The sequence below is a fragment of the Phoca vitulina genome, unplaced genomic scaffold (assembly GCF_004348235.1).
Source record: "Phoca vitulina isolate PV1807 unplaced genomic scaffold, GSC_HSeal_1.0 scaffold28, whole genome shotgun sequence".
NCBI classification, from domain to species: domain Eukaryota; kingdom Metazoa; phylum Chordata; class Mammalia; order Carnivora; family Phocidae; genus Phoca; species Phoca vitulina.
The window spans coordinates 10,972,710-11,116,888 of NW_022589731.1; the positions used below are offsets into that span (position 1 = coordinate 10,972,710).

The 144,179-nt window shown below is 39.0% G+C and overlaps 2 protein-coding genes across 6 annotated transcripts; one reads left to right on the top strand and one right to left on the bottom strand.

Moving 5' to 3' along the window:
• Positions 1-19,072: 19,072 nt before the first annotated feature.
• On the bottom strand, positions 19,073-48,259 carry DCLRE1A (DNA cross-link repair 1A). Of its 5 annotated transcripts, none has more exons than XM_032423317.1 (11): positions 48,199-48,259; positions 46,515-47,646; positions 42,873-44,570; positions 40,865-40,998; positions 39,644-39,762; positions 36,402-36,542; positions 34,544-34,689; positions 33,594-33,748; positions 29,890-30,031; positions 28,667-28,852; positions 19,073-20,411 (listed from the first exon to the last, which is right to left on the bottom strand). In XM_032423317.1, the coding sequence occupies exons 2-10, from the start codon at positions 46,978-46,980 to the stop codon at positions 28,692-28,694; spliced, it is 3,162 nt and encodes a 1,053-aa protein (XP_032279208.1). In that variant the 5' UTR covers positions 46,981-47,646; positions 48,199-48,259; the 3' UTR covers positions 19,073-20,411; positions 28,667-28,691. The 5 variants fall into 5 exon arrangements, with proteins under 5 accessions (XP_032279208.1, XP_032279207.1, XP_032279204.1 ...); XM_032423316.1 differs by having other exon boundaries at positions 28,653-28,852; XM_032423313.1 differs by lacking the exon at positions 19,073-20,411 and having other exon boundaries at positions 27,506-28,852.
• A 79-nt stretch (positions 48,260-48,338) lies between these two features.
• Positions 48,339-101,130, top strand: NHLRC2 (NHL repeat containing 2). The gene is made up of 11 exons (XM_032423318.1): positions 48,339-48,897; positions 51,745-51,897; positions 69,026-69,481; positions 71,471-71,592; positions 79,412-79,541; positions 91,175-91,274; positions 93,755-93,986; positions 94,565-94,687; positions 95,811-96,017; positions 97,225-97,444; positions 100,375-101,130. Exons 1-11 carry the CDS (start codon positions 48,720-48,722, stop codon positions 100,629-100,631), a joined length of 2,178 nt encoding a protein of 725 aa, XP_032279209.1. The 5' UTR covers positions 48,339-48,719; the 3' UTR covers positions 100,632-101,130.
• The last annotated feature ends 43,049 nt before the right edge of the window (positions 101,131-144,179 follow it).

Sequence of the window (144,179 nt, forward strand, 5' to 3'; positions counted from 1 at the left end):
TTGATGAAACAACAAATCCAACTCATCTGACTTGACCTTTTCTGGGTATTCCCTATACCATTTCAGTTTTGCCAATGTCAGTAGATTTCATGTTTTGTTTTTAGGTCCTGATGTCAACATAAAATCAAGGTGGTTTCCAGTAACTCCTTTCCCTTTGGAAAATTATCCTTTCTTCCCCTTTTTAAAGTTAATATCTAAAAACGTTTTTTACTGATTAAATTGTCTATTATTCCATATCGAAAGACAACAATGAGAGGTTGGCTGGTCAATGAATTAGCAGCTTTATTCCCTTAATCCCATCTGATAGATGGCAGTCACATGAATCACTTTTACAGAGAATACATCTCTCAGGGATTCTTTAGAGGAAATAGCTCTTTATTTAAATTTCTTTGAATTTCATTATGTTTTATTATTATTATTATTATCTAGATGTATTTCTTATGTGCCTATTGGCATTTTTTCCCTCTTTTTCTCCCAGGCTTTTCACTCTCTGCTATTCTCCTTGAGCTGTTTAACTAAGACAACTCTTTCTATATGTTACTATATCAGAAAATTTCTAGGCTGGAGGCTATGTTTGGTTCTAGCGTGTATTTGGTCCGTGTGCTCCAAGCAATTCAAGAATTTAAAGCTAGACCTCTCATATAGAAATGATGTGACAGAAGTCACGTTCTTGCTTCCTTGCACAAAACAGAACAATCAAAGGCTGTGACTTTGGGCTTCAGGGGTCAAGAAGTGATCTGGCTTCACATGAAGCCACCTTCGATCATGGGCCTTTTTGGTTCAGAAGAAAAGCCACTCTTTATTTATTTTTTCTTTATTTATGTTTTTACTATGTTCAGTTAGCCACTGTATGGTACATCATTAGTTTTTGATGTAGTGTTCACTCCTTCGATGACCATTACAGTTTGAAGCATCCCTACCTGCTTTTATTCATCCACAGGGGCAAAGATTCAGTCGACCTGTCACTCAACTTCACGGCATAAATGTTGTGCCTTCAAGTTGGAGCTCCCAGCTGCTGGCGGGAGTTTGTGGCCAGAATGTGTGGCAGGAGCAAATCACTTGAAGACTCAGTGCTCGTCAGGTGAAGTTGCTACTATCACACACTGAGCTTGCATTGACTCTCTCGAGACATCAATTCTTAAAAACCAAACTGAATACCCAGCAAAACCATAAGTTTTTTCAGATGGGAAAATTGGGGATCCCATGGCCCTAGATGTGAAGATTCCTACCTGGAAAGAAAGTAAAGGGTGTTGAAAGTCAGCATGTAATGATGATCACTGCACCTACTCTGAGGACTACGTATGGACAGGGGAAAATGTGTCAGGGAGGTGGGGAAGTGCGCTTCCCGTACCCTCTCCTCGGGTGCCCGACTCCCCCTGGCGCCAACCTGCGAAAATTCAGCCACAGCGTCTCACCAGACTCCTTCCTGGTTGGGTGGGGGCGGCATAGAGCAAGTTCAGCCCATTGATGTCAACCATCTGGCCCTTGAGGGGGCCTCGTATTGAAACACTTAACCAGAGCATCTTAATAGAACATAAATCTATTACCAAACCGCATGGAACATTCTGCAGATAGCACTTATTTTGAAAATGACTGGCAAGTGCAAAGGAGTTGTGCAGCATTTCTCCATATGTTAACTGCTTTTCGTTTCAGGTCTAGAAATAAAACCAAACTTAATAATTGTGGCAGGCCCGAATAACAATATGTCTGTGTGTTCAGTCCTTATGTCGATCGTTTCCAGGTTAACATTTGCCAAGAGAAATAGAAAGCAACGCTTCAGACATGAGTTGCAACTCTACAAATATGTATTGAATACCTACGGTGTGCAAGACACCCTGAAGAGGGACAGGTGGAGGAAATATAACCCTTCTTTCTATTGTCATCTGGGGCATTGCAAGTCGTCAAGGTGAACACCTCCCTGTAAACATATGGGCTGAAGATTTGGAAAATAGAAATCAAAGTCAAAGCTGAAATGCCTTCCTTATTCCCAAATGGATGATCAACCTCAACCTGAAAGTGAGACTAAGATCCAAGTATGAAATGCTCTTAAACCTTGGTAAATTCTCCCAAGTTTCCAGTCCTGGCTACTTGTTGGCCAATTTATACCTGGTTAAGAAAAGCCATTGGTTCAACAAACATTTCCAGCACCTATTACGTTCCAGGTACTATTCACGGCACCAAAGCTACAGCAATGAACAAAAGAAGCACCAGTTGCTGCTCTCTTGGAGCTTACATTTTGGTAAAATCATCACCTCCAGCATAGAAATTATAATGATAGATGTGTTTTCTATACAAGGTTGACAGAGACTATATATTTTCTACAAATTTTTCTCTTGGGACTGTCATCTGAATTGAAAATAAACTCTTCTAAAGAATATTCATACTGGTTATTACTTAATTATACCCATATTTTAAAAATTAATAATGTACTTACCCTAAAATTAAGTATAGCTATGCTATTGATTAAATACATATATTTTTAAGTGTTTAAAGATATTAAATATACTTAACATGCTGACAATATCAAAACACTTTCATAAATGTTCTGTTATTCCTAATATCTTGGGTCTTGCTGGATTTTGGTTTCTGCTGTCAGCCTAATCTTGGTTTTCCCTGCCTGACAAATGTAATCTCTTGAATAACTTGTTTTTGTCCTGAGAAGTAGTAATCCCACATGTGTATCCTTGTAAAGACTTCAAGTATTTTTCGCCTCATAATTTTGCTGCATTTCTGCAAGGTAGCTGGAATGGACCAGACATTTCCTAGCAACCTCTTTTGGATTATACAGAGCTCTGAATTTAACATTCAAATGATACAGTGCATCATTCAGAAGAAAGAAAAGAAAGAAGAAAGAAAGAAAGAAGAAGAAAGAAAGAAAGAAAGAAAGAAAGAAAGAAAGAAAGAAAAGAAAAAGAAAGAAAGAAAGAAAGGAGGGAGGGAGGGAGGGAAGGAAGGAAGGAAGGAAGGAAGGAAGGAAGGAAGGAAGGAAGGAATTGGTTAAAAACTTGCAGAGGTTGGCATTTCTCAAAAGAACCAAAAAGAGGGTAGTGTTGCCAATGAACTCAACAGTAGGGTTCCCAAGGTAGCGGGGGGTTGGTGAACAGCGGAACATCTGGATTTAGTCTGAGCTCCAACACTGTAACAACCCTAGATAGGTAACAAGCTCTCTGGTTCCCTACCTGCTCCATTTTAAACCTACATCTGGACTCCACATAATGAACCTCCCCTCCCAAACAAATTGATGTTTAAGTCAAGTAGATTGAATCTCGGTGAGTAATCCCATTTGGTTTTAAATAGAACCAGGTGGAACAATTCATTTGAGTGACAGCATTTTGGTTGATATATTGACACGAATCTCAGGAACTTAGGGCTGGCTGTCTACTTTTTGGTACCAAAGGGCACTGAAATTATTTCCTCCCATGTGCAGAATGATTTTAACAGAAGCTCAAAAAGTCACATTACTTCTCCGAGGTCTGTTCCGAGTGATCAGAATTAGATCTTGCCCAATCCAAAATTATAACATTAGGAAATTCACAGAACTACAACCTAATCCTATAGATAACGCAAGGATGAGATGGCTTGTTTTCATATTATTCAAGATCCTATTTCCCTAGTTTTGCAACTCATTTCTTCAGCCATGGAAATAAATAATTGCACAATATTTTCAGAACTTAAATCAGGTTGAAATCAGGCAATAAGACTAAAACCAACTGAATTTACTCCGCCTCTCTTCCCCATTTCCTTATTTTTCATAAGAGCTGTATTTATTAGAAATCTTTTAAGTTCAGTGGAAATTTCAGATTCATTTTACTGAGGAATGAGTTATATTATATAACTTTTTTTTTTCCAGTACAAATTGCCTTTGAAGTTAACAGTGACAATTCTCCCCCATTAGACTGAGAAAACCCTCCCTAACAAGATTGTGAATCTTTTGTGTGTTCTTAAAATTTTTTAAGCTAAGAAGAGGCCTAGAAGCTGAAAGATAGTGGGTGGGATTTTTGGGTTTTGGTTCAGTTTTAGGCTTTGTTGTTTTTTTTTTTTTTCCAGAAACTTCATACAGTGAAGGAGAAAATGCCCCAGGTGCAGTTTCCCTGATACCAGGGAGTCACACCTGGTAAGTGTGTGACTTAGTCAAAGGGTCAAGGCCTTGCAGGTACGTACAGTTGATGATTAAAGATTCTGACATTAATAGAATAAGTACGCCATGTTTTCCTTTGGGTTTGGGATTGGGGTTGGCTATGGCGTGGAGACACTTCCTAACCTGTTCCTACAGAACATCTCCTGGGAACACAGGATAAATATTTACTTATTCTAGCATATGTTCTGTGAATCATTTGTTAAATTCACTTCCAAGAAGATCAAACCCTTATTCCCACTCATTTGCAATTTGTGAAAATACATAAGATCTATACATGATGTGTGTATGGTGTGTGTGTGAGTGTGTGTGTGTTTAAATCATATATTATTTTCTCCTTCTGCAAATTTCAGTTTCCTTCATGACGAACAGAAATTCAATCTCAGATAAATTGCCTTTTCAATCTGCCTGTGTAAAATAGTAAGAAAGCCTCTGATTTCTTAGTCTAACATGGACTTATGTGGTAAAGGAATGCTAACTTTATAGGAACATGAATTTGAAATTCAAGCCTACCTCTCTGAATCATACATTTTTCATAATTCATTTTATTTTTAGCATTTGTTTATATCATAGGTTATAAATATGAAATGTGAGAAATAATAAAGTGGACTCATTTTAGGCTGGACTCCTGTTTAGTCATGAGGAAAATCCTAAAAGTTTGCAGAGAAAATAATTGATTTCAATTTTTCTTAATTCATAAAAGTCACATAGAGTTGAAACGAACCATATTAAGGGTATGAAATAAATTAGAAAACTGGTCTAGATATGACAAAATCAAATGCATATTTTTCATGGTTACATTAACCTTCCTAATTGTCTCTGTACTAAAGTGACATTTATAGATAAGGTCAGTGGTTCTCAATCCTGGCTACATATTAGAATTCTCTGGAGAGCTTTTCAAAAAATACCAAAGCATGAGCCCCCTCCCAGACCAAATTGAATCAGAATCCCTAGGTGGGGGAAGGGGGGGCTTGGGCGTCAGTATTTTTGGAAACATCCCATATGATTCTAATATGCAACCAGAGTTGAGAATCACAGATTTAGGTCTTAATGGAGAAACTGACCCTAGAAACATGAATGATTACTTGGTGTATGTTCTGGAAGATGCCATTGCAGACCTACCACCAGCAGGTAGCAGTAGAGGGAAGTAAAAAAACCAGGCCAGATGCCAGCCCTGGTTAAGAAGCTCAGCCAACGCACAGTGGGCGTCCAAAGGAATCTTTAAAGACTGAAGGACTTCTTAAAAATTATTCTCAGGGTGCCTGGGTGGCTCAGTCGGTTAAGCGTTGGACTCCTGATTTCAGCTCAAGCTGTGATCTCAGGGTCCTGGGATGGAGCCTGATGTCCATCTCCCAGCTCAGCAGGGAGTCTGCTTGAGGAGTCATTCCCTCTCCCTCTGCCCTCCCCCCCCACACACACACTTGTTCTCTCTCTCTCTCTCTCAAATAAATCTTTAAAAAAAAATTATTCTAAAGGTTGTGTTTTTTGGCTTTTTCTGAAACTTTTACCTGGGTACGGTATTTCAAAAATTCAACATATGAACCAAGGCAAGGTATAGAGGAAAGCCTGGAAGATGGGGGATGCAAAGGGAAAGAAAGCAAGAACAAAAACCTGTTCTTTCTCAAGGACTTCCTTACCTCCCAAACATGCAAAGTTATTGGGAGAAATATCTCTATCCATATTTATGTCTGTACTCATCTATGGTTTCAACCATCAGGACTTTGGAAAGAACTATGGGATTTAAAATTAAAGGTAGAGGAATCTCGATGCCCTGACAGTGTGATCTTGGGCAAGTTAATCTCTGCGAGCCTCAGTTTCTTTATTTGTAAAATGGGGTTTAGGTAGAAAAATAAGGGAAATCCAAACCATTTATACAATTTTCAAGTGTACAAGTGCTAATTATTTTCTTTCATTAAAATTGGCTTTTGGGTATATTGGAATTTCAAGGTCATTCCGTCAGCAGTCATTTTTCGAGAGCCTCTCTCTCATGTGTACAGCTTTACCTAAGGGCTGTGGTCTATTGAAGACCCTGACCCATTGTCAAGTATGGCTGAGAATACACATCCCAAAATGTAGCCATTTTTTTAAAATACCTGTACATGCCTTGACTTTTTCTCAGTGTCTCAAGAACTAGCTAATAAGGAGTTAATGGTTCAATTAAAGTTACTTAAATGTGACTAAAATAGGACATTCTCTTCTCAGCAACTGGAAAGAACATTGCTGCATTTTAGACTACAGGCTTCTGGAGAGCAGCCGAGTTTTAAAATGTTTATATACCCATGTCCTCCTGCCCCAAAAGGCTTAATAAAGATTCTGGTTGGAATTAAATTTATAATATGGTGACTGGACATTTCATTTTTACTGAAATGTAGTCTAATCCCCTTAGAGTATTGTATTTCATCTATGTAAATAGCTACAATTTGCAGATGTCTGTCCCTATGCCAACAAATTGCAAAAGACTGTTGATGATATTTGGCCTCCCCAGAGCTCACAGATTTGTTTACAAACTATAATCAGTATTATTTTCAAGCTTTGCAATCAAAATTGTGAGCCTCAGAAGTCAGCTGCTCGGGCATTTCATAACACATAGCCTGAGACTGATAAACTTGACTCTTGTTTGTATGCCTGCTCTCCCTGACTACACCATAGCTATTGATGGGCGGGCTCCAGGCCTTCTGTTATATGTCTCCTTCAGAGCAGACACTCAAAGATACTTCCTCCTTGGAGTCCTGAAGCTACAGGGAGTGGGGCATGCCATCAAATCTAACATTCTCGTCTCCAGACTGAGGTTGAAAGTTGGGAGGGGGGAAAGTCGAACGACCTGTCCAGGGTAACTCAGTTAGTAGCAAAATGAGAACTTGAACCTAGGACTCCTAACTCCCAGATTCGTTGGATGAATTAACAAGAAGCATTGAAAAGCTCACAGAAGACTCAATGGTTTGGAAAGGCTGACACCGAGAAGGAGTGAGAGGTGAAGAGTCACCCTATTCCCCCAGCACCCTGCTGGTCCCCTATGATGGGAGGACACTAGGTTATAAATCTGAGTAGAATACATGAAAGCAGCATTGGTGGCATTCAGGGGGATATAAGGATACAGAAAAAAAGTAGGTGAGTTCTTTTTTTTTTTTTTAAAGATTTTATTTATTTGACAGAGAGAGACACAGCGAGAGAGGGAACAGAAGCAGGGGGAGTAGGAGAGGGAGAAGCAGGCTTCCCGTGGAGCAGGGAGCCCGATGCGGGGCTCGATCCCAGGACCCTGGGATCATGACCTGAGCCAAAGGCAGACGATTAACAACTGAGCGACCCAGGGGCCCCAAAAGTAGGTGAGTTCTTCTACCCCAGCCAGCTCCAGGAACTTTCCCAGCTCGTCCAGACCTGGTTCTTGAAAGAGAACAAACTGATTTACCAAAGCCCTGAGTCAAGGCTCTCAGGATATCTGCCCATGACCTTAAGGTCATGATCTCATGATCTCAGGGTCGTGAGATTGAGCCCTGTGGTGAGTTTCTCTCCTTCTCCCTCTGCCTGCCCCCCCATGCTCTCTCTCTCTCTCTCTCAAAAAGATAAGCAAATAAAATCTTTAAAATGCAGAGTGACCACACTTGTTCCTGTCATCAGGGGAAAGGCCCAAACTGCTCGCAGGGAAGGTCCCTCACCATTTCCTCACTCTAATGTATGTAGGAAGCACGTATCTTTCATTGGATTGAAATCCACACCTGGCTAATATTTCAAGCCTGACAAAACACAATAACAGAAGGATAGCTTTGCGAGTGATTCCCGTGTAATTTGGTGATTTCAGGCATTCCAGCACTTGAAGTTTATAAAGTTAAATATCAATTTCAGCTATGTTACTTAATTCATGACAAGAAATCTCTGGGGTATAAAGACATTAAGACAATTAGGATTGCAACTTGTGTCCCTAGGTGAAGATTGAGCGTGCAAGTTGGCACAATGCCCAGCAGAGGAGAGTTAGCAGAAGAGCTGATATGGTTGTCAGAGAAGACTTGGTGTCTCCAATCTGAGGTCTGCCCTTATTCTCAAGAATGGTTCTCAGGAGCTAAAAGCTAATTGTGTAAAGAGTCAAATCTCAAATACAGATGGAATAGCCATCTGAAGTTAACATGCAAATTAGCTTGGGCCCATGGCTTTAGTCCCAAAATAAAATAAATCCAGACCAGAAGAACTGGGAACTCAATCAAAGATTAGGGATAGATGGATGATTCTTCTCTAAATAGAAACTGCCAATATTAGTGACTTCTTAGGAATGTGTGCTAGAATTAGTCCTAAATTTTTACAAATGACCCAGAATTGGAATCTCCGAGTTTATACATCATGCTAAGTTTTTCCAGAAGCTGAATGCCAAGAGGATAAGGATAAATGGTAGAAGGGCTTTGCTGAGTTCTAAGAGTGGCCAGACTGAAAATAGAAAGTTTCAAGGTAGGCAACCATGCTTCAATAATCATGGGATCCAGCTATCACTTTGACTCCTGCAAAGTCGTAATGGAGTATTCGGAAAGCATGGGCTCCCATGCTTGGAGAGGGGTCAGAGCTGCATGGGAAGGGCCTAGGGGGCTGCCGTGTCTGGAGTCCTAGAGATGCAAGCTTGCCATGGTGATGACCCTCTGTAAAGTCAGAGCCAGCTGGAGCCGATCAGGACGAACGTTCTAGACCGCTGACGTGCCAACTCTGTGCTGAGCGCCTCGCACACACCCAGCTTCTCATTTGTTATACACAGGCACCCCATGAAGTGAGGACTAATTATTAGCCTACTTTGCAGAAGAAGGGATGGGGCTTAGAGACGTTAAACAACATGCTAGTAAGGGGTAAGTGTTGCACCCCAGGCTGCCTGATTCCCCAGCTGATGACTACCGTAACCTCCTGTCCTTAGGCTTTCCATCAAGCTTTAATTTCCTTTCTCCTAAGGAGGCCAGGCTACAGCTAGTGAGCCGTGGCTCCTTTTTGATTGTGTCTGGATGGTGTCCCCCTCCCCTGGGTGTTCTCCTCATCAACCCCTCTTCTGGGAGTGTTGTTGTCCCTCTCCTTGCAACGTCGCCCCAGGAGGAGGGGGACACAAACTTGGGTGGAGACTGAGCGTAGAGCACGAGTGACATTTTGAAAGTATAATTTAAGGAAGTGAATTTAAGATAAACACATTTCCAAACACCTATAAAATCAAGGAATTCCTCACCCCACAAAGAGGCACAGGTTAAAAGCATAAATGAGCTCAACAAGGGTTTAAATAAGTTCCTGAATGATATACCCAACGGATTATTAAACGACACCGGGAATGTATGAGGGACATATCTACTCCTTTGGAAATGGTACAGCATTGAACTCACATCCCCTCTCAAAGGTGATTTTTTCCCTCTCATTTTTACTCTCAAAGGTCATTTTTACACTGGATGAATTAGGGTCACATCGACCTGGAAAATTTTTACCTAAGTTTCTTTAAGTTTCTGAGTGTCAACAGTTTTATTTGGGAGAGTATGGGGGAGGGGAGTTTTGAAGCTGGGCTTCTGAAAAATTGATGAATGGGCTGATTACCAAAGCAACAATAAATACAGAAATGGCAAGAAGTGGCGATGAAAGTGATGATATTTGGAAATACGATGGATTTTTCTTTCAAAATACGTTAAGTGATGAATGATCAATAATCTTTGTTTTATTTATTTATTTTTTAAGATTTTATTTATTTATTTGAGATAGAGAGCGAGAGTGAGAAAGAAAGCATGAGCGCAGGGGAGGGGGCAGAGGGAGAGGGAAAAGCAGGCTCCCCACTGAGTTGGGAGCCCAACTCAGGGCTCAATCCCATGATCCCAGGATCATGACCTGAGCCGAAGGCAGACGCTTAACTGACTGAGCCACCTAGGAGCCCTGGTCAGTAATCTTAATGGAGCCTGATAACACAGGAAAATTTAAAAAGTAAACAGATAAAAAGCTTATGTAGTGAGGAATATTACAAATCATAAGCAGTGACTTCATGTATGTAGTTAACTCAGAAGCTCAACACCTATCTCATGACAAAGTTTTCTGTTGTTTCCATTCATTGCGTTCATAGCCTCCTTCATTCTATCGCCTTTGATAATGTTTTACAGACATCATTGATTTATATTCCTTATCTGTGTCTTTTCCTCCCCAGACAGAAGTAGAGTGAGCAACATTAGCAAGAAGAAATCATCGAGCATCTATCATGACTTGGGGTCCTGTGCTGGTTGCTGGCTATGGATGTTTAGTTATCCCCAAAGTGTGATAATTGTTTTAAGTACAGGTTGCCCCCGCTATCAGAAAGTAGAATGCTCCTATGAAACTCTTCGTGAGCCAGTGTTGTAAAGTGAGAAGGTAATTACCGTTCATTTATATGGAAAATTTTTGAGCATTTCCAGACTCAAAAGATAACCTCTCTTAAGCTTTTCCTTTTTTTTAAGAGAGGGAAAGTGGGGGAGGGGCAGAAGGGGAGGGAGAGAGCAAATCTTAAGTAGGCTCCATGCCCAGTGTGGAGCCCAATGTGGGGCTTGATCTCACGACCTTCAGATCATGACCTGAGCCAAAATCAAGAGTTGGACGCTTAACTGACTGAGCCACCCAGGTGTCCTTTAGGCTTTTCTGATACCTTAGGACAGACACATCTTGCTAACAGATGCACAAGATAAATGGAGACAAGGCCCAGGTGCTCACAGACACAGTTCAGAGCTCAGGAGGCTTCATGCTGAGATGCTGAGTGTCGTTCGTTGGCGGGGAAGGAGGTTGGCGGCCCCACCCTCACTGCTCGGGTGTGCAGCTCCTGTTAAGGGCTTGCAACAAACAAACACCAAACAAACGCTGACCGCTGTTTTCTCTTTCCATCTTTTTTTCCCAAAACCAAAATCCTCTCTGGATTTCTTACAGTTAGTGAAAGCAGGTACTCACGTAGGTCCTTCGGAAAAGCAAAGTGGTAGAATGTGAATTTTCGAAAAGTGGGGGGTACCTGTATTTACTGCTTTTAAAATAATACAAAGTCTAGGGGCACCTGGGTGGCTCAGTCAGTTAAGCATCTGCCTTCGGCTCAGGTCGTCGTGATCCCAGGGTCCTGGGATCGAGCCCGGCGTTGGGCTCCCTGCTCCGAGGGGAGCCTACTTCTCCCTCTCCCTCTGCTGCTTCCCCCTCCTTGTGCTCTCTCACTCTCTCTGTCAAATAATGTAAATAAAATCTTTTAAAATTTTTTTAAAAAATAAAATAATACAAAGTCTAATCAATTAATTGTCAGCAACACGTAGTTGACCAGCCAAAAAAAAAAAAAAAAAAATTAGGATAACAACAAAATACGGACTATTATATTTTCCTCTTAGTCTGCCTTTATTTATTGCAAATTTTGAGAAACAAATTCACATCTTTTGAACATGTGGATCAGGTCACTCCCAGCGCCCTCTGACAGCATTCCATCACCCACATGGAATCCAGTTTCCCTGTCACCATCACCCAGGCCCCATGTGATGGCACTCCCACCATCACGGTCCGTCACTGTCCCTGAGCTCCCTGCACTCCAACCGCTGGTTTCCATTTAGCACCTGAAAAGCTCGAAGTTCTTCCCAGCTGCAAGATGTTTGCACATTGTTGTTCCAGCTTTCTAACCAGCTTTTTCTTCCTCTGCCCTTGCTGGCTGCATCTTTCTAGTCACTGATCTCTTTAGAACCGCCCCCCCCCTCCCAAAAAAGGATATAGGGTCAGTAGGTAAGCAGTATTTATCAAAACCTATTAGGATTAAGTGAAACCAGAGAATCAACATAAACCTTTATAAATAAAAAACAGAATTGTTTTCTTTCTTTTTTTAAAAAAGATTTTATTTTTAAGTAATCTCTACCCCCAATGTGGGGCTCAAACTCACAACCCCAAGATTAAGAGCTGCACGCTCCACCAACTGAGTCAGCCAGCTACCCCCAGAATTGTTTTCTATTCATCACTTCACAAAATGTTCACTTAATCCACTCAAAGTGAATTATTGACCACCAAAAATCTTTAATACTAGAGACCAAAAGTAAACTACCATTGACTGTTTTCTTCTCAGAATGTTTGATTCTTCAATCTCATTGTTTATTTAATGATCCTATTTTTGATAGATTTAGTTTGGTTTAAGTTTAAATGCATACAGGAATTTCTTCGTTCAACTCCGACTCATGAAAAATGAAGTCTTCATAGGAGCTTCTATGTTGTTGTTTTGTTTGTTGCCTTGAGTATTCTAGGACACCAGGTTTTCAGATGCACTCAATGTTTTTTCACCACACCATTGGCAATCTGGGCCCCTCTTCGTGATCCTTACTTCCCCCTACTTTGTGGGTCATTCACGAGTATCTTCTGGAAGCTCATGCACCTGGAGCCCACCAGAGAAAACGTGGCAGCATGGGTTTGTAGGATGGGGGTAAGCCAGCCAACTGGCTAGGCACTAGATCGTGATGTGTTTCTGCCTTAGATTATAGTAGCTGGCCCTACAGCCCACAGACTGTGGGTGCTGAGCCGTGTGCCCTCCAAGAGGCGGTGAAGAGTGCTTCCATGTGCTAGAAATTCACTGCAGTGCAGCCTGTGAAGGGATCCTTAGCACAGCCACTTCCTTATTGGAGCCTCGTTTTCAGATGCATACGTGACCTAATACGTGGTATCTTCTCTGCTCTCTGACTCTGTGTCATAGCGATGCAACCACTGTTTTCTCTTTCAGTATTTGTACACACATATTTCTTTAATGCTTCAGGATGCTCCAAGCTAAGCAACGCCCACATGTCTTGGCTGATGATTCAAATGCTAAAAAACTGTTAAATGCTATCTTTTATGGAGAGAAAAACAGAGCTCTGAGTCCTATGGATTAAAGCAGTGGTTCGTGAATTTTTATCCGCATTAAGAAGCATCTGGGGCCCTTCCTCCTTAAATACAAAAACAAAAACGCCTGAAGATTGCAAATTCCCAGAATCAACTCCTGAAGTATGATTTAGGTCCAGGAATGTGTCCTTTTTTTTTTTTTTTTTTTTAAACTAGAGCCCTAGGTGACTCTGGGAAAGGCCCACAGACCATGCTCTGAGAAAGCCTAGAACGAGGGAGAGCTGGTTTAGCTCTTCCCACCCACTTACTAAGCTGCCATCTGGAGTAATTTCTGCCTAAGCTCAGAAAGAAACCCATGAGGAGTTAAAAAACCCTTTCATGAGTGAACTAAGCATTACGCAGTAGGAAGTTTCTGAAAGCCTTGGGAAGAGATAATGGCGAATGTTTTTTTTCAAAAACTGGCCTCATTTCATCATCTGGTAACCTTCCCCTCCTCCCTCCCCTTCTTCCCCTTCCTGTTCTCCCCACTCCCCCCCTTCTCCTTCTCCTTTTCCTCCTCTCGCTTCCTTCCTCCTCTTCTTCTTCCCTTTCTTCTTCTCTTCCCCTCCTCTTCTTACACCTCCTTTTTTGGCTCATTTAGGCACTATATTCTTTTCTCCTCTCACCCAACTTCTTTTTCCAGAAACTGTTGCAAAGTCTGTCACGTGACCATTTTTAGAAGACACAGTAAGTCAGTATCAACTCCTAGCAGAACTTGGAGGTGAGATTCAGCACTTCTGAAAAGCCAAGAGACCACCCTCTCCAGCAGCTTGGAATTGGCTGGGAATAAATCCCCTTTCTTATGTTTAAGATAACCATGATACGTGTGATGCAAAGTGGCAGCAAAATTCAGTAGCACACCTTGCTTGGATCCTAGCAAGGGAGCATCTCCCCCTCAACTCCACTCAAACTCAACACCCCACCCTACCCCATCACCACCATTACCAGACACAGGCACACCTGCCCAGGCCACAGTCACCTGTCCCACCACCTTCAAAGCCATCACACACAGGTGCTAAGACACTGCCTCCATGGAAACCTCCAAGAGCTGATTATCAAGATTAGTCACCAGGGTAACATAGCCTAGGAATGGAGCAGAGCTTTTGAAGTAGCTGTTGGGGAATGTGAGGGTAGCAAGATGATTTAAGAGGTTGCTAACACAGACAAAGCTATTTACAAGCAAGGGCTTTCATTCTTTTATCGGTGAAGCAAACCAGCTGCCCTTCAGTCTTGACACTGTAATCTCACCAGTAAAAATGGCAGCTGGTTAACAACATCCTCTCTCACCAAGCCAGGAAATGATGAAAAAATGTCTCCATGGACTCTTTAGGGATAAACAGAAGGAAATGCTTATTATCTCTTGAACATTTAGCTATGTGGTTGGGAAGAAAGGAGTTGCAAGAATGGGTGAACATTCACAGTGGGGTTTGAACCCTGGCACTGTTTGTAGCCATACTTTTTGTGGTTGAAGAGCTGCCTCCAGAGAATAATCAGGAGAAGGAAAAGAGAGGGAGACAGAGAGAGACACACAGAGAGAGAAATGGAACTTTAAAAAACTACTCTTTTTTTTTAAAGCAGAAGAGCTCTGTCTCCTTGTGCTCTCACTAGGGGCCATTGCCCAGTCTTGCCTTTCCTGATTGGGAATAGACCCATTTTCCCTCTGGAAACCTGGCTCTCTTAAGCCTATAGAGGGAATCCTGCATGCATGGAAGGGAATGAGATGCAAAAGTTCTCTCCTACGAGTAAAAATGAGCAGTTCTTACTCAGGGCCATTCAACTTCTATATTCAATTTCCGATTCTCCCCATAGCCACCTCAAGCCTTTAAACACATCCTTTTCTTTGATGCCTCTTGGACCATCACTTAGTCTATGTGCAGGGGAGGAGCAGATACTGCAATGTGTTATCCCCCCAGGGAATCATCAAAGAGGTTCCATAATTCTGCCAAAACCTGTTAATGCAATGCATCACTAAGTGATTCTGGAAATTGCAGTTCTGAACCATAAGTCATCATTTGGCAATTGATATAATACATAGGTCTTACCAATTATCTGTAGCAACACCTTATTTATCAAAATGAATAATCTGCATCTGTGGGTTTGTTCTGTTCCTGTGTGTTCACTATACCCTGAGAATACTAAAGAATGAATGTGCTCTGCTCTCTCTTTCCACCACTTCCTGGCAGGCTGTTCTGTTGCTGTGGGCACCTGGCCCTATTTTAGAGTTAATACAACCATATTACAGTTAATACCATTATAAGGGACTGATTTCTCATTGCTCCACCTCTGTGGTCCCATATCTAAGCTGGGGAAGTTCTGCTGTTTATATACAAGAAAGGTAAATATTAAGTGAGAAATACACAAAACATTTTCTAATCTGACATATTTTAAAACTGTAGAACAGATTCATTGTAATAATTAGCTTGATAAATACCATTATGTCTAAGCCCCGGAAAAGCATGAAACACTCTGAAAAAAAAAAAAAAAAAGAAACTGGGCTAAAAGACTCACAGAATTGTAGAGGCATGATCTAGAGAACAATCAGCTCTCTCAACTGTACTAGAGGAAACTGAGACCGTGTTTCATTAATTCAGAGAAGTGAATTAATTTGCTAAAAGTCACAAAATTAATGGCAGAACCAGGCCTAAATTATAGTATCTGGACACGAAGCCAAAAGTTTTCATTACTACATCTGATGCATAAGCAATAGTTCTTCTCAAAGAGCCCTACATTAATTACAGGTTGTATGATGATGATTTTTGCAGAGCTAACCCCTGGCCCCTCAGATCATCAAGAAATGGTGTTAGCATTCCCAGCTCATCTGGCTAATTTTGCCAGGCTTAATTGGAACTGAAAAAATCCCCCTCTTCTTTTGGTTGGTGGTCATTCCAATCAAGAGATGTTCATCGTCAGAGAGCCATGGTGGAGTGTTGGGTGCTTCATCCACTTATGTTCATCACTAAAAGATACTCAAGACCTGCCATTCATCACTTCAGCTGCTCTTATCTGGGCTGCTGTAACAGAGACCACCACTCCCCCTGTGGAATGCCACCATGGCTTTATCTCCAGGATTTTCCAAGTGTGAAGACTAATCTCATCTCATCCTGTCCCCCAAACCTCCTGTCAGTGGCTGCTTGAGGTTTCTCATTCATTCACGAATTTATTGCATAGTTTTTGGGGCTTGTATTTGCTATTGGTATTTACAGCACATATGTGGGACCCACCACCCAGAAGGTGCTCAGGAAAGTGTTTTTTAAATGAATATTTTGATGATAAAATAGGTAGTATATAATTAGAAGCATTTAGTTTGAACACAGTCCCCTCTACCACAAAACCCTTTATATTCCTATGTCATTTTCTAAATCACTTACTGCTTCCAAGAGTTATTACTTACTGCTTCCAAGAGTTATTACAAAGAAAATCATGAAAGGAAAGATGAGAAAGATGACAGAGAAAGATTTCATGTTGTTCAAGGAGAAGCAAGAGACAGGACAGGTTGATTATAAAGGAAAAGTAATAATATTATGAAGCTAGGATAGAAAAAGAAATAATGGCTTGAGGGGTGAAAGAAGAAGGGGAAAAGGCTATATTCAGAAAATAGCCATGGGCTGAGAATACCCTGGGCCAAGAAAGTTAGGAAAATACACAATGCAAATGTCAATCAATAATCTAGAATATGGTGGCAGTGTAATTTTTAATGTCACAAAGTCGATTATCCTTTTTTGGATTTGTGCATGTGTGTGTGTGTCTTTATTCCAGGAAAGATAGGAAAGCTACACAGGAACTATGGTATAATCATGCAGCAGGGAGAGCCAAGTACTTGGAGGACTGGTTTTGTGGCACCACATTCGGAACCACCACAAACAAATCCCTGTCAGCCTCCTGATAGTGCACAGATTACCAGTGTGACCAAGTGGAAAAACCTCCCTGCTGCCAAACTCGTCATTGGAACGTTGATAAGAGGGTGACAGTGCAGCGGTGGGTACAAGTTCAGAGACTCATTCAAAATAAAGGGGGAAACTAAAAAGGAGGAAAGGTGGTAGATCATTCCATCAGTCTCCTTAACACAGTAAAATGGTTCCCAATCTCCAATTGCCCTGTGCATCCTAAAAGCCCCACTCGATGTCACCAACAACCCCTTTGTTCTAAACACAACAGGTGTTTTCCACCGTGGATCTTGATGCTCCATTGACAACGTTCCTCACTGTCGGCTCTCCCCTTCTTTTGTGACACCAGATTTCCCCTCCTACCTCTCAGGTCGCTCCTTTTGATTCCCCTCCTTGGCCAGCTGTCCTTTAATTTGGGAGCTGCTCAGAGGGTCTGTCCTATCTTCTCTCACCCGATGATATACTCTTCTAATGAAGTATTATTCCCTTCTCTGACTCAAGGTACCATCTTCATGCTGGTGACTCTCAAACCTATCTGGAGCCAAGATCTTACAGCCCTGGAGGCCAAGCTGTTCACTGGCTGCCTTCACATGAATGAGCACCAAGAATTATAACGCTACAAGTCCAAGCTCCTCCCTGGTGTCCTTCTACCCACACTGGCCCTCATGTTCCTGCTCAGCAAACACCCCTTCCCTCACCCAGGTAACCTCGTCAGACTTGTGAGCCTCATCTTTGATTCTTTCCTCTTCTTTAGATCACAAATATTTACTGATGTCAGTATGTACCAGAGACTGTGCTAGGTGGGCCCAGGATGGAGTAGTAGATGAGGTCAGAATGGTCCTTGCCCTCGGGGAGTTTACAGCCTCAGTCATTTCTCATTCTCACCGCCTATCCTGCTAACACCATCCTATTGTTCTTGAGACAGCCCCCTTCTCTCTACCGGACTGCTACTCTCCTATGATAAGGTTAGGTATCCCTCGATTTTTGCCCTGATTGCCTCAACTGCTTCCTAACTCATTTCTGTGAGTCAACGCTTGCCTTTCCAAACCATTTCCACAATACAGAGGAGAGAAATCTGCCCAAAACCAATTTTTTCACACTAGCTCTGCTTATACACTTCAGTGGCTCCTCACTGCTCTTAGAATAAGGTAAAACTCCTCATTAGATGGCTAAAAGCAAGGGCTTGGCCAAGGCCTGCAGGAACGTGGTATCCCTTCAAACCTGAAGTCTTTCAATATTCATTCAACATTGTTAATCAGGAAAATCTGATTCTATTAATAAAAAATTGAATATCCACTTCCATCTAAAGTTCGGAATTTGCCATATGCATTGACTATAACATGGTATTTTTTATGCATATGTGCTTAACACATATACAAAACTGGATCCTGCTCTACATACTGGTATGTTATGTAACCTACTCGTTTTATTTTCATGTCGTGGATGTCTTTCCATGTCATTAGACATTCTTCTACCACATCATTTGATGTCTCCACAGTGTTTTATCGATTTATTTTTAAATTTGACCTTTTCCAAACTGATATATGCACAATTAAAAAAAAATCAAATTGTATTAAAGCATTTATAATAAAAAGCAACAGCACCCTGTGCCCCCTGTCCCCATTTCAGTCCTGGTTTCCAGAAGCAGCCATTAAGATTATTTTAGCTGCTGTTTCTCCAAATTTACCTCTGTATTTCCAAATAATATGGGTATGACACCCTTTTTTAATTTTTTTTTTAAAGATTTTATTTATTTGACAGAGAGAGAGAGACAGTGAGAGAGGGAACACAAGCAGGGGGAGTGGGAGAGGGAGAAGCAGGCTTCCCGCGGAGCAGGGAGCCCGACGTGGGGCTCGATCCCAGGACCCCGGGATCATGACCTGAGCCAAAGGCAGATGCTTAACGACTGAGCCACCCAGGCGCCCTGACACTCTTTAAAGAAAAAAAAAAAAAAAAAAAAAGATTTATTTATTTATTTTAGAGAAAGAGACCATGAGTGGGGGGAGAGGCAGAGGGAGAGGAAGAAAGAATCTGGAGCAGAACCTGCACTGAGCGTAGGGCCTGACACAGGGCTCAGTCGCACGACCCCAAGATCACAACCTGAGCCGAAACCAAGAGTCGGACGGTTAACCTACTCTGTCACCCAGGCGCCCTGACACTTTTTTTTTTTATTGATTCATCTGTTTCACCTATCAGCTTGCAGTGTGATATAGTCAGTCATTCAATAAATATATTTTCTTCACAGTGCCAGGCACCGTTCCAGGCAATGAGCAACGCAAACAAGATCGTTGCATTCATGAAACTTATATTCTAGGAGAAAGGCAATTACAAAGCAAATAACTAAATAAAACAATTTAGTATACTGTTATGTGTTATAAAGAAAATAAAACATGGTAATGGAGATTAAAAAGACTGACTTCAGTTAGGGTGGTCAAGAAACCTTCCTCTGAGACGGCATCTGAGTTGAGTTGCATTGTGAAGATCTACAGCAAGAGCTGTATTAATTAGGATATGGGTTGGGTCCATGTCACAGACCCTGTAACAATGATTTAAATGAGTGAAATCTGTTTTTTTGCCTTAAATAACAGCCTGAGGGTAGGCCTTCCAGGGGTCCAGGCTCCTTCTAGTTTCTTGCTATACATCTATATGGTCCAAGATGGCTGCACCACATTTATGCTCCAAATAGTAAGATGGGGGAAGGAGAAGGGCACATACCCTCTCTACAAGGGCACAATTCAGCAATTTCCCACCCCTTCTGCCTATATACTTTTGGCTAGAATGTAGTCACATAGACATACCTAGCTGCGAGAGAAACTTGAAATGTGGTTTCTATTCTGGGCAGCCGTGAGCTGAGCCAAAGTTCTGTTACTATGGAAGAAGAGGAGAATGGGTATCAGGGACTGACTTATTCTCTGCCAAAAGAACACTTCACACAGAGAAAAGATCAAGGACAAAGGCCTTGAGGAGAAAAAGACCCTGACTTGTTTAAAGAAGAGAAAGAAGCCAGTGCCACGCCTTGGTGGTTGCAAAAGGGAGAGTTGGAGGCTATGAGATCAGGGAGGCAGGCAGGGGCCGGATGATGTGGGGATTGCAAAACCACAGCAAGGAATTTCACTTTTATTCTACCGGAAGCAATGGGAGAGTTTTCAGCAGGGAACTGAGGTAGACATTCTCTCTCACACCTTCCCCTTTCCCCATTCCTTAATAGCATCCTAACATTGATTTTGATTGAATCACTCATCACTATTTACATCATCATGAGTATGTAAATATTGTTCATTGCAGAACCACGCAGTATACTAAGGTTCCATTTCCTTTCTTGTACAGCTTTTAGTTTTCCTCAAGTTAACAACATCATTGGTTTTTCACTTATATCATTATACATACACAATGCACACAAATACACAGCTTCAATTCATTCCAGATCCTCTATCAGACTATCTATCGTCTATTCGGTCCAGTTTACTTTTTTCTGTCTTCCGGACATTTCTTGTTGGAATCTCTCATCCACCCAGGAGATTATTCTTGTGAATCGGTTCCTTTTTAATATCTTCACTACCCTGTGAAGGAATCTTGGGATAGAGAGAGAAAAAAAAAATAAGCATGATCTAGCCACCAATTTAATTGAAATTCCATTAACATTTTAGCTTAAGAGCTCTCTCCTTTGCAATAACTTTTAACTTGGTAAAATACATTGAAACTGAGACTCCTCTTCTGACATTTTTGTGACACCGCAGGAAAGATTCAAAAGGCTTCCGATTTGTCTTTGTCAAGTTGTTCCTTTGAATGTGACTGAATGCCAGAAGGGGACGATGAGCTGGCTTGGCTTTCATCGGCTACACTCCTTTGTCCTTTGACCCCCAGCTTGGACACTGCCTCTGTCCACACCATCCCATTTCCACTATAATGTATTATAATTTATCGTTTGCTCTGTGTATTTCTCTAACCCTGGAAAGGCAGGCATCTCTGTCTTGTTGTTTTTGAACTGCTCGGCTTATTGCCTGAACGACTTTGGTGGACACTTACCTATTTCTTGGATGTGTGGATGCTCTCCACCTCTTACTCGAGAGGAAGGATCATAACTATGTTTGATTTTTTTTTTTTGAGATGTAAATGCTGCTCTTAGCTTTATCTTCCCTCTGAGAATCCCAATTTTACTCATGTTTAAAAGCCCACTTTGAGGGACGCCTGGGTGGCTCAGTCGGTTAAGCGGCTGCCTTCGGCCCGGGTCATGATCCCAGGGTCCTGGGATCGAGTCCCATATCGGGCTCCTTGCTCAGCAGGGAGCCTGCTTCTCCCTGTCTCCCTCTGCTTGTGTTCTCTCTGTCAAATAAATAAAATCTTTAAAAAAAAAATAAATAAAAAAATAAAAGCCCACTTTGAAAAGCTACCTGGCCCCTGAGGACTTCCCTAAGGAATCCAAACCCCTTCCTCTACTCAGTGTGGTCAGCGTCTCACCCTTAATTAGCATCCATTTTATGATGACTTCATAAATAAATGAAGTCATCCAATGAGGATTCAAATACACTTTTTAATATTGTGTATTTTTAAAATTTCCAGCTTCTATCGTTAAATATTTAGCAGCTGACAAGCTAGCATGGTTAACATCAAGCACCATTCCTAGCCTAGATGCAGACATGCAAACAAAAGGATAGTTAACGTTTTCGTAGACTGTTTACTTGGCCCTGCAAAGCTAATGTAACCAAACCCATCTGTTTCCTCTTGTCCGGGGATTTTGAATGGTGACAAAAAGAACTTTATGCTGAACTTCTAATGACTCCCAAATTATGTCACCTGTTCTTTGTCAGAAACTTGTTAAAAATTTTAATACAGATGAATAAATTTCTAGAGCACAACCTGGAAGAAGTATAGAGTTCTTACATAAAAGTCAACAGCTTTGAAACAAAAAAGATAAGTTTCTTGGCTGACTATTCTCATGACATATGAATAGCTGAGTTGTTTAAAACAGTATGCTTTTATTATGTACTTAAAGGAAAACTTGATGTTAGCCAGGAATTATGTAATTATGGGATTTGGGGCTAAACGGGACCCAGATAAGTTATTTATTTCATTATCTAGCTTTCAGAGAAGATCTTAAATAGCATGCTGTAATTTTAAAATTTAAAATCTGGGTAAAGATGTACGGTTATATATCACATGAACATTGTGGGCCATTTTTATAAATGGCTTTGCTTATTCAAGGTCAGCTGGTGTTATCCATCCTGATATTTAAAACCCTCCTATCTTAAATCCTCCTTTCTAACTTATAATTATGATCGTTTTTGCTTCCTTTCTGTAAGCTGAGGCAGTAAGTCTGTCTTACCTGCACTGCATATAACCACTTCATGATTCCTGGAATGCTGCTACACATTTTAAATTTGTCCTTAAAATTCTCATTGAACCAAAATCATAGGCATGTAATTTTTAAACACCATCATTTTCTAGCAAATCAAAGCCAAAGTCTATAAAACTGATTATTTTGCTTAGGCTTAATAATACATTTTTGAAAAAAAAAATAATACATTTTAGAACTTTCATTGAACTGAGCTTTCCGTATCGTGTCTTCTTTCAAAATAGTGAAAAGATGCTCAATATAAGTCGTCAGTAGGGAAATGCAAATAAAAACCACAATGAGATACCACGTCGCACTCACCAAAATGGCCGTAATAAAAAAGACAGACAATAACACTTGTTGGAGAGGATGTGGAGAGGCTCGAAGCCTCCTGCATTGCTAATGGGAATGTAAAGTGATGCAGCACTCTGGAAAACAATTTGGCAGTTCCTCAAAAAGTTTAAACACAGTGACCGTATGACTGACCCAGCAATTCCATCTCTAGGTATATACCCAAGAGAAGTGGAAGTATATGTCCACACACGAACCTGTACAAAATGTTAATAGCAGCATAATTCATAATAGCCGAAAAGTGGAAATAACCCACGTGATGTCCACCAACAGATGAATGGATGAACACAATGTGGTATTTTCTAACAATGGACTATTTTGGCCATAAAAAGGAATAAAGTATTGATACATGCTACAACATGGATGAAACTTGAAAACATTATGTTAAGTCAAAACAGCTAATCACAAAAGAATACATATCCTATTCCTTTTATGTGAAATGTCCAGAATAGGTAAATCTATAGAGCCGAAAATATTAGTTGCTGCCTAGGATGGAGGAGGGGGGGTGGAGTGATGGGCAGGGAGGGGAGGACTGGGGAGTGACTGCTAACAGATATGGGGTTTCTTTTTTGGGTGATAAAAATAATCTAAAATTGGTTGTGGTGATGGTTGCACAACTCTGTAAATACACTAAAAACCACTAAATTGCACACTTTAAATGAGTGGATTATTTGGTATGTGACTATCTCTCAATAAACCTATTAAAAAACCCCAAAACATAACAGAGTTGAGCACTCTTTCCATGGATAAAAGACCCTCATAAAAAGAAATGGGCTGATTTAGCAAAACCAGAGTATTTGGCTTTTATTCTCCTTTCAGGTACTGTTGCTTTTAGTTCATTTACAATTTTATCTACTTATCCCATGTGATATGTAATCAGAGCTCAGAGCCTCGACAGGAAGTCCCTAACCGTTCTTTCAAACAAACTTAAAAAACAAACAAAAAAACACACACCAAAAAAACCCACTTAAAGAAAAAGTTTAATAACATCTGATAGTGTACTAAAGCAAAGCTTTGATGCCATTTTATGATCTGAAGCTCTTGCTTTCCATTTTGAAATAACAGAGGCGCTTATACGGATAATGTAATTTGACTTTACGAAACTCTTTCTCGTTGAAGAAAACGTCTCTCATACTTAGGACGAACCAAACAGTGTTCCTGGGTGTTTTTAAATCCGTGTGTAATCTACAATAGCTCTCTAGGGAGTTAAGCCATAGAATGCAGTCCCAAACATAAGAGCAGCACTCATATAATCAAGTTTCATTTAAATTAAATGAGCTTTTTAAAGAGCAGTTCAATTGATCACTCATGAATTATTTACATACTGTGTTTTGTGTTGCTAAATTAGTTTCTCGTGTATCCTCTTTCACCAAGTAGCTCATACAACTCCAACCGACCCCAATCTCTCCTTTCTCAAAATACAAAACTGCACAAATCTCTCTCTTAAGTATTTTACAGATATTAGTTTTACTCAGTCCCCTAAGGAAATTCTAAGCTTCTCCAAGGCAAGGACCTTGTCTTAAACACCAACACCTTACAGAGACCCCATAATTACAATGTGTTTGTCAAGGTTCAAGGCTTGGCCTAGTTCTCCTGTTAAGCTCTAATTCATATACTTACATACTATTCGATACATGGTGTATCGATATTTAACTCACTTTTTCATTTCCAACACATAAATTTGTGTTGACTGCCCCCGAATCTTCATGAACTCTTGATTTTCTTCAGAATAACTTCCAAACAACTTAGTATGGCTCTCAAAGCTCTTTGCCATCTTCCCTCACCTACCTTTCCAGCCTGAGCTTCACACACCACCACCAACACACCAATGCTCGAAGTCCTCCCCCCGACACACGCTCTACTTTTCACCCCTCCAGGACTTCGTGGTCTCTTGGACGGCTCTCCGGTCTACGAGAAGTCTGTCAATCTTTTAAGGACCATGTAAAAAGTCATCTTCTCTATGGTCTCTTCCTTATGAGAATTTATTTTTCCTTTTTAAGTGCTCCCATGCACGTTGGTGTTACACCACTTTTCACAGCTTGCCTTTTACAGTGCTTAGGGGCATGTCTTTCTTCCTAATGTTCTTTGATGTTTGAGACTATTTTATTCATGCATTAAGTCCCCTAGCGGAGCAGGTTTATAACCCCGTCACCCTACACAGAATAATCACTCAATATATGCTTGCTAGGTTGAATTGTTTTTTTTTTAAGATTTTATTTATTTATTTGAGAGAGAGTGAGAGAGAGCATGAGTGGGGGGAGGGGCCAGGGGAGAGGGAGAAGCAGAGTCCCTGCCGAGGGAGCACAACTCGGGGCTCAATCCCAGGACCCCAGGATCATGACGTGAGCTGAAGGCAGACGCTTAACGTACTGAGCCACCGGGGTGCCCCTAGATTAAATAGTTCTTATCTTAATTTCCATACAACACCAAAAATAGTGTGGAGCACATAACAGTTAATCAACAAATAATATTGATTGATAAAAGTTCTTGGAAGGAGGATTTAAATGCTCAGTGACTGATTTTAGTGACAAACTCAAGTGATACATCTTGACAAAGAAAAGTTTATTCTCTAAATTGTTCCTGCACTGAATTGGACCTAAGTAACAGATAAGTTTTAATGTACCAAAAACAATCAAATGAGTAGTTTCAATATTTTTATTTTCAGTGGTTCTTCTGGAGTGAAACTATTTTTACCTGAGGAAAACACGTGAAAGAATTTTGGAAGTCAAATTCTTAGAATGTGGATGGATTTTTCACTGTGTATTCAAGATTCATTTAAGCACTTACCGTTTATTAGAAATGTCTCTGGACCCAACACTGAAAAAGGTACTAGGTCATAAAATGAATATGATAAGCCCTGCCCTGAAGCTGTTTACATATCCTGGAGAACAAGTTTCAGAGAAATCTGGGTTTTGGTGCCCTAGAAAAACGAGGACTAATTAGCTCTATGCTGATTAATCTGGAAGTTCTTTAAAATGGACACTGTTCAATTTAGATTATAATATTTATGTTTCAATGTATATTAAAAACAAAGCTATAACAGTATTTTATTTAGAAACCCACTTCGGATTCATCAAAACAGCAAAACACATAATGAGATGCTATGAAGCAGGGCTTGGGAATAGGGTAAGGCAAGAGAGTTTCCTAGTGTAAAATGTAGGGAGGCTCTCCCTCTCCAGGTCATGCAAGTGCTGGGTCAGCCCTGAGAACCAGTGCCCCCTTTAAATCACACACCCTAACCTCTCCTGCCTCACCCTAGTTCTGGCCCGGCTACGAATATTTAAGAAAATAATCATTTTGTGTTATACTCAGTTTTGTAGACTTGGTACACTCTATAACAAATGTTTTACAAATTATTTCTGGCTTACCAAAAATGGAACTGTGAAATCATGGGGGGAATGAGACCTATGCAAAGAGTAGGTCTACTTTTTGGAGGAAGGGGTAGATACTAAGGCAAAGAGGCAATATAATTAGCATAGTAAAATGCCTGCCAAGTTAAAAGTTTCCAACTATTCAGATTAGAAGTAATTCTTATACCTAAACTGTTCTGTTATCTATAACCATTAACTTATGGTTTTGCTGGCTTCAAATAACTTTTTTTTTTTTTAAAGATTTACCCATTTGAGAGAATGGGAGCGCAGGGCCGGTGGTGGGGGGGAGATGGAGGGGGAGAGGGAGAGGGAGAAAGAATCTCAAGCAGACTACCCACCAAGTGTGCAGCTTGATCTTAGGACCCTGAGATCATGACCTGAGCCGAAACCAAGAGCCGGACGTTCAACCAACTGCGCCACCCAGGTGTCCCTCAAATAACTTCTTTATTGGAATTTTTCTAAGATCAGTATCAAGTGAACTGAATGAACGGTAATAAAACCACCAGGAAGGTTACAAGCCAATATTAATATTCTTTCAAGAGAGATTATTTCGAGGATTACTACTTGAAGATGATTCCCTTCTTAGTTCCTTAGTCTAGTTATTGATGGTTATTTAGGACCAAATAAGGAAATTCTGAATTCATTTGGTTTCTAGGACTATAACTCAGTAACTGAACACACTGTGAACTTAAATTTGTTGTTCTGAAAACCCGTTTCATATTTAGGTACATTAATTAATACAGAATCAGGGATAAGTGGTTTAGAATTAAAAGGGCATTGACATCAAGTAGAAAAGATTTTCCCGTGACATTGAAGTCATGACAACTTGGAATCAGCCCGTCAAGTGTCACTGCTTCTGGAAATTCAATGTACAGTGTCAGGTAAGGTTGGGAAGCAGCTTTCTGAAAAGTCCCAAATACAGATAGAGTAAAACATTTTCCTCTGGGCTGGCTTAATTCTATTTCTTCCCTATACATGTTTAAGATGTTCAAGAGCTGTCATCCATTTATTTTGGGTTGATGGTAGATTTCTTCTTCTTTCATTTCACTTTAAAATTGAAATTTTTTATCTACCGATGCGTGAGGTGTTGGAACTAAGAATTTCATATATAGTTCTTGCCTGAGCCTCGGAAAGTTTGGCTGTGATTGTGATTTATATTTAAAACTCCTTGGGGTCGTCCCTAAATGAGGTTCTGCGTATTCTGCGGCAATGGCAGCAAACGACACCATTCCGAGCTGCTGTAAATAGTGCTGTTTGTGTACAAAGAGGTTTTCTGCATTGGATAATACAAAGGCTAAGGCTGCCCTTAAATAACATGCTTGGATTTTCAAAGTCAAACCTCCAAAATCATGAAAAATCTTTTTACCAATGAAAAAGGATAACTCGGGCACCTGGGTGGCTCAGTCGTTAAGCGTCTGCCTTCGGCTCAGGTCACGATCCCAGGGTCCTGGGATCGAGTCCCACATTGGGCTCCCTGCTCAGCGGGGAGCCTGCTTCTCCCTTTAAAAAAAAAAAAAAAAAAAGAGAAAGAAAAGAAAAAGGATAACTCTAAGAAAAGACCATTACTCAAATAATAAACTAAAATGACCATAAATGACTTGACCATCTCCCCAAAATGCCTGTTTTTGTGGACTACACAAACTTTTTCTAATTGTAACTTGTAACAACTTACAAGTTATGAAAAGTTCAAAACATCAAAAGCCCAAACAAGCTAAAAAATTTTAAATGTGTAATTGAAGTCAACTGAGAGTACAGTTAAACTGGATTTATTACCACTGTGCCCCTAAAAGCTCTTCCTCCCTTAAATGTGATCCCTATAACTCCTACCTCCACAGCAATGTAAAATTCAAGCTTGTGAAAATAAAGTTCATGGAGAATACTATCCTTACTAAAATCATTCCTGGAAATAATTTTCCATGAAAACATTTATTAAGAAATTCCCCACATAATTTCTTTGCTAGAGGTAATGCAAGAATATACATATACACACATGCATACGTGCATTATACTTGTTTTCTTATTTAAATCCCATAAAAACATTTTAATATGCATTGGCCTCCCCAAATTTTCATTTTGGATCAGTTACTTTGTGTTGGAGACATCAAGATTCATAAATAAATTATATAATCTCACTTAAAAAAAAAACAGTGTTGCAATCTGAATTTCCACTTATCTGATGTCTTGAGTAAACAGTTCAGATAAACATCTATTCATGCAAACTTTTCGCCATCCTTTATTGGGTGATTACCTAGGCTCTTTGAATCCTCTTCCTTAGTGTCAAGTGTTGAATTATTTTAATTGAAATTTTTTAAAACTGCATGAACATCACAGTTATAAATCCTAAAAACCAAAAGACACTATGGCAAATTTAAGATTAATTTTTTATTTAAGTATCATATAAAAGTTATTTCATAAAAATATGCTCCATATTAAATAATTTTAAAGATACATAATTACTTATATATAATGCTTTCAATGTCATTTATCTATCATCATGAATCCTTTGGTCCCTAAGGCTGCCTTTTCTGCCTCTCCTGTGGCCAGATGCAGAGTATACCTGCTCCCGAGGGAGGAGCAAGAATCAAGGGCGCTTGGGGGACCAGTCTCCATCATTACTGATGATGCCGAGAGATGCCTGGCACCACGAACATGCTATTCAAACATAAATGAGAAAACAAGCTATCCGAGCAGCCTTCACGAGGTTTTCCCCATACAGCATATTTCATATCACTAAAGATTTAACTAGTAATGAGCTATACCTAAGTTACTTAACTAGTTCTGAGTCCTTTCAGGTAACATCAATATCCAGCTTCCAATTTCCACTCTTTAAAATATTTCTCCATTGTCCTCTTAGATTTCAAGGCACCAACATTCACGGTAGGTATGATTTTCTGGGGCTTCAGCCACTGAACAAACCGTTTCATTTCTAGGTAGCTGCTGTGTTCACTATAAGGGATTCCTGCAACACAAAAGAAATTGCAGACAAAAAAAATCAAATCATTTTTAAAAAATGCACAAGCCCAAAATAAAATAAAAAAGGAAAGCAATCCAGAGTACTGCTATCAAAAACTCCTCGGTACTTTATTTCTGATAAAAAAAAATTTGTTAATAACTTTTATGGAGAATAAAGATTAAAACATTAAAACCATACCGAAACTTTGAACATTAAATAATTCTACTGCTTTTCTATGTAGACACTTCATATGTATTTCTATAGATTCTTATTTTTAATTAGGCTTTCTTTTTAAAATAGGTTTTTCTCTTCAGGCACTTCACTCAGCTATGGATTTCAGGAATATCCTGGAAAAAATATGAGTAAAATGTGAAGTGTGACAAGCAAGACTCTTGGTTTCCAGAGCAAGTAAGCAGATTCCAGTCCCTGAGCTTTGCACACATAAAAAAATAAGCATAAAAATAATAAAAATAAAATCTTAAAAATCCCTTTATCTTTCCTAAAGATCAAGTGCCACAGAGAAAGGGAGAAGGGGTCCTGTTTTAACGGGGATCTTTAGGGGCTGAAATTAAGTCACTAGTCTAGGGACATATAAAAAACGTTTCCATCAGCCACGATGACAGTAAGCAATTTCTGAGGACAAAGGTAAACCTCCTCCGAGAAATGAGAGAAAGGAGTCAAGTCTGTACCTCTCGCTGTCAGGGCATCTAATCCGGTCTCCCTTCCCACTGGCAGTCTGACCATGGCACTTGAGCTTCCAGACCCAAGTGCACTGCCCGCCCCTCCTCTATGGGTTCCTTCACACAGCACCGAGCACGCAAACGAAACCATCTGTACTAGCCAATGTCTTTTTCCTCCTGTCACGCTCCTTTCTATCAGTTTATGATGTACTAAAGATACAGCTTTAGAGTATGTAGAGCAATTAGAAACTCGATCTTTAAAGATTCTTTGGTGCCTGTTTTTCTTGGATCTTATTTTTACAAAAGCTCTTTCTAAAAAATGTCATAACAAACATTAAAAGTGAAAAAATTTCATAATTATACCATATATTGAAATGTTTCCTTTGGTCTGGGGAATAATGTCTGCTATAGTCGTCAACTTGTTAGAATGCGTCCATCCTGTAGGTCGAAAAGCCAAAATCTGATCATATCTTCCACCACACTTCTTCAAATGACTCTGTAAAGCCTGTTCAGTAAAAATAGGATATTTATTTAACAGTCAGTGAAGGTGGGTTATGTGGAATAAAACAGAATGATCACATTGATATAGTGTCAGGGAATATGCAGTTGGTAAACATTAAGCTGCAATAACCTAGAGTCGTACTTCCAGAAAAAATAAAATCACGGAAAAAAACAATTTTTCCTCTTATCTAAAGTTAAACGAGCTTAAGTCCAGTCTGAAAAAAAGTAAGGTGAGGCAACTTTAAACATAAAAATTATGAACTGAAAGATTACAATTCAGATAGCTATCAGAAAAGGAAAAGGAAATAAAGAAGGGAGGGAGGGAGGGAGGGAGGGAGGGAGGGAGGGAGGGAGGGAGGAAGGAAGGAAGGAAGGAAGGAAGGAAGGACGGACGGACGAACTCTCCAAATCCTACTACTATTAGGATATTGAATATACTGTTAGGATGTTAGAGATACCAATATTAACACTGGTAAACAGCAGCCCAAACATATCCACATGCATACATACAACAGAGGACTGACAGGTGGATAGAAAGATGTGAATAATTCTATGAACGGTATTATACTCAACATGCACGTACATTTCAAAGATGCACACTAGCACTCTTCTCAGGGTCTTACTCCTTTTCACTCTTTAAACATGAACTAGAATACCGGCAAAATTTTTCATGCTGCTACAATTGGGAGTACTATGCTTCCCTAATAAATCTTGAGTAGAACTTTCCAAACTAAAGTCATCAAAAGTAATGACATTTGATAAATCTGAAAATCAACGACCAAAGTTCAATCTTTGAAGATAAGAAAAGTCCAAATAAAGACAGTAATGGCACAAGAGATACCAAAAGTCTAATACTTTTTTTGGTCTTCAGGCAAAACCCACAGTGTCAAGGGCTCAGTGTAAATTTATAATAAAGTTCTAGTTTTATTTAAAATAATAAAAAAAAATCTAAACTGCACATGGTATCATCTTAGATTTCCAAAGGTCTCTTTTTCTTCCTTCATCATCCATACCCTGAACTATTAAAGTGTTGTAGAAGATGCTGGTAGAAAGTTCTCAAGAAACCAAAGACAAATCCATGCATCCGCCTACTCAGTCCTCATCTAATACATATCTGTTCCAGGATTAGGCCATGTCGGTGGAGTCAGAGTAGTGGATATGAGACACAGCCCTTCAACCTTCTGGAAGCTTAGAGCCTAGCAGGGAGATGGTCAATAAAACCCACTTTCTAGTTCTTTTCTTTTTTTTTTTTTTTATGGAAACCATATGCCCTTTCTTAACTTTTTCTAATTCTCATCTATTATACCATTAGCAACTAGAAGCCTTGCAGATTGACCTTTTCACAAAGGACTCATTTTCAGCAGAAATTTCTAGAAATGGGATTGAGTTAAAGGATTTACCCCTAACTTCTACTTCTATCCAAGTGGATGAGAGAGCTAATTTCTCTAAATCATAGCATAGAAATATTACCTTTTAAAAAAGTATGCCAATTTGGTAGGAGACAAACATATCCTTGTTAGTTTTATGTTTGATTACCAGTTAGAGGCTAAACATTTGATTGTGTTTATCAGATATTTATATTTCACTGGTGAATTAATAACAATCTTCTGATTTCTCCTTTGTGTCAATGATCTCTTATTAATTTAAATACCTGCCATTTATTTATTTTTAAAGATTTTATTTATTTATTTGACACAAAGAGAGAGCACAAGCAGGGGGAGTGGCAGGGAGAGGGAGAAGCAGGCTCCCCGCTGAGCAGGGAGACCGATGTGGGGCTCGATCCCAGGACCCTGAGATCAAGACCTGAGCTGAAGGCAGACGCTTAACCGACTGAGCCACCCAGGCGTCCCTCTTTCTATTTTTTTTTTTTTTTTAAGATTTTATTTGTTTATTTGAGAAAGTGCACAAAAGGGGAGGAAGGGCAGAGGGAGAGGGAGAAGCAGACTCCCTGCTGAGCAGGGAGCCCGATGCAGGCAGGACTCGATCCCAGAACCCTGGGATCATGACCTGAGCCGAAGGCAGATGCTTAACCGACTAAGCCACCCAGGTGCTCCAACAATGCTGATTCTCTTTTTTCATGTTTTTAGGCCATTTAGACCTTCTCATTCACTCCTTAGCCTTCTGCCATCTGGCTCCTTCCGATATCACTTCACTGAAACATTTCTTGCGCAGGTCACCAAAGATATTCTAATTGCCAAATTGCCATTCTTTCCTTATATGACCTCTCTGCAGCATTGGGCACCTTTAAAAACTCTTTCATGAAAAGTTCTAGTCCTTCATTTCTATAAAACTCTGACTCTTCCATCCCCATTATCCTCCTAAATACATCATTTGTTCAAATGGAACAAACTAAGTTAGTAGGAAATAAAACTGTAAGATAAAAACCATTAAAAATATGCTATACCCTCAAGATATCAATGTTCATTTTATAATTAACACCTCATTAGCCTCCACACAAATTAGATACCTCCCAAATTTAAAATATGTTTCCAAAGGTGGGTTTAAAAGGACAAAATTCTGCCTTGATTATCCCTGAAATTTTTATGAACTGCATACTCAGGAAACTAGGCCATAAAAACTTCACCTTAATCTCATGAAGAAAGGAGTTCTACCAGTTACAATTTCCTTACAACTCCAGGGATAGAGCTAAAATACTCATTTTATTAATACAGATTAAGTATTATTATTTATAAGACACATACAGTAATCGACATCCTATGCTATTTCAAAAAGTTCCATAAAAGTTAGTTCATGAAATTATAGCAAAAGTGAAAATACATTCTTTGGTGTGCATTATGTTCTGATTTGTTTTTAATACACAGGTCTGATGTATTCCATTGCTAGGTATCCAAATTTAGTAAATGGAATGAAACTTAGTTAGTATACGAATAAATCTGACAGAGAAGTCCCCCAAATCACAGTGAGGTCCTAACATATATCTTTTTCTTGTTTATTTGTTTTTAAGTAGGCTCCATGCCCAACGTGGGGCTTGAACTCACAACCCTGAGATCAAGAGTCTCATGCTCTACCGACTGAGCCAGCCAAGTGCCCCAACCTCTCTGTATCTTAATCTATACCTCAGAACTGATACGAGAACTTGCTCTTAGGATACACTTCCACTATTTCACTTAATCCTCACAACAAGTAAATTTCCAACATACATCAATGTTATTGGGGATTAATATTAATACAGAAAAGAGCTGAAGAAAAGTAAGAACTCCTTGAGTTCTCTGCTCATTTCCCCACTCAATGGAAAGAAATGGAAGACAATCTTAAATACAGAAGATTTGAATGACCAGATAGTTGCACACTTTTCTATTTTTGTTTCTTTTAGGACAATTCTCTAGCTCTGATGGGCCTATGAATTCCTCTATACAGATGCACACACACAACAAATAAAAACATTTTAAATTCCACTTAAAAGATCTTCTAGGGCAAGGTTTACTATGACCCCACTATGACTGAATTCCTCCGTGTTAAATGCAGGGAAGATAGGATTCCAGTTTATAATCGTTGTATTACCTTTTCTAGTCCATCCTAAAAATACGTATCTCACGAATGCTTACCTTAAAGTTAATTTGCATCATTGGGAGAAGGTGAACCAGTGAACTGCACATGTCCGTGGTGATGAAGGAATTAAGTTCTGGTATGTTGAGGCACTGTAAGGTTTTATATTTTTCTTGGGACATGCCCACTTTTGAACCTAAAACATCAGCAATGGCTACAGGCAAAGGAGAAGGTTAAAAATAGTAAAACTGCAGCTTATGAAAAAAATAAGAAAGTTACAACTCAATCAAAACTTAAAATAAGAATGTACCAACAAAAACAAAAAAAGAAATTCAAAACATTCACACTTTTGCTATATTTCAAAAAGGCTAAATACTTTTGTTGGTTAACTGTATGAAGTAAATTATGAGAAATTCAAAGAATTTCTTTTTAAAGACCTAGTGTTTAAAAACTGCAAAAGATATATAGAAAGGGGTAGAGGAAAAGCAGCAACCAAATTCGAAGGAGTTAAAACCCTGGCTTTATCACTTCATATCTTCATGGTTGACATGATGTGACCGCAATTAGGAAGAAATGGAAAGTATTTTGTGAAAGAGTATAATGCCATCTAGACAAACTACAATTACATATCCAAAATCATTTATGTACAAAAACCAAAACTGTTCTCTAAAATAATTAATTGATGGTTATCCTCAAAGAAGGCAGCAATACGACTGTGCATTCGTCATTTTTCAAAGTTCACTGAAATACTAGCGTAGCGCAGACGTGCTCTGTAAACATTCTGCAGGTGTAAAGGCTACCATAAACGCACTTACCAAGTGTTTCCATTAAGTTAAGCCTTTCCAAGTTTAAATGAATCCAACTCTATCAAATTTTTCTTCAAAGGTAATACTGCACCATTTCAGGAAATAAGTATCAAGTGCAAGCATGCAGACTGAAAGTGCTTTATGCAAAAGAGAATCTGATCTTTATAATATATTAATGTAAATTAGATACAGCTACCACCCACCTAGGAAGACTTTCTCTTTTCCAATAGAATAAGTGCCACAGACAACAAGAACACGTGGGTTTAGAGTTACTGCCTCAAAGGCAGTGTTGATGGCAAACTGGATAACCTCTTGCTGAGACGGAAAGGAGTATTCTGGGCTGCAGTATCTGTAATACGGAAATATGGTACTTATTAAATGAGCAACAAGAAAGCCATAGCATTAAGGTAGATGCTATTTTAGAAGCCAAGCTTTAGCAAACTTACAGACAGTGGTAGTGTAATATATTAACCCCACTGGGGTTATTCCACTGCTATGGTTAAAATATTTGTTACAAGCTATGGATAATTTATGATGGAATTCTATGTTTCCAATATGTCTTGTACAGTGTATTTCCTTTATTGCCCTCATATAAAGAAATTGCCTCTTTTTCTTTTTTTTTTTAAGATTTTATTTATTTATTTGAGGGAGAGAATGAGATAGAGCATGAGAAGAGGAGGGTCAGAGGGAGAAGCAGACTCCCTGCTGAGCAGGGAGCCTGATGCAGACTTGATCCCAGGACTCCAGGATCATGACCTGAGCTGAAGGCAGTCGCTTAACCAACTGAGCCACCCAGGTGCCGGAAATTGCCTCTTTTTCTTCAAGAACAGTTCTAGCTAGCTATTTTAGCTGTGAATTGTAGACCTCGGCATCTTTTCGTTTTAACTCTAACACCATCAAAGAAAATACTAGTGACAGGGATGATCTTTGAACTAAAGAATTCTGATTTAGTTTAAAAAATTCTTAAAATAATGAAACCAAACATGAATTTAATGAAGCAGTTTTAAATCAAACCGTTAATAGTCACATGGTTATCTGCTCTTCTGAGGAGATACAGAAATATATATAGTATCACAACAATACAACAGATCCCCAGTTGGGTCTATCTCAATACAATAACACCCAATGAAAAATTAACCCTAAGACTACTAGCTACCTAGCTCTATTTGGGATGAAAATTAAGCATTTTTTCACTAAAAAAGAAGTCATAAAGTACAAACATCAAAGAAACATATTTTTCCACATTTTCAAGATTGTTTTTGCTGGTCAGCCATAAGAATAGAGAAAACACTTGTCTTTTCTCTGATGAAAAACCCACAAAGAAATTCAGAATTCTATGTAGAGAAAACTAGGCAAAAAAAGGGGGGGGGGCTTACTTGTTATTTTCTTAATTTATTTAGTATTTAAAGTACATATAAAAGAATGGAAAAAGTAGCTATAGTGTTGCAAAACAATGTGGAAAGCCCATCTTTTACTAAAATATGCCATCCAAATTCACTTCTTAAAACAGGTTGAAATAGTTGACATAATTCATTTCTAACAAATTGATGAGGTATTTTAATATATAATAAAAAATGGCTGGTACCATTATGTTTATAACATTTAGAAATTCAAAGCTGTCACTTATAAATTACCTTTTGAAGAAAGGAACAAAGTAATTTTAAATATTTAGAAACAGAATCACATTTTGGCCTCTGTTTCTTCTTCACAATTATACTTAAGAGTTACAAAGGTACTTAGAAAAGATAACCTAAAAGGGTGTTTTCCTAAAGTTTGCCCCCCAATTTTTCTTCCTTGTTTCAGGAACAGGATTCTCACATAAACCAAAGGAAATCACAGAAAAGAAAAAATTGAGTTGTAGTTAAGACATGTCATCCCAAATTTGTTCTTAAGCAAGTATGCGTTTTTCCAAACAGCAGTTCTCTGATGAATGATCTTAAAATGGTAATTGACAATAAGCCATCATTTTGATTTACCTAAGCAACTGTGCAAACTGTTCATAATAAGCAGGGCAAATACTGTCAGTGGGAAAAGGAAGCATACAAACAAAGCCTCTCTTACGTTGTATCTAAGTAAAGCGTGTGGACTTTCTGGCCTGCAAGACGAGAACGTTCCATGGTGGGATCTGCTCGGAAGTCGCCGGTGTGTAATAGGACGTTACCGTTAGGAAGATAAAACAGGATCATGACAGCACCTGGACAGCTGAACACAAACATTTCTAAGGAACAGTCTTAACACATGGGAGGCAGCTGAAGGAAGAGGACTTCTTCACTGTCAGCAAGGTAATACACTCTGGTAGTGACCACATGACACAGCACTGCACTACAGAGGAAATGTAGCATTGTAGGAAGTTTACATCGTAATAAAAAAAAAAAAAGTGGTGTGCAGGAAAGGATTAATTCAGCAGGCCAGGTTTGTTCGAACTCCATACTTCCCCACCTAAGGCCTGTCTTTAGGACTAGTCTTTGGCTGGTCCTCGAGAGAGGAGTTGAACTCTTGGAATATTCTGCCCAATAAGAGCGCTTTGTATGCCTGACGTGTGGGTCTGTGTGTTACTAGGTTGACCAGATAGTCACCATAGATAACATCGTTAGCATAAACTATCTGTTTTGCTCTAGGGGACTGGAGTCTGAGGAGCTGAGGCAAGTCACATGGGTGTTGCATGTGTGCATGCCTGACCCTCAATAAAAGCCCGGCTGGACTCAAGGCTCCGATGCACTTCCCTGCCTGGCCATTCTTGGCATGTGTGGTGAACACCACTGCTGGGAGAACCAGTGCTTCTGTGCTATTCAGGAGAAGAGCATCCCTGGGAATTTGTGCCTGCTTTCTTCTGCACTGTGCCCCCATTTGCCTTTTCCTTTTGCTGATTTTAATCTGTATCTTGTCACTGTAACCATGAGTACAATAGCCCTTCTGAGCCCCATGGGTCCTTCAAGTGAACCACTGAGCCTCAGGGTGGTCTTGGGGATGCCTGACACACTGGAGCTTGGAAATTACTGCCAAAACACATGGAGCTTTCATTTTGAATTCTGGGAAAACACTGGAAATAATTACTTTTTAATTAAAAACTTACCCTTACCGCCCCACCCCAAAACTTCAGACTGCAATGACTTTACTGGGGAATTCTATCAAACACCTAGGGAAGAAACAGTCCCAATACTATAGAACATCCTTCAGAATGGAGTAGGAGGGAATAGTTCGTGAGGCCAGTATTACCCTAATATCGAAACCAGACAAAAGCATTATATAAAAAAAAAAAAACTACAGACCAATATCCCTTATGAAAACAGACAAAGAAGTCCTTAGCAAAATATTTAGCATATCAAATCCAGCTATATATATATATATATTTTTTTTTTTTTTTTAAAGGATAATCCACGAAGGCTAAGTGGAGTTTATCCCAGCAAAGCAAGGTTGGTTTAACATTTGAAACGTCCATCATTATTATTTACCCTGTTAACATTATAGAGGAGAAAAATCATATGATCACCTCAGTAGATGTTGAAGAAGCATTTGACAAAAGTCAACACCCATTCATGATTACAAACTCTCAGTAGACTAGGAATGGAGGGGATTTTCCTCAACCTGATAAAAGGCATCTATGAAAAACCTACTGCTAACATCAAGCTAAAGGGAGCAAGACTGAAAGCGTTCCTCTTAGGGTCAGGAACAAGGCAGTATCTGCTCTCACCACTCCCATTCAACACTGTACTGGAGGTCTGAGCGAGGACCATGAACAAGAGGGGAAAAAAGCACTCTGAATGGAAAGTAAGAAGTAAAACAAAATTGTCTATATTTGCAGATGACATGAAAGTACATGTGGAAAATTTTCAGAAATCTATAAAAAACCTACTACAACTAATGTGCAAGTTTAGCAAGGTCTCAGGATACAAGGTCAATAAACAAAAATCAGTTGTCCATCAAGAGGTGAATAGATGAAGACATCGTAGTGTGCCCATACACTAGATACTACTCAGCAATAAAAAGACACGAACTATTGATATATACATCAGCATGGATGAATCTCAAAAACACGATGAGTGACAGAAGCTGGACACAAAAGAGTAGATACTATGGGATTTCATTTCACTGAATCCCTAGGAAAGACAAATCTAATACATGGTGATAGGATACAGATCAATGGTCCCCCGGACTAGAATCGGGCTTGGGGACTGACTGGGAAGGAGCCCAAGGAAACCTTTTGGGGTGGGGAAAATTTCCTGTATTTTTCTGTAGTGGGTATTACATGAGTGTGTATTTTTGTCAAAATTCAGCAAACACTTAAAATGGTCTATTTTATTTATGTAAACTGTACCTAATAAAGTTGACTAAAAAAATCAGAACTTGAGCTGTTGTAAGCATTGACTAAAAAAGGAAGCAGCAGCAGGGGTGCCTGGGCGGCTCACTCGGTTGAGTATCTGACTCTTGGTTTAGGCTCAGGTCATGATCTCCAGGTGGTGAGATCGAGCCCCGAGTCAAGCCTACATCAGGCTCTGCGCTCAATGGGGAGTCTGCTTGGGATTCTCTCTCTCCCCCTCTCCTGCTGCCCCCAACTCCCTCTTAGAAAAAAAAGGAAAAAAGAAAAAAAAATCAGCAGCAAAGTTAGCAGACAAAAAGTTAAAAGCAACCTGAAGACAGAGCACGGGTCTGGATTTTCGGAGACCTAGTCTGAATTTTAATTCTCGAAGCATCCATGATGGCTAAAATCCTACGAAAAGTAGGAAGAAGTGTAGTTGACAGTTGCATTTTGGTAACAGGATACTGACAGTGCTTTACATTACAGAGAAAAAATGAGGGAAAAAGGGAAGCCACTTCGAAGAAAAAAAAAATCTTCCAAGTTTTTAGTATCAAAAGCCTGAAGGATTTCTTAAAAGGGGGGAAAAATCCTCTGCTATCTGAATGGAGTGCAAGCTGTTAACTTACATAAGCGATATTAAAGAAAATGGCAAAAAAAAAACAAAAAAAAGAAAATGGCAAAAGGTTAGCTCTTCTAAAAAGCAGCAACATGTTAAAGTATTTTTTTAAAAAATAAGATGGAGTCTCATATGTCAAGGATGGTAATTTAAACTGCATTAAAAATGAATTAGATAATATTTAAAGGATCTCTCAGTACATTTAATCTCTGATTCTGTAATTGGGTACATTATTTTTTTCAAAAGGAGAAACATGTCTTACTCAAAGTTTTAAAAATATCAACCATATTAGTTCCAACACAAGAAAGTTCTTAAATAGACATACTAATATGTTTTTATTTTAAATAGTTTTTAAAACGAGGCTAGTCTGAAGGTAACTTTAATACTTACTGATTGGCATCAAGCAAAATAACTTTTACACCATTTACTATACATTCTGTGTCCATTGGCAATGGATGGATGTATTGTTTTTGTACGTGAAGTTTGCTCTTCAACAAATTGCCAGTTATCTGCAAAACAGAATGTGCTTATTGCTGATACAGTAAAATACTAAATAAATCTTTTACTTCTAGTTTAGAACCAAGTATCTTAGTCTCTCCGTTCTCCCACTTACTTACATTCATGGAAACCCTCCAGAATGCCAGGAAGAACTTCCTAGCATGACTATGTCACAACTCTGCTTAAACATGGTTCACTGGATCTCCCTCACCTGTGAAAAGTCCCTCGTCCCCAGATGACCTACAAAACCCTTCATGATGGGGCCCCTGCTCATTTCTGCGGGTTTATCTTCTGTTATTCCCTATCTCATGGTTAGCCGTTCGGAATTATCTGAAGAGCCTGCAATGGGTAGATTTCTCTGTTGTCTATGCCTGCATGCAAACTCTGCTCTCTCCCTGGGTGCCCTCTCCTCCTTCCTCCGCCTGGTTCTGGAATCGGACAGACCTGTGTTCCGATTCTGACTCTGGCATTACTGGCTCCATGACTTAGGGCACTTCACCTAATCTCTCCCAGCCTCGGCTGCTTCATTAATAAAAAGAGATTCACTTTATTTCAATAAAAATAATTCAAGAATGCTTGAGGATTAAACTGAATTCTAGCGGAAGCCCTTGGTAGTAGGCATTAGAAGAGTCACGGTTTAATAATTAATTCAAGGTATCTCTTGCACCATGAAACTTTCTCTAACCTTGGCCTGGGCCAGAATAAAGCACTTTCTTTTCCTACTTGCTGGTGTTCCGTTCAGTTTTCGGTCACAATACCAATTCCATCGCAGTGTATTTGTGAATGTGTCCCCTGAAGGCTGGGAGCTCCTTGAAGCTAGGTATTTCACCTTGAATGTCTTTTTGGGCATCCATAAGTGTTTACTGAATGGAACTTAGGTGTTTCAGTTACGCTGTGAAGTAGTTTACTGTTTCCATATACTAAAGCATTAAAAAAAAATGTTTTGTAACTATTGACAATAATTCATTTAATTTTAGACTCTTAATGTGGAATCTGTTTTCTCACATCTTTTCTAGTAGAATGATAGATCTTACAACGTTATTCTTTTTTAACCAAATTGCTTAGAAATTCACTGCATGCCACACATTTAGAATTTAGAAGGCTAAAACTTACCTCACTACAATAAATTGGAAATGTGAAGTTTTTAGACAATCCGGCATAGTGATCAGAATGAAAATGTGTGAGAAAATAGGCTGTGCACCCTTCAACCAGTCCGTACTGGAAAGCGTCAACTGTAAAGCCGGTCCCTGCAACAAGAAGAGCACACGGCTGCTTGAGCAAGAGCCAAGAGAGTGAGGGCGCCTGGGTGGCTCAGTTGGTTAAGCGACTGCCTTCGGCTCAGGTCATGATCCTGGAGTCCCGGGATCGAGTCCTGCATCGGGCTCCCTGCTCAGCAGGGAGTCTGCTTCTCCCTCTGACCCTCCCCCCTCTCATGCTCTCTCTCTCTCATTCTCTCTCTCAAATAAATAAATAAAACCTTTAAAAAAAAAAAAAAAAGAGCCAAGAGAGTGAAAGAGTGAAAGATGTCCGATTTGAATGTAAATAGGAAACCCCCTATTCATGTCTTTACGTCTCAATTCCAACTGAGCTTCATAATTTAAAAACTTATGCCACATAAATTCAGCAAAAGGGCATACTAGAGATGAAAATTAGTCTCTTAAGTTTCTACTAAACGTCCCAGTATTGGCTTTAAAAAAACTTTTTTTTAATGTTTTGTTTGTTTGTTTTGTTAAGTAGGCTCCATGGCCAGCGGGGAGCCCAACTCAGGGCTTGAACTCATGACCCTGAGATTAAGACCTGAGCTGAGACCAAGAGTCCAAAGCTCAACCAACTGAGGCACCCAGGCGCCCATGGCTTTTTTTTTTTTTTAATGAATAACTGTACCAAAAAAATTAAAATACTAAGCTACAAACCAATTATTTCTTTGTTTTACTGACCTAAAATCCTGTACTTCTGCAAAACAGCAAAAGGAAAATGCTAACTTTCTTATTTTATTCTATTGTGGCAATTGATAGTGGGGACACAAATGATTGAAGGCCCAAATAACCATACATATTACAGTGGTTGTGGCCCTCCACCAGGTGACAGTACAATAACAGAGGACAGCATATCTGTAGTATTTGAATTTCATTGTGGGGGATGGGAGGTGGGGGAGGAAGAAGGGAAACAAGAAAATAAATGCCCAAAAAAGGCTACCTAGAGGAGCAATAAAGAAAAAAAAATGGCTGAGCTGTTCTGAAAAGTGTTCATGAAAGAAATAACCAAGTGTGTGAATTGTGATGTGCAAGTCAATAAGCACACCTTCACAATCTCACTGAGGCTTATCCCCACATATGGCATACTGGTCTCAGGCTCACTTAAAAAACAGAAAATTCATCACCATAAGTATTAAAAAATATAACTGATGCTATGATGTACACAAATGATAATCCCTACATAAACATTTTGAGCAAATTACGGATTGCGACTATCAAAGCACTTTAAACAATCTTTCTGAAACCAGGTATATTTTGGCAGATTTTATACTCTTTTCAGAAGAAGAATTATTGGTTTCTTTAATAATAAAATTCATTTTACGACACATTTTTCTAACTCATCTATGAAGGCATGTGAAATTACAAAATACAAAAAAGGCTGAGAAACTAAGTTATGATGGGGTTAAAAATGTTTGGCATTTATTATGACCTATACAATCTGTTAATTTTCCTTCTTTAAAGCTATTTAGCACTTTGTATTTCTCTTAAAGGCTTAGAGACTCTTATTTTAATTAAATTTTATAATTTGTATATAAGTTTTTATTATAATTACTTACAGAGAGCCTCTCCTCCTTCCCTATTAAGCTGACCTTTACTCATCTGGGTCAAATCTGTAAAATCTACCTACTAGTATAGTATCTTGTACACAAAATATATTTAATAAAAGTTTGCTGAATTGAATGGGGCAAAAACATTTAAATAGGCAAAAAAAAAAATCTATGTTACACGTCAATGAAGTATAAAAAACAATGGAAATACATACAAAAAAATTGCTCTGTACAAACACACACAACATGGGCAATAAACATGAAATTTTTAAAAGTCAATTCTTTGTAGATATATTAAGCGTTGGTTTTTCAACTTACCAGGTATTTTCTTATAGAATGGACATGTCCTTGTTCTTAATTGTCCTGCATTAGGTGACTCCGGGATTTTCGTGTTCCCTCTCTGCAGCCTGCCACAAGGTGATTTTATGAAGACTTTGTCTTTCCTTAAATTGACTCTTCCAGATTCTGTCCTGTTAAGGTGATGTGACCTCTTCTCATGTGCTCCCTCCTGTAGTGAAACTGACTTTTTAAGTCTCTTTCTTTGATGCCGTGACCTCTCACTAGAAAGTTCCACAGAGGGCTGACTCTCACTTAAATTCTTTGCATCGAGTTCTAAGTCACTTAAAGATTTTTCTGCTTTCCTCTTGCGCTGCCGCGACCTCTTTTCATTAGGACTTACAACTGGATTTAAGTTCATCCCTTCCACTGCACTTCCCTCTAGCAATTTCTCTTCTTTTCTTTTGGGTGGTAGTCCAAAATAAACACCTATATCCATTTGCTTCATTACTTTGGAAGAAGGCTGTGTTGCAGGACACTTGGGACCAGATGGCGACATTGTCAGAGACTCGGCAGCATTAAGTGCACTGGAAGAGTTCTCTGTATTGGGAACTGTAGCTTTACTGTCTAGTCGACCACCTAATGCCTTTCTGCAGACACATGCTGAATTAGCATTGTTCTTTGCATTGAAGTTCTTATTTGATGATTTTCTCATTTTACTTTGGGTTGGATGGAAAGAAAGATCCCCTTCTCCCTGCCTTTTGAAAGCCCTTGGCATCTCACTAGTAAGTGACGGAAGAGAAATCTGATTGCAGACAGCTGATTCTTCAATTGCCTGTTTCTGTTTATTTGATTGAGATGGGTGACATTCTGGCTTACCAGGTTTTGCTTTAGCGGCCTGATAACTAGAAGTAAGCCCTTGTGCTGATGCAGATGGAAACAGCACAAAATCATTACCAGTATGTGCTGGATCATCACACAGAATAACACCCTTATTTTGGAAAAAAAGTTGAGATGAACCAGTGAGAGTGTTGTATTTATACAATACTTCTTGGTATTTATCCTGAGTTAAGAAGCCATCCACGTGGGGGCCATTCTCCTGCTGGTCCTTCAGGAACCGACCATGGGGTTTTTGAAACAAAGTGCACCTGTTGTCATCTTCTTCCAGGCTGCCATCTTTAGAGCTCTCCGTAAAGAGTAGCTCCTGCTGCAAATCACCCAGCTTTTCATCCATACTGTAAGTTTCCTCATCAGTTTGAAGTGGAGAATAAGAGATTTCACAGCTACTAAAGTCATTTTCTGGCAATGGGGAGTGTCTGTGCTCTGAGTTGCTTTGGCTGTCTAGTTCTTCAGCAAGAGGCAAACCGACTCCCACCAGTTTGTCATTATTAACACATTCTGGAAATTGTAGGTTTTGTTGGGACGGTTGGATATTTGTTGAAGAAGAAGAAATCTTTTTATCGGTTTCAGTTGGAGATTGCGATTTCTTTAGACACGGTGTCACTAACGAGGGGTGAGTTGAAACACTTCTTAAGTTTTCCATTGGCTTCTGATGCACAGACCATCTTTCCTCAAGGCCACAGAGAAAGTCTGAATTAGTCTCACTGAAGCAATCCCTTGGCCCATGTGGTGGGCTGCTGAAAGGACTACTGCCTGCCCTGCTCTGAGCAAGCAGGAGGTGAGTGTATCTCTTGAAGTGAGAAGGAATTGTTGAGGTGCACAGAAGACCATCAGGACACTCTGAAAATTTTTAAAAAGTAATGCAGGATCAAAGCACAGACAGCGTTAAAACCTAAGTGGAAAGTCATCAGTGCTACTTTGAGGCCTTAGGACCGTAGCTATCTTTACACAAGCAAAAGATCCAGCATAAAATAATAATAATCCAGTATGGTTTTGCAATGTGCTAGTTATTATTTTTAAATCAAATACTTTAAATTTCTTTTCAGATAATCTTTTTTTTTTCAAATATTTTGTAAGACTAACACCTTTCCCCCCTTAGTAACTCTCACAAATATGAGCCTCTTCAAACTACAGTTCATGTTTACACAAGGTATTTATAGGTGTTCACTAGTTCACTATTGCTCTGGCAATAAAGAGTGAAAAAGACTAGTGTGTCTCTCAGAGAACTAAAGTTCTACCCCAATTTTTATCTTATCAAGTAATATGGATTTGTGACAATTAGAGTACCCAATTAGGGTCCATTATTTAATATTTACACTGTGTACAATAAGAGTAATAACAATCTTAATTGGTTATAGCTGTTCATGCACTAATAGTTTAAATTCTAAGATTTGAAATTCAATTTGATAAACTGGTTAATATTAAGGCTTTAATAATAATCTGGAAACTATTCCCCATCATACATTATAATTGAGAAACAGTCTGTAAACTATCTTGGCATATACCCTTGTATGTTATTTTCCAGGTTGTTTTTTTTTTTTTAAGTTTTATTTATTTAAGCAATCTCTACATCCAATGTGGGGCTTGAACTCATGACCCCAAGATCAAGAGTCACATGCTCTTTGGGCTGAGCCAGCCAGGTGCCCCAATTTCCTCCTAAAAACGATGTTACAATAAATTAGAAGGCCTTGTTGCTTAACTTAATTTAAAACCACCTCATAAAATTATTTGTTGTGGCACAGAATTCAACTCAAGAAGAGTCTATATGAAATTCTATTCAAAGGAGTTTAGTGAAAAGCCAAAAGAAAAATCTCTTTGAGGTGGCTTCATCATAAGACATTTCACCCTGAGGGGCTCACCATAAGACTCCAACTTCCATTTCTGATTTTCAAGCCACTTAAAAGCAAATTAGCAGCCTTTGATGAGACTTTCACTTTATAAAAAAAAGCTAGTGCCAAAATTTTTTTAAAGTTCTTTTGCATCTTTATGCAGTACTTTAAAATAACTAGAGGTTAATAATAAAATGTCTTCTGAATCATACACAACATGAAAGCCATACTGAGTAGTATTTTTATTTTGAATTTTAATTCTTTGAGATTTAAAAATCCACATATGGTATTTATAACTTTGAAATATAGAAATCATAACAACCCATTTTTCATATACTCCAAGTAGGACTACCTACATGTTAAACATGGCATTATATATCTTAAAAGATAATAAAGCATAATATTACTTCAGTTATCATTTGGCACATTTTTAATTCGAATCTTAAAAATCTAAGACTCCTTCCCAGACCTTCTTCCTGTACAATAGCATGATAAATCCAACATTTAGAAGACTCGACTATATGGATAATTCCTTAAATTTGTTTCACAAAAGATAACAAATGGGCAGTTGAACTTTTAAGAATGCTCATCTATAAAACGTCAATACCACTTATCTTTTGCTGTCAGAGAGTCAAGTAAGTAAACAGAGTGAAAGTATCTAGCATAGTATGTGCTCAATTAACATTTATGAAAAATCATTGAGATGTTTAGGAACTTCCATGAAATAATAAAATGCATTTCAACTGTTTTCAAGTTTGCAACACTCTTTACAATTATACCATTGACTATGATCTCTTTACCCTTCTCAAGAATGGTTTCCTTGTTTCCTTCTAGGGTAAGACATTTATACTTTAGTGTCTCATCTCCCTTTCATTTTACTGATCGGGCTGATTCGTCTGGCCTAACGCAGGCTTTTTAGACTACTCAAAGACTACTCCCTTTTTTGTCATCTTACCTGTTTCAGAGACTGATGGAGAATCCAAACACTCAAAAACATGCCATCGAGGTGTTTGACCTAGCAATGAGGAAAAAGGCATCTGGCAGTTTGGGCAGTATCCATCATAAACTGGACGTATCTTTGGAGATACTTGTTTGTTTTTGCGAGTCCTGCAATGCTTTCCTGAAGCCGTCTCCTTGTCTTGGGACTGGGGAATACCATCTCCGCAACTAGAATTCTGACTAGAACCTACAGAAGTCTGACTATCTGTTTCTCCAAGGCACATTTCAGGGTCCTTTGTCTTCTCCTTAGCTTCTGCAGTTCTTTTTTTATTTCTGTTTCGTTTTGACTGGTGTTTTCCATCTGTTGCTTTTTCAACAGATTTTGGCATAGTCTCAGAGCAATTATTTGTATGTACTGGTTTTGGTTTTCTTTTAGATTTGTATTCCCAGATGTCTTCTTCCAAAAAAGCATCTTCTAACATGGCAAAATGATTTTTAAGTAAATGGATTTCTTGTTACAAAACAATTTCTTGTTACAAAAATTTTAAATGGAAATATTTTGCTGAGAAAAAAAAAGTAACAAAACCCCCACTAACTTGATGGGAATCTAAAGCTTTGGTAGTGAATGTATTGGCAAACTACAAGCCTTATACCTGAGAACCTGCTATTCCATTCATACCACAATAAAATTAAGAGAACCTACCACAGGGGTAGCATCTGAGAATTTTCCCATTGTGACCACTATTTCATTCAAGTGTGTCGGCCTTTCCAAGGACTTGATTCATAAAAATAAGAATCAGTAATACTTGGAAAATTAAGCACTAATAGGAAGTATAGGTTCAATAGCTTAATCTTAGAATGAGCTTTGTAAAATTGTTATAAAGCTCCTGTCAGTTCCCTTTCAACTGGACAATTGTCCAAATAATTCACAAATAAAACCACAGTCCCTGGGCAGTTGGCTTAGCAGGGTTTCCAAACATTAAATGGCTATCTCAGCTTGCTAGTACCACCATAATCACACCATAATCAAAGAGGTGTGTGATTGGGGGGGGGGGTAGTAATTGCCCTTATCCTTGACTCTTGGATATTCAACCACTTCAGTTTCCTGGGGCAGTCCAGTATCTTCTTCCAGCAGCAACGAACAAACACTGCACAATGGACAAACAGAATTCAACTAAGTGAAGTTGTGCCTGCACTGAGGCCGCCCACACTCCTAAAACCAGACTGCAGACGTGGTCTGCCCTAGACGTGGCCAGCCCTCTCTCCACAGCCTCAAAACCAAGATTCACCTGCCTGATGCCTCCCACCTGCTCTGCCTTCTCTTTGAACTCAGGAGGCTGCAAGGCCACTGAGTGGGGCCTTACCCCTTCCAGGGCAGGGAGAGAGTGAGCTGCGAGCACAGCCCGTTGCATAAAAGCTATCAGAGCCCTCCGCTTCCGAAGTCGGAGGCCCAGCCCACCCGGATCCTCGCCGCAGCCCACCTGCCACCCGCACACCCTCCGGAGTAGCTCCAGCTGCGTCCGCTCCCCTCGGCTCCCCCCTCCCCTGCTCCGCTGACAATCTGTTCGCGCTCGCACTTTCAGCACTGCGGGGCGACAAAATACTGTATTTGTGTACAAGCCAAAGCCATTGCCAGTCACTCCCAACTTAAAAAAAAAAAAACAAAACCTATCCCATGAGGATATCCCTACCCGCTTTACCTCTGGTGTCTTAGGCGGGAACAGGTTCCCCTAGCCAGTGCTGTGTCGAATCAGCTGACCCTGGTCTGTGGGCGGGACTTTGAAAAAGTTTGTGTCCTTTTGGGTCCTACTGATTTATTTTATCTTATCTTATTTTTGTTCTAAAACCCGCTAATTTCCAAAGTGAAGTGTTGGGGGGGGGGAATGGTTCTCAGAGCTTCTGGAACGCGAACCCAGAGACTTTCCCCATGCTGAATCTGGCGCTGTGAATGTCCAGGCTCAGTTGTGCCGGGACGCCCTGGAAGGGGCGGGGTGCTTTGGGCCGGTGGCTAAATTACGGGCCCGGGAATTCAACAGTTTGTATCTTAGCATTGGAATGCTTGATTACAAAGGAAAAAGGTGTCGTTTACATGGAGTGGGGGCTGGTGGAGAGTGAGGTGAATGTGCCGTTTTGAAACCAAAGGACAGTAAGCGCTTCCTCTCTCCCCATTCGAGACCCTCCCGCGGGCCCGGCGGCCGCCTCTGGACTGGCCGGAGAGAACATGGCGGCCCCCGGAGGCCGGGGCTGCAGCCTCGCGGGCCTGCTCCCGGCGCAGACCTCGCTGGAGTACGCCCTGCTCGACGCCGTCACCCAGGAGGAGAAGGACAGCCTGGTCTACCAGTATCTGCAGAAGGTGGACGGCTGGGAGCAGGACTTGTCAGTGCCCGAGTTTCCGGAAGGTGAGGGGCAGGCTTCGGGGTGGGGACCCCTCCCGGAACCTCCCCTTCCTCGGGGACGACGCCCTCCCCTGAAGCGGGGGGCGAGGCGGGCTTGTGCGACCGCGCCCGGGCGGTTCGCCAGCTCTGCGGCTTCCCCGGGTCCCCAAGCGGCGGAAAAGGGTGGTTTTCTGGAGCGCGGGGACGGGCACATTCGCCTCTGTATCCCGACTCCCTGCCGGGGCCTGGTGTTAACTAAGTAGACATTCCGTGAAGGTTTAGTGGCCCCGATTGGCAAAGATTGAAGTGTCCATGCCACCCTGTCCTTTCAGTCTGGTTGCCCAGCATCGTCATTGTCATCCACTGCGCACGATGCTAACATTCATTGATCACTTCTGTGCCACACACAGTTGTAAACACGTCCGGGGACTATTTTAGTTATTCCTCTCCACAACTCGTTGAGACAGCTTAAAGACCTATTTTATAGTTGAGGAAACTGAGGCACAAGAAGGCTAAGTAGTTTCCTCAACGCTTCGCAGTAACTGCCAGAGCCGGCTTGGGCAGACTCCAGATTGGCAAGTATCTTAACTGTGCCACACTTACTTGTTCAAAGTCTTGAAATTGGTAATTTTTAAAATCTGAATCAATTACGGCCCATCTCCAGGGTTTGAATCCCAGCTCTGTGAGTGTTGGGAACACCGGGGAACAGATATTCCCAGTAGTGCTATTTGGGAAGCACATCTTGCTGTGATAAGTGAAACCGTACTTTCCCTTCTTTGGTTGGGACTGGCATTGTTTTGTTGGTGTTGGCATGTCTCCTGGCGTGACACTGAAACCACATGTATAGTTAATTGGTTGGATATGGCAGGGTTCAGTATCTCATGGGAGATACATCAGAACCTTGCCTTTGACAAGAGTCTTATGTGTCTTTCCAAGCCTTTTGCTCCCACCTTCAAAAATGCTTATTTTTTTCCATTACTAATCCTATGCTGAATTTGAAATATTGTGGAGTTATTAGGGAAGAGTTGGGTTCATGACTGCTTCTCCCATCAAAAGAACTTTAAGATTAGATACATACGTGTATATTTTTTAAAAACTTTGTAAGAAGTTAGTTACATAGTATAGTGTTATAAACAAGCAGGCCACCAGCTACGTTTTGGGCCCGTGTTTTTATTTTCTAGTTGTGTTTATATTTACAGTGGGTGTTTTTTATTACCATGATATTTGACCTTAGTGACTCATAAATAACAACAAAATATTCAGGCTTCATATGTGACCTAGTCAAATTTTCTGCGGGATCTGATTATTGAGCTCAGAATACTAGATAACAGGTTTTCTTGGTTTCTTTATCAGTAAGCTATAATCAAGAAGTTATAAACATAACTTATCTCAGAAACAGCATGCTTTGTTCATTTCTTAAAAGAGATGTGTTTATGGGAAACTGTGGTGTAACGGATGGATTCAGACAGATTTGGGATTAAATCCGAGTTATTTCATTTGTTAGTTGCATGATTTTGAGCAAGTTACTTGATTTCTCCAAGCCTTACTTTACTCCCTCATAAAATAAAACCAGTATTTAGCTTTCAGGTTAATTATGTGGATTAGAGGTAATATATCTAAAGTTCTTCGTTCATAGGACAGCTCAATAAATGTTGACAATTTTTTAAAATTATATTCATTATTGTTATTGTAAAATTTATTATTATTAAGCCTGGTAAGCACAATAACTGATATGTAATAGTACTTTCTTTATCCTCCAATCTACGTCACTCTTGACTATTTACAGAAAATAAATTTAAAAGACCGATTCATAAATATTTTGCAATTAAGATGTGAAACATACATAAGTTTGAAGTTTTATATGTTTATTTGATCTGGTATACAATTAACACTTTATTAAAATACATCATTAAGAGCTTCCTCTACCCTAAAACCTCACTAGGTTGGACTAACTAAGGCGGAAAGGCTAGTTTGATTTGCAGATTATTTATTTTTTAGAATTTTATTTTAATTGAGTAACTCCAGTTACTGTTATTAGTCATTAGCTGTTATTATTCACTTAATTCCACCCAACTTTGGCTTGCAGTTTCTATAAAATATTTCTGAATACCTGCTTCGAGATGTAATTAATAGTGTTAGTGGCTGCATTTACTTATAAACAGTAAGCTCATTATCTTTGTTTTTCTAAATTGGTTAAGTAGAGATGCTGTACTTTTAATATTTAACAAAGTCTTTATAATGCATAGTTAAAATTGTAAGTCATGCTTTGTAAGTCATGCTCAAGTAATTATAAATTCTGATTTATAAAAGTACAGATTAATGAGATTCCATTTTTCTTTGGAGGGAGGGGAACACGTTCTTCATCAATATTAATGTTGCTTCCATGAAATCTGTAATAGTGTATTTTGCTTAACTTTGCATTTAAAATATTTTATATTTAAGGTCTCATTCAAATCCAGAGCACTTTAGTTCTTATGAAATTGCCTTAGGCATTTTGTATGTTTATATTTTAACACCTTGCTCCTTTTTGAATTTAGTCCTGTCTCGCTATTCTTAAGATTGCTTCATTCTCAAAAGCTCATTTGAACCTGATTGTGTACTTAGGTCCTCTTAATATTTGATATGTACTCTCATTTTTACCTAAATGTGTTGATCTTGCTTTCTTTCACACAGACTATTCTATTTCTGAAAGAATTTAGTAGCTTTTTCTTACTATATTTGCATACTGCTGCATAATAGCATCTTTCCCATCTTACCCCACCCCATCCCTTCCTTAGAAATAATAATGGTTTACATTTTAATGGAAAATTTTAGATAAATTATCTCTGCCTTTTCCTTTAATCATGATAATCTGTTTTGTGTAAATTTCAGGATTAGAATGGCTGAACACAGAAGAGCCTATTTCTGTCTACAAGGATCTGTGTGGAAAAGTAGTCATCCTTGATTTCTTCACCTACTGCTGCATAAACTGTATTCATCTATTGCCTGATCTTCATGCATTAGAACACACATACTCTGATAAAGGTATCTGCTCTTTAATTGTTTCTAACAGACTGTCCTGGCATAGGCACAGGGGGAGTAGCTGACTCATTTGCTCATTGGAAAATGAACATTTGGCAAGACTTCAATGATTCTAAAAGTAATTTCTGATCTATGATTTAAGGACCCCATGTACCTTCTCATGAAGAGTTAAGTTTAGTGATAATGGTTTGCCTTCCTAAAGAACCAGCATTTAGTATATTTTTTTTCTCTGAGGTTAAGGACATGATTTACTTTTTTACGATCAAGTATTTTTAAAAGTTCATTTTGTATATTTAGACTTAAATTTGTCCTATGAGAAAATGAAACTTGTGACTCTAATCTTATACTCTTCTCACTAAGATATAAAGGTTTAAAGTTCTTATTAGGAAATGTGATTAGACTTCCTTTAATTTCAGATGACATGAATTACAGTGGAATGCCAAATATTATAGCAGATACTTTTTCTTTGACCCTGCGTTATTAAAAAACGATTTATAAAGGTTAATGTTTTCCAAAGCACACTAGGAAATCCTCTTTTATGGTATTACAAATTCTGAAGATGTAAGAGATTATACTTAGTATTTGCTTTAGAACTTTGACATTTTTTCAGATCTTTTTTCTCTTGTTTACTTCTTTCTAAAAAAAAGAGAGCATATGGGGTGAATGCAACTAATTAAAAGTTCCATTTAATTAGGCTTAAATTGGGGCGCCTGGGTGGCTCAGTCGTTAAGCGTCTGCCTTCAGCTCAGGTCACGATCCCAGGGTCCTGGGATTGAGCCCCATATCGGGCTCCCTGCTCGGCGGAAGACCTGCTTCTCCCTCTCCCACTCCCCCTGCTTGTGTTCCCTCTCTCGCTGTGTCTCTCTCTGTCAAATAAATAAATAAAATCTTTAAAAAATAATAATAATAATAATTAGGCTTAAACTAATTGAAGCTCCGCAGTTGAAGTGGTATAAAGGAGAGAGGGTCACTGATCTTAGAGTAAAAATGAGAATATAGTACAGAATTGAAAGATAACTTAGTTTTAAAAAAGTGATTTTAAAAAAGGAGTGATGGATTAAAATTTTCAGTGCAAGGGAAACCTCGGATGCTTATAAATTGTAATACATTGTATCTTGAAATTGCCAGTCAGTGGGATTTATGAAGAACTCAAGTATTCCTGGTAGCTAAATCATGTTTTCAAAAATTTATCTGTATTGATTTAAGAAATAAGAGTATCTCATTATCTGCTAGTTTTGGATGCCTCTGTGTCTTGGTCAAGCTCATGTAAGTGTAAGTGTATTGAACATGTAGTATATGCAGGGTAGTCTGCTAGCTGCTGAGGACATATGTAACAGTTAAATAAAAAGCATCATGGAACCTGAGGAAAGGAGTAATTCACTTCCTCTAGAAGCATTGGAAAAGATTTCTCAGAGGGGGAGACAGTTAAGCTGGAACTTGAAAAATAAGCAGGAGTACAGCTGCAGATGCAAAGGGGGCAGGAGGAAGCTGGCTGAGGAAGCGACGGAGAAATAAGCAGGGAAGCATGGAAGAGTGAGCTTCTTGGGGAGAGGCCAGTAGTTTAATGTGGCAGGATTGTGGGGACTTCTGCGAAAGATGAAAGGAGAGGAAGGTGGGTTAGGTTCAGACCAGTTGTGAAAAGTTTTCTTAATAGCTTAGCCTTTGTCTTCCACTGAAGATACAGAGATGTTTAAGGTTGTTTTTTTATTTATTTGTTTAAAAGATTTTATTTATTTGCCAGAGAGAGAGAGAGCGAGAGAGCGTGCACACAAACGGGGAGCGGCAGGCAGAGGGAGAAGCAGGCTCCCCACTGAGCAGGGAGCCCGATGTGGGCTTGATCCCAGGACCCTGGGATCATGACCTGAGCCCAAGGCAGATGCTTAACTGCTTAAGGGCCTGAACCACACAGGCGTCCTTGTTTGTTTAATAGGAGGATGAAAGACTGGGTTAAGAATTCCAAAGTTAACTGTTTCGGTACTTAAGATAATCCCTAAAAGACTGTATTTGGTTAACTTAGTTGGTTACCCCACACCTGAAGCAAATTCAAGAACTTCTTGGAATGGGTCCTTGTAACCTCTTTATCGGTTTACTGGAAGCATCATTTTTATAGCACATTGTGACACAAAATAAAAATTATTTTTACATACAAATACACTTCTGAGAAGTAAAGATACTTGAAGATCCCAACACTATAATTTCAAAGAAACATTACTTTAGTAATATGCTGCTTTATGAAAATGCTAGTAACTTCAATATTTTTATATTGCTCAAAATATACATTCAATTCATATTCACAAAAGCAGGTGTACCCAGAGATTATCACATGAAAGTTCAATAAGCTGTCACTAAATTAATTTGCTTTCTTACAGCGATGTGTCTTGTCTCATTACTATCTGCTATGTGTCTGAACATATTTGCAGCAATGCTAATAGTTCTTGAAGTGACATTCAGCAGCCTATTCTGAATTCCATGGAATATTCAGTTCATTTCATCAGTAAGCCGGAAATGCTCAGCTAAGTGAGGAAGTGCTTATTAATTTAAAGACAGCCTGAAAAGGGTCCAAATTAATACCCAGTCTCCTTCCTCTGTAAAACAGCTTTTAATATCAAGTTTGTAATGGTGACCAGTATCATTTTCACAATAGCCTGAGGCATTATAAATGCCAGAGTCTAAAGTAAAAAGATATTTAATAGTAATGAATGGTTCTGATCTTCAAACATTTGAGAATATAGCTGTGCTCTAAGCTTGTTATTAGTTCATAATGATTTAGCACATGTTTACATTAAACTGATAGGTATCTCATGTTTTGGGTTTTTTTTTTCTGTTTCTACTTGAGAGTTTATAAAATTTTTTTGCCTTTTTATGCTGGATGCATTAATGATATGTTATATAATACCCAAATTTAGCACAATGGCTATTAAGGAAAAGTGTTTCTTGTTTCATAAAAAAATCTATTAGGAACATTTGACATATTTTAAAATGTGACTGCTAGGTATATGTTGATGCATAATTAAATCAGACTTACCAACCTAAATGCCAGGGTACTACTGGGTAAATGCTGGTATTCTCATTATGTAGTAGACACTACTTTTCTGTTTTATACTTTATTAAAAATTAGAAGAATGGAGTTGTAATTTTATAATGACACTAAACCTTTCAGTGACTCCATATATAATTTGATGGTGTGTCAAGGTTCCCAATACCATCACCAGGTTCCATAATTCTTTAGGAGAACTCACAGCTGTAATTTGTTACAGCTAAAGGATACAGAGTGAAAGCAGCAAAGGGAAAAGGTGCTCTGGTGAGGCTAAGTCCAGAGGAGACAAAACACAGGCTTCCTCCTCTCTTAGTGGAGCCATACAAGACAACTTAACTCCCCAGCAGGGACTTGTTCGAGCACATTTGAGATATTACCAGGGCCTCTCATTAGAGACTCAGCAACCAAGGATTTTACTGGGGGCTGGCTAAATAGGCAGCTTCTGCCTGGCAGCATGTAGGAAAATTCTAGAGTCCCAGAAAGAAGGCAAGCGTTCAGCATAAACCATATTATTTGTACGACCGGTTTAGGCATAGCGAGCCACTCTTACTTGTTCTGGGAATGGCAGGCACCCTCCTGAAATCCAGGCAAGGGCCAGCCTTATAAGCAGCCTTCAAAAGAATACCAGTCAGGCCTGCTATGTTAACTCTTATCTGCACACACTTTATATTTTCTTTTTGCAGCAGTCCATATATTATTCTGTTTTTAAATAGATGATGTGTGATGGAAATATTGGTCAATTTATGGCAAACTTCTGGGATGTTTCAGGAGAGACACAGGGCAACATTAGTTTTTGAAATTCTAAAAAAACTTTTCAAATTTGTATCGGCTCTGTGCTTTAGTGTTCAGTGATTTTGATCTTTTCAGTTCATGTTTCCATTGCTTTTAGTATGAATGCTAAAATCCTACCTGTCCACACCCTACTCCTCTTCCCTCAGGGTGTTCTAGCCTCCCTGGCCTGCCTTTAGTTCTTCAGTGTCATGGTTCTTCGTGCTTTAAAGCCCTGACACTTAGTGTTCACTCTGTTGGAATACCCTTATCCTTTTTTGCCTAGTAAAGTGTCATCCTTGTCGTTTAGCTCTCAAAATGTCTCCGTTTACAATTTTGTAACATGTAAAACTCAACTGTTTTTAATCCTTGCATTTAACTAGGTTATTACAGTGTTTGTGATTAAACTGTGCTTTCTACTATATATTATGTAAATATTATAATGTCATATATATTGCTATATACAATTATAATCTAGTACAGTTCTATATATCTCTGAAAAATAAGACCTTTGAAGCTTTTAAAATGATTTTTTTGAAGTTATTTTATTACTAATATTTTAGAAGCAGTTATTTTTATATGGCTTCTCCCTCTCTCTTCCCTCCCTCTCTTCCCTCCTCCCTCCCTCACTTCCCTCCTCCATCTCCCTCACCTTCCTTTCCTTCCATATTTTATTTTAATGGAGTAGTTTTGATCCCTGTGCTGGCAAAAGATTCATAAAATGAAGAATCTTTTACATTGTTTTTTATTGTGTATGATTAACAGAAAAAGCAAAATATTTTTAAAAAATCTCTATAAGATTATTGACACTGAAAAAATGTGAGGCATCGTTACTTAGCAGTTGTCTTTGTATATTAATATAGATATTCTATTTAGACCATATGCTATGGTTTATATATTGTCTAAATATACAAATTTCTTCAGTGTTCATGTCCCATCTATTCATCGTTTTATTTTCTACTATGTACTAAGCACTGTGCTAGTGAATAATAAAACATGCATGATCCCTAAATAATTAATATGAATTATAGTCTTGTTAACAGGGGCAAGACTTATAATCAAATATTCACAAATAGTTTTATGCTTTCTGATTAGTGCTAAGAAGGAAAATTACAGGGTGCTATGAAAATAAATAATGCAGTTTAATCTGGAGGAATTTAAAGCTTTCTTAAGAGTAAAAATTGAGCTTGCTATCTAGAAGAAAAGTGTGGCTTTACTATGTGAGAGAGGGTGAAGAACATTCCAGGCTGACGGAGGATTGTGTGTTAAGGCATCAAAGCAAGAGGAGTAATGATATTCTGGAGGAACTGAAGGAAGGCCAGGTTGCTATAACACCCTGAGGGGAGGGGAAAAAGGAGTGGAAAACTTACTGGGGAGATGAAATTTGGTTTTTATACAAAGGACGATGAAGGGTTTTCTGGAGGAGAGTGACATGATGAGATTTGTGTTTGTTTAAAGATTAGTCCCACTCCTGGGTGGGTAACTAATTAGTGTTCAAGAATGGATGTGAGAGATCTGTGACAAGGCTATTGTGCTCCCTATGGGACATGATAATAGCTTGAAACTAGTTATAGAGGGGTAAGATTAATAGGATTTGGTCATGGATTAAATATGGATGATGAGAGAGGGCTCTTTGGTTATTACAGAGATATCCTAGGTAGGTTTTTGGCTTGTATAATTAATTGGACAGATGCTGGTGCCATTCAGTGAAAGTACACACTATAGAAAGGATAGCTTTGGAGGGGAAGGTCGTGAGTTTAGTTTAACTGGTCTTTGAGACTTGCACTTCATTCTCCATATGGCTGCCATTGCTCCTAAGGATAACAATCTAAAACATCCTTTAAATGACTTACAAGGTCGATCCTATCTATAGGTTTATTCTCATTTTGTCCCATGCTTTCTTTCGTTCTCTACGCTTAGTCACTTAACTTTCTTCAGTCTCTTCTGTCTTTCATGCACTCTGTTTTACGTGTGTTGTTTTCTCTCCCTGAATCTCCTTGCTTATGCTCTTCACCTAATTAACACCTTCTCAGGGTTCCCATCTCTCCCTAATCTTTACTTCTTCAAAGAAGTGTTGGGTATATTTACCAGAAAGAATATATGTATGTATATTTTGATGTAATGTATGTTATGCTGTATATATATTTTGTATGTATATTACACATGTAAAATATATAGAGATTTGACTCATGAATTCTTATTTAATTCGTTGGGTTATAATCATTACCATCATTATTTAGATGTTCATATTGTCCCTGTTTGACGAATGGAATCCTCTTCAGGCTATCACCCGTGTCCTTTTGACATGTCCTTATTCTTTGAGCACTTCCTCACTTGTCACAACAAAATATTTAAAGGTTCCTCTTGTACCTTCCCAGCCCCTTCCCCGAATCAGCCATTTCTTCAGGGAGTTCTGATTCCTTATATTATTGAATATTGGCAATGGTTTTGAGAAACCAAGATCTGGGCACTACCTGTGCTCATTGCTACTGGGGTGTCTTTGCTTCTAGTCCCTCTCAACTAATTCGAAACTCACTTAGACTAGTCCTCCCCACTCCCTATGAGGTTATGTTATTCATTTGAAATACAGTTAGATTCATTTGTTTGTATTTTTAGTTGATGATGTTTGTTTTTGAGGCTATAAAATTTAAACATGGTTCTGAAAGTCAGAAGTATACAGAAAGTATAGTTCCATCTATCTATCTCTTCTACCTGTTTCTATCTTCCCATTCTTTCCATCCCATTCTTCCATTCTTTCTGTTTTCTCTTTTTTAAAAAAATACCAGTGGTGACCTATTCTAGACGTTTTTGTGCATTTTGCTTTTTTAATGTAGCAGTGTATCCTGGTAGCCACTCCATATAGAGAACTTCCTGATTATTTTTAATAGTACATAGCACCCCATTGTGTGTGTGTGTGTGTGTGTGTGTGTGTGTTGTAATTTATAATAAATAATTCAGTCCCTGTCCTATCGTATGTATCAGCCTTTCGGTTGTTTTCAGTACTTAGCAGTTACAAACAGTGACTAACTTTGTGAATATGTTTTTATATTGCTGGTGGCATATCTTAAGGGTAAGTTCCTAGAAGGAGGATTGCTGGTCAGAGTTAAATACATGTAAGTATAGTTTTGTTAGGTGTTGCCATATTCTGCACCAGGAGGGTGGTACTAGTTTGTGTTCCTGCTAAGAGAGTATGAAGGTGCTTCTTCCCCACTGCTGCTCCAGTAAAATGTATTGACATGTTTTTTAATTTGTACTGATTAAATAGGTGAGAAATGGTATCTTGGTGCAGTTTTATTTATTTTTTAAGTAAACGCTACACCCAACATGGGACTCAAACTTATGATCCCGAGATCAAAAGTTGCGTGCTCTTCTGACTGAGCCAGCCAGGTGCCCCTTGATGTAGTTTTAAATTGCATTTTAGAATGTGGTTGGAAATCTTTTCATTTATTTGTGGCTATTTATTTTAAGTGGGGTTTTGTCTACCATTATATACTCTAGCCGGTTATTGTATAGGTATATAAAAGCTATTGATTTTTATCTGTTAATTTTGTATTCTGCTTCCTGAACTTTTATTACTTGGTTTGGTTTTATAATTGTTTCTCTGTGGTTTCCCTAACATGGTATATTATCTGCAAAGAAATTTTCCAAATCTTATTTCTATAATTGATTTATCTAATTTTGTTGGCTAAAAACTCCCTCCCAGTTCATTATTCGGTAGTAGTAGAGACAGTGGGCACCTTTGCCTTGTTCTTATCTTATTGGAAATACTTCTCATTTTTCTCCGTTAAGAGGCTGGTTTTAGGATTTAGTTATATTTATTTAATCAGTTAAAGTATTGAGGGACAAAATTTACTTTAAGTAAATTATATCTGAATATAACTGATGTTAAAAATAGGAATCTATCTTTTCCTATTTCTGGGTTTGGAGAATTAGGCTACCTGATTTTGAATCTCCTCATTTATCTTTTCCTCTTCCTCAAACATAAAAACAAAAAGGAGAGTAACTAAAACCACACTTGATCATTCATTCAGCAATACTAGGAGACAGAGAATATCGTGGCCTTCAAATTACCTGTAAGTTGAGAAATAAACTGAATTCCATTAAAGGTCCTCTTCTTGCAAGCCTGCAGGTGCTAGAACAGGAATGGGAGAGGCTTAAAAGACTCCATGAGAAAGAGGAGAGTGGTGTTCACAGGGCTTGGGCGAGGCACAGAGTGACCCCCTTACCAGTAGAAAGAGAAACTCCAACACTCAGTGCAAAATACCCAACACAGGTTTGGATCATAGCACCAGCTCTTGAAAGAGTGTGGGACTAAGAACAGAAGCCTGAGAGAAGCATTGCTTCTTGGAGGGAATCAGATACAGAGGTGTAGTTTCCTTTGAAGATAGTCTACTTAAAAAAAATAAGTAAGAGGGAAAAGTTAAGGATCTTGCAGAAAAAAAAAAAAAAAGAGAAAGTACACATCAGTGCCTCCTTCCAACAATGCTATCCAAAAATGAAACTGCACAGAAAAAGGGAACTATTGGAAAAGTACACTCTCCACCTAGTAGCCCTGTCCACAAAATGGATGGTAATATTAAAAAGCAGATCACATCCACATAAAACTGTAAAAAGCTGAAAATGTGATTCAGAGTTGAAATGCTGATGAACATTTTTAAAAATGATCACAAAATTGACAAAAAGTGCAACACAATCCATATTGAATTATAGATGGATAGATAGATCCTCAAACAGCATTTAGGAATAATGAAAAAGGATCTTGAATCAGAAATTCAAAAACAAAGAATGAAAATGCCCCAAAGATGTAAGAAATGAATGGTAATTGAACTCAGCAAAGGAATAAGAAAAAGATCAGAATTATGTTAGAAGTAGACTAAATTACAAGGTGCCTAAGGGGCAGTAAATTCATATAAAAATGTAATAATGGGCATTGAAGTAAAGCGGGGGGTAGAACAAACTTAGAGAATGAAAATAAGCTAAAAAGAAGTAAAAACAGAGGAAATGATTGAATAGAAAGGCAGAAAAGGTCCAACATAAGACTGCTTGGAGGCTGAAGACAAAAATCAAAACAACTGACCAAAACTAACATGTAAAATTAGAATCCCAAAAATGCTCTGAAAATAAAAGAAACCTTGAGTCTACATATTGAAAGGCACTACCAGATACCAGAGAAAATTGACACAGAGCAACAGCCCAAGAAGTATCCTGTTTTAAACTATTACACTTTAAAGATGTTTAAAAAATATCTTCAGGACCTCCAGGAAAAATGATGACTTTCAGAAGCATGGAGTTTAGACAGGACAGACTTTACACAAAAAACATACAAAGCAAAGCAACAGTACATTTTTAAGAATCTTATATAGAGAAACTACAAACCAAGGATATTATAGCTAACCAGCTATCTTTCAAGAGTCAATCAGGGATATAGAAAACCAGTTTTGAATGTCCAAGAACTCAGAGAATCACCTGTGAATAGATGCACTTTCTGGTCAATCTACTTGAAAGATAGATGGCTTCTTCTAACCAGGGGTGACTAAGGAAACTGCCAGATGGATGGCTGAAGATTTCATATGTGTACTCATGATGAGAAATAATAATTTATTATAGGTGCTTGACCTTATATGGTTGTGGGAGCTGCTTATCTAGTCTGCATATAACTGTTAACTTGTGTATCTGGTGCCTCAACTTGAAGTCAGCAGGTCAGGCAGTTGAAAAGGAAAGATGGAAATGAAATAAGGGAGAGCAAAAGCAAACTGCCACCTGCAGGCATGAACTGGAACCCATGCAAACTTCCAACCTAAATAGTGAGGTGACCAACAGAATAAGTTGGTGTCCTTTGTTGTGGAGCTATACCCTCATCTGACCCAGGAGTTGGAGAAGCTGAGGGAGGAGATCTGGCAGGACCTGTGGTACAGCTATGGGGCTTAGCTGCTCACCCACAACTGGACAGCCAGCAAGGTGAGACAGCAGATAAGCCCCAGAGTGTGTGCGATACGCTAGCACGCGGTGCCCTGCACCAGTCTCCCCAGCAAAAGAGAATATGGCTGCCGCTGCCTTTGCACCTTCCACTTCGCTCACAGAATATCTCTTACAGTAGAGGGTAAGAACTAGGCAGGGAATAGAGTACTGGAAAACAGTTCCACTTTAGCTAAATTGACAAAATATAACCCCCGTCACCTGTGGGTAGAAGAATAATGTAAAATCATATAGAGGTAGAAAGAATACAACTAAACAAAGGGAAAAAAAGGGAGAGAATGGAAAACAGAAAACTATTATTGATTATTGTATAGGTAATAGGTGGGAATTAAAGGACGCCATTTAAAAATGAGTGACCAGGGGCGCCTGGATGTCTCAGTCGATTGAGTGTCTGACTCTTGGGCTTCTGCTCAGGTCAGGATCTCAGGATTGTGAGATCAAGCCTGGCATCGGGCTCCACACTCAGCGTAGAGTCTGCTTGAAATTCTCTCTCTCTCTCTCTCTCTCCCCCCCCCCCCTTCTGTCCCTCCCCCCGCATGTTTGCTCACTCTCTCTTTCAAATAAATAAATTCTAAAAAAAACGATTGACCAGATAATAAAAGATTATGAAAAATGGGGATTAATACTTTTGTAACATGATAAAAAGTATTATTACAAAGGTAACCACTGGAATAAAAATACAAACCCTCCTAAAATCCAAAGGACATTTTTTTTTAAGTTTTTATTTTAATTACAGTATAGTTAAGATACAGTGTGACATTAGTTTCAGGTGTACAATATAGTGTTTCAAAAATTCTATACATAGTGCTCATCATGACAAGTATACTCTTAATCCCCATCCCCTATTTCATCCATCCCCCCATTCTCTTCCCCTCTGGTAACCAGCAGTTTGTTCTCTGTAGCTAAGAGTCTGTTTCTTGGTTTGTCTCTTTCTCTCCTTTTTCCTTTGCTTGTTTGTTTCTTAAAATTCCACATAGGAGTGAGATCATATGGTATTTGTCTTTCTCTAACTTATTTCACTTAGCATTGTACTCTGTAGCTCCATCCATGTTGTTGCAAATGGCAAGATTTCATTCATTTTTATGACTGAATAATATTATGTATACATATATGTGTATATATATATCACATCTTCTTTATACCCAAAGAAATTTTTTTTACAAAAAAGGAGACACCATATAGAGAAACCCAGACAAATATAATACATACAGAAATTACAATAGAGGAAAATATGAAAGAATTTAGATCAGACATACCAGTTGTATCAATATGTGAATAAGTTTCCAAGCAAAACTTGGAAGGTAATATCCATCAATTCCTATTTATTTTGTATTTCTCTTTATTTCTTTATTATTCTTAATCAGGAATAGATGTTGGATTTTGTTTTGTACCTCATTAATTCCTGGTTTTATTTTCATTTCTTTCTCTGTGCTTTCTTTTGATTTATTTTGTTGTTTTCCTAGATTTTTATTTTTTTAAATTTTCATCATAAGTGTACTCTTTAATCCCCGTCACCTATTTCACCCGTCTCCCCACCCACCTCCCCTCTGATAACCATCAATTTGTTCTCTGTTGTTAAGAATCTATTTCTTGGTTTGCTTCTCTTTTTTCCCCCTTTGCTCATTTGTCTCAAATTCCACATATGAGTGAGATTATATGGTATTTGTCTTTCTCTGACTTATTTCACTTAGCATTATACTCTCTATCCATGTTTTTGCAAATGTTAAGATTTCATTCTTTTTTATGGCTGAATAATATTGCATTGTGTGTGTGTGTATTACTTTTTTTTTTTTTTAAATGTCCTTTGTCCCACACCTTTATCTGTTCATTTATGGATGGACACTTGGGCTGCTTCCATAGTTTGGCTATTGTAAATAATGCTGCAATAAATACAGGAATGCATGTATCCCTTTGAATTAGTGTTTTTGTATTTTTTGGGTAAATACCCAGTAATGTGATTACTGGATTGTAGGGTAGTTCTATTTTTAATTTTTTGAGGAACCTCCATACTGTTTTCCATGGTGGCTGCATCAGTTTGCGTTCCCACCAACAGTGCAAGAGGGTTCCTTTTTCTCCACATCCTCACCCACATTTGTTTCTTGTGTTTTTGATTTTAGCCATTCTGGCAGGTGTGAGGTGATACTTCATTGAGGTTTTGATTTGCATTTTGCTGATGATGAGTGATGTTGAGCATCTTTTCATGTGTCTGTTAGCCGTCTGGTGTCTTCTTTGGAAAAATGTCTGTTCATATCTTCTGCCCACTTTTAAATTGGGCTATTTGCTTTTCGGGTGTTGAGTTGTATCTGTTCTTTATATATTTTGGATACTATTTATCGGATGTGTCATTTGCAAATATCTTCTCCCATTCAGTAGGTTGCCTTTTAGTTTTGTTGATTGTTTCCTTTGCTGTGCAGAAACTTTTTATTTTGATGTTGACCCGGTAGTTTATTTTTTGCTTTTATTTCTCTTGCCTCAGGAGACATATCTAGAAAAGCATTGCTATAGCTGATGTTAGAGAAATTACTGCCTGTGTTCTCGTCAAGGATTTTTATGGTTTCAGGTCTCACATTTAGGTCTTTAATCCATTTTGAGTTTATTTTTGTGTATGGTGAAAGAAATTGGTCCACTTTCATTCTTTTGCATGTAGCTGTCCAGTTTTCCCAACACCATTTGTTGAAGACACTGTCTTTTTCCCATTGTCTATTCATTCCTCCTTTGTCAAAGATTAATTAACCATGTAATTATGGGTTTATTTCTGGGTTTTCTGTTCCATTGATCTTTGTGTCTGTTTTTATGCCAGTACCATACTGTTTTAATTGCTACCACTTTGTAGTATAACTTGAAGTTTGGAATTGTGATACCTCCAGTTTAGCTTTGGTTTTTTTAAGATTTTATTTATTTGACAGAGAGAGAGCAAGCACAAGTAGGCAGAGCAGCAGGCTCCTAAGTGATAAGAGCACTAGGGCATCATTTGTTTTAATATTTGGTTTTTGACCCCAATTCTTGACAGAGTTCCTGAATCCCGTGGAATTTCCTGGGGGATTAACAGTGTGTTTTATTCTGAGGTGATCTTTGGTGGGCTTCTGGATGGGAACTGATCACCAGAAGGAAAGAATAAGCCATGATTAGAAGCTTGGGATTTTCGGGTGCCTGGGTGGCTCAGTCGTTAAGCATCTGCCTTCGGCTCAGGTCATGATCCCAGGGTCCTGGGATCGAGTCCCACATCGGGCTCTCTGCTCTGCGGGAAGCCTGCTTCTCCCTCTCCCACTCCCCCTGCTTGTGTTCCTGCTCTTGCTATGTCTCTGTCAAATAAATAAATAAAATCTTTAAAAAAAAAAAAAAAAAGCTTGGGATTTTCAGTCCCACTCCCCATTTACCAGAGAGGGAAAGGGGCTGGAAATGGAGTCAATGATCTATAATGCTTATGTGATGAAGTCTCCATAAAAATTCCAAAGGTATGGAGTTCAGAGAGCCTCCAACTTGGTAAACACGTGAGGGTGCTGGGAGAGTGGAGGCCTTGGTGAGAGCACAGAAGCTCCACCCCCATTCCCACAACCTGTCCTGTGTATCTCTATCATTTGGATGTTCATCTGTATCCTTTATCATATCTTTTTGTAATAAACTGATAAACCCAACTGTTGCCTTGAGTTTTGTGAGCTGTTGTAGCAAATAATTGAATCCAAGAGAAGAGTCAAAGGAATCTCTCATTTGTAGACAAGTCCAACAGAAGTTGCGGATAACCTGGGGCCCTATTACTTGTGATTGGCATCTAAAGTGGCAGGGCCATCTTGTGGGATTGAGCCCTTAACCTATGGTGCCTGCGCTAACTCTGGTTAGAATCAGAATTGAATCATGGGACACCCACTCAGTGTCACAGACAGTTGCCTAATGTGGGGAAAAAACCCCATATTTCTGGTATCTCAAGTGTTGTGAGTGTGGTCATATTGTGAGAGTAAAGGAGAAACACACAGAAATAGTGTGTTTTTCCTAAACAAAAGGCCTTTTTGGGTGCCTGTGTGGCTCAGTTGGTTGAGTGTCTGTTGATTTCAGCTCAGGTCTCGATCTCAGGGTTGGTCGTGAGTTCGAGCCCCACGTTGGGCTCTACACTGGGTGTGGAGCCTACTTAAAAAAAAAAAAAAAAGGACCTTTTGTTTTTTGTTATTAATATTCAGTTTTATTGTATCGTGGTTAGAGTGTATTCTTTATAATGCTTTCTTTGCGTGATCGGTATTTATAAATACTCCATGTATACTTCAGAGGAAAGTATATTATCATAGTACAGTTTGATATGTATCAATAAGATCTACCTCACTGATTATGTTAATTAGGCTTTATCTTATTTTGTGTCTGCTTGATCTGGTTCACAGTGAGAGCAGTGTGTTTTCTGTTTTATTAAGTTGCTTTTTTTATTACTTGGTACATGGATATTCATTACTGTTTTATCCTATTATTTTATCCATGTTGTGAATGCTTTTTGCATTAAAATATTTGTCATGTTTAATGCTCTTGGGCTTAAAATCTACCTTGTCTAATATTAGGATCATGACCTTGTATTGCTTTTGTTTGCCTGGTGCACATTTGCCTACCCCTTTCTTTTTAGCTTTTCTGGTTAACTTTGTTTTAGCTGTATTTCTGATATACAGAATGTATCCAAATTTTTTTCTTTCAATAGTTAAGTCCATTCATATTTACTTACGATTATTATGCATAATCATTATATGTATTAGCTTTTATTTGTTGTTTCTTCAAACGATGCATTTTCTTTGCTATTTTACTAATTGCTTTAGTTAGAAAAAGCTGTATTTTTCTTTTATTGGTTATCTTTGTACTTACAAATTTAAAAAAGATAGTAAACATTCATTGAGCTTTTACAGTATACTAGGTACTATGCTAAATGTCTTATACAGATTATCTCTTTTAATCCTCAAAACTGACCTATGAGGCAGTTACTATTATTTTCCCAATTTTATGAATAAGAAAACTGATGCCCAGAGAGGTTAAGTAACTTGCCCAAAGTAACTCAGCAAGTGGTAAAAGCCAGAATTTGATTACAGGGAGTATGACTCCAGAGCTAATGATTTTTTTTTTTTGAAAAACTTTTATTGTTGCATAATTGACACCCAGTAAACTACACATATTTTAAGTGTATAATCCTTCCCACTCGTCCCCACCACCTTTCTTCCCAGTGCCTAAACAACCACTGATCACTGTCATTTTTGTGTGTATCTTCTTTAAAAATGTTGGTGGGGGGGGGGGGGCGCCTGGGTGGCTCAGTCGTTAAGCATCTGCCTTCGGCTCAGGTCATGATCCCAGGGTCCTGGAATCAAGCCCCACATCGGGCTCCCTGCTCCGTGGGGAGCCTGCTTCTCCCTCTCCCACTCCCCCTGCTTGTGTTCCCTCTCTCACTGTGTCTCTGTCAAATAAATAAATAAAATCTTTAAAAAAAAAAAAATGTTGGTGGGGTTTGGTTTTTAATCTTTGGTTTTCGGAGTTCATGGTGAGTCTTAACATGATTTTCTTTTAATTTATCCTATTTGGAGTGAATTTCTTGAATTCTTGAATTTCTTGAATTCTGTAAATTTGTATCTTCAGTCGAATTTTGGAAGTTTTAGTATTATTCAAATATTTTTTTCTGCCCAATCTTTTTGTCCTCTTCTTCTGTGATTCCAAATCTACATTCATTAGGTCATTTAAGCTGTTCCACAGGTCCCTGAGGTTCTGTTCATTTTTGTTTTCCAGTCTTCTTTCTTTGTGTTCCTTATATTGAATAATTTCCATTGAGCTATTTTTAGGTTTATTGACTCTTCTCTCTGTCATCTCTTTTGTACCATTGAGCTCATCCAGGGAATTTATTTTAAATATAGTATTTTTGAGTTCTAAAATTTTCATTTAGTTCTTTTTTATAGTTTCTATTTCTGTTTGTATTTCCTATCATTTCATTCATTTCAAGCATGTTTTTCTTTACCTCCTGGAACATAGTTATAGTTCCTTTAAAGTCTTTTGTCTACTAATTTATACTTCTGCTTTATTTTGGTGCTGGTATCTGTCACTTGTTTTCATAGGCCCATTCAACTTTGTTGATTCAGACTCTTAAGTTCTGTCTCATCTTCTATCAGCTCTGCTCTCTTTTCATCAGCTCAGCAGTTCAGTTCTTGGTTCTTTAAGCCTTGGCTGTACTTTTGTAGGCCTGCCTCACACATGTATAGTTTAGGAGTTAAGCCAAGACTTGTGAGTGTTCATACTCAGAAATGGGGAGTCCCCTTCTCCGGCTCTCTTCCCCTTGGAGTTTCCCCCACACCCTCCAGTCTCCCTGGCTCCTTGTGCCAGGAAGCGGTTTCCATTGTTTTTGCCACCTGCATTGCTTCCAAACTGGGGCCCACCTTCAGTGCAAAGCCATGAAGGAGAAAAGAAAACTGGAAACTCCCCTTCAAGGGTTGGCATCTCCAAGTTTTGACCCCCTGCTAACAATGTACCTGCTTTTGTGTCCTTTTCTGGGTCCTTAGGGGGGCTGTATGTGTATGTGTGTGATGTATGTGTTTTGTTGGGAGTTAATAGTTACAAATGGAAGGATGGGCTATCAGGAAATTACACCCCCTAATTTGTGTGGGTTTTTTTTCTTCATGCTGATGTGCGTAGTTTTTGAAATTGTCATTTACATAGCCCTTATTACCTCTGTTACCTTGGTAGTCAATATTGAGTTCTTTCTCTGAATCCAGCCAAATGCTTTTTTTTTTTCCTGTATCATCTTTTTGACATACTGTGTTGATTAGGTAGAAATATGTTGTTCTTAGTTTTTAGTAGTTCTGTTATCTACAATTAAGGCTTGTTTTAAGAACCATATAATAGGAATTTTAAATAAATCAAAGACCTTATATTATAGAAACATCTTGCTTATATTTGTTCTGTTAATCTGTAATGTAGGTAGGCCAGAAAAATCTAAGAGGATAATATGACAATAAATACTAGCAAAAAGCAGTCATAATCACTATGAATTTCAAAGGGGCTTATAATAGGTGGGGAAATAATAACAGTATTTCAATATCTCCGTAAGAAGTTAATGTATTTTTTAAAAATTTGTCTAGATAAAGGACACAAAGAGGTTCAGTCCTGAAATAGCCACATGACTTTGATCATATGTATTTTTATGTAGTTATCAAGATTGTCATGAGATTCAAATGTTAATTTTTTTATATGTGTGTTTAAATGCGGTTGAAAACACTATTTTAGTTCTGCCCTTTAAAAAAATAAAAACTCTGGACTGTTTATTAATGACCCATAACCTAATGTGTGGATGGTGACATTCAAACTTTAATACTTTATAATGTTTAACTTATAATTTTTCCCATTTAGATGGTCTTCTGATTGTTGGTGTTCACTCGGCTAAGTTTCCAAATGAAAAAGTCCTGGATAACATTAAGAGCGCTGTTCTTCGATACAACATCACCCACCCTGTGGTTAATGATGCAGATGCCAGTCTTTGGCAAGAACTAGAAATTTCCTGCTGGCCAACTCTGGTCATACTTGGACCCCGTGGAAATATGTTATTTTCTTTGATTGGAGAGGGACACAAAGATAAATTATTTTTATATACTTCCATAGCTTTAAAGTATTATAAAGACAAGGGACAGATCAGAGATAATAAAATTGAAGTAAAACTCTATAAAGATTCTTTGCCACCTTCACCATTGCTGTTCCCTGGCAAAGTAACAGTAGACCATGTTTCTAATAGATTGGTAATAGCAGACACTGGACATCATAGAATTTTGGTCGTCTGGAAGAATGGACAAATTCAGTACAGCATTGGAGGTAAAGTTTGCTTCTAATTATGATACATAATATATTTTATAGTAAAAAAAAAATAGCTCAAGGAAATGTATTAAAATTGAAATTTATCACCCTGGTTTTAGATCTAAAACAGGCTCTTATTGACATCTACGTAGTCAATAAAATCTGTTAAGTACGTTCTCATTAATCCTGATTACTCAGACTGAATTGACATCTAGTAGCATAATAGTCAGAGAGAAGAGTATTTCATCTCTTTGCAATCCTGCTTTAGTAACATATGCAGCATTAGTACGTAAAGTAGGGGTATCTGCATTCCTAATGCAAATAAACTAGTCTTATTCCTAAGCCCTGGTGCTATTCTTAGGATGCCTAGATATTGTTCCCCTAGCTCTTGAATTTTTCACATTTCTTCTTTTTCATTTTTGTTAGAGTATGTGTTTTATGTTTTTTTTGTTTCAGCAACTTGATGTTTGGGTTGATGACAAGCAGTTATAAGAATTGTTGCTTAAAAATTATCTGTTGTAGAAGGTTGATTTAAATGGTTAAAAGGTTTTTAATGGTATAGTTTTCAAAATGCTGTAAATGAATATTTTCCTTTGTTAAACAGAAAAACCAGCAGCAAGCTACCTTTCCCAAACATGTTTTTAGGGATAATGGTATCTTGTGATAAATTAAAAGTTATTCTACAATAATTTTTAAAAATTCTATGGTCAGATACAATTAGGAAATATTGGTTAGATCTGTTTAAGAGACATTTGTTGGGGGTGGTGTCACTGTACTCCTCCATCTTTTACTCTGCTTATGTACCTCATGAATATTCAAGAGAGGTTATACTATACAATGTATTCCAATCTAAAGGGACCATGATACTCTCCCTTTTTTCCCACAGGGAACTCCCATTAACAACAATAATAGTATTATTAATAATAGTAATAATAGCAAACATATATATGCCTGGCATTATTCTAAGCACTTTACCTGTATTAATTTAGTCCTCACAATGCTATGAGGTAGGTATATTATTAGTTCCATTTTACAGAAGAGAAACTGAGATATAAAGAACTTGTTTAGATCATCAGCTAGGAAGAGGTAGAGCTTAAACTAAGTCACTTGGATTCTTGAGTTCATATTCCTAGCCACTACATTATACTACTACTCTAACATCTAGGACAGTAGAGTTCTGCAAAGCATAGTTTGGGAGTGCTGACTTAGAGGCTTTGAATGGCTTATTGTCTGGTCATAGAAATAACAGTTATATGTTTTTATGTTGTATACTCTCCACCCCTGAAACTCTGCATGTATTAGAGAAGCTGAGAAGTAGGCCATTAGACCAGAATCACTCTTTGTCTCTCCAAGTGTTTATAGGATATTATAGAACTTTGTGGCAAAGTGAAATAGTAAATATGAAGGTTTCTTAACCTGGGGTACATAGACTATTAAATGCTTGAATGGCCCTCAGGATCTATGAACCCCTTGAAATTGTTTGTGACATCTTATGGGCATATATATTTTTCTAAGGAAAGGGTTCATAATTTTCATTGTATTATCAAAGGAGTATATCTTCCAAAATTGTTAAAAATCATTCATCTAGATGTGAAAAGATTAAAATTATTTTTAACTCTTTCTAGTCTAGGTAATAGATAATTAAGATAGTTTAAAAAATATATTCTCTTCTGATATATGCTCCTAAAGTAACCATTATCCAGTAAGCCCTGTCATTAGCAAAACTTACTCTTGAGAAAAACATATCTTGGGAAATTGTTTTTAGGTGAAAGTATCATGCCATTTATATTAAAATCCCAGCTTTAAATATAAATTTTATTTATTTATTTTGGTTTGATTTATTTACGTTGTAAAATGATTACCACAAGAGGTTCAGCTAACATCCATCTTCCCCTATAGATACAATAAAAAAGAAAATAAAGGAAAAAAGAAAAATATTTGGGGGGGGTTACTATGAGATAACTTTTTAAGTGGAAAAAAATTGTCTTGTGGCTATCTTTCTTTTAGGACCCAACCCTGGAAGAAAAGATGGAATATTTTCAGAGTCAACTTTTAATTCACCACAGGGTGTAGCCATAAGGAATAATATCATCTACGTAGCAGATACTGAAAACCACCTTATAAGAAAGGTAATTTTCAATTTTAAGTAAAGTTTTAATACTTCTAATCAGAAAAAAATGGTATTTACTTGCTACATTAAATTTTTGGAATGAGAGGGTGATACTTAAACACTTCAAATCCTCCTTATTCAGCTTTTTTCAGAGGACTGCTTTAGTTTTATTCTTAGGTATCTTGTTTTCCTGTAGTAGTCACAGAAGACAAACCCATCAATCAAGTCTTTTTTTTTTATCCTTTGTTTCAAAGTGCCTAATCACCCCAAAGCTCCTCATTTTGCAGTATTTTCCTACCACTGTTTATAGAGTGATGCTTTGTCCTTTTTTCAGTTAAATTTTCTCAAACCTAGGAAAAAAATCATACCACTCCCACCACCCTTCAGCTCTAATGCTTTGCCTGGAAATACTTACCAGTCAGTCTTAAAATTTGTTTTACCTCATTTTTTAAAATTTTTAAAGATTTAATTTATTTATTTGAGAGAGAGACAGACACAGAGCACAAGCAGCAGGGAGGAGGCAGAGGGAAAGGGAGAAGCAGACTTACCTGCTGAGCAGGGAGCCCAATGCGGGACTCAATCCCAGGACCCTGAGATCATGACCTGAGCCAAAGGCAGATGCTTAACCAACTGAGCCACCCAGGCGCCCCTTGTTTTACCTCATTATAAAAGTTATATATGATCTTTTTTATTAAGCATGAATTAATACATAAAGGTAAAAAGGCTCGTACCATCTATTCTAGCTCCCTAGAGATAACTAACCATTGTTAAAATTTTTGTCTTTTCAGTAATTTTCTATTCCTATACAAATAAATTTATATTTAAAAGACTGTCTCTAGAGAATCCTTTTTTAAACAAATGAAATCATATTGTACATACATAATCTTCTGCAGTTCTTTTAAATTTGTTTTCCATATTAGTCACATGAATGATATGACTGCATAGTATCCCATTGTAGAAGTACTTATTTTAAACATTTCATATTAATGAATATTTTGGCTATAATCCATTGGCCTTTAGGTTGCTGTCTATTTAGAAAATAATTAAGTTCATCTAACCCATCCTGCCAAAACACATTATTTCAGATACTTCCTTGCTTTTCTCAGTTTTTTTCTGTATTAATATTTGTGCCCATTTGGCAATGTTATCATGTAAAATAATAGGAAAAAACATGTGTAGAACTTGTAATACCACTGTAAGGTAAATTTCAATGAGGTCATGAAATTTGTTTTTACTGCTGAAATCTTAAGCACCTAGAATAGGGGCTGGCCCATTATAAGTGTTCAGTAGGTATTTGTTGAATGAATTTTTGAGCAAATAACCTATTTAGTGAAATATTTCCTCAAGTGTGTATTCCTCTTAATATGAAAACATGTTATATGAGGCAAGGATTTTGTGGATTTGTTAATTAAAGCAGATTTATTCTTTAAAAGTCTTGGAGACTTTGTTCTTAGAGACTTTAATATGTAAATATATTGTGAATACATTAGTGGGGGGATATATGTGCAGTATTTCTAAATTTATTTGACAGAAGAGCCCTTTTTAGGCAGAACTTTTTGTAGGACTAATGATTTTATGGTATGTCATGATTTCCCACTTTGGGAAAAAATGCCTTTCTGTTGTTACCAACTCCTTAAAGGTCAGTGTTTCTTCATCATTGTCTTTCCAGGGTTGTCTGCTTCTATAATTCATCATAGTGTCATGGATATGTAACAAGGTGTTGTAGTAGTAAGATATTTAGCCCACAACATTCAGGGTATACTTGTCTTTCTTTAATTCTATGTTTTTCTCTTGCTTTAGAACTTAATGGGTTTTATGAGGGTTCTAGAGGGGAGGGGGTTGGGAGGATGGGTTAGCCTGGTGATGGGTATTAAAGAGGGCACGTTCTGCATGGAGCACTGAGTGTTATACGCAAACAATGAATCATGGAACACTACATCAAAAACTAATGATGTATGGTGATTAACATAACATAATAAAAAAAATTTTAAGAGAAAAAAAGAACTTAATGGGTTTTAGAGTATTCATTGCATTTCAAATACTTTTTAAGTAGCATAATCACAAAAATTTAGGTTACATGAACTTATTTTTAAATTATATGACTTAGTTTAATGTCTACAAAAAAAAGAAGTGAGATGGAATTATTTCTTCTCTTTTTAAATATATAAAAATATTTATTGTAGTTTACTTTTGTTTAAGACCTCATTTGCAGAGGATTGATCATATGTTCATATTTCACAAATATCATTGTTTCATGCAGACCTGACTCTTGTTTAGAATAATTTCTTTAGTAATTTATAAATTCCTTTTTAGCCCCACTCTCATTCCCCCTGCTATTCCCCTACATAAACACAACCTGTAGGCAGCCATTCTGGCACATTTAATTCAAATCTTTCTATTTGTATATGTAATGCTTGCGTGTGTTTTTTAACAACTTTATTGTGATATATTTTACATAGCACTCATTTCAAGTATATAATTCAAGAATTTTTAGGAAATTTAGCAAGTTGTACAACCATAGCCATAAATTGTAGAACATTTTCAGTCCCCTGTAAGAACCCTCATGCCCAATTACAGTTAATACCTATTTTCAGGCCCAGCCCTAATCTACTCTGTGTATAAATTTGCCTCTTTTGAACATGTCATAGATATAGAATCATATAATATATGGCCTTTTGTGTCTGTCTGCTTGTATTCTGAGCAATGTTTTTGAAGTTCAGCTATGATGTAGCATATCAGTAGTTTATTCTTTTGTATTGCTGAATAGCATTCCATTGTATAGATATACCACATTTTTTCCACCAGTTGATAGACATTTAGTGTGTTTCCAATTTTTGGTTGTAATGAATTCATATAAGAATTTTGTGTAAACGTACATTTTCATTTCTCTTGGTAGATACCTAAGTAAAGGAATTGTTGAGTTATATGTTTTCTATTTTATGTTTAACTTGTTAAGAAACTGCTAAACTTTTCCATAGTGGTGGTACCATTTTACATTTCTACCTGCAGTATTTGTGGGTTCCATTTTCTCCATATCTTCACGATTATTTGTTATTTTCCATTTTTTAAGTTCTAGCCCTCCTACTAGGTATGTCTTGGCCTCTCTGTGGTTTTGATAATAATTTCCCTAATGAGTAAAGATGTCAAGCATCTGTTCCCATCCTTATGGACCACTTGTATATCTTCCTTTGAAAAGTGTTCAGATTCTTTACCTGTTTTTTAACTTGGTTGCATTTCTTGTTATTGAGTTGTAAGAGTTCTTTATACATTCTAGATACAAATCCCTTATAGGATATGTGATTTTTCAAATACTCTGTCACATTCTGTGGGTTGTCATTTTCACTTTCTTAATCATATCTTTTGATGTACAGAGTTTTAAATCTTGATGATTCCCAATTTTTTTCTTTCATTGCTTATGCTTTTGGTGTCCTATGTAAGATTACATTGCCAAATGCAAGATCATGAAGATTTACTCCTATGTTTTCTTCTGAGAGTTTGATAGTTATGGCTCTTACAGTTCAGTCTTTGCTCCATTTTGAATTTATTTATTTTTTATATGATGTGAGGTAGGGGTCCAACTTCATTCTTTTGAATATGGATATCCAGTTATCCCAGAATCGTGTATTGAAGAGACTGTTTTTTCTCCATTGAGTAGTCTTGGCAACCTTGTGGAAAATAATTATTCATACCTGCATGGGTTTATTTCTGGATTTTCAAGTCTATTCCATTGACATATATATCAGTTCTTATGCCTCTACCACACTGTTTTGATAGCAGTAACTTTTAATAAGTTTTGAAATCAGGAAGTAGGAATCCTCTCACTTTCTTCTTTTTCAACATTGTTGTGACTGTTCTGAATCCCTTGCAATTCCATATAAATTTTAGGATTAGCCCATCCATTCCTGTAAAATCCTGTTTCTCATATAAATAATTATATTGTCTGCCAGAACAAATGGGAGTTTTATCATTTCCCTTCTTATTTTTACACATCTTGTTTTCTTTTATTGTTGGCAAGAACCTCAAATGCCTTTAAACATTAGCAGTAATAGTGGATATCTTGTCATGCTCATAATCTTAAAGGGAGTAGATTTTCTCCAGAAGTGTAATATTTTTTATAACTTTGGGAAATAAAATTATTCATGAGGTTAAACTTTCCTGGTTACTAAGAATTATTATATAATTTTATTAAATGCATTTTCTACATTTATTGAAATAATTATATAGTTTTTTGCCCTTGGTGCCTTGATGTAATGAGTTAATAGATTTTTGTTGTTCAGTCACCTTTTTATTCCCGGGATAAATCTTACCTAATCATGAATTTTTTTAAAAGTCAAGTTGGATTTGATTATCCCAAATTAAATATTTTAAAATTCATGTTCATAAATTAAATGGCTCTGTATTTTCTTATGCTGTTCTCACCTGATTTGGAATCAAGGTCACACCAACTTCATCAAATAAGCTAATTAGTTTTCACTCTTTTTCTGTTTTTTGGAATAATTTGTCTAACATAGGAATTAATGGTTTTTGAATATTCATAAAACTCCCCTGTAACATCACCTGGACCTGTGGCTTTTTGCAAGAGGAATTATCATAATAAGTCTTTGATACATTTCTTAAATCAAGATATATTTCAAGGACCCATCCCTTGCTGCCTATTGTATTTTTGCAGATTGGGTTCAGTAAAATACAAATAAGGTTACATTGATGAATATTCTTTACAATTTCAGGAGATTATAGAACAGCCACTAAAAATAATGCAAGAGGGTACTGCATAACTAAATCAATGTAATTCACCATAGTAACAGAATAAAAGATAATAACCATATGATTGCTAGATTAGGTATTAAATGTTTTTAAATGTTTTTCTATTTATGATAAAATTAGTAAACTTGAAATGTAAATGAACATCTTCAGTATGATAAAGGGCATCTACAAGAAGCTTATAGTTATGCTTAATGCAAATTATTGAATGCTTTTCCTCCAAGGTTGGGAACCAGGCAAGGATCCCCATTTTCACCATACCTGTTAAAAATTATACTGGAAGTACTAGCCATTGTAATAAGGCAAGAAAGAGAAAAGGCATACAGGCTGAAAAAGAACTGTCTTTATTTGCCAATTGCATGTCACATACATAGAAAATTTTAAGAAATCTATGAGAAAAGCTACTTGATAAGTGAATTTAGGAGGGTTGCAGAATACAATGTCAGTATAAAAAGATCAACAAAGTATATTTTATATACTAGTAATAGTCAATTAGGTTAGAATTTTAAAATTTTATTTACAGTAATAAAAAATACATAGAATAAATTTAACATTGCTGAGAAAAATTAATCCAATAATTGGATTGGAAGGCTCAATATTAAGATATCCATTCTCTCCAAATTGATCTGTGGATTCAATGCAATCTCAATCAAAAGTCCATCAGGCTTGACAAGCGGACTCCGATATTTTACATGGAGGTTGCAAAACAAAGGATTTATTATCCCTAAAACAATCTTGGAAAAACAAAGTTAAAAGACACACTGTGTGATTTAAAGACTTACTATAATGCTACAGTAGTCAAGACAGTGTGATAGTTTTATAAGGATAGATGTGTATTTCAATAAAAAAGAATGGAATGTCTAGAAGTAACCTCATACCTACACAGTTATTTGATTTTTCAAAAAGCATCAAAGTAATCAAGGGAGAAAGGAAAGTCATTTCTGCATATTGTGCTTGAACAACTACATACTCATATGGGGAAAAAAAAGAAACATGACCTCTACCTCACACATCATATTACAAACATCAGTTCAATATGCATCACAGCCCTAAATGTAAATGTTAAAACCGTAAAGTTTTTAGAAGAAAACATGAGAATCTTTGTGACTTGCAGGTAGGCAAAGGTTTCTCAAAGACAGGACATAGAAACAATTATAAAAGAAAAAAATGATAAATTTGAATTTATCAAAATTTAAAACTTATTAAAATTTACTGTTAAAATGAAGACAAGCTACAGGCTGTCAGAAATTAGTTGCAAAAATTTACAAAACATACCTGAAGGGACTAAGATCCGTGAAATATAGAGTTTCCTACAAATAAAAAATGGGCAAAGATTTGAACAGACCTTTTTCAAAAGATGTAAGAATGACCACAAACCCATAAAGTAATCAACATCACAGGTTAAAAAGGAAATGCAAAGTGATAGCATAATGAAATACATCCACCATAATGGTTAAAATTGACAAAAAAAAAAGAAAGAACGACTGATGACACCATAGTTTGGCAAGGCAAGGATGTGGAGCAATTGGAACTTGCATACATCGTTGGAGAAAATACAGAAATGATAGACCACTGAGAAAAAAACCTTCTGGCAGTTTTTTGTTTTTTGTTTTTTTTTTTTTTTAATCAAACTAATCCTATAACTGCCCTATAACACGGCAGTTATAGTCCTGGGTATGTACACAAGAGAAGTGAAAAGATACCTTCAGCAAAAGACTTATACAACAATATTGAGAGCAACTCTATTTGAACCCCCCCAAACTGGAAATAGTCCAGGTATCCATCAGTAGGAAAATAAGTAAATAAACTGTGGTATATTCCTATCATGGAATACTGCTCAGCAGGAAAAAGGAACGAACTACTTATGTATGAATAAATCTCAGAAACCTGTTAAGTCAAAGAAGCCTCACGCACAAGAGTCCATATTGTTTGATTCAGTTTATCTGAAATTCCGGAAGAGATACAACTGATCTATGATGGAAAAACAATACTCTTTGCCTCTGGGGGTGGGAGTGATTGGAAGGAGGCTTAAGGGGACATACAGAGTGAAGATAACATTTGATTTCTTTATGTAAGTTGAGGCTACACAGATTAATGCATTTATGAGAATTCATTGAATAGAACATTTAAGGTATGCGCATTTCATTGTAAGTTTTGGCTCCAAAAAAGAAAATGGACCTGAAAAAATATGGAACTCTTGTTAATTACAAGCATGCTGAGATACTTGAGGTCAGTGTACTGATGTTTACAGTTTACTTTGAAATGCATCCAAAAGTGTAAATGGATTGAGGGATTGATAGCTCAGTAAGATATGTGATAAAACAAGTACGTGAAAGGAGGTAGTGGGTGTATGGATGTTTGCTGCAAAATTCTTTCAACTTTTATGTTTGTTTGGTAATTTTCATGATAAAATGTTGGCGGAAGGATCTCAGGAGATGAAACCAAGCATCTTTTTTTCAGTAGATTTCATTATTTCAGTTTATAAAGTAGAGGCAGTATAATGTAGTAGAGCTAGAACTGCCTGGGTTTAAATCCCAGATCTTTGACTTACTAGCTGTGGGATCTTGGGAAAGCTGCTTTATGATCTGTGCCTCAGTTTCCTCAATATTAATCAAAATCACAATCATAGGTTATTATGAGGATGGATGGATGGATGATTATTGGATCAGTGCCTAGGACATATTAAGCTCTATATTTGTCAATTACTAGTCAAGCATAATTGAAATACATTTAATTTTAAGAAACTTGCATCTTTCTAGATTTTGCTTTGAAATTTCAAATTTCACTTTAACATATTTTATAGTTAAGATGACATCAACACCAATCCTGGTAGAGGCCAGTGATGAGGAAGGGGGGAATGGATGGGTGGGGAAATGAAAAGGACTGAGTTTTGTGCATTTGAATAACAAGCTCACCCTATACTTGATTAGCCCTTTTTTTTTTTTTAGCCTTTTTTTTTTTTTTTAAGAGTATTTGTGTTGCAAAAACTTTCTATATGTTCTATTGGAAATCTTCATGTACCAAAAGGAAAAAAACAAAAGTAACATGCATTGCATAAAATGTGTTAATTTTTATAGATTGATCTAGAAGCTGAGATGGTGAGCACTGTAGCTGGCATTGGAATTCAAGGTACAGATAAAGAAGGTGGAGCTCAAGGAGAAGAACAACCCATTAGTTCTCCTTGGGATGTAGTTTTTGGAACGTCAGGTATGTAAACTTTTAATACTAAATATAAGTAAACTTTGCTTAACAAATGTAAGATTTTTAAAATATTCTGGGGACATTCATTTGGATTAATTCTAATTGCTAGTTATTTTATAATTTTATTACCTGTGGTGGGATTTATTGTGTAAAAATAAAGCCGGCAGTAATATATATAACTTACAGTATATATTGTTATATATAACATTACAGATTATATTTTATACACAAGTAAACTATATATTACTCTAATGTTAAAGAATTTTGTCTTAGCTGTAGTTTCCAATTAATATAGTTCTGAATATTCTTAAATTGGAAAGATTGTAGTTTCAGAACTTGAAATGATTATTCATGAACTATGCTGTTTAACAGTGCCTTTTTATTTAATTTGAAATCAAGAAATGATAGTGCTTTTTTTAGATTATTAAAATTTGTATTGAAATGTGATAGCTCCATTTGGGTAATTAAAAAAAAAACTTTACTGGGCGCCTGGGTGGCTCAGATGGTTAAGCGTCTGCCTTCGGCTCAGGTCGTGATCCCGGGGTCCTGGGATCGAGTCCCGCATCGGGCTCTCTGCTCCTTGGGAGCCTGCTTCTCCCTCTGCCTCTCTCTCTCTCTCTGTCTCTCATGAATAAATAAATAAAATCTTTAAAAAAAAAAAAAAAAAACTTTACTGAATTATATAGGTATTGATAATGAGATTTACATTATCTTTATAATCTTTATTACCTGTATTAATTGACTAGAAATCATCTTGGAGCATTAGTACTTATTTTTCATTGGCCCTCAGTGATTCTGAGATAGTTACACATCTACACATCTAAAACCAGAGTAATGAATAAAGAAAGTTAGTAGAATACATTGAAAATGGAATTTGGTACTAAGTGGTTTGTATGATCTGAATTATATTTATAGAGTGAATAAGCACCAGCTTAGTTTAATGGCTTTACATTTGAGATAATTTCCTATTGTGATGTTAATCTGGTTATAATTCAAAGACCTTAATTTTTTCCATTGTGATGAACTTTATAAAGCTTTTAATATTCATAAAATAATTGAATGAACTTCTGGTACTACTGCACTTAATAATAACTTAGGTATTTTGCATAAGTTACTTTTGAGACTTTTATTTTTGGAATTCTGTGTCCTGATAGTCATGAGTTGTTTTAGTGGCTCACAGGGAGAAGGAGTTGGGAAGGGAGGGGAGCAGTGTGTCCCAGGCACAATCAATCAATAAGGGGATATATGCAGAGAATTTTAAAACAGTAGTAAAACCAGCTACAGTTCAGTCTTCTTTTTGTCGCCATGCACGGCCAATTCTAAATAATTTCAGGGTTAAAAATACTCATCCCCACCAGGACTTATCTGTCCGTCCTGCCTCCTTGCCTTTGATACAGTGAGCTAATTGAACATAAACCTTATAGACAGAAAAATAGTCTGAAACATCTCTCTCAGTAAAATAGTCAAAGTGGATGAGAATTGTTACTTTGCTATACTGTCACCCTCCCTCATGGGAAAAAAAATTTTTTCTCCCCTTAGCATGTAAGCCCCTGGGAACTTAAAGCTAACAGTGCATATAGCAATTCATTTATAGATATTTACATTTTGCAACCTACAACTTGTATGTACTGTATTTGTTAGTAATTGCCATAATAACAGTTCATAAGAAATCATCCCAAAACTCATACAAACCTAAACCTTTATTTCTTACTCTTATATAGGATTGGGGTTCAGCTGATCAAGGCTAAGCCTGGGCTTGGTTCCAGGCTGTTTCTTGGGTCTAGATCTACCCTGTTTCTCAACCTCCTTGAACCAATAGCTGTCTGAAGCATATTCTTTTGTCAGAAGGTAGGAGCACAAGAGAATAAGCCCAGTTAAACACATTTGAAGCCTTTGCTCATGTCGTAACTGCTTACCGACTGTTATTAAGCATGTCACATGACTAAGCCCAAAGTCATGGGGCAGGGATACACACTTTGCCTACAGTGAGGCTCTGGTAAGGGTATGAATGTGTAATAGTACAACAGAGGAGTGAAGAATTAAGACTAGTAATTCATTCTATCACATAAATCAGATATTACATTGCTTGAAAACAGGGTGTACTTTACTGGATACTTTATTTAGTTGGATTTATTTAAGTATTTTTTCTAGGCTAAAAGTTTTTCATACTTTATAGCATGGAATCTCTGGTTGTTTATTTCCTATTGAGAATGCACCCAGATTGCTTTCTAAGGAAAATCTTGGGTCTATAGACACGTACCCTCTCAGCTTCCAACTGAATAATGTGCTGAGACTTATGTCTTTATTAAGCTCAGTTCTCAGTAAAGGAAGTGGTGAGTCCTACCTTAGCTCAACAGATCATTAAGAGCATATGGCTCTGCATTTCACTTAGAGCTTAGAATAGCTTCACTCCAGGTACTTGGCAAAAGGAGTAATCTTGAATGCACTTAAGCTTAACACCTTTCAAAATGCTCAGAGAAAATGGTTTTCAAGCACTTTATGAAGGACCTATAATCATAATGACGACTCTAGTCCAAGAGTTTTTAACCTTGAGTCATATACCCCAGGCATTCCTGGTTAGGTTTTTGGAGATTTTTTTTTTTTTTTTTTTTAAGATTTTATTTATTTATTTGACAGAGACAGCGAGAGCAGGAACACAAGCAGGGGGAGTGGGAGAGGGAGAAGCAGGCTTCCCGCTGAGCAGGGAGCCCGATGCGGGACTCAATCCCAGGACTCCGGGATCATGACCTGAGCCGAAGGCAGACGCTCAACGACTGAGCCTCCCAGGCGCCCCGGTTTTTTGAGATTCTTAAACTTCTCAGAAATTCTATATAAGATTTGGGGGAATTGGTCAGATTTTCATCAGAATTTTAGAGTACATTACCCAAAATCATTTTAAGAGCCACTGCTTTCAATAATTACTCTAAAATCCAATCCTGGATTAATGTATATTGTCAGAGTATAGGGAAATTGGATTACAGAATATTTGTTCTTACAATTGTTTTTACTAAATAGTATTTTGGCATCATGTCATTCATTTAAAAATGTGTCAACACATTTATGTCTGTATGTGTGCATATGTGTTTGATATGTATTTCATCAAAACACAGTCCTATGGGACTTATTACGATTTTTACTATAGGGATTTGTTGGTAGTTCAGTCATTACCTTAGAAATAAATTTCTCTACTAGAGAAATTTTTTTCTGATCTCTATATTATAGATAATACTTTTTTTCCTAAGTATCAAGTTTGATTTAAGCTCTTTGATAATTTGAATATCATAACTGATTGTATTTGTTTTGTTGTACTGATTGCCAGAAAACTTAGAGACAAATTATCTTTAGCAAAGTATAATGGAAACATGGCATTCATTCTTTGATATGAGTACAGCTGCATCTCTTTCTTTTCTACCCTATTTACTTACTGCTTCAATTTTTTTATTTTAAATTTATTCATCAGTATTTATTTCTTTGTAAGCTACCTGAATCATTTGTGGAAATAAAAGTAGAAGTAAATGGAGTAGAATCCATTACTGATGTGATTGACTATGGTAACTGGTCCATTTAGGAAAAAAATCTTTTTAAAAATCTGAGAATCATAAAAGTAAAAATACTTTCTTCTAAGAACTATAAGTATACATTTTTAAGCCAATCTTTTGATGTAGGACCAAAGCCTTTTCTTCATGTAGCCCCTGACCGTCTTGTACCACTCCAAATAAACTATTTGGGTTTCCTTAAATGTGATGAGAATTTTGAAACACTTGCAAGGAAGTCTGAGGGCTGCAATGTTGTTAACTTATTCTTTCAATTGTCTTTCCACACTTAGTTCAACAATTTGACTTGGCTACTTGCTTTTATTGAGTCTTTCCAAAGTATTCAACTTTGTTTTCATAAAAACAACTTTCCATTTGCATTCATATTGAATTGGTCACTGTATATATAAATTATGTAATCGTACAACTAGTTTAAACAGATGTGGAATTAAACGCAACTTGAAGGGGACTGGCTGAGAAAAATTGTTCATGTAAAAACTTAAGTTTTTTAACACTTTAAGAGAATATTCCTGAAATTCTACCATAGTTATGAATTTGAGAGAGGACGGAATTATCAGGAGGAAAACATGGAAAACTAGATTCAGGGTTGTGGTATCTTCGTACATTAGGCTGTCCTGCAGGGCCGGTAACAGCCCCAGCTACAAGTAGCATCCGCAGACAAGTCGCCGGCGTCTGAGTAAGAAATCAAGCTGCAGAAGAGACTACAAGGTGATTTCTTGTACAGAAAGTTGACCCTGCAGGAAAAAATCTTCATGTCACTTTGACTCCCCCAAAACTTAACTGCTGATAGCCTGCTGTACCACCAACAGAAACAGCCAGCTGATGCACAGTTTGTATGTTACATGTATTATATACTGTGTTCTTTTTTTTTTTTAAGATTTTTTATTTGTCAGAGAGCTAGCACACAAGCAGGGGGAGCGGCAGAGGGAGAGGGAGAAGCAGGCTCCCCGCTGAGCAGGGAGCCCAATGCAGGACTCCATCCCAGGACCCTACGATCATGACCTGAGCCAAAAGCAGACGCTTAATCGACTGAGCCCCTAGCACCCCTATATACTGTATTCTTACAAAAAAAGTAAGAGAAAAGAAAATGTTAAGAAAATCGTAAGAGAAAATATAATTACAGTACTATACTGTACTGATTGAAAAAAATCTGGGCATAAGTGGACCCATGTAGTTTAGACCTGTTTTCAAGGGTCAGCTGTACATTGAGAGATCCATCCAGACGTGGTAAAATTAAAAAAGAAAAGAAAAAAACAAAAAACACAAATTTTTAGACCAGTGGTTCCTTGTGGGAAAAGGAGGAGATATGATCATGGAGGGATGCATGAGGTTTTCGTATAATTTCTTCTTCTTCAGCTTGGTGGTGTGCACATAGATTTTTAGTTATTAAACTTTATATATATAACATGTATCCATTTGTATGTATGTTTAGTTAAAAATTGAACTTTTAGAAAAAGCAATAGATTAGGTAAAGAGAATGAAAAATAATGGGGACAAATATTCAACTGAATGTATATCTTATCAAGGGATCCATTTAATAAACAACATACTTCAGGAGATTAGGGAAAGGTACTTGAATACCTCTGATTGTTTTAAGTATACGTGTTATGTGAAGATGTATGTATGTATTTTAAATGGTGACTGAATAGCCCAAACCCATGCCATCACAGTAATAAAAGCATAAAAATAATTAACATAAAATGATTTTTACAAAAGAGATTGTTTCATCTTTGTTCATGTTTTATTATCACTGTGAATATGGTCAGAGCTTCATAATGCACTAAAAATAATTACTAGCTACAATAAATTTATAGTTTTTCAGAATCTTTGCCATGTTTCTAAGAGCTTTTTTATCATAAAGGTCAAAACCCCTGCTAGTCTCTAAGTACTTTAGACGTTACCTGATTTAGAATAATTTATGGAAAGGACAATGTGCCCGAATTCCATTAACCTTCCTTGGCCCTTTAATCAGCATTTTATAATTTAGCTGTTCTTATACAACTTTAAATGATTGAAATCTAGCTGTTTAGTATGCTAGTCTAAAAATCTAGTGTTGGTACTTATGTGCTTAGATAATATGCTTCTTTGACTTCCATTAATATGCTATAAAATACCATAAAAAAAATCCTCTAAGATAATCAGATGATAGATTTTTTTGAGGAATAGAATTTATACAATGTGACTACTGTGTTTTTATTTTGTTAAAATAGTTTTATATTTAAAATTTGAGAGAAGATTCTTTTATTTTATCACATTGACTTTGTATTTCTAAGATTTTTTTAATAAAAATTTTTAGGTTAATGAGGTATAATTTATAGAAAGTGAAATTCACCCTTATTAGGTATAGTTCTATGTATTTTGACAAACATATACAGTCTTATAACCATTACTACAATTAAGATACAGAATATTTCCATCACCTCAAGAAATTCTCATGACCCTTGTTCAGTCTCCCTCCTACCACCTCTACCACCCACTCCACCTACTGGCAACAATCATCTATTTCTTGTTGCTCATTATAGTCTTTATGTCTGGCTTCTTCCATTTAGCATAGTGCTTTTGACATTCATCCCTGTTGTTGTTTCTATCAGCAGTTCTTTTTTTCAGTAGTATTCCATTTGTATGGCTGTATCACAATTTGTTTATTAATTACTAGTTGATAGACGTTTTGGATATCTCTAGTTTATGGCAATTAACGACTAAAACCTCTATAAACATTTGCGTACAGGTTTTTATGTGGACATATGTATTTATTTTCTTGGGTAGATGCTTAGGAATTGAAATTGTTGGGTCATATGGTAAGTGTATGTGTAGTTTTATAAGAAACTGCCAAACTGTTTTCAAACTGTTTTCTTGGAGTCCCAAGTGTCCGTCTGGAATAATATTGCTTTAGCCTGGAGAACTTCTGTAACATTTCTTGAGGCACATGTCTGCTGACATTAATTTCTCTTGGCCTTTCTTTTTTAAGTGGGGGATTGGAGGTGGGATGTCTGAAAAAGTATATACCTTCATTTTTGAAAGATTTTTTACTCCATATGCAAGTCTGGATTGACTTTTTTTAAATATATATATATATTTATATTTATATAGGAGATGTCATTCCATTGCCTTATGACTTACAGAGTTTTAAACAAGAGGTCTAATTATTTTCCTAGTTCCTTCATGGCTGCCATCAAGATTTTCTCTTTGGTTTTCAGTAGTTTGACTGATATGTATAGGAGTTATCCTGCTTTTGTGTCCTTTGTTATTTGTGGAAAAATTCTCACCTATCATCTCTTCAAATATGTTTTCTGCTCCTTTCTCTTCTTTCTGGGATTTCAGTTACTTATATGCTAGGCTCTGATACGTTCTATCCAGCAACTCTTACGTCTCATGTTTTTTTTATTTCACCCTTTATTCTTTCTTTTCTGTGTTTCAGTTCAGATAATTTATATTGATTTATTTATATTGTTTCGTCAGCTGTGTTTAATCACCTGATGAGTCTGTTGAATTTTTATCACAGATTCTTTTTGGTATAGCATTTCCATTTTACTGTTTCTTAATAGATTCCATCTACCTGCTTAAATTCTATTTAGGTATGTTGGCCACCTTTTTCTCTAGATTCTTTAACATAGAAAGTACGGTTCTTTCAAACCCCATGTCATACAGTTCTAAATTTCAGGTCATCTCTGAGTCTGTTTCTGTTGATTGCTTTGTTTCTTGAAAATGGGGTTTTGGTTTGGGGGTTGTTTTGTTTTGTTCTGCTTTGCTTTTATGTGTGTCTTCTCATTTTTTATTATATTCCAGTAATTTTGAATAGAACTGTAGAGGCTGATGAAATCAGTATATTTATGCCATTGTAAGGGAAGTTTGAGTCAGTCAGAACCTAGGCTGGGTCTGGGTTTTATTATTGCTGTGGTTACTGTCAGTTTATCATAGCTCTCAAATTCCTCTAGCAGTGGGCTGCCCTTGCCTTAGTGTGGGGCCTACATGCTGGAGGGGTTTTCCTGCACAGCTGACCACAGAGGGCTTGCTGCATTGCACTCCTGCAGCATCCCAAGAAATAGATTGCTGCTGTTTGTTACTCCGTCCTGGGCTGCACGGGGGCTACGGGGTGTTCTGTTCTGGTCAGCCTCAGTCTCGGGGAGACCCTGTATGCCTGGGCCTCCATGAAAGGAGGTAGGGAGCTTTTTCATTGTTCCTGTTCCTTCTCTCTCTGGCAGCTAAACTCTGAGTGGTTTAGAGGAATTTTCTGCTGCTCCCCCAGCAGTGGGAAACTTGTATTGGTGTCAGTATGGGGTCTTTGGCCAAAGATAGTTCTCTGCCCCTCCCTCAGAGATAGAAAGGGTTTTGTTTTTTTTTTCCCTACCCTTCTCCAGCTGTGATTGGTGTTTTCCTGTGCCATGGGGGTGCTAGGCTTTACTTCTTTCTCCTAATGGCATGAGGTTTTGCTTCCTAGGAGGCTTAGAGACTGTGTAGAAAAAACTATTTATACAAATGGACAATTTCACAGTTGCTATTTAGAGGGTTCTAATGACTGGGATCTGTTTTTGACCATGGCTGCTTAAAATAACACTGAATTTTTAAAAGCTCATTGGCAGGTAATTTTATTTTCATATTTCATTTGCTGATTTTATTCCTGTCTTCTGAAATTATTTCACTAATCCTTACAATCATGAGAGATTTTGCCTTTTAAAATACTCGCAAAACCTTTTTCAGCTTTTGGCATTGTCTTTTTTTTTTTTTTTAAGTGACTGTTGAAAATCAATAACACTAAGTGCACTCTTAATTTAAAATTGAAATGTTCATGATTGTCACATTCTTATTAGGAGGAACAAAACCAATACCCATACTTGGTGATATAACTGTGTGCTTTAGATTTCAAAATGCAGGGTGAACAGTATAAATTATTAATATGATTCTTGTTGGTTTGATAAGCATTATAAATGCCAGACTACCTTTTTCTTTTTCTTTTCTTTTTTTTTTTTTTTTTTTTTTTTTAGCTCTCATTTTATCTGCAAGAACAAACTCTTCAGCCCTCAGGGAAATTATCAGGCTGGGTAAAAACTTCCTGAGAGGCAGTGTTGCATGGACTGGAGCCAGACTGCTTGGGTTCTAATTAGTTTTACATCTTAGTAGTTATGTAACTTTGGACGAGTTACCTAGTCTCATTATGCCTCAATTTCCTCATCTAAATTAAAGATAATAATAGGATCTAGCTCAAAAGCTTATTGCAAGAATTACGAGGGTTAATATACATGAAACACTTAGAACAGTGCCTGGCCCCATACAAAATACTGCAGAAGTGTTTGCTATAACATAGAGTTTCATCCTGTGAGTCACAAAGAGCTGCTGATAAGCTGAAACAACCCAAAAATGGAAAGGCAAGGGATTGGAAAAAATCCTGGTAAGAGATTATTCAGCCATAGGCTATTCCACAGGCTACAGGGAAGGAAGGACAGGAGTGAACCCAGGCACACATCCTGGAACAGACAGTCATGATTACATTTGATCAGATCTCTGCTTCTGATCACACAGAAGATGCTCTTGTGTACTTCAAGCCTGAGCTAAGTCCATGGGGCAGAGGCAGGAGGGAGGGAGAACAATGAGCCAAGCAGGACTTGGCCATAAGGGCCAAGGCTCACTTCTGTATTTCCTTCATTCTGATCAGAACACTAATAATCTGGACTCAGACTCACAAATTATTCCAGGTTTAGCTGTGTGAATTTCAACAAATTACTTAACCCTTTTCAATTTCAGTTTCTTTGTAAAATGGAGAGGATAAGAATAAGACTTACTGAAGTTGTTAAGGAAATAATCCCTGTAAGGTGCTTATTCATTAGCTCAGTGCCTTAAACATAGGAAATATTCTGGATGGTCATCATCCTCACTCCCTCCCCCTCCCCACTGTCAACATCATCATCACCATCATTTGTCACGGGGAATCCCAAGACGCCGAAATCCTGATCTGACACAGCCTTTGCTTCTATACTTTTTCTCATTCCTCAGGCTTCTAAAGGAAATAAGTACACAGAGAACAAAACCAAACAAACTGTTTGCATTTTACCACTATGAGGTTTGGCCTTCATATAGTAGACCCTGGTTGAACTAGGCTGGTCTGTTTGGAGAACTGATTTGGTCTTTCACTCAGCTAGATACCAACACAGCTCTCCTTTGGCAAGGTAGAGGCTTTAAAAGCACGTCATCTTCTAATAATTACAGTTTTATTTCTAATCTTTATGATTTTTGCTTCTTCTTGTTGCACAAATTAGGGCCTTCAACTGATGTTAAATAAAAGTGCTGACTAGCAGATATCCTTGTCTCATTTCTGTTCTCAGGGAGAATGTCTTAGTCACCTTGGGCTGCCATAACAAAATACCACAGATGGGGTGGCTTAAACAACAGAAACTTATTTTCTCACAGTTCTGAAGGCTAGAAGTCCAAGTTCAAGGTGCCAGCATGATTGGTTTCTGGTGAGAGCTCTCTTCTGGCTTATGGATGGTCACCTTTGTACTTTGTCCTCACATGGCAGAAGCAAAATAAAATAATTATGAAAAGCTTTTGATCTACTCTAAAGGTGATTAAGCAGAGACTGAGTCCCCAGAACAAATGGATGCCCTTGTCACTTTTAATGTAATTTTTGTTCATAAAAATATTTGACTATAAAAAATTAAATTGAAATGCTTTCCTTTAGATTTCATAGGATAGCAATTAAGAACACAGAAAAAGAGGCAACATGTGATATAGATTTTTCTGTCGGACTGCCTCGTGTCAGATTCCAGTTCATTTACTAGCACTGGGATCCTGGCAAATTACCTCACCTCTCTAAGGCCTCAGTTCCTTCATCTGTAAAAAGGGCCAAATAACACTACCTGTCCCTTGGGGCATTTGAGAAAATGTAAGTGATAATCTCTATAAAGTGCTTGGCACATAGCCACCATAATTTATTGAGAACCATCAATATTTTTGTTGTCATTAAATTGAAAGGCACTTGAAGGTAATACAAGTGAAGGAAAACAGGTTCCTTCTGGACACACACTCCTTGAAGTTAAAGAAAATACAAATAAAATGGCCTTACCAAGATACTTCTTTTAGCATAAGGAATATCTGACCAAATTATTTTAGTTAAAAATTCTCAACTACATATAAAAGTCACCTCAGGAAACAGTTTAAGATAGATACATTTTTTAGGCCCCACACCCAGTGTGGGGCTCGAACTCACGACTGAGATCAAGAGTCACATCCTCCACTGACTGAGCCAGCCAGGCACCCCTAAATTAAATATTTTAACAGTAGAATTAATTTGAGAAAGAGAGCCTTGTCACATTGTAGTAAGTTGTAACATCAGTCTAAGAAAGTAGAAAATTACAAGTTTTAGTAAACAATTGTAATATATTGTAGTCTATATTGTAATATATTGTTGTCATAGCTTTTTTGCATATCAACTATATTTTTTGGAAAAAGCCTCATAGCCAATTAATTAATACAATGGATTTTTAAATAGCAACTGTGATGTGTATCTAAGTCTAGCTAATCCTGTGGTGGAAATACATTTTTAAAAAATACTTTATTTTACTTTTAAGTAGGCTCCATGCCCAACGTGGGTCTCAAACTCATGACCCCGAGACCAAGAGTCACATGCTCTACCGACTGAGCCAGCTAGGCGCCCCAGTGGAAATACCTATTTCTTACACTATTAAAAGGTAGTTTTTTCATGAGAAATTGTTCAAAGAACCTGTTATTAAAGCATATGATTTCAGTGGTTAGTGCTAGGTATTTGGCAGAGTTTCTTTGGAGAGTATATGTCAACTCATTTTATCAAATAAGAAATCAAATATTTAAAAGCGTTGTGCCCAGAGATGCAGAGGGACATCCTGCTATTAAGAATACTTTGGATTTCTGTGAATTTACAGGTAAATTTATAAATCTAAAGAAATAAACCTTTCACAAGGAAAATGGAAAAATTTCAAAAGCAACTTAAAACTGTAAATACTTTTTTCTTCAGATGATTTATAAACATGCTGCTCTCATCTTTAAATTTCTGAAACACATGGAGTGTTTGTATTAACAAGACACATATATTAATTACTGCTTATTTTTATAAAGGTTCAGAGGTCCAAACAGATGACATTCTGTGGATAGCCATGGCGGGGACTCATCAGATATGGGCACTGCTGCTGGACTGTGGCAGACTACCAAAGAAAAAGTGAGTGACAGTATCTCTCTTTGGGTAAACTATGAGTTCACAGAATTCCCTCTCAAGTCTCTGTTCTTGCAACGCCTCTGTGCTGGTTGGGATGTGCTGGGCTACAGCACCGTAACAAACAACCGGATTCTCAGGAGCGTAAGACGAGGTTGTTTCTTGCCCACTCACATAGGTTCACTGGGGAGCACTCCTCTGCCAGGCTGTTGACCAGGCTGATGAAGCAGCCACCTGCTTCATCTGGAGCTTTGCCAGTCATCCTGGCAGAGAGAGAGGTGGTGAGTCGCTCAGTGGCTCTTAAAGCTTCTACTCAGAAGTGACACACATCACTTAAATTTCATCAGCCCAAGTAAGTCTCGTGACCACCATTGCTAACTTCCGGGAACGTGGGAAGATCAGTCCTATCGAGCCTCCAGAGAGAGAACTGGAAATGTTTGGTGGCCACTCTCTTAACATGCAGTTCACACATCCCTGCTCAGGATTACAAACGTTTGAGTACTATGTGGCAGAGTGCTTGATGGCTCAGGTTTTGTAGTCCTGCCTGAGATCGAATCCTGGCTCTGCCCCTTACTATTTCTGGGAGCTTAGGAGAGCCAATTTAACTTTCTGTGCTTCGGTCTCTTTATATCTTAACTTCATAGGCTTGTTTTGAAAATTAATAATAGGTATGAAGAGCTCAGCCTGGTGCCTGGTTTATACACTAAATGTAGGAGTTTCGCTACCACTGTTGGGGATATAAAGATGAAAAAGTAGTGTCTCTGCACAGTTTCTTATATCCTTTCTGTAGAGCCTTGTCCCTTCTCCCTCACACTCCAGGTAGAACTGACCATACTCTTCTCTGTGACCTCACTACACTCCTTGTGTAGTTACATTACTGCACTGAAAAGTTTTTCTCTCTTCCCCTCCTCCTCCCTCCCTCCCTCCCTCTTTTTTCTTCTCTCCCCCCACCCTGTTTCTGGTTGCATTTGCTGGTTTCCATAACTATTTCCTCCTACTAGACTGTCCCTTAAAGTAAAATTGTCCCTTACATAAATAAGAGGAATACCCAATATCAATAAAATATGAGGTATCAAGGAAGGCTTCCTGGAAGAAGCTGCTAAATTAAAACCTGATAGAGGAGCAGGAGTTAGGGAGAGTGGAGGTTTTCCAGGCAAGAAATGACACCAGTGATGTGAGTAAAAGCCAGATTGTGAAGCGCCTTCTGTGTCCTTTGAAGAAATGTGAACATTATTCTGCATGCCTTTATGGAAAGTTTTGAGCTGGCTAGTGACATGATTTGTTCTGTGTTTTTGAAAGAACACTGGCAGCATTTGGACTGGGAGAAAACTAGACACAGAGATAGCAGTGAGGGGACTGTGGTCATCTCCAGGCAAGAGAAGATAGTAGCCTGAACAGTGTGGTGACCAGAAACATTAACGCGAGGCATAAACAGTAGAAGTAACAGAGATGGCCAGAATGCACTGTTCTAGATGGCTGTTTTCGACCCATATGGTCAAGAGTGGGCTAAATTTCCAAATAAGTAGAGTTTTGTCACTCTCGTTCATAATAGGAAAATGTCCAGTCGGATCACATGGACCTGTATCATAATTTTAAGGATGCTTGATCTTTTTTACTGGTAAAGATTGCTAATGTTTTAGAAGTTACTTTTTCTCCCCACTCTTTCTTTTATTTAATTAAGGAAACTCCTATTTGAAATTAAGATTCATATTAATTACCTTTTAATTTATTTGTTTGGCATATTATCACATGTATTTCTCTGACTATATTTTTCTTTAAGTTTCTTGAATAAGTGGCTGTATTTTATACATTCTGTATCCCTTTGCCTCTATCCCCCATTGGGAACATATCAGTGAATAAGTGATTGGTGGTCATCTTAGACTTCTGCCTGCTGGGCCATATCTGGAGATGATGTACATGCCGTCTCATTACTTTGCATCCTGAGTCAGCTTCTTCCCCTCCCTCGACGCAGCATACCACCGTGTCTTCCTTCCAGTTCCTCCAGCATAAACCTAGAAGTCAAAGTGTAAAGCTTTCTATTACAAAAAGAATCATTGCAAAGTCTTTTAAATAGAAATTTCTCTATTGTATATAAGAAATTGATTTTACAGTTGATTAAAGCAGCATAATTGTCCTGTAAGAAGTTAAGCTGGGATCCAGATGTACCTATCTCTGGCCATTTGTAGGAAAAAAAAAAACCACACACAACTATCCAGTCAATAATATGATCATTGAGAATAGTTTCAATTTTGTGTATGTAAAAAAAAAAAAAAAAAAAAAGTAAAGGTCCCTGCACAGTGAGTAAGTTAATGATTTAGAAGCACTACAGGGAAAGTAAAGCTGACTTACACACTTGAGGCGAAGATCATGGGTCTGTTTTTTAACAGTGTTTATCACCACCGATTTCATTACTTACATTCATTTGATGACTAAATTGGACACAACATAACGATGTTGATTCCACCTATGAACTTGGGTTTTTTTAGTGAGCTGAAAAAAGGAACCTGCCTTCGGTTTGCTGGAAGTGGAAATGAAGAGAACCGAAATAATGCATATCCTCACAAGGCAGGCTTTGCCCAGCCTTCAGGTCTCTCTCTGGCCCCCGAAGATCCCTGGAGCTGCCTGTTTGTTGCAGACAGTGAGAGCAGCACGGTGAGAACTGTCTCGCTGAAAGACGGAGCAGTGAAGCACCTCGTGGGAGGAGAAAGAGATCCCATGGTAATGCGTGAAGATCGCTTTTGCATGCTATGCCCAGACCCTTAACCCCGCTTGCATGTTTCGAATTGTGAAGTTATTAAATTTCAGGAGAGCGAGTTCTTGGCCTATCCATAAATTAAAGTGGAAGTCAGGCCAAAGGAAATGTGAATATAAAGAAATGCAAGTAACAAAACCATCTAAGAAAAGTCAGTTGACTCTACTTGATTACACAAATGTCAAGGCTTCAGGAAGAATGGAAGGATCAAATGTTGATTACAGAGGAAAGAGGAAAATGTAAATTAGATACTTGGCAGGAGGGTGGAAAGAGCACCAGATTAGTAGACTTGACCTGTTCCTGACCAGATGTGTGATTACTGTGAATAGAAGTACCAAGTGCCACAAATTAACACAGGTTCAAAATTCTGTCATTTTTTTTTCTTGTCTGAATTGAATACCCAGGTCTATTTATATGAAATCAGACCCATTTCCCCTTTAACTTAAGTAGCATATATAGTCTTCTTTTTACTTTATACCCTATGCTGTAGCACTGGAAGAATTTTAATACATGCTGTTTCTTTCTTTAAAAAAAAAAAAAAAAGAATTTATTTGCTTTTGGTGATGTTGATGGAGAAGGAATCAGTGCCAAGCTTCAGCACCCACTTGGAGTAACTTGGGACAAGAAAAGGAATCTACTTTATGTGGCAGACTCTTATAATCACAAGGTGAGTCTTAACAGAATTCTAGATTATCCTGCTTTTCATCTGTGGCATGTAAAAAGCTGAAAGCTCTGTGAGCCTCCTCCAACTGCCACTTTAAAATAGAGAGGAGTAACAGTCTTTGACAACTATGTACAGGCCTTTGCTGTTCTGTTCTTAGTCCTTTCTTTGCAAAGAGGATATGATGGCGCTCGGAGCTGGAGAAGGGACTAAATCAGTTCCCCATGACTACAGCACAAAATCGTGCATTGCGATCCATCAGAGCTGCCTAGTAACAGGGTAAATAAGGCGGCAGGTGTCGGGGAAATTAGTATGTCAGCTGACAGAGGAACGTCTTCAGGCTGTGCATGGTTGCAGCGCCTGCTCGCAAACAATCCCATCTTCAGCAGCATTTCCATTTTTGTCTCTATTGCACGGATTATTCAATTGTTGCCATTTTTATTGCATTTTTCTTTTCTATAAAAACTAGTGGAAAATGTTAATACCTTGTGATGACACCATAAATTAACATAATTGAGGCACCATTGGAAATCATTAGGTTTAACAGAAGCGGCCAATTCTCAGCCAGTGTTAGATGCTCGTGAAAAAGAAGAAAGTTCAACTGGGTCTCATTGTGAGGAAAAAGAATAACATTTAAAAATTTTTTTTGATTCCAGAAATAATTTCATCAAAGATTACTGCTGGAAGATAAGATGTAATTGGGTGTTTTATGTAATTTTTAGCTCTCAAAATGGAGTGTCTCCCCTGAGACTGTAATTTGAATGTTTGGCTTTTCAAGAAAATATGGAAATGCCTATTTTTTTTTTTTTTTTTTTATTTATTAGAGCACCCTCATGAGTGGGGGGAGGAACAAAGGGAGAGGGAGAGGCAGGAAATCCCAAGCTGGGCACGGAGCCTGATGCAGGGTGCGATCTCACAGCCCTGAGGTCACTACCTGATCCGAAATCAAGAATCAGACCCTTAACTGACTGAGCCACTCAGGTGCGCTGGAAATGCCTATTCTTTTTCCGAGATTTAGTAAGAATGCTAATGGCAGTCAAGTTCTCTGGTTTGCTTTTCACTACACTTTCCTATACTACGAACAAGAGCTTGACCTTCAGCTATATACTGCATTATTCTTTCTTTTTAGATTAAAGTTGTGGATCCAAAAACAAAAAACTGTTCAACATTAGCAGGAACTGGAGACGCAAGTAACGTTATCACTTCCAGCTTTACCGAGTCAACTTTTAATGAACCAGGAGGCTTGTGTATTGGGGAGAATGGCCAGTTATATGTAGCAGACACCAATAATCATCAGATTAAAGTGATGGATTTAGAAACAAAAACGATTTCTGTGGTAAGCAATCAAAGTGTAAGAGTATTATTTTAAGAATGATACTAAAGTCCTCACAGCACAGAAAGAGGCGCTTTTGGTTAAATCATCTCCAGTGTTGGACGTAAAACATGTAGTGAATGCTCCTTCCAGAATGCCCTGTTCTTGTTAAAAATTCCATTTGTGATGAGAGTGTTTAAGATACTGGAAGTTGGAGAGAATTTGAACTTTCATCTGTTTAAATGTCAAAAAAAAAAAGTATGTGTATAGACATACACACATTGCGCATACATACTACATGGGTTGGGTTGTCCAGGTGTTTTGTTTTTTTTTTTTTAAGGATTCTTGGATTCACCATGGGAAACAAAGATAACACATTAATCTCTTACCAGGTAACCTCCCAAAGGAAACTCTAGGAGCCACATTTCTCAACACATTGAAAATAAGATTGGAAGAAACTTAAATGAGTTCTAATCAATTTTGGAAGAAACTTAAATGAGTTCTAATCAATTTTTAAAGATAAGGATATAGTTTCCAAAAATGTTCAAGCTACCTCTTGATATCACATTTGGCTGGGAAAAAAAAAAAAAAGCAAGAGCTTTTTTCCTAAAATTCTAGGAATTCCCAAGATACATATTTTTTTTTTAAAGATTTTATTTATTTGAGAGAGAGAGGGAGGGAGAGCACAAACAGGGGGAGCGGCAGGCAGAGGGAGAAGCAGGCTCCCTGCTCAGCAGGGATCCCGACATGGGGCTGGATCCCAGGACCGCGGGATCATGACCTGAGCCGAAGGCAGACGCTTAACCGACCGAGCCACCCAGGCACCCCCAAGATATATTTTAAAATAAAAATACTGACTGCCATAACAACTGTCATTTCTCTTGACATAGATCATCTTATAGTTGGCAGTGAAAATTGTAAGTGGAATTATACCCCCTACATTTAAATTAAGTTTTACTTTAATTTCCTACCATCTATAAACATCCTGGATAATGAACTTAGTTCTGTTTCATTTGTATTGGTAATCTTTTTGCCAGGATGAAATATGTTTCTGAACCTATAAAATAATTATAAGGACGTCTAAGTAAGCACATTCCTAATTCAGACTAGAATGGCAATTAAGTTTTATCGACATAGAACCTCATTTTTCTACTGAGGTTCAAAAATAAGCTCTTTACAATTACTATGAAGTACTTGTGTTTTAATTAACAGATTTTCTTACTTCCTATAGCTCCCACTCTTCAGACCTGACAACGCTGTGGTAGATGGCCCATTCCTGGTCGAGAAACAGAGGACATTGCCCAAACTGCCTAAATCTGCTCCAAACATTAGACTTTCTCCAGTGGCTGCATCACCAGGCCAGACTCTCCAGTTCAGACTAAGATTAGACCTCCCATCAGGAGCAGAGCTGACCGAAGGTGTACCCAGTTGTTGGTTTCTAACAGCTGAAGGTACGAGAATAATCTTGCAAACGTTCCAGTATGAAATTGTATTTACCAGTCTACCTTCCAGTAATACAGTGCTCTAAATCTCAGAGTCCATTCTAAAGAAGGAAATTGATTTTCCCCTTTTTTGTTTATTTTTTAAATGTACTCTTTTAACTGAAGTAACTTGATTTAGGCTTTTTCCAATTCAGTTTTTTGGTGGTTTTACTACTATCTTTTACTTTTCCAGATCTGCATCTATCAGGTGCTTTAGAACTTACAGTTGCTGTTCATTTTATTTCAAAAGGACTTGATTTACCAGTTAAGCCTGAAGCTGCATTTTCTTCTTTAGAGATGCCAGAGGTAGAACCTGAGCCCCATTACTTGCTTGCTATAAGAAAATGGATGCCAAAACAGTATCTTAAAAGCATGCCATCCAAGTAGAAGAACAAAACATTGTTGGAGGATATGTAATTGAATACAAATGAATCACTGTGATCAGAATGCAGGCAGAGCCTTTGTCCTTACTAATTTGTAGTCATTTAAGCTAAGAGCACTTCCTGTTCGAGTCTATTCCCAAGTAAAGTATTCAGTGACTGTAAATTGTGTAATAAAGATTTGAATGTGTATTTGAAGCGCTGTGTGCTCTTGATTAATGTATAAGAAGGAATCAGCCTGCCGCTTGCCTGATAGCAGTGCTTTCCAGCCCCTCTAATCAACTGTAAAGTAAAATATTAGCGGTCCAGAACTAAGGGCTGACTTCTTGTCTCTAATGACCTTCCTCTGTCCTGGTCTCCCACGCTCTTTCACATGTTCTCAGTCTTCCATTTCCTCCCGCCTCCCCCCTCCTACCCTCTCACACACTTTTGTGCCTTCCCCAGTCCCAGGCTCTATGCCTTCCTACCTTGCTACTTTCTCAGGGCAGCCGCTGCTGTCCTGCAGCTACCCGCTGGGCATCCACACCAAGAGAACCCAGAGATCTTGGTCGTGTAGCCAGGAGGAACTGCTGGGTCAGAGTTGGGGAGGCTGGCCCTGGGGTGGCTGAAACAAGGGAGAGGCTGAGCTCTGCAGGTGAGGAGGAGGAAGACGTTCGGAGCCAGCTCTGTGGACAGGAGAGTACTCAAACCCTGGCCATTCCTCAGTCCTCGACTGTCGGCTGAACTGTTGTGCCATGTCTCTTAGTCTGCAAGGACTGCATCGATTGGTGGTCACTGTTAATTTCATCTCTCTGTTGTAACTAAAGAAAGAGCAGTGGATTGATTTTTAAAATACAATATTGACAAATTAACATGTTCGAGTCTATTTGGTCCAACACAGAGATTAATAATGAGCCACTGGAATACAAAATACAGGTAGTATTAAGGTGAAGTAGTCTGTAGAGAAAAAGCACTTGTCCAAAATAGTGGTTCCATTTTTATTGTACATGGGCAAATAAGCTTTCAGACAAGAGTCCTAATAATTTAAGGTTTTTAAAAATTATTTTATACGGTACATTTGTTACATCCATGATTAAAGGAAAGTTTTTCTTCTTGGCCAATTATTCGAAGAACTTAAAACATCTATTTTTAACTAAATTTTGGTCTATATAATCTTAAAGTTGTCAGCACATGTGAAGATTTGAAGTCCCCCCTCCAAAAAGGCAGTTGTAAAGCACCACTGGCATATTATAACTTCACAAATCTCACATGTGATATATCTGAAAAATATCTAAAAAGACTTTGTGTTTATTTCTAGAATTGGACATTAAAATAGCACAATTGTTTTCCTGTTTTGATTTAAGAAGTCTCCCACTAATCTGTTATCTAGCAAAGCCAAACATGAAATAAAACATATTCCCCAATACAGAAGCAAAGAAGGCCAAAGAATTTTAGATTTTCACCTTTCACTTTCTCCTTACTCTGACTTGACATATTTTTCTCAAATTTGAGTTTTGAATCAACAGAGAACTAGAAGCAATATACTGAAAGGGAGATGGAGAGGCCTAATAGAAGCGGGTGCTCCGAGTCCGTTGACTCATCCTGAGGTGAAAAGAAAGAAGAAAGCCAAAAAGTAGATATAGAATTTCATTACCACTCAGTAGGTTTTGTACAGATGACCAAAGTCATTGAGAAGTCATGAGACTGTGCTCCACGTCTTCTCTTTAAGATGGCAGGAGAGTATGTCCTGTGTTTTCCAGATGCTGGCTCTTGATTTCTAACCCCCCTTTAAGCTGAATATCCGTGTAAACATGTCCTTCCTCAATATGACGCAGACGTCCCTTCTGAGAGGAGGCACTGCATGAATAAAGACATTTTTAAAATTCTGATACTAGAAGCTTAAAGATTTTTAATGGTTTATTACACTTGTGTTATAATCTACATATTTAAATCTAAGAAGAGTTATGTATTAAAATGAGGCAGACAAAATCTTAGTATTTACATTGTTGAGCCGATCTGAATAATATATGCAGTGTTACTTGTCTCTAAAAATGTATTTTTTGGTTTTTACCTTTGGATATTTAATAATTCATCATTATCTTGACTTTGAAAGTGACTGCAGAGTTGTACACAATTTGTATACCCTACATTATTCTGTAGTTATCACTGGCATTCCTGAACACTTTATCTGATAAAAATGACCTATTTGTTTATAGAACTTAATAGGTTTCATTTTTAATTTCAAGGATTAAGGATCTATAGCCATGTTTGCATTCTTCAATTTGGTTTCAGTAGACATTTGCAATTTACAGTGTTCAAAGGAAGAATTTTGATAATTTGATATCAAGATCATTAGCCTGGGGACTTCTCATGGGTGGTCATTATATCCCATCTGTGTCCTTCACACAGAGCATAATGCCTGGCACTTAGAGGCTTTCAGTAAGTATCTGTTGATTGAATGAATTTAGCCTTCATAAGGTTTGTCTAATTACCTACTTGTCTTCTTATACAGTCTTAGTAATTTACCTTTTTATTTTCTAGGCAATGAATGGCTTCTTCAAGGACAGATACCCTCTGGAGAAATAGAGAGCATTTCCAGTCAACCAGCGATCTCACTGCAGATTCCTGGAGATTGCTTATCACTTGAAGCCGTGATATCTATCAGCGTGTTCCTTTATTACTGTAGCGCAGACAGCAATGCCTGTATGATGAAGGGAATTTTGTTCAGTCAGCCTTTACAAATAAGCAGTGCACACCAAGGGTGCGTCGCTCCAGTAGAGCTCAAGTATGGATTTTAACAAGCCAGTTAGCTACCTGGCCGCCACAGCCACTGTCCTCCATCCTCATCATCACTGTAACTTAGGAAAAGCAGCTTTATTTCTGCCTCTGGATACCAAGGAGCCCACTGCTCAGTTCTAGCAACTGATTTTAAAATAAAGCTATGCTCCATATTTACTTATCTAGTATAAACAAATTCCTTCATTCTGGCTGTGTACCAGCTAAATCACTGACCATCATTTGAACCATGATTTTGTAATCCCTGCTGCTATTTGGCACAAAACTTAAATCCACACTGTAGTCTAGAATATTATCATGAACATAATTCGCAGTGAATACTGATAATGAAACCAAATATTTTAACTAACTTTTTCTACCTTTATTAGTATCAAGGAGCACATTTGAATATATACATTTCACAGTAACTTTAAACAGAACCCAAGATCCAGGACACCTGCCATTCAAAGCCTAAGGTCTGTTTAAGCCAAAAAAAAAAAAAAAAAAGTCTTTACATCACAGTAGAAACTTAAAGAGTATCTGGGTGGTAAATATGTTCTTTGTTCTCTTCTGTGATTCTCTCAGTTGAGAGTGATTTAAAAGAGAATTTCTATTTTTATTATAAATTATTTGCTATCTTAACATACCATTATTAAGGCCTTATAACTCTATTCAGAAAAAGTGTGTCAAAGGATGTACAGACTCACTCCCTTGAGTCCCCAGAGATACTATAATTTTCACAGAGAAAAGGACTTTGAGACATATTACTGTCTGTGATACTATTCACGATAAAAAAATAAATTGTGACAGCTGAATCTGAGTAAATGGGTATATATGTTGTCTTAGAGGTTTAAATTTCACTTAGAAGCATTAAGATATGCAGATTGGTTGGGGTTTGGGTTTTTGGATTCCCGTATTCAGAACTTAAATTATGATCACTTATTGTGATGTTTTTAAAAATCACTTTTAAGCCTTCAAAGAAAATTTTAGTGTGAAGCACTTTCATGCTATTAATATGTATATATATTTATTACTCTTTAAAATATTAGGGCTGAAACATACAGGGATTTAATGACACTGGGGTTATTTTTAACCCAAAAAGAAATTGTCACTAGAAGATACTAAAAGTTTTTTCTTTATCATTTCCCTTTATAACTATTTAAAAGCCTATTCTTGGTTTTACTATAATTGATTCAATATGTTTGTGATTTAATCAGCTTATAGGATTTTGAAAATGTCAGGTAAACTATATTTATCCAATAAATATTTATAGACAAAATGGCATAATATGCCTTTCCCTTCAAAAGCAAATTAGAAGTGTGATCTCTGCAGGACCATCATCTGCCCATTTTTCTTTTTGAAATACAGTTTTGAACATATTAGCTTTATATACTCAGGTTACCTAAACCTCTGAAGTAAGGAAGTATGTAGTACTGACTTTGATTCAATTTGTAACCTACTAAAGCTATTTTTAAAGAGATGTATAAATGTAAAGTTAAAAAGAATCTTGTTTAAAATTATATATAATTACCTCATAAACCTTTTCTTTCCACACAAGAATTCTGTAATAAAGGGATGTATAACATTAATACTCTCTTTTACAGAGAATAGGCTGAAGTCATGTTTTAATCTCATTTGAAATACACTTCTCATTTCCAGGTGGACATGATGAGAATATTTTCACTCCCTGGGAAAGAAGTATATGCAGTTTTAACCTAATTCAGAAATACCTGATAATTAATTTTTCAGTATAATACACAAGGACACATACAGTTTTGTATTATATGTTTCTCAGAATCTAGTATATTCTTTTTGTCTAGACAGTTTTCGGTTAGTATTAAGCTTATACTTTTCTTTCAAAGTATAGGTTATTGAACATTCTTATTCTTACCCAGTCACCAGTCTGCACTGTTTTACATTAAAAATATTATTTCTATGGATTTAGTATGATTTTTTTGTAAATCCTACTAGAGCAGTATAAATAGGTTCCTAGAACTTATGACTAACATAAACCTCTTACATAAGAGGAAGCACTAGAAAGTTTATTTTTAAAAACTTGATCCTTGTCTGGCTTCTGTTTTCTATAAGGACTTCCATATTTTTTTTAACTTTTGCTTCTCTTCTTGTATAAATTATGCCCAGTGATAGTTTAGAAAAAGTATAAGTCACCTTAAAGTGCCAGTAATGTGGCATCACACACACTTTGACATCATTCCTAGAATCTTTGACCTAAATTATTGTGCTGCTTTGTCACTATTTTTTCCACCACTCTTTGTGATGTCCTTTCACAAGTGGTAGAACTTTTTTTCCCTGAATTTATACTCAGGATTAGTATGATCCCTGAAAAGAATTTTGCTTATCTTAAATATGCTGCCTCAAGCAAATATTTAACCTATTCACAAGGAAAAACCTAACGGTTTAATCACCCATAAGTGTAACTTTGATAAAAGTTCAGTGACTACCAATTTTCTCCTTACCTTTTTTTTTGGGGGGGGGGGGGGTTCTGAACAAAAGGGGTTTTTTTTGTTATGTTAATCACCATACATTACATTATTTCTCCTTAACTGTTCTAATACTATAGTTCTAGTATTATTGGGCCTGCAGAAAGCTATAATCTTAACACAGGCAAAAAAAATTCATATGTGTGGATGAGAGAACAAAGATCAAGAATTTCCATCTAAGTTTCTCTCATAGGCAGTATAGTTTTGAGTTAATATCACTGAAATAACTTACTCTCCGCTTGTTTTTCCATGTTGGAAAATTTAGGAAAATATTGAAAATATATATCAGTAATAATTTTCTGCCTGCACAAAATTTACTATTAGATTATATCTGCCAATTAAAAAGACTTCAGTCTGACCATTGTATTTGGCATCATGTTTAAGAACAATGATCAAAAAATAAATTCCATAGTTCACAGTTGCATAAAAATATGTGGAGAGGAATTATGTCAACAGTGGTTCTCCTGAATGATGAAATTATGAATATTTTAATTCTACTTGTATTTTTTTCAGTGAACAATGTGTTATTTTCAGAAAAAGAAAACTGGAAGCAATTTTTAAAGATCTAAAGTGAACTGAGTTATAAGCACTGATGTAACTTTTCTAAAATCATCTTTATTACCAAGGATCAAGAACATAGTTTGGAGCCCTTTGTTCTATTGGTTCTCTTAATTATGTGATTTGGTGAAGACAGAAATGATCATGACTTTTTCTTCTGGGGTTTTATAGTGTAATGTGGTATAGTGGTTGAGAGCATGTGCTTTGCAGGCTCTAGGATTCTAACCCTATACAATGGGGCTATTCTACCTGTTTTATGGGGGTCACTGTAAGGCTTCAATAGTGTTTGTAAAGTATTTAGTAATTAATGGAACTGCTAGTTATTCACTTAGTTAATAATAATTTATGACTATAAACACATAGCTTGACATTTTCTTTGCAACTGCAATTTCTAAAGGAAAATATTTCTCAGCCAACTATTTGATATGTTAATAATCTCCATGGAGCTGGGATTCAAGAAGAGAAACAGTTTTATAATAAAGTATATTACTACTTTATAAGTGATGTTATAGTCAGAAACAAACCTACAGTTTTATGAAAATTTTCTTAGACCCAGGACTATGAGTCATATACTTCCTTTGAGAGGGTCCAGACATACTCACCCTACACCCCATTCCTGTAACACACTGACGGTGCTTTACAAAATCTTCAAAGTGCCTTCATGCATTTTGCCTCATTTGAGTTTCAAAGTCACCTATGAATCAGACAAGTAGATGTTACGTCCATTTTACAGATGTGAAAATGTGGGTGACATTAACTCAAGTTCTCAGAATAATGCCTGATGCTGGAGTGGGGCCCGGCGTGGGCTGTTGCTCAGCCAATTGCGTGGAGTGACTAAAAGGTGGATAGTGACGTATCTTTTATCTGAATACACGTCTCCTAATTCCTACCTCTATTCCTAGACGGAGAGTGAAAACAAACTGCAGAATTAAGAAAGAGTACGTACTTCTGTGAATGCTTTCTTCAGCCTCTGTTAAGTATTTAAATAAAGTAATACGAATAGCTGAATTTATTGAGTGCTTACTATGTGCCTGGCACTTTTCTAAGTGCTTTTTATGCATTAACTCATTTAATCCTTACAACAGCCTTCTGAGAGAGATACTGTTTTTCCTTTCTCCCCGATGATGAAACTGAAACAAAAAAATTCTAAGCAGTTACGCCAGTAGATACAAGATTTAGGAAGTGGCCGGGCCTGGATGAGTCTGGTCAACTACCATACTACTTTGCCTCTCAAAAGTAGGGGTTTTTTAGACCTCAGTCTTTCAAAGCTGTATATAGTAAATAGTAATCAAAGAATCCAAAAAGTCCTAGTGATGATTGTTTTTTAAATTTAAGTTAAATCCATTTAACTCTATTAGCTCTTTGGACTTTTCATTATACCCTCTTAGGAACAGTCTGTATACTTTTGTTTCCCAAAAGATTTTATGTACCATTCTTTCTTAAATTCGGATATTATCCAGAATTTTTCTTGGCAGACATGTATTAAAGAATTAAGTAGATTTTCAGTGTTAGTCCAACAATGCTATTTTAATTGGTCTTCAAAAGGTAATTATAAGACCTTGTCATAAAGGATAACTGAATTTTTAGCACAGGGCTGTCTCAGACCCTAAACATCTTCATATTTAAGAACATTCTGTTATTAATAACTAAAATGAGTTCTAGAAGCATAATATTTGGCCAACCTGTTAACACACATAAAGCACATAAAGTTCTCTGCTTACTTGCTTTGTAAATGACACTGGAATGAGAACCTCCAGCCCAGTGACTCAAATATATGTGATTCTATTACAGTAAAGTTTTCACCAGGTCAACCTATTCTAGAGTTAGGTACTGAAAGGAACGAAGTAAAATTTTACATACCACTGTGATTCATGATCATCCAGGAGCAAGATTATAAACATCTTTTCATTAGATAGTCTAATTTAAATTATTAGAATTTGTTAATTCTTATAAAATCCCATTCCTGAAACCCATAAGGAGATGTACAACTTAAAAAGTAACTATTGTGTCATACTTCAGAAGTAGAATTCAGTATTAATCACCAAGATTTCCTCCTCTTTCTCCTGGGGCACATACATAGTTTATTTAAATGAATTCACACTAACCAAAAATCACTGTTTTGTCCTGAATAATTAAAAGTTCGTTTGCCCCATTTCCTTGCAATAGGATAACCTAAAGAACAGTATTACACAGTAGGGGCTTACTGATCTGCCTGCATGTGTTCCGTGACCAGGAAACCTTGGCCCTTCTCCACCAGACCTGCAGGTTCCCCTGGCTGCTTCTGGCCTCCCAGCAGCCAGTCTGACCACAGAGGCCTGGGTACAGTGGACCAGGAGGCCGCCCTAGGCAGCTTTTCTGATTGCAACCCTTCCATTTTTCCGTGTGCTGACTTGGTTTAATTATTTTCAAAGGTTAGAGCTGGAAAGTGAGAACTCTACATCCTTGCTGTGGAATGTTTGCCTAGAGCTCTCCACTGTCCGGTGTGTCCCTCTTCGAGGCATGTCGCTCTCAAGTACACCAAGGGGTGTTTAGTTGTGTTGAGAGCCCCCAACCAAAAGGAAAGAATCACAGGTATTTCCAAATAGGCCTCCCTGCCTGTACCAGCAACCATGTCCTAAAAAACACTAAACAAACATAAACTGAGGCCTTTTTGTGACTGTCAGGGCATGGTATGAATTCCTTCCTCTTTTAGTAGCAACTGACAGAGCTGGTGTTTCTCAGTAATACAGAGTGAAGCAAAATCTGTTGAAACTTGAGACTATGAATGACATGGACAATTTATTGCCTTTGGTTTAATATACTTGCTTACATACTAAGATTTGAAATACAGTGAAATGAGACCTCATAATGCTGAGAAGTAGGAAAAAAAATCAGCCTTCAGATTTAAATACGCCCAGTTTAGACAGTCTTTTTATGATTCTTTAGCTACCGTGCTATGCTCATGAGAAATATATGCTAAAGTATACAGGGCAAAACAGTTGATAAATTACGGTAATGAAGGGTAAAAATAGACATGTTCCTTTCTGAAATGTAGAAGGACTCTGCCATGTAACGATCTATTGTTAGAATTTGTGGTCATTACAATCATGCTGTGAGCATCTACAGGATGGGCTGCCTTGCTGTTCATTATACCGTTCAAAACTAACAAGTTTTTGCTTGTATAGGGTTGAAATGTATTGTTCATGCATGCCTGTGATATTCATCATCCAAATTTACCTGTAAGACATACACTACCACTTCCTCTCCACACCTTAGACTTCCCTTTCTTTAAAAACAATAATAGTTTCTGTAGAAGTTTCAGTGAGGAACTATGGTTTCACAAATAACAGAGCAGAATGGTTTTGTTGCAGTAAATTTTTTTTCTAGAATTCCTAATATCTCAGTTTCCAGAGGAGAACAGTACTCCATGTGATTTAAAGATTAATTTCTCTCTAATTTGCAATATACCTTCCTAATATTTTAGGAATATTTAGGTTAGTATAACAAATCAGTTTGCTGTGTGCTTGAGATCTATATGTATAATACACTCCCAAATTGTAACATTTCATAAATTTGTCAGATTTAGAGACTCAGACTCTCCCATCTTTTGTGTGGATAAAGTTGTGGTTTTGAGAATAGAGTTGGTCTGCTGTGCTGACTTCATATCTGTCATTCCAAAGGTTTGATTACATTTATTTTTTCCTCCAAAGATAAAAAATGCAATGAAATCCAATTTATAATTTCATATACTGGTATTTCCATTCATGCTCTAATTCTAAAATTTAATGTGGTATGCATATTTAAGTGTTTCATGTAGACAGATTAATATATTTTTTACAACACTATTTCTGCATATATTTCAAGACTATTTTCAGTGACTTTTTCAAGTGCATGTGTTAACAGAAGATCATATAGAATGAATGTGTGCACCAGCCTTCATTACCAACTCAAAAGAAGTGTAATACATGTGATTATAAAAGAATGTATTTATAATGTACACTAATGCCTAATGCCTCTTTTCTAAAACTTTGCACTTTTTCATGAAATAGATTAAATATTTTCTCTCTAAAGTCATGTTTCTGTTTTTAATATGCTTTCTGGTTTAAATATACCATGAGATAATTTTACTGCTTACAAATCTGTAAGTCACGATTTAGTATTTGAACTTTTGGGGAAATGAGTGTAGTACTTAAAAAAAAAAAACTGCAAGCAAATAAAATCATGCATTCATAATTACAGTAATTAAAATCGTAAGTATAAAAACTGCATTTAGGAAAGGTGATCTATTCAGTAAATGGTTTTGGGAACATTTGAAAAGAAAAAAGATCTCTAGGGGCACCTGAGTGGCTCAGTTGGGTAACCCAACTCTTGATTTCATTTCAGGTCACAATCTCAGCGTTGTGAGACTGAGCCCTACATCGGGCTCTGCACTCAGTGGGGCGTCTGCTTGAGATTCTCTCCTTGTCCCTCTACCCCTCCCCCGGCTCACTCTGTCTCTCAAATAAATCTTTTAAAAAAAAAAAGATCTCCATTTAACACTATTTACAGAATTTGAAAGGAATTAATGACAACATAAAAATTAATACAAAATGCCAGAAGAAATGAAAGAGAATATAGTGTCAGGGGTGGGGAGGGCATTTCTAAGTATGACCTAAAACCCAAAAGCAATAATGGGAAAGATCGATATGTATGACTACTTAAAAGTTTTAGGCATCTGTATAACAAATGAGAACAGAAATGAAAAGTTAAAATGAAAAAGTATTGCAAAACATAAGATTGGACATAAAATTAATCATATATGAGGAGCTCCTATGAACTATATATATATATTTCAAGTGTGTGTGTTAACAGATCATATATCCTATGAAACATACCCCCGTTAGAAAATAGGCAGAGAATGTGAGCATACAGCTCATAAAAGAAAGCAATGAGAAGATGCTCACTTCACTAAATCAAATGCAAATCCATCCATTCAGCTATTTACCGACCATCTCTTACGTCTCTAGGTACAGTGATGAACGCATCAGACAAGGTCCTTGCTATAGAGCTTGCATTGTACTTGAAAGGAGAGGTAAGAATGAATAAATAAACCAAAAGGGTAATTGCTGAAACAAGGCAAATAAGAGAGTAAAGGCCTCCCACTGAATTATGTAAGTATGAGAAAATGAAAAAAAAAAAGCCAATATTACCGCACAGTAGTTTAAAACATTACGAATGTTGAGAATTAAACTTTTCTTTGTAAGAAAACTTATCAAAAGTATTTGAACAGTGCTCGCTTCCTTCTCATCATAAAATTTGTAATAGCAAGTATTTTTCTCAACAGCAAATCGTCTTTTGCCTTTCTAAGATTGGATTAGCTTCCAAAATTTTCATCCATGTTTTCAATGCTGTGCTCTATCTCCCACGGTTTCCTTAATGTGAAGCTTTTTTCCATCATCACTTCTTCTGGGACATCAGCCTTCTCATCACAGCCACTTCCTCATGGACTTCAAGGTCACCCTCCATCAGTGTCCCTGGGTACACATCGAGTCTATCAAATAACAGCAGCATTCCCAAGGCCAGCTCTCACTCCACCTACTTTCAACTCAAATGTCACTTCCAGTGTGTTCATGTTTCATTTCTTTGCTGGACTTCCTGTCTTTCTGGCCAAATCCCTCTTTTAGTTATCTGACAAGAAGTCACCACAACTACACACTGTGCTGTCTGCGCACAATCAATCACACACAGCGACCAGTCACCAACAGACTTTGGAAGAAGTGACATTATTGGTCACTGATCAGGGGACATGTCTGTTATTACACAGTGATTTGTGGACTGAAGAGCTAACAGTGAAGTTTGTACTTAGGTGATTACAGTCAATAATCCCTGCAGCTGAAATGAGAACGGTGTTCTTGAGGGAGTGGTGTTATTGAAACTGTTGGAACTGAAACTGGGCACATCAGAATTGTTCAGAGCAAGAACTGCCTGCATATGTATAGGGATAAAAAAAAAAAAAGGAATAGATAAATGGAAGGATACGACAAACCCTGCATAGAGTTGAATATAGGGGATAGGGAGGGATTCGTATTTATTTACCCTATATATTTCTGTACTGTTTGAAATTTTTTTTTTTTTTTTAAAGATTTTATTTATTTATTTGAGAGAGAATGAGAGACAGCATGAGAGGGAGGAGGGTCAGAGGGAGAAGCAGACTCCCTGCCGAGCAGGGAGCCCAATGCGGGACTCGATCCCGGGACTCCAGGATCATGACCTGAGCCGAAGGCAGTTGCTTAACCAACTGAGCCACCCAGGTGCCCTGTACTGTTTGAAATTTTACAAATTAATATTACAAGTTTTTAGAGCAAACTAAAGTGAGAAAAGGATTACTTGTGTTTCCCACAATCACATTGCTTGCTGTGTGTGCATCCTGAAAAATGTAAGCAGAAGGTTAATGAAGAGTAATATGAGAAACAGGACTGAATATAGAAATATTTGTGGGAGGGGGGGAAAAAGCCTATACTGGTTATTTTAGACTATGTGAAGAGAAATCATGCAAACAAGAGTAAACCTGTCACGAGGTTTATTATTTTGTCTAGAACACACCAGCCTTGTGCCAACTGACCTGACACCATCACTTATTCACAGAATGATCATGAGCAAGTTACTTCCTCTCCACTGACATTGTTTCCTCATCTGTTAAACCAGATATTATTACCTCACGGAATCATTGTATAACATTAGAAAAGCACTTAGCCCAGTGACTCACAACCAGTGAATACTCCAAACATGGAGTCATTCGTGCCATGGAGAACACAGACTTCTCTGCCCGTGAATGTCTTCAGATAGAGACTCAAAGACAGTTGATGTGTTTTTCCCACGTGGGGAACTCAACCCAAAGACCTCAGTTCTGAGCCATTCGAAGATTCTGCAATTTGGAATATACAGGGGAAAATCTGCTTGTTTAGCTTTACTTCAAAATAACAATAATTTGTTATTTACACCCTTGGACTTTATTTTTTTAGGATGAAACCCATCCCTATAAACCAACTCATTTATTTAAAAATAAATTTTCATACATTTAAAAATACACAGAGTTTTAATAGGACTGAGAAAATTATTTAAAACACTTTTATCTCACCAAAGGCAACCCTGTTAGTGTAAATAATGTTGTGCAACTCCATTCTCTAGCTAATTCAATTGCTTTTTTGAACTCCTAACTGGGTAAGAAACTTCAGACTTAAAAGAATCTTAAGGGGGGAAAAATTGGATATTCATCCCCCCTTTTTTTTTTAATGAATATGCCACAAAAATATTTGAAATATTCTTTATGTATATAAAACATGATTTAGAATTTTTTAAATTTTTTATTGTTATGTTAATCACCATACATTACATCATTAGTTTTTGATGTAGTGTCATTTAGAATATTTTTAAAATTTGTTTAAATGAAGGTTTATTTAAAAAATCACGGGTTATCCAACATACAGTCATCATGCTATTTTACAGATTCATGACCTTGAACTTATCCAAAAAATAAATTGCTCTTTATTATGTGATTTTTTTTTTCATGACACAGGGAGTACATCTAGACATTGAGGATATTTTGTGCTCAATTCTTATCTTGTCAGCTTTAAGGAATCAAGGAACTTGGATGACCGACAGGATAGGCAAATGTATCTCCAAACTCCCACAGTCTGAAATTGCCTGTCCGTCTAGGGAGCAAGCCTCATTGGCATCCAGTGACATGTCAGTGCGGCTGATTGCTGTCCAGGAGGGCAGTGAGCCCCTCAAAGTAAATCAACAGGTTGCTTCAAATCAGTTTTTCAATCATCAGGTTTTAGTGAAACTAAGATGAGACATCAATTTTTCACAGGAACGCACACTGTACTTCATTTTGCTCTTTGCCAAAGCACTTTAAGTGACCTCCTTTATGTTCAGGTAGGGTTTCACTTTTAGCTTAAAGACATCTCCATGACCTCCAAACCATGCTTATGCCTTAGCACTTTATAATATTCATTAATGTGAAAAAAAATTCTCATCCTAGTTTCACTAACACCTGATGATTTTAAAACCGATTTGAAACAATCCTGTTTCTTTATCTTGCGGGGCTTCTCCCCTTCTTGAAAACCAATCAGCAGCACCGACACATCACTGGATTCTGATGAGGGCTTACTCCCGGTACCAAAAGGCAAGGTTCAGCTTGCCAAATTTGGGAAATACATCTCCTTGTCATTTCAGTTATTCAAGTTCCTTGATATAGATCTATCTAGATCTAGGTATGGTTTAGTTATAATCACTATGGATATATCACTATCTACATATGTGTGTGTGTGTATATATATATATAAAATTGTGGCCTACATACATAATTTAGTGTGTATCATTCGTGGGTGTGTATATTGGGCCAGTTGTAGTGTCCCCTTTTTTGACCCAAAACTCAAGTTCCAGGCAAGCTTAGAGCACAACTTTAGTAAGTAGTTAAGTTTAATTAAACTTTGCAAATTACAATTTAAATCTATGCCCCACATATTTTAATTTCATTTCATTGCTTTTTTTTTTTTTTTTAAAGATTTTTTATTTATTTATTTGAGAGAGAATGAGAGACAGAGAGCACGAGAGGGAAGAGGGTCAGAGGGAGAAGCAGACCCCCCTGCTGAGCAGGGAGCCCGATGTGGGACTCGATCCTGGGACTCCAGGATCACGACCTGAGCTGAAGGCAGTCGCTTAACCAACTGAGCCACCCAGGCGCCCTCATTTCATTGCTAAGAGAAACTGCTAGACATTATCACTGTGTCTGTTGTTTCTTCTTCCTCTTATTGAAGAAAACACTGACTTGCCCTTAGAGTGGAAAGGTCAAGTTCCACAATCCTGCCAACACAAGAGCATTCACTGACCCTAATATTTTTAAGATTTTAATTTGAAAAGCATCGTCTCGTTAAATAACAGCTACCTCTTTAAATTCAACTAGTTCTATATTAGGCATTTCGTTGGAAATGGCAGCACAACCGAGTCCCTTATTAGAACAAGAAAGATAAGGAGGATAAATATTTGAAGTGTAGTTTATCTCCCCATTCCTGGAGAGGGAAAAAAAACAATAGCTTACCCAAGTTCAGGAAGCTGACATGACCTAAGAATCCAAGCATTGCAAGGGATCTAACGAGGCTGTTTACTCTGTGCCCCAGTCTTTGGGCAGCAACACACCTAAGTCAGCCTTGCAGAGAAGCAAGTAGAAAAGACAGCTGCTTTTATTTGTTTAACTTTCTGGAGGAAGAACAAAATAATCATCCGCGTGGCCCAGGACCTTATTTGGTTTACTTGCACCTTGCTATAACAAACTGTAAGATATTCTTGGGTGTTTCGCTGTGGTTCAGAGTGGTAGGTGAAAGGTACAACACCGACGTTATTTTGATAATTTGTGTTAATAAAGTGCCTCTGTCAGATTTTATCGTAATGAATGAGGTGATAGAAAAGTTGCATTTTAGTCACTCATGAGATCTAAAAACAAGGGTCTAGCCTGTTTTAAAATGCAATTCTGCAACCTTTATGGGTAGTACATTCTCTTATTTAACAACCTTGCAAAGAGATGATTCCTTGTGTCTAAGTACCTTGATCTGCATTATAAAGCATTCCACTTGTTTGCTGCTCAATGAACATATGTACTAGCTCTTCATACCCTTAACCTTCTCTTTTCAAAGTTAATCATTTCATATTTTAGCATTGTCTTCAAATCAATACTAATTCCCCACGTATATGCCTCCTAGGTTCTCTTCCTCAGCCTTGTTTTCTGTCAGACCTGTCTGAGCCGTTCACGGCCACCTGAAGCCATAAGTCAAGAATTAAGCAGGGCATTCTGTGAAAAGAACAGCTAATAGTGGAGATTAGGCATACTTCCAGAATATCACATGAGGAGTTCTGAGGACCCTCTCTCCATTGAACGACCGTAACTGGTAAAAAATTGTTTATAAATAACCATCTAAAATTCCTATAAATTGTTCCAAGGGCATAGAGCAAATGAAGAAACATTTATTTAAGAAAATCTAAATCTAGGTAAAAAGCTTAAGAATCTGTGACACTAGAGCCATGACCCACTCCTGGCCCCCTCCCCAGACCAGTATGACAGAACCTCCACTCCAGTGGGTGTGGCCAAGAAGCTCAGACTTCCTCTTCCCTGGTTCCCAGGAGAGGGCTGCAGAGGTTCCCCCGGGGAAGGCAGGCTGCCAATATTCTCATCTCCCCAACCTGGGTGTTGGAAAAGCTAAATTCCAGGTGCATGCAAGAAATCAGGGTCTCCCCCTTCTTTCACCCATGGCCACTCCTACAGTGGAGGCTCTACTCTAGGCATGGCAAACCAAGAATACTGGGACCCTGGACACTCTCAGCCCACCTCACTCAGGGCAGAGGTTCCACACCAGATGCAAACCAGAAAGACCAGAGGCTACCACCCCACCCGGTGCCCTCCTCACAAAGCCTGGGTGTCACTCCCCCAAAGCAGGCCTCTATCCCCACTCCCATCTCCAGAACAGTGATACAAAGCAGCAGAAATGAAAGGGGGGACATTACCACCAATCTTACAGAAGTAAAAAGGATTACGAATGAAAAATATTAATAACTTTAATAAAATGAGCATATTCCCACAAAAACAATGACTGAAACTGACTCAGGAATAGAAAATATTCAAAGATCTATACAAGTTAATAGATTGAATTAGTAATTTATTTATTTTTTTTTTTTTTAAGATTTTATTTATTTATTTATTAGAGAGTGAGCGAGAGAGAAACAGCATGAGAGGGGAGAGGGTCAGAGGGAGAAGCAGGCTCCCCACTGAGCCGGGAGCCCGATGTGGGACTTCATTCCAGGACCCTGGGATCATGACCTGAGCTAAAGGCAGTCACTTAACCAACTGAGCCACCTAGGTGCCCCAGATTGAATTAGTAATTTAAAAACTTCCCACAAAAATATTCCCAAGAACAGATAACTTCACTGGTAAATTCTGCTAAGTGTTTCAAGATGAATACTAATTCTTCACAAAACTCTTCCAAAAAGTAGCAAAACACTCCCCAACTCATTCTATGAGGCTGGTACCAAAACAAGAGAAACACGTCACAAGAAAACTACAAACCAGTATCTCTTATGAATATAGATGTACAAATCCTCAACAAAAAAATCTAACAAACTGGAAAAAAAAAATCTAACACACTGAATCCAGCAACATATAAAAAGAATGGCATGCCATGACTGTTGTATAATAAAGAATTTGCCTGGACATTGCCTAAGGTTCCTGGCATGGAGCTTCTAAAACCCTTGGAATCTCCTGAGTGATGAAGTGTCTTTGTTGTTTATGAGCCTCTTGGATCATGTCTAAGTTTATGCTAAGGAGATGACTCCTGGTGAGCCCCTGGGTAGCTTCAGGATGGGGGCTGATCACAGTTTGAAGGACTACCCACGTGATTAGAGGGCTGAAGCTTTGAGCTACATGACATCAACCTGATTTCCTGACCTCCAAGGAGGAGAAGGCAGGGCTGGAGTTAGAGTTCAAGCACATGGTCAATGTTCAATAAATCATGCCTATGTAATGTAATGTAATCCTAATAAAAACTCTGGACACAACTGGTGGAGTCTCCTGGTTGGTGAACACATCAATGTGCCAAGAGGGTGAGAGACGCTGATTCCATGGGAAGAAGGCAAAGAAGCCCTATGTTTGGGATCCTCCCAGACCTCACCCTACATGTCTCTTCATTTAGATATTTTCCTGAGTTCTGTGAATTGTGCTGGTGAATTACTGAACCCATGGAGTTCATGGGAAACTCCCAGGCTTGTAGCAAGTTGATCCGACCTGAGATCAGTTTTGTTGTGGACCTTTACTAACACTTTACTAACCCTTTAACTTGTGGGCTCTATACTAACTCTATTTGGTTGACAGTTTTTGTCTTTGAGCACTTTGAATATGTTATTCTACCTGCCTCTGGCCTCTATCTTTTCTGCTAATCTTATTGGGATTCTCTTGCATGTAACGCATTATTTTTCTCTTACTGCTTTCAAGATTTTTCTGTCATCTTTGACTTTCATAATTTTTACCATGATGTATCTATTCATAGACCTCTGTTTTTATCCTATTTTGAGCTTAATCTCTTGGATGTGCAGGGTATTATTTTTCAACAAATTTGGGACATTTTTTATTTCTTTGATAATTTTTCTGTTCCTTTCTCTCTCTTCTCTTTCCAGTTATCCTGTTGATGTGCTTGATGGTGTCCCCGTTTCCCTGAGGTACTGTTCATTTCTATTCATTCTTTTTGCTCTCTGTTCTTCAGCTGGCATAATTTCTATTGATTTATCTTCAAGTTCACTAACTTCTTTCTTCTTCTTTCTTCTGCTAGTTCAAATATGCTGTCGAGCCTCTGGTAAATTTAATGGACTTTATTTTTTAATACCATTTAATAAATGGACTTTAATTTTTAAAACAGCAGTTTTAGGTTCACAGCAAAAATGAGCAGAACATACAGAGATTTCCCATATATCTGCTACCCCCCCCCACATGCACAGCCTCCCCCACTAACAATATCCTACACTAGAGTGGTACATTTGTTATAATTGATAAACCTGCATTGACACGTCATTATTACCCAAAGCCCATAGCTTCCACTAGGGTTCACTCTTGCTGTTATATGTTCTATAGTTTGACAAATGTATAGTGATACGTATCCACCATTATAGTATCATATAGAATAGTTTCACTGCCCTAAAAAAATCCTCTGCCTATTCATCCTTCCATCCTACCTAACCCTTGATAACTACAGATCTTTTCACCATCTCCATGGCTTTCCCTTTTCTAGAATGTCATATGGTTGGGATCATAATATGTAGCCTTTTCAGATAGGTTTCTTTCTCCCAAATAGGTAGTATGCATTTAAGATTCCGCCCTATTGTTCCATGGCTTGACACCTCATTTCTTTTAGGGCAAAATAATATTCCATTGTCTAGCTGTATCACAGTTTATTTATCCATTCATCTAACTGAAGGACATCCCAGTTGCTTCCAAGTTCTGGCAACTATGAATAAAGCTACTATATAAACATCTGTGTGGAGACTTTTGTGTGGACATAAGGTTTCAACTCATTTGGGTAAATACCAAGTAGTACAATTTGGTATTGGATGTGATAAAAATATATATATATATATGGTTAGTTTTCTAAGAAATTGCCAAACTGTCTTCCAAAGTGGCTATACCACTTTGCATTCCCACCAGCTATGAATGAGAGTTCCTGTGGTTCCATGTCTCCATCACCATTTGGTGTTGTTGGCATGCTAGATTTTGGCCATTCTAATAGGTGTGCTACGGTATCTCTCGTTTCTTTAATTTGCCTTTCCCCGATGACATGTGATGATGAGCATCTTTTCATATGCTTATTTGCCACCGGTATATCTTCTTTAGTGAGGTGTCTGTTCACATCTTTGGCCCTTTTAAAAATCAGGTTTCTCATTTTCTTATTGTTGACTTCTTAGATAATTGTCCTTTACCAGAATGTTAGTCTGTGACTTGTCTTCTCATTCTCTTTAGTGAATTTTTAATTTCAGTTATATTTTTAAACTCCAAGACTTCCATTTACTTTTTTACGGTTTTTATCTCTTCACTCATGTTCTCTATGTAATGCAACACTGTCGTCATACCTTCCTTTACTTTGATAATCACGCTTTCCTTTAATTTTGTGGACATATTTATAGTGACTATTTTGAAGTCTCTTTCTGTTAAATCCAACATCTTGTCTCTCACAGGCAGCTTCTGTCGCCTGCTTTTTTTCTGGTGTGTGGGTCATACTTTCCTGTTTCGTTGCTCGCCTCGTAATTTTTTTTGTTGGAAACTGAACATTTTAGATAACGTACTGCAGCCATTCTGGATACGGGCCCCCCAGTTGTTATTGTTACTTGCCTGTTTTAGTGACTGGCTGGACTACAGTCACCCTGGGGTGACTGTGGTATTTGTAGGGACCCCTTCCTCTCTTTCACTGACCACACCCAGCTGTTAAACTCTTCTAATTTCCAGCTGACTGCTCTATTGTTTTCAACAGTGCACTGGGGCGTAAATTGCTGCACAAATGAACTCAAATTGTGGCTCCTTTGAAGGAACAGTTTCTGAGGCCAGTGTTTGGTGTTTGTTCCGACCCCAGGAGGGCTCCTCCTGAGCTCGTATTCCTCTGTTCTGTCCCCCAGCCTGTAGTCTAGCTGTTCATGAAATTGATGAATCACCGGTCAATTGCCTTTAACCACGACCTCCACTGCTCTTGAAAGTGCCTTTATATTTGAACTTTTTCACTCTCTGTTGTAAATGAAATCAGTTCCTCCAGGAAGAGATGAGCTGTTTTTACAATTGCTGCTCCCCTCTCTCCCCTGGGCAAAACCTCAGATCCAGGGCCCTGGAACCAGGAATGCCAGGATGGCAAGCTGCTCTCTGAGTGACATTTTTGCTCGAGGAGCCGAGCACTCCCTGCAAGGGATGGGGGGGTGGGCAGCAGCCTGAGCTTCTCCTGGCATGGGACCACGGCCTCAAGAGCAGGGACAAGGACAGTCTGGATTCCAGTGCTCTCATCAATCACCTTTCCCAAGGTGCAGTCTCTATTCCCCAAACAGGGGCTGGGCCAAACAAGAAAGCCCCCACCTTTTGACCATACTTGCCAAGACAAAGCCTCAGCAACTGGTAGCTGGGGCATTGGAAACACTGACATCCTGCTCTTCCCAGGAAGAGAGCCCTCCACGTGGGAGCTGGGGGCCAGGCAGCCCATGTTCATGGCCACAGCTGTCCGGAGTGGGGTCTTCACTTTGCTGAGCTGGCGGGATGAGGGAGAGGGCAGTCTTGTTTCAGATACGTCAGACTCAACATTTTACCAAGTTTGCATAGATTTTCTCAAACAGATGTTTCTTCATTTACTGTTTGAACTTAGGACCATTTCCAGAGGTTTTAAATGTTTTTTTGGGTTTTTTTTTTTCCAAGCATTTTCACCAGTTTCACTGGGGAGCTGATCAGCAGAGTTCCACACACTGTCATTCCAGAAATCAATCTTCTCTCCCATATCCTCATGTGCTGTCCTCTGGGCAAGAACCATCATTCCCTGCCTTGCGTTCGTGAGACTCTTCCTTTAGGACTTTAACGTTAGCCATCTCCAAAGCCATCGTGCATCATCTAATGTCGTCAAAGCCTAAGGCTTTCTTTTTTTTTTTTTTTTTTTAAAGATTTTATTTATTTATTTAAGAGAGAGAATGAGATAGAGAGAGAGAGCATGAGAGGGGGGAGGGTCAGAGGGAGAAGCAGACTCCCCGCTGAGCAGGGAGCCCGATGTGGGACTCGATCCCGGGACTCCAGGATCATGACCTGAGCTGAAGGCAGTCGCTTAACCAACTGAGCCACCCAGGCGCCCAAAGCCTAAGGCTTTCATCCAGTCACTAATGAAAATGTTAAGCTGCACTAGCAGAAATTCCAAAACATCCCTCCTGAAGCCAAAAATCTCACCTGGCATTCAAGGATTCGAAGTAGGAGGGAGAGGGGGAGAGAGAGAGAGAGAGAGAGAGAGAGAGAGTGTGTGTGTGTGTGTGTGTGTGTGTGTGTGAGAGAGAGAGAGAGAGAGAGAGAGAGAGAGAAGGACTAGGACTTGAAGGCAAGAGTTTTACTTACTGTCCTATGACCTAAGCACCTTTCCAGGCATCACCTTGGGGATTAGGATTTCAACATATGAATTTTTTTTTTTTTTTCAACATATGAATTTAAGAGGTGGAAAGAACACAAACATTCAGATCACACTACTTACATCTCTAGTTTTATTATTTCTACTTGACACATAGGCCACATTAATGTTTCCCAAGGTACGTTCTGGGAAATTCCAGATGACATGAAGAAAAAAAAATCCTTGCTTAGTAAGTTTTAGGTTACATAAAAATAATTCCAGAGGATGTTTGGCTTCCGATCTCACCAGATCCCAGGAGTGAGACTCAAAGACTGAGTCTTATATTTATTACACTAAAACCAAATATGAACAAGCAATAGTATCCCCATTTTACGGACAGAGCAGCTGATCCAAGGAGATGGGAACTATACCGGGTTGAAGAGTGGACCTCCCAAATTCACGTCCACCTGGAACCTCAGATTATAACCTAATTTGGAAATAGCATCTTTGTGATACAGTTAGTTTAGATGAGGTCATAATGTGTTAAAGTGGTCTTAATCCAAAGATCAGTATTTTTATAAAAGAAGGAAATTTGGACACAGACACGGGAGAGAGGGAAGGCCACATGAAGACACAGAGACCCCAAGATGCACAAGGAGAAGGCTATGTAATGACAGAGTCAGAGACGCAGTCATGCATCTACAAGCCAGGGAATATCAAGGATTTCCAGAGTTAGGGAGAGAGGAATGGAACAGCTCCTTCTCTGGACCCTCAGAGAGAGCTTGGCCCCGTCAACACCGTGAGCTTGGACGTACAGCCTCCAGAACCAGGAGAGAAAATATTTCTGTTATTTCAAGCCACCAAGTTTGTGGTACTTTGCTACAGCACCCTTGGAAACTTATACAGTAACTATCTAAATAAACTCTGCAAGTATTTTACTATTGTTTAAAAAAAAAAATACCAGCAAAGCAATATTGAATTCTAACTGGGTAGTATGCACTTACTGTTTTAACTTTTGCCTAAAAAAATACAGTGGATTTATTTTTTTTTTTTTTAAAGATTTTATTTATTTATTTGAGAGAGAGAGAATGAGAGAGAGCACATGAGAGGGGGGAGGGTCAGAGGGAGAAGCAGACTCCCTGCCGAGCAGGGAGCCTGATGCGGGACTCGATCCAGGGACTCCAGGATCATGACCTGAGCCGAAGGCAGTCGCTTAACCAACTGAGCCACCCAGGCGCCCAAAAATACAGTGGATTTAGAGTGTCCAACTCACAGGCACTGACTTCATTATTACCAGTAGATCTTTAAGTATGATCTCTGAAAGAATTGTGAGTATTCGTTTCTTGGGAGTTAAGTGCTCATGAATTTGGAGTAAAATCTATATTGTCTTCCCATTCCAGAATAATTTTTCAAATTCTTATCAAAAACTTATTACGCATTTTTTGAGACATTTCTGCAGTCGACAAATTTACTTAAATTTTTTTTTCTTATTTTCCAGCATATTGCCAGTTCAACTTGTTCTGAAAATAAGGTCTTTTAATTAACTAATCCTTCAGAAACAACATATGGTAACCAGATTAAAGATTAAAACGGGGACAGAGACTTGGTCTTTGTCAAAGGACTATTAGCTTGCCTTTTCCTAGCCTCACACTATCACAAATGACTCTCGTGACCCACAGCAGGTTACTGACCTGCAAGGAAGCTTCCTGAGCATTTACTGAGCCTACCTCCTTTTAAAAAGATCTTCCTTTGGAGATTGTGATTCCGTTGGGGGGAAAGGGGGACCGAAAGGGAAGGAAGCCTTTAAAGACCACATTAGGCCCCCAAAGGAAAAGATTTTCTTTAAAACTGTGGCCTTACAAGAGACTCATTTTGAACCTAAAGATACATCCAGACTGAAAGTGAAGGGATGGAGATCCATCTTCCTTGCCAGCAGACCTCAAAAGAAAGCTGGGGTAGCAATTCTTATATCAGACAAATTAGATTTTAAACTAAAGTCTGTAGTTAGAGACACAGAAGGACACTATATCATTCTTAAAGGGTCTATCCAACAAGAAGATCTAACAATTGTAAATATCTATGCCCCCAACATGGGAGCAGCCATCTACATAAGCCAACTGTTAACCAAAATAAAGAGTCATATTGATAACAATACGTTAATTGTAGGAGACCTCAATACTCCACTCTCAGCAATGGACAGATCATCTAAGCAGAAAATCAACAAGGAAACAAGAGCTTTGAATGATACACTGGACCAGATGGACCTCATAGATATTTACAGAACATTCCACCCTAAAACAACAGAATACTCATTCTTCTCGAGTGCACATGGAACTTTCTCCAGACTAGACCACATACTGGGTCACAAATCAGGTCTCAACCAATACCAAAAGACTGAGATTATTCCCTGCATATTCTCAGACCACAATGCTTTAAAACTGGAACTCAATCACAAGAAAAAAATTGGCAGAAATTCAAACACTTGGAAGCTAAAGACCACTCTGCTCAAGAATGTTTGGGTCAACCAGGAAATCAAAGAAGAACTTAAACAATTCATGGAAATCAATGAGAACGAAAACACATCGGTCCAAAACCTATGGGATACTGCAAAGGCGGTCCTAAGGGGGAAATACATAGCCATCCAAGCCTCACTCAAAAAAATAGAAAAATCCCGAATTCACCAACTAACTCTACACCTTAAAGAACTAGAAAAAAAAGCAACAAACGATGCCTAAGCCACACATTAGAAGAGAAATAATTAAAATTAGAGCAGAAATCAATGAATTAGAAACCAGAAACACAGTAGATCAGATCAACGAAACTAGAAGTTGGTTATTTGAAAGAATTAATAAGGTCAATAAACCACAGGCCAGACTTATCCAAAAGAAAAGAGAAAGGACCCAAATTAATAAAATTATGAATGAAAGGGGAGAGATCACGACTAACACCAAAGAAATAGAAACAATTATTAGAAATTATTATCAACAACTATATGCCAATAAACTGAGCAATCTGGATGAAATGGAGGCCTTCCTGGAAACCTATAAGCTGCCAAGACTGAAACAGGAAGAAATTGACAACCTGAACAGGCCAATAACCAGTAGCGAGATTGAAGCAGTGATCAAAAACCTCCAAAAAAACAAGAGTCCAGGGCCTGATGGATTCCCTGGGGAATTCTACCAAACATTCAAAGAAGAAATAATACCTATTCTACTGAAGCTGATTCAAAAAATAGAAACAGAAGGAAAACTTCCAAACTCATTCTATGAGGCCAGCATTACCTTAATCCCCAAACCAGGCAAAGACCCCATCAAAAAGGAGAATTTCAGACCAATATCCCTGATGAATATGGATTCCAAAATCCTCAACAAAATCCTAGCTAATAGGATCCAACAATACATTAAAAGGATCATCCACCACGACCAAGTGGGATTTATCCCTGGGATGCAAGGGTGGTTCAACACTCGCAAATCAATCAATGTGATAGAACACATTAATAAGAGGAGGGAGAAGAACCATATGGTCCTCTCAATTGATGCAGAAAAAGCATTTGACAAAATACAGCATCCTTTCCTGATTAAAACTCTCCAGAGTATAGGGATAGAGGGAACATTCCTCAAGTTCATAAAATCCATCTATGAAAAACCCACAGCGAACATCATCCTCAATGGGGAAAAGCTGAGAGCCTTTCCCTTAAGATCAGGAACATGTCAAGGATGCCCACTCTCGCCACTGTTGTTCAACATAGTACTAGAAGTCCTAGCAACAGCAATCAGACAACAAAAAGACATAAAAGGTATTCGAATTGGCAAAGAAGTCAAACTCTCTCTTCGCAGATGACATGATACTTTCTGTGGAAAACCCAAAAGACTCCACCCCCAAATTACTAGAACTCATCCAGCAATTCAGTAATGTGGCAGGATACCAAATCAATGCACAGAAATCAGTTGCTTTCTTATACACTAACAACGCAACTGTAGAAAGAGAAATTAGAGAAACATTTCCATTTACAATAGCACCAAAAACCATAAGATACCTCGGAAGAAACCTAACCAAAGAGGTAAAGGATCTATACTCTAGGAACTACAGAACACTCATGAAAGAAATTGAAGACACAAAAAGATGGAAAAATATTCCATGCTCATGGATCAGAAGAATAAACTTCGTTAAAATGTCTATGCTACCCAGAGCAATCTATACCTTCAATGCCATCCCGATCAAAATTCCAATGACATTTTTCAAAGTGCTGGAACAAACAATCCTAAAATTTGTATGGAATCAGAAAAGACCCCGAATCGCCAAGGAGATGTTGAAAAAGAAAAACAAAGCTGGGGGCATCACGTTGCCCGATTTCAAGCTATATTACAAAGCAGTGATCAGCAAGACAGCATGGTACAGGCACAAAAACAGACATATAGACCAATGGAACAGAATAGAGAACCCAGATATGGACCCTCAACTCTATGGTCAAATAATCTTTGACAAAGCAGGAAAAAACATGCAATGGCAAAAAGACAGTCTCTTCAATAAATGGTGCTGGGAAAATTGGACAGCCACATGCAGAAGAATGAAACTCGACCATTCTCTAACACCATTCACAAAGATAAACTCAAAGTGGATGAAAGACCTCAATGTGAGACAGGAATCCATCAAAATCCTAGAGGAGAACATAGGCAGTAACCTCTTTGACATCAGCCACAGCAACTTCTTTCAAGATACATCTCCAAAAGCTAGTGAAACAAAAGCAAAAATGAACTTTTGGGACTTCATCAAGATAAAAACCTTCTGCACAGCAAAGGAAACAGTCAACAAAACAGAGAGGCAACCCACAGAATGGGAGAAGATATTTGCAAATGACACTACAGATAAAGGGCTGGTATCCAAGATCTATAAAGAACTTCTCAAACTCAACACCCAAAAAACAAATAATCAAGTCAAAAAGTGGGCAGAAGACATGAAAAGACACTTCTCTGAAGAAGACATACAAATGGCTAACAGACACTGAAAAAATGTTCATCATCATTAGCCATCAGGGAAATTCAAATCAAAACCACACTGAGATACCACCTTACACCGGTTAGAATGGCAAAAATGGACAGGGAAAGAAACAACAAATGTTGGAGAGGTTGTGGAGAAAGGGGAACCCTCTTATACTGTTGGTGGGAATGCAAGTTGGTACAGCCACTTTGGAAAACAGTGTGGAGGTTCCTCAAAAAGTTAAAAATAGAGCTACCCTATGACCCAGCAATTGCACTGCTGGGTATTTACCCCAAAGACACAGATGTAGTGAAAAGAAGGGCCATATGCACCCCAATGTTCATAGCAGCAATGTCCACAATAGCCAAACTGTGGAAAGAGCCAAGATGCCCTTCAACAGATGAATGGATAAAGAAGATGTGGTCCATATATACACTGGAATATTACTCAGCCATCAGAAAGGATGAATACCCAACTTTTACATCAACATGGATGGGACTGGAGGAGAGTATGTTAAGTGAAGTAAGTCAAGCAGAGAAAGTCAATTATCATATGGTTTCACTTATTTGTGGAACATAAGGAATAGCATGGAGGACATTAGGAGAAGGAAGGGAAAAATGAAGGGGGGGGAATCGGAGGGAGAGATGAACCATGAGAGACTATGGACTCTGAGAGATAAACAGGGTTTTAGAGGGGAGGGAGGAGGGGGGATTGGTTAGCCCGGTGATGGGTATTAAGGAGGGCACGTACTGCATGGAGCACTGGGTGTTATACGAAAACAATGGATCGTGGATCACTACATCAAAAACTAATGATGTATCTATTGTATGACTAACATAATAAAATTTAAAAAAAGATAAATAAAATTAAAAAATAAAATAAATAAAACTGTGGCTTGTCTCAAAGGCATGGGTATATCTCTGTTGCTCTTATTTTTGGTAGCAGTGGTGGTTATTTGTTTTTTGGAGGGAAGCTCAGCAATAGTCTCTGCTTAAGGAAGCCCTCAGATTTTATTTCCTTTAGGGTAAGGAGTAGGTCCAGACCGTGGTGAACACAGGCAGGACCTACGTAAATGCAGTAGTTTGGTGAAAACTCCCTTTACTCCCTTCAAAACACTCTGGGATTTTTCCTATCTTCTACGACAGGCACAGTCTCCCTCCCTAAACTTGTACCTAAAAGATTCAGAATCTTTCCTACCTCTGAAGAGCTACATTCAACAAAAAAGAATCCTTCTTTTCCATTTGCCTCCTGGGCGCCTGATGACTCATAAAATATAATAGATAACCTCTATCTATTTACACAGGTCTCTGTGTATAACTGACAAGTCGAGTTAATGTTTTGATAAAATGCACAGTGAGCTGTGTGGTTTTATAAGAACGAACGCTGAATGATAGGCTTGATTTAAATCCATCCCAGAGGCTCTGGACTCCTGGCTTACTCAGGAAGCTAATCAAGTCTGACGTGAGCATCCCTGTCGTGAGCAGGCACGGCGCTCCCTCTCCGCCCCCACCCCTGCGCTCCATGAATCTGGTTGTGTGGTGGGCAGACCGATGGCCCAAAGGTGCCCGCATCCTGGTCCCCAAAACCTGTCACTTTGTCACCAAGGAATGCGGGCAGCCTCCACAAGCTGGAAAAGACAAGGAAACAGTCTTTCCTAGAGCCTCCAGAAGGAAAGCAGTCATGCTTTTTGCTCACTGAGAAGTTTTGGACTTCTGACCTCCAGAACTGTTTTAGACAATAACCACAAACTAGGTTTGCAGCCATTTGTCACAACATTGCATCGAAAACTAATACGAGTTGGAAGTTGTGATTTTTAAAAAAGAAAAGGAGGAGGAATGGGAGAAGGAAAAAAAAGAAAAAAGAAAAGCAGGCCCCAGAGCCTCTCCTGTCTCAGGCCCGCAAAGTTGTTGGTGGCTTAAATCAACCTACTGTATAAAATGGCTCTCCTTGGAAAGGCCAGGAAGGGGAGGCCAAAGGCCAGACCGTATGCCCCACACCCGGGCACCAGGCCTGGCAGAAGGCACTCACTAACTGATGGATGGTTTTTCACTGTTTCCCAAACTCACTGATTTTTTTTTACCACCATCCTAGATTCACCCTCTCCCAGTGTCTAATACGCGTGTACCACTCATAGCCACACACTCAACTCGGTCTCAAGAACAGGCTTTGCTTTAAAAAAAGAATGGGTTAAATAAGGCCTTCTTCCTATAAACCCAAGTCTCAGAGAGTAAAAATAAGAGCAATTAATAGCAAGAGCGTCATTTTGTGGAAAGCAAGCCCACCACGGCCACAAATCCTGGGACTTCACGGTGTCCTGACGACAATGTCACGGTCACCGGCGAGCTAAGGAAAGGGAAATGGCTTACTCGGGGAGCACCTTATTGGCAAATGAAGCACTCTTTGTGTTCATTCTCACGGTTTGCTTCCAAGCTTTTATCCTGCCTCGGTGGTGGCATTTTGAAAGAATCTCTCTACTTGGACCACTCCAAGGCCCAGAGCTGAACTGGTGGCCCATTTTCCAGCAGGACGCAGCTTCGTCCTCTGAGGGCAACAGAGACCCGCGTCTGATTTCTAGGTGCTTCTGGCTGGAGCGAGCGAACGCTGCTTTCCAACGGAGCAAGCACGACCGTGACTGAGAGCCAGCCGGCCGGGACTACTCCCTGTAAAGTCCTTCCATCCCGGGATGGGGCACCGGGTACGTTTTCTCGGCCATCTGGATCACCACCACAGGCTCTAGTTAAACGTGTTTCCTTCTCCAGAGCAGCCCCCATGTAAGCCCAGTGCCCATCCCCCTGAGAGTGGGTGGTGGCCCCGAAAAGAACATCAGCGCCTGGATCCCCATGACAGGGGCGGGCTGGCCTGCCTGGGGTCGCCCCAGAGACGGCCGGGTGTGTGTATGGGGGAGGGGGGTCTTTCCCCGGGGACATGGATATCTGGCAGGACAAACACATCCTGCCTGGGGGCCTTTGTGCAAGGTCGGTTTTACTAGATGGGATTTTATCACTGCTGGGATCCAACAGCCCGCAGTGGGTAAGGACAGCCTGCAAGAGCTGGTCGGAGGCCTGGGGAGGTCAGAGAATCGTGGGGGACAAGCTGGTGGAGCCATGGTAGCCTCGGGGGGAGCCAGGCCCACGGAGCTGGTGCCGGGGACACAACGGCAGAACGGGCGGGGGAAGCCAGGCGTCCAGGAACGCCCGGGCGGGGCCCTGACTAGGCACTTAGCCCACAGCACCGTCTCATTTGTGATGGTACAGGTGCTTCTAAGGCCGCCGAGCTGCTCACACTGCTGTTTTCTCGCCCCACACATCAGAAAAACTGGGAAGATGACGTTCTTTCATCTACTGTTTACTTTGTCTGAAGACTGATAAAATGTTTCCGTACCCATAACAAAATGCACTTGCTTCCCCTGAGATTAAATCTGTTATTTACTCAGGGCTTACGCCTGGGCACTGCGGGAGCTGTGGGGCTGCCTGGCTTCCTCCAGGGAAGGCTGGTGGGGAGCAGGGACGTTTGCAGATGCAGCCTTTGCCCGATGAATCCCACATCCCCGATGCCGTTCTCGGAAATCCCCGGGTATCGGCTAGCGTTCTTCACCTTCCGTGCCCAGCCCTGCTGTGGGTGGTGAGGCCCATCGATGGGGTCATCTCATCTCCACCGTGCCCCCAGGAAGCGGGGACGCTCCTCGTCCCCTGAGGTTAACGACGTGCCCAGAGGCACCCAGATCGTGCTGCCCACCCAGGATTCAAACCCCGGCCCACGTGACTCGAGAGCCACCAACGCCACTTCCTTTCTATTAAAATGGTGTCAGTTTGGAATCTGACACATTTCAGAGATAAAGTATAAAAAGATCTTAGGAGATAGTGTTAAAATTGCATACAAAAATAAATTCGAAACGCGTCAACATCCATAAAAAAAGACAAGTGACATTAATTAAAAATATTTGTTATTTTTCCATCTCAGCACATCTCCCGAAGACCTCCCTCTCCCAAGCGATGCGCAGTTTCTCTAGGTTGAGAGGAAGCAAGCTGCATTTCCTTTACAACAGCCTAAACCTGACTTTGCACGCCTTCAGGTCAACATGGACTTCTTACCTAAAAGATTACATTTCTTCATTAACATGCAAGGAAAAGTTTTAAAGAGTAACAAGGAAGACAATCGACACATCCTTTCTGCCTGGAAATAAGGCAGCTTCAGAAACCGACTCACAGTAAAGTTTGAGGGCAGAACAAAGCCACACCCAGCTCTCGTTAAAGTCACTAATTGTCCTTGCCTGAGAAACAAACATCAGGCTCCAGAAAAGCCAGATGTCTTCAATGTCTGTGCCTGGCATTTCTTTCTGTTCACCGTCCGCATTGAGTCTTCCTTTGATGTCTCTTCCTTTGCGTGTGCAGGTGCATCATAACTTAATTTCGGGCATCATCAATGTGGTTTTCAAAACCAACTCCAGCTGAAAGTCTACAATTAGGGTTAGGCACTTGAAAGGGTTCTTAGATTTCATTTGAAAACTGATCTCTGCAGTGCTTGGTGATAATCCTCATCACAATGACTGGGAATTTAGAAGCAGGGGGGACAGCTTTCTCATTTGGAGGAAAGGCAAAGCTGATTTTCACAATGCCCTACTTCCAGGCAGGGCACTGTAGGTGTGTCTGGATGTAATGCTCTCGTCCAGCCCGGTGTGCGAAGGAGAAGGGGCAAGGAGATGCTTACAGGAGAAATGGAAGACAGAAATATGCCACTGGGCAGCTCAGGGGGCTGTGAATCTTTCTGCTGATGTACTTCTAATTCAGGGCAAGGCCGGGGGAGGGGAGTGGGCTGGTGAGAAAATGGAAAGCTCATTTTAAGCCAGGGAGAGCTCTGAAATCTTATTATGCTGAGTAATTGCCGAAGGCTTAGAAATCCCTGCACCGCTTGGGAGATTTGGCATCAGATGAGGACAGAATGATGTGATCATGGCTGGAGAGTCCCCGAGGAGCCAGGGCACCAGATCTCTTTATTGTTTGTCCTTGTAATTACTCCTCCGATGCCATGCACTGTGGGGACACGTCTATGCTGGCCCTTGAGGCAACCAGATGCCTAGGCCACTGAGGAATTCATTCAGGAACCCGTGGCACAAGCAGATGTCCACCAGACCTCCAGAGGCCGTCCCAAGAAACAGAGAAAACCAGAACTACCTTCCACCTATCACATCTGTAGAACCCAGACGCATCTGAATTCTCCTTGGTGTTAAGCTACAAAGCCAAATGGCTTTAAAAAAGAAATTTAAAAAAAATGCCAAATGCTTCGGAGTCCCTAAACATTTCCATCAGAGTCATGGTGTGGATGCAACTTACTAACAGGAATCACTAAGCAGGACGTTGCTTAGAGAAAACGGAGCATTTATGGTGCTTTTTGGTCTACTCCCCATCAGAGCCGGAGGTGGAAACCTGATGACTGGAAAGAAGACTTCACTGTTCTTACCTCACCTGCTTCCTCACTCAGTTAACTATTCTACTTCATAGAATAGAAATGTCAAGACCAATTACATGCTCAGAATTGCAATTCCAGCTCAGAACCTCATCTTTCTCTCTTTTCGGAATCTGTCGCATTATCATTAATCAAGGCAAAGCTTGCAACATTGTAGCTATGTAAAACCTTCACAAAATCACTTGGTCCTTGTTTTTTTTTTTCCTACTTTGTTCCTTTTCAGTTAATGTAAAAGAATTTTTTCCCCCTAAACATCTCCCACTTCAAGAAAGACTTTGACAACCCCTCATAAGCCTGCAGTTTTTATGACAGATCTATGATTATATTTAAGGAGGCTTGTCCCAGGAAGCACACTCAAGTTTTTTTGTTGTTGTCCTGATTTTAAAGCGTGCAGTGAACTCACTGATGTTCTAATGAGAGCCTTCTGCATCTCAGAAAAGGGGGAGATGGGTGGGACTTACAGAAGGTGGTGGTTACCACTAATAAATAAAAGCAAAATAAATAAACATTCTGAACTAAGCCATGCTAAAAAGAGGCAGTCTGGACCAGGAAACTGAGGCAGGGTGAGCTGAAATGGTCCAGTTGGGGACAACTCTCCTAGGACACAGAAGCTAGAAGCTTTGTTGTGATAGCTTTGCAAGCAGCTATCAGCAGCTACGGCAGGAAACCAGATTCCCTCTGATTACAGAGAAGAGCTTGACTACAATGAGATGTGACTGTAAGTGGAATGGTTAGAAAAGATCATGCACTCACCGTTTCCAGAAGCGTTCAAGCAGAGCCTGGGTAATCAACTGGCAAAGAGTGTGTGGAAAGTGTTGCTCCGATGGGCTCGCAGTGAAACTAGATAACAAAAGGCCCAAGGTGCCTTCCAGCTCTAGGAGTCTGTGATTCCCTGGCTATGGACAACCAGCAACCCACTCTGGGGCTCGGTTTCCTTATCTGAAAGATGAGGGCCCTGACACAAGATAGACATCAAAGATCGTTCTCAGCCCAAGAGGCGTAAGCCCATCACGTGGTAAACTGGGGTTAAGTTGGGAGCTGTGTTCAGGCATCCTAACTCACTGTCCAACCTGGAAGAGGTCCCTGAACTTCTCTGGGCCTTGCTCCAAGGTCTTTCCTGTAATCTGTAGACAAGATTGAGGACTGGGACAACATAAGCCCACTAAGCGCTTGAGGCAGCACTGCAAAAAGCAATAGGTCAAAATGACTGAAGTCAAAACATTTGTGAAACAGAGGTTTTCTGACATGTATTCCAGACAAAAATCAGTCAAGAAGAGCGTTGGGACAGTGCCTTCGAGTTCCGGGCCATGGGATGTGAGGGAGCTCACGGTGAGGCTCATGACCGTGACCTGGCTTGGGGAGGTTTCGGGGCTAAAGAGGAAACTCCCCAGCAGGGAGGAGGGAAAACTTTACCCCTTGCCATACCCCAGGGACTGTTCCCTTTTCAGCCCCATTCATGGGTATTCAGTTGGTGTTTAAAATATATTTGGATGAATAAAGTAAGTTTTACTGAAGGAAAATAGAGCAAATCTATTCTAAACTTACATATCTATTTCAAATATGCATATCATAGAACATACTCTTAATTACCTTGATAATTGTTGTTGAAACACCAGTAAGACAAAGTCACTGGGGGGGAATTAGGACATCTGTGACAGCGTAGGAACATGTGGCTACCAGGGTGGATGAAACCCTGAATGACTTGAGACCACTCCCTAGCATGCTCCCTAATTTCTGGTTAAAGTCATCCATGATTGAATGAAGATCTGCCTCACAGGGAACCATTTGTCCTTATACAGAGAGAAAAGGCGTTCACACTAATCCAGAAAGCAATGTTGACTTATTTTCTCTCTAAGCTGTTGGGAAAAGAAAGAGCAGGGCTTCTTTGCCTATAAAACTGAAATGCAAAGACTTTAAATCTCTTCCTGCTTGCTATGGTTGGCATCTCCAGGCCCCTAGCCAGTGAGCTCCTGTCCAACAGGACTGGCCCTGGGTAAAGTGGTAAAATGGCTGGAAGAATTGGATTCTCTCCCACTGCCCAGGACCTTCTCTCATGTTCTACCCACTCACCCTGAATCCTTACCCCAAGGCCCATTGATAATATCCCCTAAGCATTCTGTTGATGCCTGTTCCGTGATATTCGTAAGATTCCATCTCATTCAGCTCAACAGCCCAGTGCTCCCGCATACACTTAAGCATGTCCATATCACACGAGCAGTGCGCTGTCCAAAGTGGGGCTTCACGTGCTTGCTGAAGATGTAGCTGATCTATGGCTTAGGGTGTTACTCTTCTAAGAATAGATACGTTCTAAGACTGCGATCCAAAGAATGAATCTATCAGAGGCAAAGTAGGAAGGAGGTAGAGAAGTTGGATTGGATACAGAAAACCTAACTGCGTGACATCCAGCTCTTCCTGACCAGAAGTTAGGACACATGAACTGAAAAGAGAATGTTTGACATCGGAGCTATTTTGAAAAATTCAGGGTGTAGGGTTGCCAAATAGATGTTCCACTAAATTCTCAAAATATACAGGCCAATCGATGGTACCTTAAATTCTCAAAATATACAGGCCAATCGATGGTACCTCCTCGTGAGACTATGGCCACCACTGACAATTATTTTCCAATTCTTCAAACGGTTTGTTAGATGGGAACTAGTCTATACTCCCCTGGAGGAGTCTGGTTTGAGGTCTAGTTACTTGTGTACAAGTGTTTGCTCTCTGATTAGACAGTAAGCTCCTTGACAGCAAGGATCTTGCCATAATAATCTCTATATCCACCGTACATAGTGGTGGACCCATAGCAATTTCCTCAATAAATATGTGATTAGTAGACAGACGAACGGATGGAGGGCTACATCCTGCTGGAGCCCACCATGTAAACTACAAATGCTGTAGGGACAGAGGCCATACAGGCAGATATGGAGGTCAGAAGAAGACACCAGAACGCAAGTAGGGAGACAAATGGAGGGCAGAGCCCTTGGTCCAGCTGGGCTCTCGGTGGGACGAGGAAGCTTCTGGATGGACTGGAGAGGGTCCCTGGGCCTTTGCTTCTCTTTCTGCCAAAGGAGTAGGTTTAGACCATCTCTAAGGTCGCTTCCAGTCTGAGATGCTTTTGGATCACAAACTGTGAGTCACTAGTCACTGGACTCCGCAGAATACAAGTGGGACAGTTGCTTTCATCAGAAGGTCAGCTGGAAGGTGGCAGGCATTTTTTTTTTTTAGCGCTATTTTAAGGATAATCCTTAAACCTTAATCACAATTCACATGATGAACTATTTTTCCTCGTACGAGAGGAAATTCTTGCATTTCAAAAGCTGCAAACATGAGCAGGAGCCCCTTGCCTTAGCACTGAGTCCGAAGAACATCCTTTGAGCCTCCCTCTCCTTTGATCCAAGGCCGCTGATTCCTCTGTGTGAACCTACGTGATGCACAGGAGTATGCGTCCCACAGCCGTGCTGCCACACCCACCCCTCTTCCAGCTGAACCCTGACCTCTGCTTCTTATTCTAAGTCAGCACATACAATGCAACAGAGACTACCGGCAACTGCATACACACACACAGCTATTGTGAGCCAATTGCTCCAAGGGCCTTTAAGTTCAAGGCAATGAGGGGGAGAAGGGCAGAGGGATTCTAATCTTTGGCCTGTCACACAGAAGAAGAAAGAAAATCTCACATACCCTCGCTTCTGTCCTGTAATGTTTATCATCTTAGATCACAGGCAGTGAAATCTACATACTGTGTCCCTTTTCTTCCCCCACCCCCGTCCTTGGTTACGGCTGCTGGCTTAGAAGACAGGATATGCCGGCCAGGAAGGGAACTGGGAGAATGAATTCTAGATGGAGGCTAATCCAGAGTAGTTGTGCTTTGTGAACCACTATCTAAAACCCTTTCAACATGCTGTAGACATTGGGAAGTTTGTGGCTAGAATCTTCTCTGAAGGAGACAATACATGTATTGGTTTTCCTGGGGCGTGCCGGAACAGATGACCGCCAACCGGGTGGCTTCAAACAACACATTTATTCTCCCACAGTTCTGGCGGTTAGAAATCTGAAATCAAGGTGTTGGTGGGTTGACAGGGCCTCTGTAGGCTCTAAGAAAGAATCCTTCCTTGCCTCTTCCCAGCTTCAGATGGTTGCTGCTAATCCTTGCCCTTCCTTGGCTTATAGCTACATCACTCCAGTCTCTGCCTCCATCTTTATATGGCATCCTCCCCCCAACCCCCATGTCTCTGTGTCTTCACATGGCCTGCTTATAAAGACACCATCATTAGACTTAGGGCCCACCCAAATTCAGTATGACCTCATCTTAATTAAATGCATCTGCAAAGACCCTAGTTCCAGATAAGGTCACATTCTGAGGTTCTGGGTAGATATGATTTTGGTGAGGGTGAGGGATGGGGAGGGGGACCCTAGTCACTCTACTGCCATACAGTGAAGGGTGAAGCCTACAGCCTAGAACTCAGGAGACCTGGGTTCAAGGTCTGGCTCCTTTACCTACTTATGTGGACACAGATGAGTCATTAAACTCTCAATATCTTTGCTATAAAATGGGACCACCACCACCGACATCTGAAGGTTGCTGTGAGACAGGGGTGAGAACCTGGGGAACTGGGGTATGGAATTACTTTGATGCAATGCCAGCCCCCAAGTCCACCACTGGGCTGGCTAAGCTGTAAGTCACAGAACTGTAGGCGACAGGAAGCCTCTGTGATGGCCCCCAATGATCCTCGTGTCCTGATAGCCACATCCTTGAATAATCCTTTCTCCATGAGTATTGACTGGACACCTAGTGACTTATGGTCTAATGAATCTGGCAAAAGTGATGGGCTGTCCCTCCCGAGACTCCAACTTCTGTCTTAACTCACCCTCTCTCGCTTTCTCACCCCCTCGCTGTGATGGACAGCATGCTGTAACTGCCCTGTAGAGAGGCCCACGTGGCAAGGAAGTGAGGCCTCTGACCAACAGCCCAAAGAAACGGGAGGATCCTGCCAATACCACTTAAGCAGCTTAAAAGCAGATCCACCCCCAGTTGACCTTGAGAGGGCTACAGCCCAGCCAATGCCCTAATTATAGCCAGCAAGAGACCCTGACCAGAGGATCCCATGCAGATTCCTGACCCACAGAAATTAGGAGAATGTTTGTTATTCCAAGCCTCTAGTGGTGGGATAATTTTTTACACAGCCATAGAGAACTAATTGCTATAGACTGAATGCAATACTCCCCCACCCCAGTCCTTATGTTGAAACCTAATCCTCAGTGTGAGGATATTAGGAGGTGGGGCTTTGGGGAGGTGATTGGGTCATAAGAGTGGAGCCCTCATGAATGAGATTAGTACCCTTATGGAAGAGGCCCCTTAGAGCTTCCTCTCCCCTTCTACCATGGGGAGGGGTGGGCACAGAGAGATGACAGCCATCTATGAACCAGGATGTGGCCAGACACCAAATTTGGCAGCTCCTTGATCCCAGCCTTTCAAAACTAGGAGAAATAAATTTCTGTTGTTTATGACCCACCCAGTCTGTGGTATTCTGCAATAGCAGCCCTCACTAAGACACTAATACAGTTTATTAAATCAATTTAAAAATCAAGAAACAAGGGGAAAGAGATGAGGTAGCATAGAAGTGAAGGACCACACTACCTGAGCCCTGGATTATGCAGTATTTGGGTATCCGGTCTCTCTTGGCCACATTAACCTTCCCCACTGATGGTTTCACTAAGAAGACCAGAGTTGAGGTTTGAGCAAAAGGGACCCACAGGCAGAAGGTACCTGGGCCAATAACAACGCATTTGCTCCGTGGGGGGAATGCAGGGGCAAGTGCTCACGGCCACAGCTGTAGCTTGTTTTTTTTTGGGTAAAGATTTTATTTATTTATTTGACAGAGAGAGACAGCGAGAGAGGGAACACAAGCAGGGGGAGTGGGAGAGGGAGAAGCAGGCTTCCCGCCGAGCAGGGTGCCCCATGCAGGGCTCGATCCCAGGACCCTGGGACCATGACCTGAGCCGAAGGCAGACGCTTAACGACTGAGCCACCCAGGCGCCCCACACAGCTGTGGCTTGTTGATTAGCCTGTTGAGCTGCTATGAATTTCATCTGGCAGGGAACATAAGGGACCAGAATGGGTAACACCAGTATGTGGCCAATTTAAGACCTTATAAATATTCAGTATCTGGTATGACTATATTTAGTATACCATGAATATTTGGTGCCTTGTATGCTTTATGTGTATTATGAATGCTCAATGCCTCCTGGGTCTTTCTAGCATTTTTTATTTGCTAAAAAAGTAACGTCTTAACCTTAAAACATTATAGAACCAAGAGAAACCCTATTATTATCATTCATGCCACCTGCTTTACTGGCCACACCTTTGCCACATCTTTTGCCTTCTGGCAAAATGCCTTCTGCCAGGCCTATTCGCCCTCCGAAGTCCAGCTTAAGTCCCACCTTCTCCAGAAAGCCTGTCCTGAGCCAGTAGTGTCCCAGAGCTCGCTCATATCAGCTCACGAAAGTTAACTGGTAATTTTTCAGGAATTTTGCAAGCCAGTTATTGAACATGGGCATTATTTAAAATTACATTATGTAAATTTACAATGAAAGAAATTAAAGACAAAGGCAGTAAATGTTCAGAACTCATCAATTCTGAATTACTATCATACACTTGATGATCATCTAGGCTTGAGGGTCCTTGCATCCACTGCACCTCTGTGGCGGAACGCCTCTATAATGGTGTTCTCCTGTGCGCCGCGCTTCGTGAAGTCAACTTGGTGACTTGAAATGAACCAGGGTAGAATTACCGTATCTATACCATGGAAAGTGGCAAATACTATAAAGTAAAGCTTCTATTTTCTTCCCCGGGAGCTGGTTGTTAAACATTTACCAGCACTGCCACCGATTCCAGCCAAAGTAATCCCTCTGAATTCTAAACTCTCATAGTGCTTCCTATCTTTTCTGCTCAATGAATGGACATTTACTATTTGCTGCCTTAGTTACATTTCCTGTACCTGTGCGCGCGCATGTGCGAGCACCCATGCCTTCTCCCCCTACCTAGGTTGTTGCCAGCTTTAGGGGCAGGAACAGTGTCCCCTTTATCCTTTCTGAGCCACCCTGTCCTTAAATAACATCCTCCTCCCGGTATGAAACGCAGCACCATCTCTAGACTTCCCAGCACTGCAGGGGCTCACATTCTCACCATCTCTCCTACTTCCATTCTGGCTCCTGGCCTCCCTGTGTGGCTGCTCTTCTGTTTCTGCCCCACCCCAGCCCCTAACACTCCTCCTTCTCCACTCGCCGCACCCCCCACCCCAGCCCAGCACCATGGAAACGGCAATATTTTTTTTTTCCCCAAGGGTTTGGATCTAATGGAACTGGAGAACAGCACAGGGATTGGTAATAATTCAACATCAGGCATCACTTCCCTGATATATATATTGCCATCACGGGGGATCTCTCCTTGCCCTGTTTTCTCGGTGGCCCCCTCTCCACCAGGACCCTTATCTCCATGTTTGAGAGTCCTCAAACCTTTCCCACCAAAGGGAAACCACAATTTGTATAACTTTATGATGCCAAGAGATTTGCTATGAATCCCTCCCCAACTAAGAACCCATTTTGCACATTAAAAAATTACGATAAAAACTCTCAACAAAGTAGGTATAGAAGGAACGTATCTCAACATAATAAAGGCCATATATGACAAGCCCACAGCCAACATCATACTCAATGATCAAAAACTAGCTTTTCCTCAAAGATCAGGAATAAGACCAAGACGGCTACTTTCATGACTTTTATTCAACATAGTACTGGAAACACTAGCCAGAGCTATCAGGCAAGGGAAAAAAAGAAAAAGGCAGCTAAATCAGAAAGGAAGAAGTAAAATGGTCTCTAGTTGCAGATAACATGATACCATATAGAGAAAACCCTAAAGACTCCACCAACACTGTTAAAACTAATCAACAAATTCAGTGAAGTTTCAGGATACAAAAATCAATGTACAAAAATTGGTTGTGTTTCTATACTCTGATAATTAGCTATCAAAAAGACAAATTAAGAAAATAATTTCATTTATAATTGCATCAAAAAAACCTAGAAATAAATTTAACCAAGGAGATGAAAGACCTGTACACTGAAAACTGTAAGACACTGATGAAATTGAAGACACAAATGGAAAGCTATGCTGTGCCCATGGGTTGGAAGAATATTGTTAAAATGTCCACACTACCCACAGCAATCTACATAATCAATGCAATCCCTATCAAAATTGTAATGGCACTTTTCACAGAGAACAAATGATCCTAAAATTTGTATGAAACCACGAAAGACCCCAAATAGCCAAAGCAATCTTGAGAAAGAACAACAACACTGGACGCATCATGCTTCCTGATTGCAAACTATAGTGCAAAGCTATGGTAATCAAAACAGTATGGCGTTGGCATAACAATAGACACATAGAGCAATGGAACAGAATAGAGAGCCCAGAAATAAACCCACAATTATATGGTCAATTAATTTACAACAAAGCAGTCAAGGAAATGGGGAAAGAGCAGTCTCTTCAATAAATGATGTTGGGAAAACCAGACACCCACATGCAAAAGAATGAAATTGGACCACTGTCTTATACCATACACAAAAAGTAACTCAAAATAGGTTTAAAAAAAAAAAACTTGACCATAGACCTGAAACCATAAAATTCCTAGAAGAAAACATAGGCAATATGCTCCTTGACATCAGTCTTATGATTTTTTGGATTTGACACCAAAAGCAAAGGCAACAGAAGCAAAAATAAACAAGTGGGACCATATCAAACTAAAAAGTTTCTATGCAGCAAAGGAAACCATCAACAAAGTGAAAAGGCAATGTACTGAATGGGAAAAAATATTTGTAAATCATACATCAGATAAGGGGTTAATATCTAAAATAAAAAACTCCTAAAAAAAGAAAAAAAAAAAAAAAAAAATCTGATTAAAATATGGAGAAACTAAATAGACATTTTTCCAAAGAGGACATACAGATGGCCAACAGGTACATGAAAAGATGCTCAACATCATTCATCAGGGAAATGCAAATCAAAACCACAATGAGAGATCACCTCACACCTAGTAGAATGGCTATCATCAAAAAGAAATAACAAGCGTTGGTGAGGATGTGGGGAAAAGGGAACCCTTGTGCACTGTTGGTGGGAACAGAAGTTGGTGCAGCAACTACGGAAAACAATATGGAAGTTCCTTAAAAATTTAAAAATAAAATTACGATATGATCCAGCAATCCCACTTCTGGGTATTTATCCAAAAGAATTTAAAATAGGATCTTGAAGAGATACTTGCACACTCACGTTCACTGCATTATTCACAACAACCAGAAGTGGAAGAAACTAAATGTCCATAAACAGATAAACAAAATGTGGCCCATACATGTAATGGAATATTATGCAGACTTAAAAAAGAAGGAAATCCTGGCATAAGCTACAATACGGATGGACCTGAAGGATATTTTGCTAAGTGAAATAAGCCAGTCACAAAAAGACAAATACTGCATGTTTCCATTTATACAAGGTATCTAAAGTAATCAAACTCATAAAAACAGAAAGTAGAATCGTGGTTGCCAGCCCCTAGGGAAAGAGGAAAAACAGGAATTCTTCAATTACAGAGTTTCGGTTTGCGAGATGAGAAAGTTCTAGAGATCTGTTGTACAACAATGTGCATACAGTTAACAATATTGTAATGTATGCTTAAAAATTGTAAGAGGGTACATTTATGTGTTTTACCACAATTTTCTTTAAAAGGGCACAGACCAATCTCATTCTAAAAATATGGGATTTTATTACAGAACTCTCGAAACAATGCAAGACAATCAGGTGTGTGCCTGCTAGAAATTACTTTTGGACTCCGTGTGGTTTTGGACTATTTAGGCTGCTCTTCACCATCATTGTGGATGAGGAAGAGGTATGTTGAACGAGGTGTCCAAGTGTCTCTTTGAGCCCACTTTTAGTCTGGGGACATTCCATACACCGTATATTCTTTTTATGACTGGAAAAAAGTCTTCTCACATGCTATAAATGCAAGCGCATAGGGTAGGCCTAGCAAAGGGATGGCCCCACATAGGGAGTATTGGAGAGAGCTGGTCACCTGTCATCACTGCCCAAGCTGGCCTGGTGCCCGGCCCAGTATCTGCCTCTGCCAAGCCTCTCTCTGTAGATCCAGAACCCAGCATCTGCTGCTGATAACACGCAGGCAGATGGGCTTCCTTTCTGCCGGAGAACAGCCTGCCGAGAGACACCACCCTACTTAAGTGAACTTACAGAGGTGAAAAAAATCCCCTTTATCCTGCATTCTTTATTTTGTGAATTAACATTTTTGTGAATAGCATTTTCTTGAAGCAGAGTTCCCTCTACCATCATACCGGATGGTTTTTCTAATGCTCGTGCAAAAGGATGGCCACCCATCATCAGAGCAGCTTCGATATTCCCCTGTAAGAAAACATTTTTTTTCACTTTACCCCCCCCCTTTTTTTTTTTTTTTTTTAAGGAGAGCAGCAGATGTTTGAGATAGGGGTCAGATGCTGCTAGAGACCGGCTCAAATGCAAGACAGTTTCCACATGGGAGTTGTCTTGCTTCTCCCTAGTGACTCCAAAGCAGGGTCTCAGAGACCGTTCCGACAGCCTGTGTCAATGTGGCTCGAGGTCTGGTGCATCCCTTGGAAGAACTGTAATATTTTTGACAGACTATCTGTTAAAATGCTTGTGTCCTCATTTGGAGTTTCCAGTCTGTGTTTGCACTGAGCTCCGTCCAGGTAAAAAGGGAGAGAAAATACTCCATGTGTTCTTTACGCAGGGTTCAGCCAGATAGAGACCAGCCTTTATTATCAGTGGCACTAAAGTCTGAACCATCTGCCCAGCCTGGAGGCTCCGAATGGCTCCCCAAGGCCACAAGCCTCGTGTAGACTTGGGGTTTGGAAAAGGCCAATTTGGATCTTGCAAGTGTACCACAGGCCACCTCCCAAGCCTGAAAACATTGATCAAAATGATTTGAAGTCCAAATTAACAGCAGATGATTTTAGCCACCATGCCCCCATTTATGGCATAAAATTATGCATTTTCAGAGCTAGAAAGGATCCGGGAGGTCTTCTAGGTCAATGCCCTCATGCTACAAAGAAGAAAAGTGGGCAGGCAGTGAGTCGAAGAGGGTCATCGAAGGACACCTGCTGGTTGGTAACAGAGCTTGGACCCGAAGCCAGCCAGGCCTCCTGACTCGCCGCAATTTATCTTCCCACTACAGCCTGGCAGAGTTTCCAGATAACCAAAACATTGACAAGACCCTGCCAGTGGCCCACCAACTTCAATCAATATTTGCTACAACAGAATTCCAGCATAACCTAGAGATTCGGAAATTTGTGTTCATGGGGTTTGATCTGTTCTATTGGAAAAAGTATTTTTGACTTTTCTAGAAGTGATCCGTTTACTTAGTTCACTCATGTCAAGTGTTTTGTACCAGACTCATGCTCAGTAAATTCATGTTCCACAAACATCCAGCTCATTTCCCCTGCATCTGTACCCTTGGAAAGGACCCACATGACAAATGCCTTCTGGGTCCTTGGGGCAGACTGAGAGTGGTAGCAGGCAGATCTAGGATTTTGGGGTATTTGGTCCTGGGGATTTCACTTAATGGAGCCATTGAATCAAAAGCCAGAGGCCCTGGGTTTGAGTTAGCGTCTGGTCAGTCCCTGTGTGGCTCCCGTAGGAAGGTTCAGTCCCGGCCTGGCCCTGCAAGAGGGATTTAAGGAGCTCCAGCCCTCAGCTCTCAGCTTCAACTCAGGCCAACTGCCGATTTCCTAAGTTGGTGCCCGTGCTCTGTCCTCCTGTGCCTAACGGGTTAGCTTCTCCCAGGATCACCTACCAGATTCCATGATTTGTTCCCAGCACAGGCCCTGATTCTCCCACACAACCCTATGACAGATGTCCCTAGTGCTGGGTTCTGGATTCCCTGTCCCTGGGTCCTGCCCTCCTTTTGGAACACAGGACAATCCTCACTAGACCTCTCCGGTGCTGAAGGTTCACCTGGCTGGGCTTGAGTGAAGCAAGCAACTGGTGGTTCTGACCCCACACGTCTGTGCCTTCTGCCCATGCCCCGCCAGGGTGGGGGGCCTGTAGACTAAATAGCTCGCTGGCTTTCCTCCCGGTCTCAACTAAGTCTGCCCCATCCCCATCCCCACCCCATCCCTCCTTCAGCCCTTGGCTGGGTCCTGCTCCAGATCAAGCCTGTCTTTTCTGATGGAAGTCAAGGAGGCCAGGCTGGATCCACCTGACTTAAAGAAGCAGGTGCCCATGTAAATAGGCAAGCATGTGTATTCTCTCTCTGGTTGTTGGCGTGAAGGCATACAGGGCAGGGCGCCAAGAACCGGCCACTAGAAAATAAGGCTGTTGGGTCTCATAAGGTAAGTTTGATTATTTATGGTCTTTAAAGTGATCTGGTTTTGAAAGGGAGCTGAAATGTTCTCACTAAATGAAGAAGATGAAAACTTTGAGGATCTGAACATGGCGATGCGTCCATCCTTGTCCCCAGGCTCCCATGGATATCCCTGATATGTGGAAACTTATCAGCCATAGGAGAGAGATCAAAACAAGACTTTGAATTTTGAGGACCTATTTTGAAAGCATGTGTGTATGTGTTCCTTGTTAAAAGTAACTAAATCGGGGGTATAATGAATAGTCTGTTTCTATTTAAGTTTTGTTGATCAAAAAAATCTGAGTTCCCAAAAAAAAAAAAAAAAAAATCTGAGTTCATGGTTTGCCCCCTTGACAATTTCCAAAAGCATGCACCTTATTTATATGGTTCTCAAAAATGAATCAAGCCCAGGCCCTTGTCCTACGCTCAAGACTTGGCTTTTTCCTGGAGCCCTGAGAAAGGTCATGCAGGGAGTGTAGTGGGAATAAGCTGACGACCCCTGGGTGGAAAACAGTGCAGGTCCCCAGAGGCCCAAGAAGATGAAAGCTCCTAGTTGATCTGGTGATGGGGCGGTGAGCACAAAGTCAGGAGTAGGGTAGTCATGGAGGCAGAGAGCACTCAGTAAATTATGGAACTAGCGTCAGGTCCCCTTTGACCTCTCATTCTGTCCTGACCCCAATAATTCAGAGATGTAAGATTTGTACAGTCAGTTCTGAAGTTATTTCAAATGGTCATGCCTTACAAGTACGTGTTTCACTTGCAAATTTGCAAAATGCTTTTGTAAACTGCCTTCAGTTGGATTCACCAGAAGTAGGCTCAGAAGAAGATTCGTGTGGGAGTGATTTACCACGGAGGTGCTCCCAGGAGAAACCAGCAAGAGGGGGGAGAAGCAGCTATTGCAGCCCAAGGACCATCCCCCGAGGGAGGTCTCAGGTTGGAGCTTCTGAAAGCAAAGCACTCAGAAACCCGGGGATGGACGCACAGAACCTATGAGCCGGCTCCAAGGGAGTCTGGCTGCAGCGCTGACAGCAGACACCATCAGCTAGCTCCCTTGGTCCCTAAACAACTCGGGGACGCAGGAGGGATTGTACCCTGCGTTCACAGAATGGGGAAGCTGAGATAAAGAGAAACTGCCCCCGAGGTCACACATCCTCACTATACGTAACAAGATATAGAGAACTCACCCGGCTGTGTTCAGTCCTCCGGGCTCTTCCTCCTCTCTACCATGAAAGGGATTCTTCCCACTGTCCGTCTGTGACGGCTTCCCACCTGGCCATGGCAATGGGCGTCCAGGGCAAGCAACATAATTAGGAGGTCAAAGCAGCTGCGTTCCCAAACCAGCTGGAAATTACTTCGGGATTTGCTGATGTCGTCAGTTACCCAGCTTCTTAGCCCCCTAAATCAGAACAGATAGTCAGGATTTGGAAACAGTTTTGTGCTTATTAATCTTAACACCTCTAGGAAACAGCCTTCAGAATAGGGTTGTTTTTGATAAACTATCTTCCTAATGTGCCTTTGCATCGTCCCAGCCTGAACTTGTGCCGCTGCTGCCTGGGTGAGGCCCCCCGCCTTCTACTCACTTCCTATCCACATCCTCCTGGCAGTCAAGACCCGCTCTGAGCACGTCTTGCCAGAGGCCCCCACCGGCCCCAAGGGGACTGACCACCCTGGATGTGGGTCGTGGGCAGGCTTTGGGTGATACCTCGTCCTGCCTACCTTTCTAATGGGCTTGCTTCTTTCTGCTCAAAGCGAGGATCTGTTTCTTAGGACTGGCTCCCCAGCCAATGCCACACCTGAGTATCCTCTGTGAAGTCCAGCACGATGCTTCAAGAATGGTAGATGTGGGAACAACGGTTAGTCACTCGGTTTTGGAGACAGAAAAATGGAAGCACCCGGAGGAACCCGCCCAGATAAAGCACGAGCCACGCACGGGCAAGGCTTAGCTTGCAATCACTTCCTGTCGATTTTGCTTGTTGAAACCGGGCCGGACCTGAGATCTCCATTCGAGACCACCCCTTTTAGGGCTGGCAAAGAAA

What these genes read in the sequence shown, in the direction of transcription:
- DCLRE1A (XM_032423317.1), bottom strand. Translation starts at nt 46,980, where the DNA reads ATGTTAGAAGATGCTTTTTTGGAAGAAGACATCTGGGAATACAAATCT. An exon ending in ATTCTATAAGAAAATACCTG is followed by an intron (nt 40,999 to 42,872) that starts GTAAGTTGAAAA and finishes TTCTTGTTGCAG; the next exon opens with GGACCGGCTTTACAGTTGAC. An exon ending in AGGAAACATTTCAATATATG is followed by an intron (nt 28,853 to 29,889) that starts GTATAATTATGA and finishes TTTGTGTTGCAG; the next exon opens with GAATCCCTTATAGTGAACAC.
- NHLRC2 (XM_032423318.1), top strand. Translation starts at nt 48,720, where the DNA reads ATGGCGGCCCCCGGAGGCCGGGGCTGCAGCCTCGCGGGCCTGCTCCCG. An exon ending in TGTAGTTTTTGGAACGTCAG is followed by an intron (nt 79,542 to 91,174) that starts GTATGTAAACTT and finishes ATTTTTATAAAG; the next exon opens with GTTCAGAGGTCCAAACAGAT. An exon ending in AAACAAAAACGATTTCTGTG is followed by an intron (nt 96,018 to 97,224) that starts GTAAGCAATCAA and finishes TACTTCCTATAG; the next exon opens with CTCCCACTCTTCAGACCTGA.